The 144,179-nt window shown below is 37.3% G+C and overlaps 5 protein-coding genes and 1 pseudogene across 28 annotated transcripts; 3 read left to right on the top strand and 3 right to left on the bottom strand.

The window, feature by feature from the left end:
- The first annotated feature begins 36,761 nt into the window (after positions 1-36,761).
- Positions 36,762-46,403, top strand: LOC114257603 (alkylbase DNA glycosidase-like protein mag2). Its single transcript, XM_028197383.2, has 2 exons — positions 36,762-38,085; positions 45,870-46,403. The coding sequence occupies exons 1-2, from the start codon at positions 36,956-36,958 to the stop codon at positions 45,889-45,891; spliced, it is 1,152 nt and encodes a 383-aa protein (XP_028053184.2). The 5' UTR covers positions 36,762-36,955; the 3' UTR covers positions 45,892-46,403.
- A 13,239-nt stretch (positions 46,404-59,642) lies between these two features.
- HB24 (homeobox protein 24) lies at positions 59,643-62,090 on the top strand. The gene is made up of 3 exons (XM_082867201.1): positions 59,643-59,785; positions 59,919-60,135; positions 61,073-62,090. Exon 3 carries the CDS (start codon positions 61,177-61,179, stop codon positions 62,023-62,025), a length of 849 nt encoding a protein of 282 aa, XP_082723327.1. The 5' UTR covers positions 59,643-59,785; positions 59,919-60,135; positions 61,073-61,176; the 3' UTR covers positions 62,026-62,090.
- A 2,957-nt stretch (positions 62,091-65,047) lies between these two features.
- LOC114257604 (late embryogenesis abundant domain-containing protein / LEA domain-containing protein) lies at positions 65,048-72,307 on the bottom strand. The gene is made up of 3 exons (XM_028197384.2): positions 71,986-72,307; positions 66,146-66,255; positions 65,048-66,063 (listed from the first exon to the last, which is right to left on the bottom strand). Exons 1-3 carry the CDS (start codon positions 72,180-72,182, stop codon positions 65,234-65,236), a joined length of 1,137 nt encoding a protein of 378 aa, XP_028053185.2. The 5' UTR covers positions 72,183-72,307; the 3' UTR covers positions 65,048-65,233.
- A 2,848-nt stretch (positions 72,308-75,155) lies between these two features.
- LOC145824305 (uncharacterized) lies at positions 75,156-76,404 on the bottom strand (annotated as a pseudogene). Its single transcript, XR_014365954.1, has 2 exons — positions 76,392-76,404; positions 75,156-75,935 (listed from the first exon to the last, which is right to left on the bottom strand). The product of XR_014365954.1 is annotated as an uncharacterized LOC145824305 (transcript).
- Positions 75,156-123,078, bottom strand: LOC114257606 (uncharacterized). 23 transcript variants are annotated; one of them, XM_082867195.1, is made up of 8 exons: positions 122,739-123,078; positions 109,627-109,736; positions 109,051-109,360; positions 105,083-105,173; positions 91,884-91,980; positions 83,168-83,682; positions 82,729-82,877; positions 75,156-75,872 (listed from the first exon to the last, which is right to left on the bottom strand). In XM_082867195.1, exons 2-5 carry the CDS (start codon positions 109,630-109,632, stop codon positions 91,959-91,961), a joined length of 429 nt encoding a protein of 142 aa, XP_082723321.1. In that variant the 5' UTR covers positions 109,633-109,736; positions 122,739-123,078; the 3' UTR covers positions 75,156-75,872; positions 82,729-82,877; positions 83,168-83,682; positions 91,884-91,958. The 23 variants fall into 23 exon arrangements, with proteins under 23 accessions (XP_082723321.1, XP_082723319.1, XP_082723318.1 ...); XM_082867193.1 differs by lacking the exon at positions 122,739-123,078 and adding an exon at positions 120,514-120,826 and having other exon boundaries at positions 83,168-83,507; positions 91,826-91,980; XM_082867192.1 differs by lacking the exon at positions 122,739-123,078 and adding an exon at positions 120,514-120,826 and having other exon boundaries at positions 83,168-83,507.
- On the top strand, positions 118,173-119,468 carry LOC114257608 (uncharacterized). Its single transcript, XM_082923941.1, has 3 exons — positions 118,173-118,528; positions 118,647-118,704; positions 119,013-119,468. The coding sequence occupies exons 1-3, from the start codon at positions 118,173-118,175 to the stop codon at positions 119,466-119,468; spliced, it is 870 nt and encodes a 289-aa protein (XP_082780067.1).
- Positions 123,079-144,179: the final 21,101 nt, after the last annotated feature.

Here is a 144,179-nt window from a genome sequence, read left to right as displayed (position 1 = left end):
AGCTCCTTAACTAAGATCGTTCCTCTAGCCGAGGTTATTGGCTCATTAAATCCAAAACTCTAAGAGTTTTATTTGCGCATGAGCTATCACATACTGTTTTCCCAACCGTTTCTGCCACGCGTTCGTTTCGCATTGCTTCGTACCTGACACGTGCTATCAGGACGCATCGCTTCTGTACACGCCGTCTGACAGACACGTCATCCAAGGCATATCATTATGGTTTGCCGCCTTTTCATAATTTTGACAAAACTTCTCCCTCTCTCTCCGTCTTTTCACTTTTGAGTATTCATTTTGTCTTAAAAACTTTCTCTCTTTAACGCCCTTTTCCAAACCGCCATTGCTCAAGCTTTCAAGCTCTGCAACTGTTCCGATTACCTCCTCCGGCGACCTTTTCATTATCTGTTTGCTACCATTTATGTCGTCTGACTCCGGCGATACTCATCCCGGCGCTTGTTTCCTCGGTAAGCCACTGATTTCCTTCATTTCAGTCTTTCATTATTCTTTTGACTTGTTTTAAATTTGTTATATGTTTACATGCTATTTGTCACCATTGCAAATTAGTTTTTGTTCTTGAATCGTTGTTGTATTTTGAATCTCGTATTTGTCTGTGATTCATGATGTTCAATATGTCCTTATGTCTATTCACACTGTTCGTGATTCTTGATTCTCGCACACACGTACATAGTGCTCATAGGTTTGAAGCTTTAATAATTTTTGCCACTGTTCTTGGCCTTTGCACATCCACACACACCTACTCAGTGTTTCTTGAAAACATGTTGCTTTATTGATTTCTGAATCATGCTCTCTTTTTTTTCTGTTTTTCTTATTGTATTTCTAGATTTTTGCCTTTAATCCCTGTGTCTGTAGTTCCTAGGTTTGGGATTTACTTCAGAACTTTGTTCTTTAAAAAAATCAAAACAAAAACCCTCTTAGATTTCAAGAACCTTTGCACCAGTGCTTGATTAAGATTAAGCCGAGGTATTTAAACCCATACCAAACATTCTTTCCCGAAATTTCATACCAATCTTCACTAGCCGACATTATGGGTATATTCAGGTGAAGAGTGGATACCCCAGAAAAAATAAAGTATTTCCGTCGAGAGTTCTCCATCCCAGCCGATGTTCAACTCAAATTAGGGAGGAGGACTCCATCATGCCTGATGGGGACTCCATGCCCTTCCTAGTAGTTGTTTTCATAGAGTGTGGACTTCGGTTCCCTCTAAATACTTTTTCCGAGAAATCCTTCATTATTACAAGCTCAACTCAATGCAACTGGCCATAAATTCATATAGGGTTATCAATGGCATAATTGAACTAGCACACCGAGAAAAAGTTAGGATCACTCTAGCCGACATCCAATTATGCTATACTATGTGTGGCCTTAAGTCAGAAAAAAAGCTACATATACTACCTTAAGCCCAGATCCACCGCCTTCAAACTAATAGCTGACCTCCCAGACTCCAACAAGGGTGCTGGAGATGATTACTTCATCGTCTTGGGTAACTAAGAGTTTGCACCTGATGACAATCTTCATCTCTATCCTCTAAGCCAAACAGTTTTTAAAGAAGGTGATGGTAAGAATGAGTCATCCTATTGTAACTTCGTTTTGGTTAAAGCTTGCCAACTCACTCATCTCTACTAATGTTTGCTCTTTGTTTTTTACAGTTCTTCCTCAGCCAGCCAAGGGATTTCGGCAATCATTCATCTCCAGTTGAGATCTAAAGAAGGTCTTAGATCTCCCTGTGCAGAAACGCAAGGCCCCTCTTCTATTGAATTACATACCAATATACAAGTCGGCCCTGTCTGATGTTCCACGCTGAAGTAAGACCCCTCCCTCTGCTATAACTCCACCAACAATTTCATCTTCAATGCCAGATCAGGCCTCCACCTCTGACCCAGTTGAGCAACCATCTAATTTTGCCCCTCAACTAATTCCTCCATCCCAGCGCCAACGCCAACGTCGGGTTCTAATTTTTGCTCCTGCCAGCAAAACTCACAACTGCAAACACCGAGACTCTAAGGCATCGGCTTGCGATCCAGCCAATCCCCTTATCGCCCTTCCAGTAATACACTTTGGCACCAGAGTAACAGTTGCTTCCACCGCTAATGAAATGGGCCGTAAACCAGCCATTGTTGAGGATCTCCTTGCCAGCATCCCTGGGGTTGTGACAGTGTAATCCTCATCTTCTCCATCCTAATCAAAGCCAAAGCCGAAAAGAGTGAAGAAAGCCAAGGCTAAGGCCACAGTAACTCAAATTGACTCTGAGGACACTGTGTCAATCTCAAAACTAGCCAAGGTTGAGAAGAACACTACCACTGCTGAAAAAAGGCCATTAGAGGATGCAACACCCGAGGTCCCGCCATCGAAAAAGCCGAGGTCAGATTGCCCAGAGGGTAGCAGCAGTTTCCCTCGTAATATGACCTAGGCACCTGAAGTCATGGTAGGGGACAAACCTTTAACAGCCGGCGACAATGCGATTAACGATGCCGAGGTCGGTGCCACTCTGTCAACGGCCATGTTCCTGCTCGAAGATATGAATCACATGGCCAACCTCCACGTATATGAAAACTTCGGCCTGATGATGCAACACTCAGTTTTGGTAAGCCTCTTTATTTGTTCTTTTCTAGTCTTTCAACACTTAGTTAAATTTCACTAATGTGTTTTACTTTTTACAGGTAATCCAGCATGCGTATTCATACGCAGTTAAGACCGAGATGACAAGAAAGGAGTTGGCAAGGAAGACTAAGGAAGCTACCAAACTCCTCTTCTCACTCAATCATGCCAAAGCCAACAATCAAGCTCTGCTGGATCAAGCCAAGGCTTCTAAAGCTACTCAGGATTTGGCCGAAGAAAAAGCCAAAATGGCCGATACTGAAGCCACTGCCTTCAAAGCCGATCTTGAGGCTGCCAAAGCTAGAGCAGCTGAGCTAGAGGCCAAACTCCAAGAGGCCCTTGACTCAAAAGATGCCAAGGTCAAGGTGACCGATGAGAAGGATTTTGAGGAAGGGTAGGCCGCTGTCCGAGATCAATACAAAGAACAAGTCAACTTGGCTTGCAACCGAGGTTATTACCTTGGCTGGACGGTGGCGCTCAATAGGATGTCTGTCCCATTGAACTCCCCATTCTGTAATATTGACTAGCTCTAAGTGCCTTTCTTTCCGGCTCCACAAGATTCCGATGACGATGCCGAGGAGGAAGCTGCGAATGATGACGAGGTTGTTGTTGGGGCCAAGTCCCCTACTCTGAATGAGCAAGTCCTTAACTTGACTCAAGATGTCCTTAACTTGACTCAAGATGCGGAGGACGAGGTCTCCAAGAGTGCCTCGACTAAACTCTTCTTGAGATCGATGTCGAAATTGAGGCAGAGAGGATTGCCGAGAAGCTTTCTCAATTGTCTGCCGAGGTTGATACACAGCTAATCGCAGAAGTAGAGCGATACACTTAGAATCTCTTCGTTTTGTATTTCTTCTTTTGTAGTTGTTGCAACCTTTCTGTTTGAATAATGTTAAGTTTCAATTTGGTCAATGTGCCTTCTTTTTGTATTAGAACAAGTTCTATCCTTTGAATACAAATCTTATATTCTCTTCCAAGTGTTGAATGTCTGCCTTCTTTTCTTCTATGCATGTTTTTACTACTTTCATACTTAGAATATTGTTGCATTTCTTCAAAGTATACCTTAACTGTATAATAACTCTGGGATATAATACCTCGGATATAAACCTTGACTGTTTTCCTCAGCCAACCATTGGCATACCTCGGCTAAAATATCAAAATATTTGTACAAGTGTTATTCAATATGGCTCTTATCATCTCCATATGCTATATTCTATTAAGACTTCACCCTTTCCAAGTTCTGACAACCTGGTTAGTCATGTCAGCCAGTATGTATCTCGGATGCTTCTTTCAATATTACCTCGGCTAATTTCAACTTGTAAATTTTCCTAAAATTTCAACAAATGTTTAAGCCAATTCTAGTTTGTAATTTTAACAAGTCTTCCCAAGCTCTTAAATTTTTATCATTTTCCAGCTCTTTGCCCCTTAATGTGAACCTAAGTTTTACTTAAGTTCACATTAAGCACTTAAAGCCTTTCGCTGAAGTCAAATTCGAACAAAGACTAGCCAAGGTGTTCAACCTGGGTTTCTCTGTTAATCCGATTAAAGCACACTTAGACAAATTTTAGTTTAACTCTATCATATGCAAGTATAATTCGACTCTATCATAAGATAAGTTTATTTGTCATGTTTCATTCGGAAACATCGCCAACTTAGTTCAACTCTATTATATTCAAGTATAATTCAACCCTGTCATATAATAAGTCTAAGTTATTCGTCATGCTTCATTCAGAAACATTGCCAACTTAGTTCAACTCTATCATATGCAAGTATAATTCAACTCTGTCATATAATAAGTCTAAGTTATTCGTTATGATTAATTCAGAAACATTGCCAACTTAGTTCAACTCTATCATATGCAAGTATAATTCAACTCTGTCATATAATAAGTCTAAGTTATTCGTTATGATTCATTCAGAAACATTGCCAACTTAGTTCAACTCTATCATATGCAAGTATAATTCAACTCTGTCATATAATAAGTTTAAGTTATTCGTTATGATTCATTCATAAACATTGCCATAGGACTGGTCAATCCTATCACACAAATTTCAAATTCATAAAAATCGAACTAAAATTTTATTACTATTTCGGCTAATGACATAAACTTCAAAAAACAAAAATCTAATGATAGAAAAACTTTAGGTTGCAAGTGTTCTAGGGTCTTGGCAAGTCTTTGCCATCACTGTCTTCAAGTCGATATGCCCCATTGCCGGTGACCGAGATGATTCTATAAGGCCCTCCCTAGAATCCTTTTTATTGCCGACTACTTTCCTTAACACAAGGTCCCCAACTTTGAACTCTCTTGGGTTGACCTTTTTGTTGTAAGCCCTAGCAAGTTGTTGCTGGTATATCCCCAGCCAAATTGTTACTCTATTTCTTTTCTCCTCCAGTAGGTCTTGATCTTAGGCTAGAAATGCCTCATTAGTACTATTTTCCACTCCCTGGGTTTTAATCCCTGGAATGCCGACTTCCAATGGGATAACCGCTTCAGTTTCATAAGCCACGGAAAATGGAGACTCCCTAGTTGATCTTCTCAGCGTAGTCCGGTATACTCAGAGTACATTAGGTAACTCCTCCACCCATTTTCCCTTTGCTACTTCCAATCTCTTTTTGATTCCATCCAAGATAATCTTATTGGATGCTTATGCTTGACCATTACTCTGGGAGAAACTCAGAGTAGAGTAGTAGATCTTGATCTTATAGTTTGCACAAAAGTTTTTGATTAGCTTACTGTCAAACTGTGTACCATTGTCTTCTATTATTGCTTTTAAGATCTCAAACCTGGTGATGATGTTCTTCCATATGAAGTTCTTCACATCAACATCTAGAATCTTTGCAAGGGGTTCAACTTCTACCCACTTGGTGAAGTAATCAGTTGCTACCAGCAGAAACTTCCTTTGCCCAATTGCTTGGGGCAGTTATTCAACAAGATCCATGCCCTACTAGGCAAATGGCCAAGGGCAAGATACTGGGTTCAAATCTGCTGTTGGTTGATGTATCAAAGGTGCAAACCTTCGACGCTTCTTGTACTTTCTGACGTAGGCTTCAACATCCTTCTGCGTGTAGGGCTACCAGTACCCCTGAGTAATGGCCCTATGAGCAAGTGATCTACCCCCAGCATGGCTTTCACATACCCCTTCATATATTTTATACAATAAGTCTTCAACTTGGGAGGGATGCATACACCTTAAAAGGGGACCAGTAAAAAACGTTCTGTAGAGATGTCCTTCTACTGTTAGGCTAAACCTTGCCGACTTCAGTCTGGTCTTGTGTGCTTCTTTGCGATCATCCGGTAACTTGCCGTCCTTAAGAAACATTACTATTGCATCCATTCAACTTGGACCCATCTCCACACATATTGTTTCATACTCTGTGATTAGTGGTTCTACACTTGGGCCTGACAAATAATCAACCATTATTGTCCTTGCCTCCCCTGATTTCATTGCACTAGTTAGGTTAGCCAAGGCATCGGCATGGCTGTTGTCATCTCGGTTAACTTGCTGTAGTTAGCAATCCTGAAACAAGGCTAGTAGTCTAACAACTTCTTTGACATAGGCTATCATTCTTTCATCTCGGGTTGCATATTCGCTTGTTACCTGGTTTCACAATAAGTTGGGAGTCATAGAAGACTACTACCTCATCGGCCTCCATTATTGCTGCTAACTTTAACCCTATGATTAGTGCCTCATATTTTGCTTCATTGTTTGAGGCCTTGAACCCCAAACGAATAGACTGCTCTAACATTCGCCCATCTGGTGATACCAACACCATTCTTGCTCCCGCTCCTTGATGGTTTGAACTTCCATCAACAAACATGCAGAAAGAGTCGCCAATGTAAATATCGCAGGGCTTGGGTTTTTCTCCTTTTTTTTGCTCTGTTGTGGGGTTTTTCATTCCTAACTGGGTCTCTTCTTGTTCCATTGGACACCCTAAGCCATGGCTTACCGAAGCCCGATGTGGGATGGCACCAAGTGTGAACTCGGCCACAAAGTCAGCCAGAACCTGGCCTTTGATTGCCGTTCTAGGTCTAAACTCTAAATCATATTGGCCCAAACCATTGCCCATCTGGCTACCCTGCCTATCAGATCTCCTTGTTACAGCAGGGACTTCAAGGGGTGCTCAGTCAACACTACAATCTTATGAGCTTGGAAGTAATGATTTAGTTTTTTGGAAGCCATCACTAAGGCCAGTGTTAATTTTTTCAGGGGTAAGTACTTGGTCTCTGCACTTGCTAGGGTTTTATTCACATAGTATACCGCCCTTTGTTCTCCCTTCTCTTCTCTGATTACCACTGCACTCACTGCATGCTCCGAAATCGCCAAGTATAAGAACAGTTCCTCTCCAAGTACTGGATTGAGAGAACTGGAGCTGTGGTCAGGTATTTTTTCAAGTCGGCCAAGGCGACTTCGCACTCCTCTATCTACAAATAATCTGCGACCTTCTTTAATAAACTGAAAAATGGTTTACACTTATATGAAATTCTGCTTATAAACCTATTTAGGGCTGCGGCCCTTCCTGTCAGCATCTGTACTTGTTTTGCCGATGTCGGGCTCTTCAAGTTAAGGATGGCCTTGATTTGATCTGGGCTTGCCTCAATGCTCCTTCTAGTAATCAAGTACCCCAGGAACTTACCAGACCCAACTCCAAATGCATATTTCGAAGCATTGAGTCGAAGCCGATATGTTCCAAGAATATTGAACACTGCCTTCAAGTCGGCCAGGTGATTCTCAGGTTTTTTGATCTTCACGACCATGTCATCAATGTATACTTCCACTGTTTTGTCGATCAGATGTCTGAACATCTTGGTCACCAACCTCTGGTAGGTTGCTCCTGTATTTTTCAACCCGAAAGGCATCACTCTGTAGCAATATAGCCCTTTTGGGGTGATAAATGCAGTCTTCTGCTCGTCGGGGGAATCCATTGTTATCTGATGGTATCCCCTGTAAGCATCTAGGAAGTTCATTCTTCCATATCCCGAAGTGGCATCCACTAATTGATCGATCTTGGGGAGTAGGAAACTGTCTTTGGGATAAGCCTTATTCAGGCTGGTGAAGTCCACGCAGACCCTCTACTTTTCATTCTTCTTTTTTACAACAACTATATTAGACAACCAAGTTGGGTAGTTTACCTCTCAAATGGCTTTGGCCTCCAACAATTTGTCCACTTCCTCCTCTACTGCATCCATATGAACCAACGTCGGCCTCCTTGCTCGCTGAATAACAGGTTTAGCCGACTTGTCTACGTTTAGTCTGTGGAATGTGACCTCGGGGTCAATGCTAGGCATCTCGTAGGGCGTCTAGGAAAACACCTTTATGTTTGCTCGCAAGAATGCTTCTAACTCCCTTTCCTCCTTTTCGACCAAGCCTGAGCCGAGAAAGAAGAAACGCTTTTTATCCCATTGCTGGACCAGAATTTTCTTCAAGGCTTCCTTGCTTTTGTCGGCCGGCTCTTTACCGACGTCCTCAAGACCTCCATGTCCTCGTCCTCAATCTCTACTATTTTTTCTTCTCGCACGTTGCAGGTGGATTTCATTACTGCCATGGAGTAATTCTTTGCCTGCACCTGATCCCCTCAAACTTCCTCAATTCCATGCTCTATTGGGAACTGCAATAGCTGGTGCAGTATTGAGAGAACAACCTTCATTGAATGCAACCATGGCCTTCCCAAGATAACATTGTAAGGGGAGGGGGTGTCAACTACTGTGAACTCTGTGTTTACTTTCTTGGTACCCACCTGTATCACCAAATTTATTGTTCCCAGAGGCCATGTCGGCGTTCCATTGAACCCGACCATTGGGCTGTTGGACTGCTCCAAATCATCTCGGTAAAAGCCAAGCTCCTTGTAACATCTGACATACATGATGTCACAAAAGTTGCCTTGGTCAATCAGAATGCACCTTACCTGGTATTCTCTAATCTTAAGGGTTATTACCGGAGCATCATTGTGTGGATGTTATACCATGTCTAGGTCTGCTGCAATAAAGGACACCATTGGTCTCTGGCACTCGTTTGTCCTAGACCTCTTTTGCTGAACTTGATACACATGCTGTAAGTGTTTCACTCTTTGAGTCTCCCCACGTACCTCGTTCTCATTGACCCTCGAATGAATCACATTGATCACTCGAGGTCCGTTTGCTTACAGTTGTAGTGCCGGTGGATGTGGTGCTGTCGGTGCCTAGGGCAGCCTTGCCTGCTCTTCCCTCATTCTGGCCTCATCTACTAGGTCCCTTAAGTGACCTTGTCTAACCAGATGTTCCAAATGCGCCTTCAGTGCTCTGCACCCCTGAGTCAGGTGTCCATCCTCATTGTGGTAGGCACAGTGCTTCCTAAGGCTTCTTCCTATAAATTCGTTAGGAATCTTTTCTGGTGCTCTGTAATACAGTTCCTGATCCTTTACAGGACTTTATAAACTGGGATCCGGAACACAGTGGTGACTGCCTGTGCAGCCTTCAGTCCTGTTTCTTGTCTATTAAAATTTTTATTACCTCAACCTCGCTTCGGCGAGTGTAGCTCGACTTTTTCGCGCCCCATTTCAGAAATCAAAATAAGTCCTACAATATCAGACTCCTGCGATTCTGAATCTGATTCCACAAGTGCAATATGAAATAGATAAACACCAAGGAGTCCAAATTTGGCGAATCTTTTGAAAAATCAATTTTGAATCAAATTGTCAAAAATAAACTGCTTTGCCAGATACAGAGTCGCCACCTAAATGTTTTATTTTGGAGAAATTTAGGAAACTCATGACTCGTGCCAAAGGCCACGTGTCCGTCATCACCAAGATTGTCTTGGCTCAGGAACTTAGGTACGAGAGGGGAAGGTCATGAATTGAGCTCACCCACTCGCCCGATCAAAGATCGACCTCTACTAATCATGATATAAATCTTCCTTTGCATTATGTGTTCTTGTTCCGGTTATTAATCTAGCATTACCATGTGATGAGCACATACAAGTATAGACTAACTTGCAAAAATTGGAACACTTGAGTTATGTTTGTTTTTTGAAAATAGTTTGAATTTGTCACTTAAAAAGTGGGCTTAAATGTGCATGGCTCAAATTATTCCAATTCAAGGAATTAGCCTTCATCCATAGGCATACAAGTAGGTATATCAATTAAGCACTTAGCCTCATGGTAAGCATGCTAGACATTCCAACAATCACACTCATGCAATATGCTAAAGCAAGTAAAGGCTCACCTCGTACTCTAAGTCAAAAAGGCATAAGAGAGTTAGAAAAAATACATGATTCCTAACTATGCAATATGACTAATGCAATACATGCGATATGCAATCTAAAATAGGCTCAGCTACTTAACATGGCATATGAATTAATTGATAGTATGTGGTTTAAGCACATATTCAAATAAGTATTAAACTAACAATGCAGTTGGAATGATGAACCGAGCCTCGGTGCATACAATACAAGTGGATGCAAACATAAAGAATGCTAATTTAAACGTGATGTCCCTGTACTAACCATCATAAGTAGTTAAATAAAAGGGAAAAAGATGTGGGGTTGGAAGACATACACATTATTACAACATTATGCTCTCACGAAGGAGAGTCCAAATGAATAAACTAACTAGCTAACTATTTAAGCTAAGCTAATTAATTAACTATTACAAACCAAATGAAATAAATTGACTCACAACTAATTAACTACTTTAGCTAATTAAATAATTACAACAACACAAGTATAATTAAAAGAAGTAAGTAAGCTAAACAACTAATTACTCCACCTTGGGAAGCAAGGAATGTTCATGCGTATGATCGATTTCCACCTGAAAAGCCACTGTTTTGCTTCTACAGAGCCTCTGTTGCATAATAGAACACATACACTGTTGCCCACTTCCAGAATGGCTCTACTTTACCAAAGGAATACACTGCTAAGTTTTGCATTAGTGGCCGACAGGCCACTGGTGAGGGATGCCGACCATCAAAGGTGGTTTGCCGGCCACTGCTGGCCATGGAAACTGGTTTGCCAGACACTGCTGCCCAGTTCACCTTGTTGCAACAGAGGACAAACACAGCATGCACAGGGTATTCTCTAGGGTTGTCTGCACAACTCACCCCTCATTTTCATGAACGAATCAAAGGAGAAGTAAACTTAAGCCACAAACCACTAACTCAAGCAATTTCATTGCATGATGGCTTGTGAATCAAAGTGTGCAAGTTCAATAAATGCAACAAAATATGATTCTAACCTCTTTCCTTTCATGAATTGATCAAGGGAAGTGATGACCATGGAAACTTGAATCATTTCATCACTAATGAATATAAACTGCCTTAAGTTTCCATGTGTTCAATTAACGTCTGATTGAATACAATCAAATTATTATCTTGCACTATTTTAGCCTCAATTTTAGTTACTCAATTTTAAATAACCATCTGTTCTTTAATTCATTAAGTCCAATGGTGAGTTTAAATCCTCTAAATGGAAAGAAGCGTCAAACAAGGAGTTGTTCTTGGCATGAGAGAGATATAATGCCCTGGTAATGAACCTCCGAAGAGATTAAACTATTTAGCATGGAAGGTCGCTTTCTCATGCCAAAATAACATATATGAGACATCAATTCACAACTTTCAATTAGATTACAATAATATACAATATAACAATAAATTAAATCAAAAGAGCAAAATAAGTAAGAAATGCAAGAAAATAAAAGGTTTGTGAAATTCACCTTCCAAGGAAATAATGAACTCCTTAGTTCACAAACTCCCTCTTGATCACCCTCAAGTGTAGGAAATGTGTTCTCAAATCCTCAATTCAAAATTATGGAGTTTATGGTATGAAAAGTGGCTAACTCTCTAGTTTTTCTCACTTTCAATCACTAAACATTCTTCCTTATGATCAAGACAATTGATCTTTGGCTGTATCAGAATTTTTGGAGTGTTTTTGGTGTATGAAAATGAGGAATTTCAGTAGTTATGTAAGCTCGAAGTATTTTGGCTCAAGATTGAAATGTGTATTGTTTTCTCTCTTTTCTCTCTAACTCTTTCTAACTCTCTCTTGAAACAAATTTTTTTGCCCCCTCTGAGCCTCTCCATCTTTGTCCTTATATAAGCAAAATATAATATAATAATAATATAAATATATATATATATATATATATATGTGCCTGATGTTTGATGTCAGTAGCCGAGGGCTGACCGATAACAAACGATTTTTTATTATTTATTTTTTTATAATATATATAATATAATTGTAGCTCGGCTTTTCGCGCTCCATTTCGGAAGAATGAATAGCCTTTACAGTTCGGACTCCACTTGTGTGTTGGTTTTGATTCTGATTTCACAAGTGCAATGTGAAACAGTGAAAACACAAAAAGAGTCCAAATTCGGTAATTTCTTTCAGAAAATTGATGTTTGAATCAAATGCCAAAAAGTGTACTGCTTTGCCAGATATCAGAGTCGCCACCTAAATATTTATTTTGGGAAATTTAGGAAACCCATGACTCGTGCCAAAGGTCATTAGTCCGTCGTTACCAAAGTGTCTTGGTTCGGGAACTTAGGTATGAGAAAGGAAGGTCAATAATTGAACACCCCACTCACCCGATCAAAGATCGGCCTCTACTAATCATGATGTGATTTTTATGTACAGTATATGCTCTTGTTCTATATGTAACAGACAAGTATAGACTAATTTCATGAAAAGTTTGAACGTTTGATTTCATGTTTGTTTTGAAAGAAAATGTTTTGAATATATATCACTGAAAATGGTGATCTCATATATACATGAATCAATGTATCCCAATTCAAGTGATTAGCCTTCATCCACAAGCATTCAAACAGGTATATCAAGTAAGCATTTAGTCTCATGGTAGTATATTTGATATGACAACAATCACACTTATGCAATATGCTAAAGCATAAAAACTTACCTTATGTCCGAAGGCAAGTCAAAAGAAAGTAAATAGTTATAAAAAATGCATGATTCTAATTAATGCGATATGGCTAATGCAACACATACAACGTGCAAGTAATAAGCTCGGCTACTAGCATGGCATGCGAGTCAATTCAAGGCATGTGATAGAGCATGTATTCAATTAAAGAGTTTGAATTTAACATTTGAATAATATGATGAGCCGAACTTTTATACATGCGAAACGAATGGATGCAAGTCATGGAAATGCTAATTTGAAAATCTGATGTCCTTAACCTAACCATCATAAGGAGTGAAATAAAAAGGAGAAAGAATGGGGGTTGGAAGACATACAACTTATTACATATTTGTCCTTGCGAAGGAGGGTCCGAATGTCCAAATGTCCGAATAAATAATTATTACAAAACCGAATGAATAATAAATGAAAGGGGCTGTCTAATTTATTACAAGAATTGATGTAAGGCAAGCCCTTGACACAATAAACTCGGTATAACGTCTAACCGAATTCAATTAATCATATTAGTTCTTTATGTCGGTTGTAATCCAATTTTAACCAATTTTATTAGCCTTTTTTATTACCTATCTATTTCTTTATCTATTCTCCTGTTTGTGCAAAAATGATATTTACGTCCACTAAGTCTAAAATGCAATAAAGAGAAACAAGCATCAACTTAACTTGAGAAAATTTTCTTCGGGAGAAATTACAAAGGAAGAGTCAAACTTATTTACAAGCGATAAGGGATTCCAAGTCAAACTCAAGATGTGCAACAAGGACTAGTCAAACTCAAAAGAGTGATAATGACTTAGAAAAACCCAAACTTGAGTGATAATGACTTGAAATCCAAACTTGATAATAAGTGATAATGACACTTTCCTTGGTGATTTCCAAGGGTCAATTAGTCCCTTAAAAGTAAACACACTGATGAATAAAGAGAAATGAAAAATAAAAGATTGTGCTTTAGTATAAGAACATGTATACATTTGGGGTAGTGAACTTCCAAAGAATTTAAACCGTTAAGTATAGAACGTTTTATGCTTTTGGTAGTAAATCCTCTAAGAGATTAAATCAGTAAGCATAGAACGTTGTATACTTTTGGTAATGAACCTCTTAAGTATAAAACGTTTTAGGCCTTTGGTAGTGAATCTCCAAAGAGATTAAACCATTAAGCATAGAACATTTTATACCTTCAGTAATGAACCTCCTAAACATAAAACATTTTATGCCTTTGGTAGTGAATTTCCAAAGAGATTAAACCATTAAGCATAGAACGTTTTATACTTTTGGTAATGAACCTCCTAAGCATAAAACGTTTTATGCCTTTGGTAGTGAATCTCCAAAGAGATTAAACCATTAAGCATAGAGCGTTTTATACCTTTGGTAATGAACCTCCGAAGAGATTAAACCATTAAGCATGGAAGAGTTCATTTCTCATACTTGAACCACAATCTTAATTTTTCACAACTTTTTAATCGAAATAAGCAAAGAATGGAAGGAGGTTGTAAAGATGATTATGCGAAGTTAATTAATTGGTTAGTACAAACAAACTTGATATTTAAAACACAAATCATTGAAATAAATTAAACAGCCCCCTAAATAGCATATAATCGTGCTGAAATTAAGCTATAGAAAGTGAGCAAAATTAAATAGCCAAAGGTACTATTCACCGCCGGAAGTTACTATTCACCACCGGAGGTTACTATTCATCCAGTGGGGTAAATTATTTAAAGTAATAAATTACAACGGTTTATATACAATATTTAAATTACAGCAGATATGTGGGTGGTGCAGCTTTCCCCTTAAAGTGATAAAAAAAAACAATTATGAAAAGAAGTAAATGAAGTATTTAAACAAATTATATTACATTTTTAAATTAAATGAAAATTTGCGAAAACTCACCTTTTGGGGAAATGATGAATTTTCGGAGTCACAAACTTCCTTTTGATTACTCTCAAGTCTGTGGAATGTGTTTTCAATTCTCAGTCCAAAATTTGGAATTACAGCTTTAGTGGTTGTTTTTTGAATAGTGTATTGATGAAATGGAAATAAAAATATCAAAGAAAATATTTTATTTTCCCTCTCCCTCTCTGAAAAAAACTAATTTTCCTTCTCATTTAATGACGTGAGTGAATGTCAAAGCTCGAAAACGACCCTTTTGACAAGGCCGTAAGACTTGGGCAAACAAACAAGATGCAAATGCAAGTGGTTGATCCAGAAGGTTGCCTACGTATCCCGTTTGCAAGGAATCAAACCTGCGTAGTTCATGGGCAAGATGCAGAATGATATGTAAAACATAACTTATGATCATGTAATGAAATGCAAAACATAACTTATGATCATGCAATGAAATGCAATCAAGACAATGATGTGACACTGAATGAAAGAATAAATGTTGGATGTAGTGAATGTGAGATCCAAATGCTTCGTCCGCGAGAGGAGGAAAGTGAACTTGAGATCCAAACACGTCTTACGCGAGAAGAGTATGTGAACTTGAGATCCAAACGCGTCTTACGCGAGAGGAGTATATGAACTTGAGATCCAAACGCGTGTTACGCGACAGGAGTATGTGATCTTGAGATCCAAACGCGTCTTACGCGAGAGGAGCATGTGAACTTGAGATCCAAACGCGTCTTACGCGAGAGGAGTATGTGAACTTGAAATCCAAACGCGTCTTACGCGAGAGGAGTATGTGAATTGGAGATCCAAACGCGTCTTACGCGAGAGAAGTATGTGAATTGGAGATCCAAACACGTCTTACTCGAGAGGAGTATGTGAACTTGAGATCCAAACGCGTCTTATGCGAGAGGAGTATGCGAACTCGAGATCCAAACGCGTCTTACGTGAGAGGAATATGTGAACTCGAGATCCAAACGCGTCTTACGCGAGAAAAGTATGTGAACTTGAGATCCAAACGCGTCTTACGCGAGAGGAGTATGTGATCTTGAGATCCAAACGCGTCTTACGCGAGAGGAGCATGTGAACTTGAGATCCAAACGCATCTTACGCGAGAAGAGTATGTGATATTGAGATCTAAACGTGTCTTACGCGAGAGGAGTATGTGAACTTGAGATCCAAACGCGTCTTACGCGAGAGGAGTATGTGAACTTGAAATGATAAACATCAAATCTTAACACGTTTCACGTGAAAAGAGGGAAGGTAAAGTCAAAATCCAAACACGTTTCGCGCGAACGGATAGTAGAATGATTAGGGGTAACCTCTCTATGCAGAAGCCATGGATGCCCTTTTTTTTTTTCTTTTTTTTTTTCCTGATCATATTCACAACTTTCCCTATTCTATAACAGGGTGACAGACTAGGTTGGTTCAGTATCCATAATTGAGGTGCATACACGCTACCTCAACCTATGGAGCTGCCATACAGATTTCAAGCCGGGGATACACCCCTGGGTATTTAAACCAGACTTTAGTGTCGGAAATTTCAAACCTTTGTGTTCTAGGCATCGCCATTCGAACTCTAGTTTCTACCGTCGCAGTTGGTCTCTTAGGAACTCATTGCAAACACAGGCAGGTGGCTATACCAGACCGCTTGAAGTCATTCGGGCATGACAAACACCAAAGGAATTGCACCTCTAGAGGATTTAAGGTCTCCTAGACCTCGACAAGTGCGCAAGATAGCGCGATGGATTAAGATTGTGCGGTAGACGCTTGATTGTGCGATAGATGCACAATATGGTTATGATCGTGCGATAGATGCACGGTGCGGATGGGATCGTGCGATAGATGCACGGTGCGGATGTGATCGTGTGATAGATACACGCTACGGGTGTGATCGTGTATATAAACAAAATATACACAGATATGTATATACGGTATACATATATTCATACACAGACATATACACAGACAGAGGCAGATATATACACAGATATATACGGTATATATACACAGACAGATACGGATATATGCACAGATATATACGGTGTAGATACACAGATATATACGGTATATATATGCACAGATATATACAGGTATATACGACACAGACATATACAGACCTATATACAGACATATACACAGGTGGGGAAGATAAATAAAAACCCATTCTTTTTTTTTTTCTTATTTTAGATAAACTAAAATTCCAACTGAAAAACCCTTTTTTTATATTTTTTATATTTGCTTTGTAGTTTAAACACTAGCTTCAGATAGACTCTTTTCTTTTTGAAAGACTTCTCTTTTGTTTTTTATTTTGCAAAACAATGATTGGGGTTGGACCCGCTAGTTTTATCAAGTGTTATTGTGGATGATCTCTTCTTGCAAATATCTTGTACTGTGTTTGCATATGATGACTGGATAACACTTGCATGATAATCTTTGAAGAACACTTGCGCTTGAATTGGTTCATGAATCGGATAATAATATCAACCAGACAAAATGAAAAAACTACAACTTGATAATAAAAGAAACATAATGAAAACAACTTGAACATACTAAAACAAAAGACTTGGTAATAAAACAAAGCTCAAAATACAACCACAACACAAGAGGACAAAAGGACACAAGAGGACAAATCCACAACTACAACACAATGTTTGGCCCACCCACCACTAAAGGCTATTATCACTACTCCATCTAAATTCTATAAATGGTACTCCCATAATGTTGTTTCTGGCAGAAGAGCAAGGTTTTACATTTTTCTCTCAAAATGAATATGTTGCCCACCAATAGGCTCCAAGACTGGATAACCACTTTGGATGGCTCGGAAAAGATGAACTTTCGCGGTTTCGGCCTAAATGCTCTTTTTCCGTTGAGCCATACTTCACTTTGCTTTCCATTTCTCCATGCTGCTACTCGGTGCTGGAATCCAATCACACACATATTTCGTTTCGGTTCACAAGAGATGTGTCCGACACTCGAAGAATTTCAAGCATTGATGGAACCTCAACGTGATAAAGAAATCATGCTTCAACCCTGTTTTGGCCATGCTCAAGCTTTAGGACGAATGTGTAGGCTTACCTTATACGAAGCTCGATCCATGCCTCATAATTGGGAACTAGATATTCTAGATTTGATTCGTCGGTTTTCCATCACCGGTGACAAAAACAACGTCCTTTGGCAAGGTTATCGTCAGCATGCCCTTTGCTTATGCTTACTCGCACCCTTCTTTCTTGCCCCTAGTCGCGGTGGAGTTAGCATTAAACTGATTGAAATAGCCCAATGCCTTAAGAAGGGTAAGAGTTGTATGGGCTTAGTGTTGGCCGAGACTTGGACGGGCTTAGATTCTTTTCAATGGGGAGAGACTACTCGATTTGCGAGGAGTCCATTACTTCTCCAGGTATTGTTTCTCACCTTCCTTATTTATGATCCTTACATCACTCGGCATTCAATCTTTTTTTTTTTTCTCTTTTTTTTTCAAAACCCTTTTCTTACTTTTCTCTTAACGTACATCTCTCTATTCTTTTATCTCTCTTATTTTTCATCCCTTTCCCCAGATATGGTTGATGGATACGCTGAAAGTGGTGGATCCTTGCCCCGAGTACTCGGCCAGGACTTACTTTCTTCGTCCACAGCTAGTGGAGTTCTCCTCAGAGGGAATGTGGTGTGACTGGATGCACAGCAGATCTGCGGCTGGCATTGCTTGGCGTAGCCCCCAGCTTAACTTGGTTAAAATGAGTTACAGCATGTCCCGGCAACCGGGTATACAATTAATTAGCCTTACACACTGTGTATTCTATTTTCCATTCAGGTTCAGATGCCATTTTGGACATGATCAGATTTGTCCGGATGCAGGGATAAAGTACCTAGCTTCATTTCCCGTTCGTGGTTCGTACTTACTTCGGTACCTCAGTGCTTGGAATACGAGAGAATTCCTGGCCCTGCCCTTACTTTCAATTCCATCCTTCCTGATGAACACTTGGTTTGTCTCAAGGATGAGGAACAGATTAGGCCAACCTCGGTTACAGAAACTTCCACAGTTATGAAAAAGAGACGAAGAACTGACACTTGACTCATCTATGCCCCTAGTTTATTGCTTTGTCTTTTCTTTTCAAGTTTTTATGGAAAATCAACTTTGGTTTGGAGAATGTACTTGTGATAAGTCAATAAAATTAAAGTGAGTATTGAAAAGTTTCCTTTTGGGTTGTAAACGGTACAATTTTGAGAAGAAAAACAACAATTGAATTAAAACTTTTCAAAATAATGTTTTTGTTTTTCCTCGGAAATGGTCACCACCGAATACATACAGAATTAATCCTAAAGTTGTACAGTCCCAAATCAGAAGATCATAACCAAGTCGACAAACGGTGGAGAATGACGGATGGAGAATGATGGATTGACTAAACTAGATGAACAGGATAGTTGGATTGAAAAATAGTGATGGCCGAACTTTGGAATGAAGTTGCCTACGTATCCCAAAGATGAGAATCAGGCCTTACGTAGTTCGGAGAGGGTTCACTCGAGTATTTATTCTCTCTTTTTGCGCTCTAACTTTTGCCAAGGTTGCCCTTTTGGGTTTTCAGCCTTTCGAGCTCAATTTTTCTTTATTTATATATATATTTTTTTATGCTCTAACTTTTGCCTAGGTCGCCCTTTCGGGTTTTCGGCCTAGTGAGCCTCTCAGGGATAATATTTCTTTAACTTATCCATATTGATCGGTTGAGAAAACTCTAGGCCATCCAAATCCATAAGAATAATTGCTCCTCCAGACTAGATTGACTTGATGATATAAGGGTCAGTCCAATTGGGTCTGAACTTGCCCCTAGGCTCATGGATAGGGGCTCGGTTGTCTTTGAGCACCATGTCTCCTTCCTTGAGATTTCTGGACTTGACTTTCTTGTTAAATGCCCTCGCAATTCTACGTTGGTAACCTTGGATATGATACAATGCCTTCAACCTCCTCTCGTCAAACAACATCAATTCTTCAAATCTACTTTGTTGCCAGTCCGCCTCCACTATCTAACACTCAACCATAATTCTTAGCGACGGTACTTCAATCTCGATTGGCAGAACAGCTTCCATCCCATAAACAAGAGAATAAGGGATTGCTCCCGTAGATGTTCGGATTGACGTTCTGTAACCCCAGAGTGCGAATGGAAGTTTCTCCGGCCAGTCTCTGTAGATTTCAACCATTTTCTGTAAAATTCTCTTGATGTTTTTGTTTGCAGCCTCAACAGCTCCATTGGTCCTCGGCCTGTATGTTGATGACTTACGGAAAGCCACGTTATATTTCTCAAGTAGGTCTATCACCTCTTTCTTGAAATACGAGCCATTATCTGAGATGATCTCGTTGGGCACCCCATACCGACAAATGATGTTGTTCTTGATGAACTTAGCCACATGCAACGCCTTTAGAATGGTATAAGATTGGGCCTCCACCCACTTTGTGAAGTAGTCGACTGCTACCAAATTCGAATCTCCGATAACATCCAATCTTATTGCCCCTAGTTCTAGGGCAGCTTCCAAACTAGCAATACACGCTTCGTATTCTGCTTCATTGTTGGATACTTTAAATCGGAGTTTGAAGGCTAGAGGTATGCGTGAATCATCGGATGCTATGAGTAACACACTGATCCCATAGCCATACTGATTAGACGCTCCGTCAAAGTACATTGTCCATTGTTCTTCTTCTATCTGAAGGATGTCTTCATATTAGAATAGATACTCCACTGCTTCATCATCTCCTTCTACTGGGTGATCCGCCAGAAATTCTGCTACAGCTCTCCCTTTGACTGATTTACGTATAACATACTTGAGGTCAAACTCAGAGAGAAGAAGCAACCAATGAGCTAGCTTACCCGTAAGTCCTGGTTTCTCAAAGGGATATTCGATGAGATCTAAGCTCGAAACCAGAATTATAGAATGAGCTAACAGGTAGTGTCTCAACTTCCTCGTTGCCCAAACCAAAGCTAAGGAAGCTTTCTCGAGAGGAGTGTAGCAAGTTTCATATTCTAGCATCTTCTTGCTTAGATAATAGATGGCCTTCTCCACCTTCACTTATGATTCTTGCGCTAGCATGCACCCCATGGTTGAATTTGTTACTGATAAATACAAGATCAGTGGTTTCCCCGGTTCTGGTGGCAACAATACAAGGAGGATTCTGAAGGTACTGCTTAATCTGCTCGAAGGCGAACTGACACCGATCATCCCATTGGAATTTCTTTCCTTTCTTTAACAGACCAAACAGTGGTTCACAAGTCAAAGTTAATTTTGAGATAAACCGTCTTATGAATTATACCTTACCCAAAAAGTCGCGCATCTCCTTTTTCAGTCCTTGGTGGTGGCATTTCTACGATGGCCTTGATTTTGGAGGGATGTACTTCAATTCCCCTTTGTGTAATCAGAAATCCCAATATTTTTCCTGCAGTTACCCCGAAGGTGCTTTTCTGTGGGTTTAACCTCAGTCTATACTCCTTGATCCGCTCAAAGAATTTTTCCAATGCGGTGTAGTGACATTCTCGCTCTTTAGACTTGACAATCATATCGTCCACATACACCTTAACCTCCTTGTGGATTATGTCGTGCAAAATAGTGGTTGTGGCCCGCTGATATGTAGCCCCAACATTTTTCAGCCAAAAGGCATAACTCTATAACAGTAGGTACCCCACGGCGTGGTGAAAGTAGTTTTCTCTCTGTCCTCTGGTGCCATCAAAATCTGATTATACTAGGAAAACCCATCCATAAATGAAAACAAAGCATGGCCAGCTGTGAAGTTTACCAGTTCATCAATGTATGGCAATGGAAAATCATCTTTTGGACTTACTCTATTTAGATCTCGGAAGTCGACACAGACCCTAATTCTGCCATCCTTCTCTGGAACCGGAACGATAATAGCCAACAAAGTCGGGTATTCAGATACCATCAAGAAACCTGTATCAATCTGTTTGCTGACCTCCTCTTTGATCTTCAATGCCCAATCTGCGCGAACTTTGCGTAGTTTCTGTTTGACTGGTCGGGCCTCGGGATTAAGAGGGATCCGGTGCTGTATAATCTCAAGATCTATTCCAGGCATGTCTTTGTAGGACCACACGAAAACTTCTTTGAAATCTTTTAATAAAGTAATTAAACGCTCGCGTTCCTCCGAAGACAACGTGGATCCGATCTGGACCAAACGGGGATCCTCCTCAGTACCCACATTAATTGCAGTGATTTTATCTGTGCAGGGTTTAATGCGCCTCTCTGCCTCTTGGTCAACCAAATTTTTCAAAGCCCGAGGAATTTCTTCCTCTTCGTTTAAGTCAAAATTTTGAAAATCGAGATCAGTGCAACAAACTAAACGCACAGAGAAGTAAGCAAACTCTACGACATTCCCATTAGTAAAGTCTGGGTCCTCGGTTATAGTTGACTCAAAAGAAAAACTAAAAGAAGACTTTGACAGGACTTTGGCATCCGAGTTACCACTCCCGGACATACCAGACTCAAAAGAACTCAAATCTGACTCTGACTTTACAGGCTCGATGGAATCAGATTCGGACTTATTATCTGATTTAGAACTGCTGATGATGCCCTTTTCAAATTTCCAGATTAGGTGTGGAGCCTCAGATGCATCCACAATAAGTTTAGAGAAATTCGCTTTTGGTTTATCCCCGATCATTGAGATAATAAAACTATTCCCCAAATTGTTAGACTCCGTTCCGATAGTAGAATTTGATAGTAGGTCAGTTAGTGTTTTTCCCAACAGCTCTTCTTCTTCAACGTTCACAGTTACAGTCCTGCCTTGACCTGTATTAGTACTCAGGTCCATCTGCTCATCTTCCTCTTCTGGTAACTGGTGCCCGAAGAAGATCTCGAACCTGAGATAGATTGTCTTCGTCTCCTGGTCAAACCAAGGCTTTGGAAATCCACAAAAGGGGAAATCTTTCCCTTGGCGAACAAAGCGTCCGTTCAAGGTTCCCCGTATTGGTTTGTGAACTAACTCATATTGTTTTCCATCATTCTTTGCTTTAATTCTTTATCTCAACTCAGCCCACTTCCTTTGTCAATCCTCAGCAGTAGGTTTGTATCCCAGCCCAAAAGAATGGGGGATGTGAATCAGCTCCTTGGTAACAGTGCCTCCTTGCCTGCCACTCCTGCCTAGTCCTAATCTAGGCATATGCCCCTGTTTGTTCATCATGTAGATAAACTGAGCACTCACATAGATTCCGTTAGCTTCTGCCATGATAGATTGGACTACCCAGGCTTCTATTAGTGAGAAGCCTGAAAGGAATACATCTTCTTCCCCGTGTACGATTTCCAACACTGGTGTGGCAGCTCCCTGGGGAGGGTGAATCGACCAATTACCGTACACCGTAGCAATCCCACATTTGAAAGGCTATTTCACCAACTGATGGACTGTTGATGACACAGTTTTTATCTGATGCAGCCAAGGCCTTCCCAATAGTAGATTGAAGGTAGCTGGAACATCCATTACATGGAATTCTACCTCATGTTCGAACAGGCCAATCAGGATATGGCTCTTGAATGTTCTTATGACATCCCGGGTTGTATTGTCATAAGCTCAGACGGCTTGAGTTGTAGGTGTGAAGTCAACAGGCCTCAAACCTATGATATAAGCAGTCCGTGCCGGACACACATTGATCGCCGATCCAGTATCTACTAACACTATCAGAATCCACTTCTTTCGGCTCTCCAGAGTTACATACAAGGGCCGGTTGTGGTTGGCACCCTCAGGTGGCAGCTCTTTATCTATGAAAGATATCACTGGCGTAACATTGTTGGACGTGACTAAAGACACCAGTTGATCAGCGGTAGTGTCAATAGGCAGTTTGGTGCAATTCATTGCCTCTAGCAAAGCTTGTCTATGTTCCCGGGAAGCCATTATCGATCCCCAGATTGAGATATTTGCCTGAATCTTCTTGAGCTGTTTCAAAACCAAGTTGTCTTCACAGTCCTTCTCTCTGGTGTTATCAACCTCTTTGTTAAAGGATTCTAGTTGATCTACAGCCGCATGTTTGAAGTATTGACCACTCCGGGTCATGTGATTGATTTCGTCCATATACCACGTATCGTTGGGGCCATTGGATTTCCACCATTCATCCGTGTATGCATGACGCAGATCATTATCTTCCCATCACTCTCCGGCAGTCATGGCCAAGCTTTCATCAGACTTTACTTGGAGCATGTTCACATCACGCCCCTCTGCAACATACCTTTCCTTTCCCACTATGGTTTTGGTTTCTGGCAAGGCCTTCTTCCTTTGACTTTCTTCCATTCTCTCATGCTGAAATTGTTCCAGCACTTGTTCTGTACTAGTAATGGATGTGGTCTCGACTTTTTCCTCCCTGACCCCTTTTGTCTATTCCACCTCATCTAGCTCTTCGTCACCAAACCAACCGTTCTTTGTAGAGGTTGGCTAAGTCTTCTTCTATCTGAACTAGATCATCTTCCAGTTCAGCCAAGTCATTTCGGTCTTATTCAGGCCAATCGTTCTGATGTTGCCCTAACTGGCCTTCCCCGATAGCATTGACACTGAGTATATCCGGCAATAGGACCACTGGTTTTGGTTGATTAATGGTCACAATGTATAAACTGGGATCATACTCCTCTGCAAGTGAGACCCCTTTTTCTATGCCACAGGTATTAGACAACCCAGCCTTTGATGTATTCTTCTCTTTCTCTGTTCTTGCTGCCACATGCTTGGGTTGGATTTGTGGGGTTAAGTCTATCATGCACATGTTCGTGCTTTCTGGAATAACCACCTCCGGTTTTGGTAGGTGGGACGAGGTAATATATGTGTTGGGGTTGAAGGTAGGTGGTAGTGTTTGGATGTGGTTAATATTTCTGGGGTGGGGAACTTGGTTATGTGCAGGAAGTGGGTTGGTTGTCACATTTGGTTTAGGAAGGGTGATAACTTTGTTGTCAATGAGATTCTAAATCTCATGACGTAGACGATAGCATGAATCTGTATGATGGCCATGTTGTTGGTGAAAAGTACAATATTGGGTTGGGTCGTGTCTAGCTGGCAGTGGGTCTGGGAGAGGGCAAGAACCAAGAGGCTTGAGATGCCCCTTGTCCATCAACACCTTGAGGGCGCGGGTTGGACTCATGTGGAGGGGGGTAAAAGATCTTCGATTCGAAGGTTGACTATTTTGTGCAATTTGTGAGTTTGTGGCAGCAGTAAAGGGATCGACCATCTTGGCCAATGATGTAGCAATGGTACTGACATCTGCAGGCCGCGGAATAGTGCTAGTACTGGCATTGGTACTCCGAGTGAATGGCTTTTTCGCAGGTTCACTTGTTCTGTGGATGATGTCCTTTTTGAAGGCGCTCTCAATTTGAGCCCCTAACTCATGTAAGAAAGCAAATGAGGACAACGGTGCCACTATCATTCTCTGCAACATGTCTGGCTCAAGGTTTTGGACCACTAACCTGACTTGTTCTCTTTCAAAAGGTCTGCTCGTCATTCTGGCTGTCTTTGCCCTCCATCTTGCCACAAAGTCAATGAAGGGTTGTTTAGGGTTCTGAATGGTTGCTTCCAGCTCACTGATTGTTACTTCTATCTGAGTATTGTATGAGTATTTGTTAACAAACCCCTCAAACAGTTCTTCCCAATTCCGCTTCGTTGAGTCCTCCAGTTTGGCATACCAGATGACCGCTACATCTGACAGGGTCCTCCCAAATAATGAGAGTTTTTATGCCCTAGATAAATCCATGGGCCTCAACACATCTGAAAACAGGCGGACATGCACAATCCCCGCTCCCATCAAATCTATCGATGTGAGGCATTTTGCATTTTTCTGGTAACCTGACTGAAGCCTCAACGTACCCGTCCTCAATGTCGGGAATTGAATTGAAACCCTGGGATTTCTTCAAGGCTTTCTCAAGCCTAGCAATTTTGATCATGGCTGGATCAACTTCATATATATTGAAGGGAATGGTTCCCGTAGGAGGTTGTACCGGAGGTCTGTAAGCTGAAGCTGTTGGAAACATCTCCTGAGGATCTGGGACCTAAGGAGTTTCCAGTGGTGGAGGGAGATTAGGATTTGGCTGGGCAGTTGGGACCGGATGTACAGTAGATGCAGATGCCCCAGATGGATATCGCAGTTCAGCGATGACTTCATCCTGTGCGGCCATCCGTTGGTTGATCGTGTCCATTGTTCTTTGGACTGCTGCCATCATGGCAACAACTTCTTCTGTGTTTTGTGCTGGGTTCTGTGCCATTGTTGGGCTGGATGAATTAGGTGCTAGCGAGTGAACAGGAGTTTGCTGAGTGTTTGGTACTGACGCTGACTGTCTATTCCTTCTTCGTTGCGTAACCGGCGGGAGAGAAACTACCACTGGTTGACCGTCAACAAGATCATGCGTTTTACAAAGCCTACGAGAACGAGTCCAAACAACTCGGGGGATATCGAGTCTTTTTGAAGCTATGATGAAAAATTACCTAGCAAAAAGAAAGAAAGAAAACATTTTTTAAAAAAACGAACAGCACTTCGACCCCAATTCTCAATTAATCACAACACGTAGCTGAACTGTGATCCCCACTAAACTTTGTTCTCAGACTGATTGCTCATTTGTACCACTGCTATGAACCACCCCGTATATTTCACTGTAAAAGCACATACCACATAAAAAGAACCAAAACACCCCTATGAGGGGGTAGGGTTACCATGTCCTAGATTTTGACATGATCTAGGTTGCACTATTTCAAGCAAGTGGTTTTATAACATCTTGTATGGGTAGCATCCTGTCCTAATTTGAATGGTCACTAGAGCGTACTATATGGATTAGGTCAAATAGTCACAAAGGGTACCTCAGCAAGACTACCTAATATACTTCTCACACCTAACACCGAGAAGTGAAAGGAGCATCAAGCGGTACAGCGGTAATCCAGATCCAAGGGTTGTGTTCCCAACTTGACAGAGCCCATGACCGGTCAGCCTTTTGGCAAGCTTTGTAGGCAAGCCTCCGACAAACCGTCCAGGAATAACAGATGGCAAACATAGGGACTTAGGCGCACCAATGCAAATGCAATGCAAAGAACATATTTATGTAAATAAAATTTCACATCATGAAGTTTAGTCAAGTTCTCTAATTCTCTAACAGAGTCGCCAGAAACTGTAGCTCGGCTTTTCACGCTCCCTTTCGGAAAAATGAATAGCCTTTACAGTTCGGACTCCACTTGTGTGTTGGTTCTGATTCTGATTTCACAAGTGCAATGTGAAACAGTGAAAACACAAAAAGAGGCCAAATCTGGCAATTTCTTTTGGAAAATCGATATTTGAATCAAATGCCAAAAAATGGACTGCTTTGTTAGATATCAGAGTCGCCACCTAAATATTTATTTTGGGAAATTTAGGAAACCCATGACTCGTGCCAAAGGCCATTAGTCCGTCATTACCAAAGTGTCTTGATTCGGGAACTTAGGTATGAGAGGGGAAGGTCAATAATTGAACACCCCACTCACACAATCAAAGATCGGCCTCTACTAATCATGATGTGGTTTTTATGTACAGTAGATGCTCTTGTTCTATATGTAACATACAAGTATAGACTAATTTCACGAAAAGTTGGAACATTTGATTTCATGTTTGTTTTGAAAAAAATGTTTTAAATATGTATCACTGAAAATGGTGATCTCATATATACATGAATCAATGTGTCCCAATTCAAGTGATTAGCCTTCATCTACAAGCATTCAAACAGGTATATCAAGTAAGCATTTAGCCTCATGATAGTATGTTTGATATGACAGCAATCACACTTATGCAATATGCTAAAGCATAAAAACTTACCTTATGTCCGAAGGCAAGTCAAAAGAAAGTAAATAGTTAGAAAAAATGCATGATTCTAATTAATGCAATATGGCTAATGCAACACATACAACGTGCAAGTAATAAGCTCGGCTACTAGCATGGCATGCGAGTCAATTCAAGGCATGTGATAGAGCATGTATTCAAGTAAAAAGTTTGAATTTAACATTTGAATAATATGATGGGCCGAACTTTTATACATGCGAAACGAATGGATGCAAGTCATGGAAATGCTAATTTGAAAATCTGATGTCCCTAACCTAACCATCATAAGGAGTGAAATAAAAAGGAGAAAGAATGGGGGTTGGAAGACATACAACTTATTACATATTTGTCCTCACGAAGGAGGGTCCGAATGTCCAAATGTCCGAATAAATAATTATTACAAAACCGAATGAATAATAAATGAAAGGGGCTGTCTAATTTATTACAAGAATTGATGTAAGGCAAGCCCTTGACACAATAAACTCGGTATAACGTCTGACCGAATTCAATTAATCATATTGGTTCTTTATGTCGGTTGTAATCCAATTTTAACCAATTTTATTAGCCTTTTTTATTACCTGTCCATTTCTTTATCTTTTCTCCTATTTGTGCAAAAATGATATTTACACTAAGTCCAAAATGCAATAAAGAGAAACAAGCATCAACTTAACCCGAGAAAAATTTCTTCGGGGGAAATTACAAAGGAAGAGTCAAACTTATTTACAAGCGATAAGGAACTCCAAGTCAAACTCAAGATGTGCAGCAAGGACTAGTCAAACTCAAAAGAGTGATAATGACTTAGAAAAATCCAAACTTGAATGATAATGACTTGAAATCCAAACTTGATAATTAGTGATAATGACACTTTCCTTGGTGATTTCCAAGGGTCAATTAGTCCCTTAAAAGTAAACACAATGATGAATAAAGAGAAATGAAAAATAAAAGATTGTGCTTTAGTATAAGAACATGTATACATTTGGGGTAGTGAACCTCCAAAGAATTTAAGCCGTTAAGTATAGAACGTTTTATGCTTTTGGTGGTAAATCCCCTAAGAGATTAAATCAGTAAGTATAAAACGTTGTATACTTTTGGTAATGAACCTCTTAAGCATAAAACGTTTTAGGCCTTTGGTAGTGAATCTCCAAAGAGATTAAACCATTAAGCATAGAACATTTTATACCTTTGGTAATGAACCTCCTAAGCATAAAACGTTTTATGCCTTTAGTAGTGAATTTCCAAAGAAATTAAACCATTAAGCATAGAGCGTTTTATACCTTTGATAATGAACCTCCTAAACATAAAACGTTTTATGCTTTTGGTAGTGAATCTCCAAAGAGATTAAACCATTAAGCATAGAGCGTTTTATACCTTTGGTAATGAACCTCCGAAGAGATTAAACCATTAAGCATGGAAGAGTTCCTTTCTTATACTTGAACCACAATCTTAATTTTTCACAACTTCCTAATCGAAATAAGCAAAGAATGGAGGGAAATTGCAGAGATGATTATGAGAAGTTGATTAATTGGTTAGTAAAACAAACTTGATATTTAAAACATAAATCATTGAAATAAATTAAACAGCCCGCTAAATAGTATATAATAGTGCTGAAATTAAGCTATAGAAAGCGAGCAAAATTAAATAGCTGGAGGTACTATTCACCGCCGGAGGTACTATTCAGCATCAGGGTTACTATTTATCGCCGGAGATACTATTCACCACCGGAGATACTATTCACCGCCGGAGGTACTATTCATCACCGGAAATTACTATTCATCGCTTGAGGTTACTATTCATCTGGTGGGGTAAATTATTCAAAGTAATAAATTACAATAGTTTATATACAATATTTAAATTACAGCAGATATGTGGGTGGTGCAGCCTTCCCATTAAAGTGATAAAAAAAACAGTTATGAAAAAAAGTAAATGAAGTATTTAAACAAATTATATTACATTTTTAAATTAAATGAAAATTTGCGAAAACTCACCTTTTGGAAAAATGTTGAATTTTCTGAGTCACAAACTTCCTTTTGATTACTCTCAAGTCTGTGGAATGTGATTTCAATTCTCAGTCCAAAATTTGGAATTACAGCTTTAGTGGTTGTTTTTTGAATGGTGTATTGATGAAATAGAAATAAAAATATCAAAGAAAATATTTTATTTTCCCTCTCCCTCTCTAAAAAAACTAATTTTCCTTCTCAAACTCTTTCTTCCACTTCATTTTTCTCTCCGATTAGCCCTCTCCCTTTTTTTTTTCCCTGAGCCTTTCCCTCTTTTTTCTTTTTCTTTTCCTTAGCCTCTCCCTCTTTGACTTTTTCTTTTCTTCAAACTCCCCCCTCTGGACCCTTTGCTGAGCCTCCACTATATATAAGCAACAAAACAACAACATATATTATAATAATATAATAATTTAATATATAGTTATATGCATTACAATGTTTGATTTGGATGTCGGTCAGCCGACATCAAAAGATTTTTATAATATAATATATAAAATATATAATTTATACCAAAATACTAAACATCTAGGATAATAATATAACTATATATAAAATACTAAACATATAATATAATACTATAACTATACAAAAACTACTAAACATATCATATAATAATATAACTTTTTATTATTATATATATATATAATATATAATTTATACCAATTTATATAAAAAAACCAAAAATATGAATAAACACATAAAATTATGCAAAATTACAAAAATACTAAACTAATGAAATATTTAGTAGTTTAAAACAATTTAGCCATCATGGTGAAGGTTAGGATTAAAGTTCAAATTCCATCTCTGTTATTGAGGATTCTGTGAGAAACGCATTCTAATTGACATCATCGGGTAATCAAAAGAAAACGCTCAAGCCTTAGGGCCAATCAAAATTGGGGTGTCTACAGCGAGCCGTTCCTCTTCTCTTGTTTTGACGCTTTTGTTCCTGGTGTATCATCTTCTTATCTCACATATTTCTAAATCTTGGCCATGAGCTCCTCCATACTCTTCAGCAGAGTCTTTGCCAGTGACTTTCGAAGCATACAGTCATCCTCCAGGCCATTCTTAAAAGATACGACCGCCAACTCCTGGTTGCATCCTGGTATTCGATTGAACACCTCGTAATACCTTTTGGCATAAGCCCTGAGGCTTTCACCCTCGCTAATTTTCAGAGCCATTAGGGAGTCTACCCTCAACGGCTGCAATTTGTTTGTAACAAACCTAGCCACAAACATCTCGGCCAAGCCTTCCCAACTCTTCACAATTCCTTTCCGCAACTTGTGAAACCAATCTGATGCAATTTCTCTAAAGGATGAGGGGAACACCTTGCAAAGTAACGGTTTGTTCTTGGTATACAGTGCCATTGAATTCAAATATAAGCCGACGTAAAAGTTTAGATCGGACTTACTGTCATATATCTGGAATCTCGGCATGTGAAACCTTTTTAGGGCCTCGAATTTATCCAATTACATTGAGAATGGTGTCTTCGGCTTGACCGGGGATGTGACCTCAGCATTCTACCGCATTCTCTAGAGGTAGTCCCTCAAATCCTCCTTAGTTCGACCAGGAGCTCGGCGATCAACGAACTTCAGCGTTTTTGATGCGCTGCTCCTGACGTCGTTTATGAGTCCTCTTAGACTTCTCTTCATTCATCGTATCAAAACAAAGTTCCTTCCCTTGAACATGCTGATATTTTTTAATGTACGTTCCTTTGGTATGAGGCGTCCTTTGAGACTCCTCCCTTATTGACTGTGCTCGCCCGGCGTCCCGTGAAGGCCGATGTGAGTGTTCATTCACCCTGTCATGCTAAGGGACTGTTGGGACGACTTTCTGCCCCCCTTTTTGGGCATCGTTCTTAGCCGCTGGAATCGGCGTGTCCTTCAATGGAAATGGTAGCTGCATGACGTTGTTCTGCATCATGAAGTTGACAACCAATTGTAGGTCTGCCAACTTGTTTGCCATTCTCTTCATCTCGCCGTCCCTCCTCAAGCATCTATCTTTCCATACTTGGAGGTCGCTTTCGTTGTAATACCCGCCTTGACATGCTTTCTTCGGTGCGTCTCCCTCTTGGCCGACGTCCTTTTCGTCGGGATTCTGATCCCGAGGTCCTTCATTATAGTTCTCCTCCTTCATATTAGGATCGACGTGTTTGCTACTCCCACTAGGGATGTCGTCATCGATCTTTTCTTTCTACCCGTCGTTGGCCATTTATTCTCCTTACTTTCCTATAGATGGCGCCAAATTGTAGGTATTGATTTTTTACCACACAACTAAACAGGAAAACTCAACAGGAGAGCATCGGCAGAATAGATTAAGCCCGAACAACATGTTACAGAAAGATAAGAATTCAGCAGTGGTTCATCCACCCGGAAGCACTCCGACGATCAAGTCAGTAATTATCTCTCAAAGATAGCCAATAGTGCTTAACTCACTAGACAGAGCCTAAAAAGCATACCTTAGACCCACAAGGGTACCTTACTTTTATAGCCAATATTAACCTAATCCCTATAGAAGCCTAACTTCAATGGACTTTGGCTCAATGCTCATCTTGGACTCTCAGCTAGATAGAGATAAACTCCCTAAGAGCTTTATCTTTATCTAGACTGAGGTCCTCCCCCACTCTAGGGACTTTGTCCCTTATCCGCTCATCTCGGATTCTGATATCTCCAAAGATAACCTCGGCCTAGCCGAGATCATCTCGCACATAACCAAGCCACGTGGCACTTTGGCTGACATGTTGGCGTCACCTCGGCCACGTGCTGTCATTCACAAAATATGCCTCCACAATAATGTTTTATTGTTACTTGTTATGGGGAATTTTTTTTTTTTTTTTTATAATGTTGTGATTATGTGCCCCATTTGTGTTGGATTTCTAGTTTCGCCACTAAATATGATATAGAGGTGTGTATAATAGAATTATTCTTAATTAACATAATAATGATATATGTGACAATAAATAAAATATAATAAAAATATGGTTATTTTCGTATTACCATAAAGAAAAATTTTCTAACTTCAAAATGGAGAAAAGTTGTGAATTTTATAAATTTAAAGATAAAAAAAGATTAATTGGTGAAATGTTCATTGCTATGGGGTCATATGTTGTTGGGGAAATTACTTGTAAGTGGAGCAAAGAGAAATTATTTATAAATCAGTGAAAAAGTATAACATTTATTAAAATGTATTAACTTTAATACTAATTTGTAATTTTTTTCCTATACTAGCGTGTTGTTATTTATCCTATATTATCTAATTCAAGGTTTAATTATTATTTTTTATGATAAGGGCACGAGTTGAAAAAATTGCCGAAAAAGTAGCTAGCGCCGGAAAAGTCATCAAAAAGTTGGCGGCATCCAACTGTGGCAGTGAGTTGGATAAATATGTGATATTGAATAAATAAGTGACATGTGTATGCATTTGAATAGATAGTTGGACATTTAAACATATAGGTAATACGTGTACACATTTAAACACATAATTTGACAAATATGTGACACATGTATAAATAGATAAATTTTAAAAAATAGGTAATATTTAAACAAATAAATAAATGGTTAAGTTTTTAAACAGATTATTAAACCTTTAAAAAACAACATGTTTTTTTGGACAAATAATGTCCTTTTCAGAACAAAAAATTTAAATTTGAATATATTGACTCAACAATTTAAAAAATGAACCCTGGCTTGTGTTTATAACAAAATATATATAATTATTTTTATTAAATTAATAAAATAAAATATTTTCAAATTGTTTTTATGCCAAAACTCCACGTGTATGAATAAAATTATTTTATTTAATTTAAGGATAAATTACACTTTACTCTTTTTATATTTGGTTAGTTTTTCATTTTGACGTTTTAAATTTAATTTTTCTCACTTTGGTTTTCATGTTTCAAGTTTTTTATACTTTACTTTTAAGGCTAATTTTTATTCAAAATTAGACAAAAAATTTCACAATAATTATCACATAATAATAAAAAATATATTATTATATTATAGTTTAAATCTATGTTAGAAGTGTGAAATATGTACAATAAAATATTTTTATACCGCTTAATTAACAATGTATCATTTTCTGACTAATTTTTAACAAACATTAACTTTAAAAATAAAGTAGAAAAAACTTAAAATATAAATGACCAAAATAAATATAAAAAACATTAGAAGGCCAAAATAAAAAATAATGGTAAATTACAAATACACCACGTGAGTTTGCTTAAAATACAAATTGCCCATGTGATTTAGAAAATTACAAATACTTCATTGTCAGAATTTTTTATGTAATAAAATTAACTAAAAAAATGAAATTCATAATTGGTTTCCTATAAAATAATAAAAGGGATTTTTATTGATAAATCCCATTTAGAAGTGTTTTAATCCAAGAAATTCATGAAGGAATTTTTTAACCCATTTAGTCCTATGTATGTATAGTTTTATTCCATAAAGTCCTTTTTCTTGATTTACACTATTTTCTTGGACACTTATGCCCTTATATTTAATTTTGATACCCTTATAAATATTTTTTGAACGGTTATCAATTTTATGATGTGAACATTCATATTTTAAAATTCACATTGGTAGGAATATAAAATTGGCTCGTGGGCGACCCGAAACCCGCCCGTGAGCCGGGGGGGCCCGGCTCGTTGACAATGTGAATATTCACATTGACATGTTAACATTCACATTAATAGGAGTATAAAATTAGCCCGCGTCCTGTGACGGCGCGAAACTTGCCCGCGGTCCATGGGGGGCTCAGGGCGGGCCTGGTCCGGCCCGTTGACAATGTGAATATTCGCGTTGACATGTTAACATTCACATTGATAAGAGTATAAAATTGGCCCGCGGCCAATGGGCGGCCAAAAGCCGGCCCCCGCCGCTCAGGGCGGGCTCGGTCCGGCCCGTTGACAATGTGAATATATTCACATTGACATGTTAACATTAACATTAATAGGAATGTAAAATTGGCCCGCGTCTCGTGGCAGTGTGAAACCCGCCCGCGGCCCATAGGTTGCCCGGGGCGGGCCCATTGACAATGTGAATATTCACATTGATATATTAATATTCACATTGATAAGAGTATAAAATTGGCCCGCAGCCCATGGGCGGCCAAAAGCCCATCCGCTGCTCGGGACGGGCCCTTCCCGGCCAGTTGACAATGTGAATATTCACATTGACATGTTAACATTCACATTGATAGGAGTGTAAAATTAGCCCGCGCCTCGTGACTGTCCGAAACCCGCCCACGGCCCATGGGCGGCCCGGCCCGTTGACAATGTGAATATTCACATTGATATGTTAATATTCACATTAATATGAGTGTAAAATTGGCCCGCGTCTCGTGGCGGCGCGAAACCCGCCCGCGGCCCATGGGCAGCCCGGTCCGGCCCGTTGACAATGTGAATATTTAAATTGACATGTTAACATTCACATTGATAAGAGTATAAAATTGGCCCGTGCCCCGTGGTGGCGCGAAACCCGCCCGCGACCTATGGGCAGCCCGGGGCGGGCCCAGCCCGACCCGGCCTGTTGACAATGTAAATATTCACATTGACATGTTAACATTCACATTAATAAGACTGTAAAATTGGCCCGCAGCCCGTGGGCGGCCCAAAGCCCGACCGCAGCCCGAGGTGGGCTTGGCCCGACCCGTGACAATGTAAATATTCACATTGACATGTTAACATTAACATTGATAGGAGTGTAAAATTTGCCCGCTGCTCGAAGCTTGCTCGTGGCCCGGGGTAGGCCCGGTCCGGCCCGTTGACAATGTGAATATTCACATTGACATGTTAAAATGCACATTGATAGGAATGTAGAATTGGCCCGCAGCCCGTGGGCTGCTCGAAGCCCGCCCACGGCCCGGGGCAGGCTCGTTTCGGTCCAGGCCCGAGCATGTCCGAGACCCTAGGTTAGGGCCTAGGTCATCACTTTTAAGCTCGACCCGGCCCATCGACCCGCTTAAAGCCCATTCAAGGTTCGGTCCGAGGCCCAGCCCGCTCGAGGTGTAATATATTTTTTTGTGGAAAATAATAAAATTTTGGTAGAAAAAATTGAAAAGAATTAAAAAAAAATGGCTAGGCCCGCCCAATCCCGACCTAAGCTCGAGGCTAGGCCCAGGCCCATCGGCCCGACCCGAGGCTCGATCCATCGGCCCGTCCAAAGCCCGAATACCTTTGTGCCAAGGTTAGGGCATGGGCCTAATTTTTTGGCCCGTGGGCCGAAACGACCTGGCCCGGGAAAGGCTCGTTTGGGCCCAAGCTCGAGCCTAGTCTGAGACCCTAGGCTAGGGCCTGGGCCATCACTTTGAAGCCCGGCCCGGCCCATTGGCCCCGTTAAGGTCCATTCAAGGGTCGGTCCGAGGCCCGGTCCGCGTCGAGGCCTAGTTTTTTTTTTTGTGGAAAATAATAAAATTTTGGTAGAAAAAATTAAAAAGAATTAAAAAAAAATTGGCCAGGCCCGCCCCGGGCCGCCCACGGGCCGTGGGTGGGTTTCGGGCAGCCACGAGGCATAGGTTAATTTTACATTCCTATCAATGTGAATGTTAACATGTCAATGTGAATATTCACATTATCAACGGGCCAGGCCGGGCCCGCCCCGGGCCGCTGGCCAATTTTATACTCTTATCAATGTGAATGCTAACATGTCAATGTGAATATTCACATTGTCAACAGGCCGGGCCGAGCTCGCCCCGGGCCGCCCACGGGCCGTGGGTGGGTTTTGGGCAGCCACGAGGCGCGGGATAATTTTACACTTCTATCAATGTGAATGTTAACATGTCAATGTAAATATTCACATTGTCAACGGGCCGGGCCGGACCCGCCCCTGGCCTTGGGCGGACTTTTGGCCGCCCATGGGCCGCGGGCCAATTTTATACTCTTATCAATGTGAATGTTAACATGTCAATGTGAATATTCACATTGTCAACGGGCTGGACCGAGCCCGCCCCGGGCCGCCCATGGGCCGCGGGCGAGTTTTGCACCGCCACGGGACACGGACCAATTTTACACTCCTATTAATGTGAATGTTAACATGTTAATGTGAATATTCACATTATCAATGGTCCGGGCTCGTCCCGACTCGAATTTTTCAGGGCATCCACGAGGATCGACATGGGCCGGGCCCCTACACATTGATGATATGAACATTTACATTGACAATGTGAACATTCACATTAAGGGTATTTTAGTAATTATGTCACCCACAGGACTTATTGAAATATAAGAAAATAATGTGAACTAAATGGAACATAAGTAGATGAAAATGGTATTTTGGTCTTCTTATCTCAAATAGGACCTATGGAATAGTAAAAAAAAAATGAGTTAGATGGAATAAAACTCTTAGAAAGTGAATTTATCAAAAAAGCTCTTATAATAAAATTATCTAAATTATTAATTAAAACATATTTATAATATTATTAAAAATTATTAATTGATTTGATAATTTATTAATAAAATTATGATTTATTATAAAATTAATAACTTTAGAAGTAAAATATAATTTTTAGAATCATAATTTATCCAAAAAAAAAAAAAAAAAAAAAACTAAAGGGCAAAATATAATTTATCCTTAATTTAATTTTGTGTACTACAATCGTTGTTGTTAATTTGATTTCATCATAAGTCGTCTCCGGGTCACACTACTCACAAACCTGGGACGCGCACCTATTTATCGAAGAAGACAGCACTTCATTCACCCTTTACCTTCTCTGTCTCACTCTCACCACCCAACAAAACCCTAATAACATTCACACTCTCTGTCTCTCTCTCTCTCTATCTCCTCCATGGGTGAGCAAACTCAAATTCAAACCCAGACCCAACCTCAATCTCAGTCTCACCATGAATCCACTTCTCAATCGCAATCTCAATCTCAATCAACCCCTGAAACAAATCCCCCAAATGATCTTTCCCACAACAACCCCTCAATTTCCTCCAAAATTCCTGTTCGACCCCACAAACTCCGGAAACTCTCCTCCTCCTCCTCCGCCGACGACAAATCCCCCCCAATCGCTGCCACTGCCGCCAACTCATCTCAAGCTCTCACAGTTTTCAAAGACTCAACCACCGTCGCCACCACCACCACCAACAAGAACAAGAGGAGAAATTCATCGCAATCGGCTAGGGTTTTACCGATCATCATAAAACCCTTATCGGCCTCCGGCGAAATCGACCTCGCCCTCCGCCATCTCCGCGCTGCCGATCCACTCCTCGTCGACCTAATCAACTCTCTCCCGTCTCCCACATTCGATTCTCACCACCCTCCATTCCTTGCCCTAACCAAAAGCATTCTCTACCAACAACTCGCCTTCAAGGCCGGCACTTCAATCTACACTCGCTTCGTCGATCTCTGCGGCGGCGAAAACCTCGTCCGCCCTGACTCCGTCCTCGCCCTCTCCACCCAACAGCTCCGTCAAATCGGTGTCTCCGGTCGAAAAGCCATTTACCTTTTCGACCTAGCTAACAAGTACAAGACTGGGATTTTATCTGATAATTCGATCGTGGGTATGGATGATAAGTCTTTGTTTACTATGCTTTCAATGGTGAAAGGAATTGGGTCTTGGTCTGTGCACATGTTCATGATTTTTTCGCTGCACAGACCCGATGTCTTGCCCGTGAGTGATATCAGTGTGAGGAAAGGTGTGCAGATGCTGTATAGCCTTGATGAGTTGCCCAGGCCGTCGCAAATGGAACAGCTTTGCGAGAAATGGAAGCCTTATCGGTCCGTGGGTTCGTGGTATATGTGGAGATTAGTTGAAGGAAAGGGGACTCCACAAGCCGGTGCTGCGATCGCTTTGGAGGGTGTTTTGCCATTGCAGCAGCAAATGGGGCTCCAAGAAGAGACACAACAACAACAACAACAGCAACAGCATCAATTGCAACTTTTGGAACCTATCAATGGCGCTCCGAGCTTCGGGTAGTTGCTCATTTGCTTAAATTATTTACCATATTTTTATATATGTGTGCTATTATTTTAGTTTGGTGCTAAAGATTGTATTGCTGAACTGAAACTTGTCTACTCTGCTTTTAATTGTGGTTGTGGCGTCAAAACTATGTGGTGTGTTATTTTACTATTATTTTGTAAGGGATTGGAACCAATATTTTTTTTGCAAATATATGGTGAAAATGCATTCCATGCTTGAAACAATTATGCAATTCATGATTATGCTGAGTAGGTCCTTGTTTGATTTCGTGGGCTAGACGAAGGAGCCTACACTTCTTGTCTAGATTAATTACATGGATGTGTAAATTAGTTAAAGGAGACCTGGCTAATGTTATCTTCCTGCAATGGTTCTTTACAACACCAGCAAGGTCCTAGTTACTAAGTATCTATAGAATGAAATCAATGTATTTGTTTTATTTCAAAGAATTAAAAGCTAAAACCAGATGGTAATTTCTTGTTACTAAGTATCTCACCCATTTACTGTTCTTGGTTTGATCTTTTTACCCCATCTAATTTTAAATTCATTTGTGTAGATCAGTGGCCACATACATTGTGTGCATACATTAGCTTTTTTGTCAGCCCTCAGGATTGAACTCTAAACTCTCTCCACCACCCATCAAATGCCTTAACCATTGTACTAGGACAACGCATGGCTATCAAAATCCTGATTTTACGATCCATTTGACTAAAATTGATATGGATCATGTATAAAATCCCTCGTAGGCAGGATCTTATTATCTTTGATAATTGGATCTTATATGATCATAGAATCCCGATCTGGATCCTATCCTACCGATCCAACTTTTAAGCATTATTTTGTATTATATGGGCTATTTTCTTGTAAATTTTATGTTTGTTGCCTAAATATCAAATTTACGTGGTCCAAGTAAAAATTGTCATATTAAAGTAAAATAGACTAGGAAAAATAAACTAGTAAAATAGATATTCAAATAGTGTATTAATTTAGAAAAGCTAGCTAGTCAAAGAAACAAACTCATTTCTTCGCCAACTCTATTTTGTCATATAGCTTACGAACTATGTCCAAATTTATCTTTTTTATTTATTTATTTATAACTACTGTAGAATACAATTATATATTTAATTTTATGACACATGTAAAACTATTTTTTCCCTTCTATTTCTTTCTATTCTTTTGAGTTTTCAATATATTTTTAAATCCAATCTTGTTAACTTTTTTCATTTTCCTTTTATGTGCTTTTGTAGTGTAAAGTCTTACATTATAAAACTCGTTTTTTTTCCACCCTTTTTTATGAAATGCAGCATTTCCTATTATTTTTTCTATTGTGTAATATTATATTTACATTTTACATGGAATATTACATTTTTCACAATATTTTCACTATTTTTAGTAGTCATCACTGACTCCCTTTTCTCTCTCTAGAATTTTCTCTTCTCTCTAGATTCTTTCTATTCTCTTTAGAAATTTCTACATCTAGATTGTATATATATATATATCTTACTCTTGAAGCTTCCTTCACAAACAACAATGGAGCTTTCCAGTTTGCTAAAGTCGGTAATGAAACTATTAGGCCCCATTTGAGAACAGGCTAATTTAGTAACTTTTTGACTATTTGGCTAAAATATGAGCTAAAAAAAACTAGTATGTTTAGGATGGCTTTTTAGCTTTTTACGAAAAGATGTGCAAAAAGTAAAGAGAAAAGAGAATCTTTGACTTTTTGGTATGGGTTGTTGGCTTTTTGGTTAATTTAGTAACTTTTTGACTTTTTGGCTAAAAAGTTCGGTTGCCAAACGAGGCCTTAATTGTGTAGGCAAGAAGCTATAGAAGGAAGTATGTTGCACATGAGTGTGTGGGAAGTCATAAAGTGTTTTGTTGTGTAGGAGTGGAAAGTGTGCTATATTCTAGTGTATTGTATACACTATCATAGTGTACAAGTAATTCAACTTTAATAAAAAGGTACTTTGTTGTGATCATATTCAACATAATTTAGGCTTATTTTGTATATATTATGTAAGAAATGTTTATTCAAATTAAATTATATGTAATTTTTCTTGTTCAGTACGATCTTGCAATTTTTGATCCGATTCTGTAAACCTTTCAAACAATTCAATGTAGGATCCTGATTTTAACAACCTTGGGACAACATTCTCTATCCTAGCAAAGCCAAATTTGTGTTCTTAGAACCGTTTTTTAGGGTTGTGTTTCTTGTGTACTTTCACATTTTTGTCCCGGTTTGTCCCTTTTTCTTTTGTCAATATGTCTTATTATAAGAATATTATTAACAATGGCCCTCTTCTTCTTCCTTTTTTTTTGGAAAGTGAGTATTTATTTATTACCAAAAAAAAAAGGTAAGTACATGTTCAAGGAAGGGATTCCTTCCTTTACAAGAGGAGAGGATCTCAAGCAAGATAAATCTAAGAGCTAATGGTGCTCAAAAACATACAAGGGGGAATATTCCAATTCCTACACATTGAAAAATTAAAACCAGAGGGCTTGATTGCATGAAATTGGGACGGCTTAACCCCAACGGTGGCTTGATTGCATGAAATTGGGAGGATTTAACCCCGACAGTATGCTTAATTTGCTGCAAAACAAGAGCAGGGGTTCTGTGAAGGCCTATGAAAGTTCTCTAATTCCTTCTGTGCCAAGTGTAATATACCATTGCAGCCTAAGCAAGCTTCCTAACTATATTATGAATGTTTTTTCCACTGAATTTTCCAACCAACCAGTTAACTTCAGCTTGCCTAGAGTGATAAAGGCTTACTGCTATTGCATAAGCTTGAAACCTGCAACCAGATAGATCGTGAACAGGGGCATGAGAAGAAGAGATGCTGCAAATTTTCCTCCTCTTGACTGCAAAGTAAACAGATTGCATTGGCGATGACTCCCCTTTCTAAGTGCTTTAGTTCTGAGTTTTTCCTTAATTGCCATCTAGAGAATAAACTGTGTCTAGGAATGCATTTAGGAAACCTGATCAGCTTGTGCCAGTGCACAATTGGCCAATGAATTCGAATGGAATCCTAGGTTGCAAAAGCATTATATTTATGGATAGAGGAGATCATCCATTCAACCCTATCAACCCTTTTAAGGATTGGGAGAAAATGAGGGCATGCATGTAGGAGGAAAAGGCCAAGTCCAACCACCATTTAGAGGAATTTCTGAAGCCTGAATTGTTTGAGGACCAAAGAAAAAAGAGGACGTAAAGGGTGCCGAGTATCAAACCAAATGAAGGTGCCATTACCATCCCCACTAGAGTGATTGATAAAAGGTCTAGCACTGGCCCTGACCTGAAGCAACTTCATCCAGGTCCAAGAGCAATTTGAAGGAATGCCCATATTTCAGAGGAATTTATCTTTTATCAGGTACTTTTAACTGCATTGCACTCATAGAAAACTATGTTTAGAGCATGTAGCCCAAAGGTGCCTAAGTAGAGAAGCTGTATTTCTATCAATCGCCCTTCTAATGTCAATGCCCCTTTCTTTCTTTGGCTTGCATTGATTTTCCTCGGCTACCTTATTGACATGCCTATAATTCTCAATTCTTGACCAAAGGAAATTCTTCAAAAGCTGCTCAATTTGAAAGCATATGCTTTTAGGCGAAACAAGATGTAGGCTCTCGTAGATTTGAAAACTAGAAGGGATAGATTTTATGATTTGAAATCTGCCTGCATAAGATAGAGACATGGAAACCCAACTCTTAAATACTTATTGTAGTTTCATCAATAAGTCTAGAGCAGTCTAATGCAAAGAGCTTATTAGACATTAAAGGAACTCCAATATATTTAACAGGTAGTGCCTGCTCTTTTAAAATTAGTAACTGAACTATAATCTGAATTCAAATAGAATAGCGGTTTTAATCAAGGTCGTACCTTAGGGACTAGGTTGAGTTATGTTAATTTGGAAATCAAGTCTTAAATTAATTCGAGAATTTTCTGATTGTGGTAACTAGATTAAGAAAAGCAAGTAAAAGTTCAATTAAATTAAATGCAATTCGAAAGAATCTTGAATCGAGAGATTGAGAAAGCCTTGAGGCTTTGAATCTACCTTAACGTCGTAACTTTGATTTATGTATTGGTTTGAAAAACAGATTGATTGATATGATTGTGACTTCTTGTGTCTATGTCCAATGATGGTTAAGAGGATTACGTGATTGCTAATCAAGTATAATTAGCGTAGGTTGTCTCGATTATCAATCGTGCATACGTATAAAACTATTGTATAACCATGCATCCAAAATCATAGAAATTAAATACAATTTGTGAAGTTAAGAAAATCCAATTCCATTGAATAAACATGCCCAAAGTTATACAATTATTACATTAATCAATCAACCCTAGAAAGTACAACACATAAATGATGTTATTTGGTTAGGGTGTAGAGAAACAAGCCCTGTCTTCAATGAGAACATGATGATCGAACCTTGAAAATCCACCCCTCTTTCCTAGGAGACTCTAAACTTGAACTAACCCTAAAACCAAGTTAAGAACACCTATTTATACTTTGCTCTTCAAACCTAACCTTTTTGGGTCATTTCGTGTATTTCACTCAAATCCACGTGACTTTTTCCCCGTGCACATTATGACTTATGCCGAGCGCATCAAGACAATACACTTTTCTTTAAAAACTCTCATGTGTAGGACGTGCACCCGAGCACACCAAGGCTTGCACCTGAGCACAATTCAACATTTAGCACTTCAGCTCTAAGCCTTCTTGTCCCACCCTGCACTCTTTCAATATTCTTGTTTAAACTCACTTTGATTGCAAGGACCTGAATAACCTACACAACATGCAAATCTATTAGAATAATCAGATAATAGTGATTACATTCTTACAAGTCTACTTTAAGAGGCCTCAATGTATACATTTCGGCACCTAATCAGTGCTCCCAACTGAAAACCAATGATACTACATAGATCAACTTTTCTTGGTCCTCAATTCTTGCCACATATATTCTACACTAGTTATTAGGCTGCAGGTCTGATTACTTATGAAATTCCAATAAAGCTTGGTGAACAATGTTAAAAGACTGAGCCTTGGGATAGCACAATATAAACGATCATTAACAAAGCAAATATGGCTATTGTTGAGATCAGAATAAAGAGGTAAGGGGAAAGAGGGTCCCCCTGCCTCAACTCTTTAGCACCAGGAAAGTATCACTCCAAAATACCATTAATGGAAATAGAAAACTTGGGAGAAGTGATACAAGAGGCAATCCAATTCCTGAACTTCAAAGGGCGTTGAAAACTACCCAGAATACCAAGGATAAGCTGCCAAGAAAAAGAGTCAAAAGCATTCATGATATCTATTTTCATAGCACATCTAGGAGATGCATTACTTCTATGGTAATTTTTTACTAACTCTTGCATGAGAAGAATTTGGTCATAAATAGATCTCCCACAAATAAAAGCAGTTTGGCACGTATCTACCAAAAGATGGATGACGTGCTTCAACCTATTGGCGATAATCTTAGTAAGGACTTTATATGTAGTATTACCTCAAGATATAGGTCCGTAATTAGTCATGCCGTTGGGTTAAGTACCCTAGGAACAAGGGTTATAGCAGTGACATTCACTTCTTGTTTTTTGATGTGGGATAAATGAATAAATTCACTGTAAGGTGCCAAAATGGGTGTATAATAATCAGAGTACAATGTTTTGTTTGTGGCACCAGGTCTGTAGAATCAGTGATATAGATACAAAAGCAACATTATTTTTGCAAATGCCAAGTTCAGAAACAAAACATTAATGTTTTTAAATCAAGGATGATGTTGTTGGTATTAATAAATAAACTATGGGGATATATTTATGGAATATAGCAATAAGTGATGAGTTTTTTTTACTTAAGCAAGACAATCTTGAAAATCCTGAGCAGTGTCGGCTCCAAAACTTGTGGTTCATGGGCTCATGTAAAGTCTTAAATACTTTTTGTAAAATCATGAATAAAAATATCTTAATATGTTGATTTTGTTTTTGACCCCAAAAAAAATAAAATAAAATTACAAATATATACTTTTTACAATTGGCCTCGACATCGTCCTATATTTTGAAATTATTGCCCAATAAATGGGAGTGTTCATAGTAGGATTAGGATTGGGATCCCGATCCAAATCAGGTATCTCATTATTGATATGATCAATCAAATAAAAAAAATAAAATATGGATACTTCTAAATTTTTTTGTAACTATTCATTTCTATTGAAACAAGAAGCCAACAAAAATCTAATACACATGTTTTGCTATAACAAAAAATTAATTTTAGTATTGTTGTGCGCATTTTCAAATGTGTTAAAAATTCAACAAATTTGACTAAATCAGTGTAGTTCGCCTATACAAAATGAATCACAAACTCAAATTATCAATCATATTAAAAAAAAAATACAAGTGTAAAACTTATGATATAAAGCTACTTGAGTGAGGCAATTGTGATGGGAGACTCCACTGCCTTTCCTTTTATAACTCGTGGCCTCTTTCGTTTTTTCAATGAACCATTGGGGTCAATATTTTAAACAGTGGGTGCAAAATTTTGTTCAATTTATTTTTAACAAAGATTAATATTAATTTTTTAAAATGTTGATGGCGTCAACCGAGACAACAATCTTACTTGTGGCTCTGCCCCTGATCTTGTGGCCTAGGGCTCTTTCATTCTACATTTTTCATACATATATTGGAGGATTATAACCATGATATATTGTTGTCTGTAGTGCCATATTTGCAATTTGAAAGGGGAAATTTATGCCAATAGCATTATTATTGTGGAATTTTATAGCTTAATAATGTCTATGCCACTATGATCAAGAAATCGTAAAACAGTCCACTGAAAGTATGCTTGCCCCTTTTTGGGGAGCTGCACGGTTCCAAGTCCTGGTAGACATGTGGGGTTGTGGGTTAGAACTGAATGCTTTATAGTTCATTCTGGTTGATGTTACAACTGTTGTAAATCCTGAGCAAATCTAAGATATCATGTATGTATTTTGTGGATAAAAGTAGTTAAAATATCTGAACTTTCTTATTCAGATAAAAATATATTAAGATAGCATAGCGATCATTTAAAAGAAGAAATATATATTTATACAATAATGATAAACTCCGCATATCTCATTGGATTTACTCATGAAAGAATGCTTGTCTACTAACTGTGGGGTGAACTAAGTGTATGTCCATCGGAAGAATTTGTTTTGCTGGTGTGCAATATATGGAAGAACTTGCAAATGACATAACATTTCCTTTAGTCCAAAAGTGGAAATGAAAGCATGTGATATTGAATTGGTTTTAATCTGCAAGTCTGCATCACACTTTTTTTATTTTTTCTTATTTATTTTTCAATCCTTTTCTAGGAATTTAAACTCTTGTTCAATAATTAGTTCATTGAATTTGATTTTTCAGCTTTACTGAATGTATGTGGGTTTTCAACATACCTTTGTCATGTGACTCTGTAGATTTTTGAAAGTTACCTTAAAAATGGATGGGTTATGTAAATACTAGCATTAGGATCTGTTGATAATAATTACAGTGATTAAAAGTATTAGTCATTGAGCAATAATGTTATTGAAAAGTGCGACTAAAATGTTCCATTTTAGTCAACTTTATATTTGAAGCTTTGTCGGAAACTTGATGACTCACAGTACTTCAGACTCGGTCTTTTTTCTGTGTAATCTAGCTTTGCATTGGAAATAAGCTTTCCAACTGCCAAATACGTTTATTGCTGGTTATCCAGTAATGTAATATCTATTGGTGATTTTTTACCAAGAGATGCTTATCATGAATTCTATATGTTTTCAGGGCTTGCATTTGGGGACGATGACTTGGGAGTGAAGAATGATTTTATATAAAAGAATGTTTTTATATACTTCATCATTGGAGTTTCTTATCGTGCTTCCATACCTTTGATGATCTGAAGAGGCCAACAATCCAATACAAGGAAGGAGAAGTTCATAACTCTTGCTGCACAGAGAGCTTGTACATCTAAGAAGCCTGGCTTTTATAGTATAATTTGCTTTCAAATGTTCAATAATGAGAATTTGTGGACACGTTATCTTTAGGGTCACAAAAAGAAAGGACTCCTGTTTGAATAAGAGCCCGCCCTTCTCCACCCAACGCTTGCTGTTGATATGTTTGGTAAAGCTAAGCGGTATGAAGTGGCAATACAGAGGCTTATAATCTAGTTGTTTCACAGTTATTTTTGACTATTTGAGAATTGAAATCGAGTAATATTGCATGTTTTTGATATCAGCTGAATTTCAGTAATCTGTAAGAGAACTTACCTCGCCTGTCTTTGGCGCTTAATCTATTGGGTGATCCAACATATGTATGTTAGGTTTTCGTGTCAACATTAATATGGGATGACTTCATTGTTTGTGTAATATATCTTCAGCGGGCAGGGTGTAACCAAATGTACCACGGAGTGAAATCTCTACACTCTGTTCAAGTTAGCATTATGTTTTGCCGGTATTATGTTGCCGAGTTATGATATTCTTATCCATCCTAATACTATGTTAATGCCATTGAAAAGCTTCTACTGTCTTTGACCCCGCAGCTCTCGGCAAGGGAAGGAGATAAAACAGTTAAGCTCATTTTCTCTGCTTTTATGATAGGAACCAGTTTCTCTCTAGTTGGTGTGAGGCGTTTGGTTATATCCAGTCGGGCTTCTAGGCTTTTTATATGTAGATTATCTATGAAAAAATTAAGTTGATTTGATATATTGCCATAATTTTTGGCACTAATATAAGGTTTAGTAGTCAAGGACATTAAATTTAGAATTAAATATCAAGGACATTTTTAAATTTTTTTGCACCCATTAACCTCCATTGTTATCCCTAACAAAAATAATATTTAGAATAAAATATCAAGGCCATTTTTAAATTTATGAAAACAATAGTGATTTTTTTATTGAAAATGAAGTGACTAAAACGAATTATATTTTTGTCTGAAAATTTTGTGAAAAAATCTCAATATAAATGTAATATCCATCATTATTGATATGCAAATATAATTAATCTCACTATATATATGTAAAAATTACTAGAATGTTAGTTATATTTGTATGTGGAGTTCATTCTTTATATGCTGTTTTACTATTGGTTGGTGATATCATATATCAATAATGACGTGATATCACTATTATATGAAATTTTTACTCAAATTTTGTAAAAATTTGATTTATCTTATCATTATATAATTTATTTTACGACTTAAATATATGACTTTTTTACATTGTCCATGATATACTAGTTACACGTAATACTTTCTTTTTGATTTTATTCGAAATTAATTGTAAAATTTTATGTGAAATACTTTTGTAACAATTTATTTAATTTTTTGTACTTAATATTAATTCAAAAATTATTATTATCTTCTTATTGTTGGTTATGAAAAATAAAATTGTAATTAATCAGTACCCCTCTTAATTTAATTTCTTGGTTCCGCCACTGGTGATGCAACATGGCCATAATCTTAACTTAGCTTCTCGTGTCTTGACTCCTGACTTTGTTTTGGGAATCAACTATGCTCCGAATAATGAAAATTTATTTAAAATCTTATTTTAAAATATTTTGTATAAGACAGATTTAAAATTAAGAGATGCGAGTGACATTTAGAATAAATATTGTATTTTTTTGAATAATTTTTGTTAAAAAATTTATAACATTGTTGTTTAGGAGAGTTATGTAAGATTATTGGGAGCACAGCATTTTATTTTTGGAGGATAAGATAAGGATAGAGGTAATCTTTTGTGTCTCCTCGTTTGCATTATTCATATTATCACACATGGCTTCACTTGCTCTTCCTTCACTCTGGTGGACCACTCTGCAATTTAATTGAAGTTTGTAAAAACAAAAGCACCTCCCGTTTGGGAAGCGGGTTGGCTTTTTGACTTTTTAATTTTTTTTTTGACTATTTTAGCTTGGACTAAAAAGTTTAGTTTGGGAAGGGCTTTTTGGCTTTTTGACTTTTTTTGTGAGAGAAGAATGTAATGATTATGGGTTGGATGTGATATTTTGTTTTTTGTGGCTAAAATAGCCTATTTTGTCTTTTGTGACTAAAATAGCCAAAAAAACCCCGTTTAGCTCTTGCCAAACGGAGCCTTGGGCTCTGTATGGCAGGTGGTTAAAATAATTAAAAAAAATTATTTAAAAAGTTTAAAAATTAAAATATTATTAAAAAATTTAAGATTCATTTTCATTCTCTTTATTTTTTGTACATTTTTCTTTAAAGAGTTAAAAAATTATTTTCAAACACTTCCCTTTTTTTATTTTTTATTTATTTTTTTTATACCTCATATGTTAATCAAAAAGTCACTTATCAGACAAACTCTCAGGTTAGCTCTTTTCTCAAATTCATCAGTTTCAAATTCCACTGTAATAAAGTAAGGCTTTTTTAGAAAAGATAAATAAATTAGGTTTTAAATCACTTTTTAGGTATCTAATATCTTATTTTAAAAAACGTAGACTCTTTTACATGAAATTGTTTTATTTATTTATTAGTGATATTTTTATTTGTTTTTTGCCAAAGGTTATTTTTTGACATCTTTATATATATATATATATATATTTTTTATTTTTTTATAGAGTGGTCATTTTTTGACATTTTAGAATGGTTTTTCTGTGACAATTGAAATTAGTCATTTTATATTTTTTGCAATGAAATTCTTACTTTTAAGGGCGAAAAAATTTGATTTAAAAAACTTATAATCTTAACAATAGGGGATCATGATAAATACTTTTTTTACTTTTACTGTCTTGTAATTTTCTCATATAATATTGTGGGTGGTAATTTTGTACAAAACTTTCGACTGTTCCTAGGAGGAATAAGAAGGTGTCTTAGCCACGAGGCCGAGGTACACAATCATTAAAAATTACTTAACCTCCGTTTGGGAAGTGGGTTGATTTTTTAGTTTTTTGATTTTTTTAGTTATTTTAGTCTGGGCTTAAAAGCTTGGTTTGGGAAGGATTTTTTGGCTTTTTAGCTTTTTTGAGTTTTTTTGTGAGAGAAGAATGTAATGATTATGAGTTGGATGTGATGTTTTGTTTGTTATGACTAAAATAGTCTATTTTATTTTTTGTGACTAAAATAGCCATAAAAGCTCAAACCATGGCTTCCCAAACGAAGCCTATCTTCGCGAATAATTATTGACTTAAATAAAGGAGTGTTTCTAACTAAATACCAATTGACAAGAATTCAATCGCAATTTATCAGAAAGTACACTAACATTTTTTTTTGTTACATCAGAATAGAAAAAGTGCACTAACATTGGTTTCTTGCATGATACAAAATAAATGGGACTTGAAGTGTTCACATATTATTTCATATTTAAATAGGCTAGAAAAATGAAGAGAGAATGAATGAGATATTCCTATCGAAGCATTAACAAACTCAGAACAATAAAACAGTCACTTAAATTAGTAGTGCCCTTTGTTATATTTGGTGAAAATTCATTATTATTTTGTTTAAAAACAGGAAAAAATAATAATTAAAGAATACTCATAGGAGCACGGTTGTGCTGCTTAAACAACGTGGTTCTATCCGGACAACAATTTGTCAGATTAGATGCATCATTGACCTTTAAAACAATTTAATTTTAATATATATATACATATATATTCTCTCAATCAGAAAAGTAGTGCATATTATATATATACACGTCGTGGTGGTGTCAAGATTTATTATCAGGGCAACCAATTAATAGTCAATACATTATGATGGAAAATTGGTTTTTTATAAGTTTATTTTGGATTAATTTTGAGCTCAAATTTGAGTGGGTTTCACATGTTTTTTGAGGTGGGTTCGAAGAGGTGACATGTTCCTTACCGTATGGCAAGTCACACGGTGAAGACGGTTCGTCAAAACCATTTATGAGTGAATGAGAATTTAACGTCATTTTCGAGTTCATGGAATAGACAATTAAAGAATTAAATGTGAACTTCTTTATAAGGCTTATTCTACATTGAAACTTTAAGAGAGCTTGTGTATATATATAAACTCTAAGTGACAACACTTGGGTTGGGCCCCAAGAGGCACCCCAAGTTTGTAGAAGGGAGGAGTTATGGACAAAATGAATCTTGGTTCAGACCATCATGCGCGCACATCACCGCCGTCGTCCGGGTGCGGGTTGGGTCGGTTCTAACATTAATTTATTTGAATTTGAAATTCAAATTTTGTTTTCCAAAAAATGTGCCTCTTCTAGTCCGGATTAAACTGTTCTGGCACCGGATAGATTCAGTTATGTTCAGACAGATTCAAACTATTTGACAGCTTGAGTTTTGCATTTGTTCAAATTGTTTTGCACCTTTTCCATTCAAAAATCAAACCTGTTCGGGTCTATATATTCAAGGCATGTTCCAGCAGATTTTGGTTGTTCAAAAACATCTAAAAATATCCTGAAAAACTCCAGAAAAATCTGTCCCCTTCCCGGTTTTGCTCTCTCTTTGTATTATTCTTCATATTATTTTTAGGAAAAAAATTAAGAGTATAGAATACAGGTTTTGTTCGCTGTACAAATTGTTTGGAGTGCTACTATAATTTGTGAAGATCATTGTATCCTGAGAGATAGACACTTTTTTTTTTTTTTTTTCCCCCTAAGCACTGTAGCGGGGTGAATCTATCTTAAGAACAGAGTGTCACACACTCAACTTGATCTTTAAATATTCATTCGGTTCGATAAAATAAATCTTATAAGTTATTTATTTTATTTGTTTGATTTGGTTTCAATTTATTTATTATACACAGAAGATTGTTCCAACAATCTTAAGACAGATTCAAATAATTATGTTTTATACAGAATTTTTCGTTTGTTTCATTTTCTTTTCTTCTTCTTACAGAAATTTTTTTCTGTGATTTTACAAAATAATATTCTGGTTGGAAAAACAAATAGTAGTTATATACTGTTTAACAGATAGTAGTAATATATTATCTATTTTCTTTGACAACTAGTAGTAATATACTGGTGTCATTAACAATTCATAATATTTATTTGTGAAGTTTGTCAGAAATTAATTTTGATTTTCAGAAATAATTTCTAAGTGTTCATTAATTAAAATTCTGTTTTCAGTATTTTAATTATTGAAGTGTTACAGAAATTTAATTTTCTGTGTGGAATTAATTTACTTAAATAAAATTTTATTTTATTTTCAAATTAATTGGAAATAAAAGTTACAATTCTTGTTTCTTTTATTTTTACAAAATTCAATTCTATGGTTTTGGTTTAAATTTTTTGTGTAGTATAAAATTCTAATTATAATTTTGTTTTATAATTTAGAATTTATGGTTGCTGAAACTGGTCAAACTAATGTTCAAACCAGCACTGGTATGGTAGCTGCAATTACGTCAACCCCTCCTTATGTTGGGACTATGCTAGTGAATCATGATAAAAAAATCAGAAAAGTTCTTAGGAACTAATTTTTGCAAAGGCAAATGAAGATCAAACAAGAAGGTTGCTCAAGCCAATATGACCGAAGTGCATAAAATTTCTAATGGTGTAGATGTCATAAATCTTTTTGCAATTGTTTCCGAGGAAAACCATATCGGAGATCCTAAAGAATGGTGGGTGGATACTGGTGCTACTCGCTACATCTATGCTGACAAAAAGATGTTCACATCTTATTCTATAGTGGATAACGGTGAACAACTTTTTATGGGCAACTCCTCAACTTCTAAAGTTGAAGGATAATGAAAGATTATTCTGAAGATGACATCTAGAAATGAACTCACTCTCAACAATGTGCTGCATGTACCGGACATTCGCAAGGACCTTGTTTCCAAGTCTTTGTTCAGTAAAAATGAGTTTAGGCTAGTTTTTGAAAGTGACAAATTTGTATTTACCAAAAACGTGATGTATGTAGGAAAATTTTACATGTCTGATAGCCATTTCAAAATGAATGTAATGACTATTGTGCCCTTTGTTATTAATAAAAATACATCTTCTTCTTACTTGCTTGAGCTTTCAAATTTATGGCATGGTAGACTTGGGCATGTTAATTATAGATCTTTGCGTAGATTAATTAATATGGAATGTTTACCTAAATTTGACATTAATTTAAATCATAAATGTGAAATTTGTATTGAGGCAAAATTATCTAAAACTTTTTTTCATTCAATTGAGAGAAGTATGGAACCATTTAAATTAATTCATAGTGACATTTGTGATTTTAAATCAATTCAAACTAGAGGTGGGAAAAAGTATTTTATCACTTTTATAGATGACTATACTCGATATAGTTACGTTTATTTAATTCGAACCAAGAATGAAACTTTGGAAACTTTCATTCAATATAAGAATAAAATTGAAAATCTACTTTGTAAGAAAATTAAAAAACTAAGAAGTGATAGAGGTGATGAATATAAATCACATTTTGATGAGTTTTGTAAAGAATATGGAATAATTTATCAAACCACCACTCCTTACTCACCTTAGCAAAATAGAATTGCTGAAAGGAAAAATAGGACTTTAAAATAAATGATGAATGCCATGTTAATAAGTTCTGGATTACATCAGAACTTGTGGGGAGAAGCAATACTTTCTGCTAATTATATACTTAATAAAGTATCCCGAAAGAAAGTGAACCAAACAACTTATGAATTGTGGCATGGAAGAGTACCATCCTACAAATACTTAAAAGTGTGAGTGTGTTTGGCTAAAGTGGCTATTCCTAGTCTTAAAAAGACTAAGATAGGTCCTAAAATAGTTAATTGCATTTTCATTGGGTATGCCATGAATAATAGTGCATATCGATTTATGATTCTTAAGTCAGAACATTCCAAAATGCATGTAAATACTATTATTGAATCTCAGAATACGTCTTTCTTTGAACATATGTTTCCAAATAAAATTAGACAAGAGACTAGTACTAATAAAAGATCTTATGATGCTATTACTAGTCATGATCAAGAACAAGACCAAGGACAAAAGGAAGAGATAAAACAAAATGAGGAAGATGAACTTAGGCATAGTAAACGTACTAGAACCTCAAAATCTTTTGCTCTGGATTTTCTAACTTTTTTGTTAGAAAATGAGCCCTTAACTTTTAAAGAAGCTATGTCCAGTCCTAAGGCTCTTTTATGGAAAGAAGCTGTAAATAGTGAAGTTGAATCCATTCTGCAAAATCACACTTGGGAATTAGTAGATCTGTCACCAGGTTGTAAACCTCTTGGGTATAAGTGGATTTTTAAGAGAAAAATGAAAGTAGATGGATCAATTGACAAATACAATGCATGACTTGTGGTCAAAGGTTTTAGACAAAAAGAAGGTTTTGATTACTTTGACACATACTCATCGGTTATTAGAATAACGTTCATTAGAATGCTAATTGTTATTTCATCGTTGTACAATCTAGAAATTCATCAAATGGATATGAAAACCGCTTTCTTAAATGATGAGTTAGATGAAGAAATTTACATGGAACAGCCAAAAGGATTTTTTGTTCTAGGAAAAGAAAAGAAAGTGTGTAAATTGGTTGAATCATTATATGGTTTAAAACAAGCGCCAAAACAATGGCATGAGAAATTTGACAAAGTAATGATATCGAATGGATTCAAAATTAATGAATGTAATAAATGTGTTTATATTAAAAACACTAGCAACGGTTATGTTATAGTATGTCTTTATGTGGATGATATGCTCATCATAGATAGTAATAATGATATGAGTAAAACTACCAAAAAAATGTTGAATAAACATTTTGACATGAAGGATATGTGGATTGCTGATGTAATACTTGGTATGAAAATTATCAAAACATTAGAAGGATATACTTTGTCACAATCACATTACATTGAGAAAATACTTGACAAGTTTAGCAACGACGATGATCATCTTGCTAGAACACTTGTGGATGTTAATTTGTTTCTTTCTACGAATGTATAGGAAAATATTTCTTAATTAGAGCATGCCCAAATTATTTGAAACTTAATGTACTTGATGAACTGCACTTGCCCGGATATAGCTTATGTAGTAAGTAAATTAAGTAGATATACGAGTAACCTAGGAGTAGAACACTAGAAAGCGATTATAAGGGTTCTAAGATATCTCCGATTTACTCGTAACATTGGGCTTAATTATACTGGATATCCTGCAGTACTTGAAGAATACTGTGATACAAACTGGATATCGGATATTAAAGACTCAAAATCTACTAGTGGGTATGCCTTTACTCTTGGTAGGGCAGCTGTATCTTGGAAATCTTTCAAATAGACTTGCATTGCTAGGTCTACTATGGAATCAAAATTCATACCTTTAGATAAAGCTGGGGAAGAGGCAAAATGGCCTCGCCACTTCCTTGAAAATATTCAAATGTGGCCAAAATCGGTGCCTACTATATACATACATTGCGATAGTCAATCAGCAATAGGTAGAGTACAGAATCATATGTATAACGATAAGTCGGGACACATTCGTCGTCGACATAACACCATGGGACAACTACTCTCTAATGGAATTATTTCCATTGAATATGTGAATTTTAAAGACAACATAGCAGATCCACTAACCAAATGGTTAGCAAGAGAGTTAGTTGAAAATTCATCGAGGGAATGAGACTTAAGCTTATTAAATAAAAGTTACCACAACGGCAACCCAACTTAGTTGACTAGAGATCCCAAGGGACAACCGAGTTGTGTATGACTCAGAAGGATCACTGGGGAGTCAAACTCCAACCTATTTCTATGATAAAATAGTGATGTCTGCAGCGTTTTAGGTTAAGTAAAAGTTTAATGGTTCTTATATCTAGGTAAACCTAGTGGCTTATGGTAGGATACTCTTCATAAAAATCACTTATGTGAGTGTAAACTAGGCAAGTTTTATGAGATTTGTGAAGGGCTACAATTCTCTAGAGCACTCATAAAAGACCAGATTATTCAAGGCCAAAATGAACACAATAGTGAGAACTAAACTATGTCTGGTAATATACTGCGTAAGATCTATTGTCTTGGTTTACACAAATGGCTAAACAGTTCAAGACATCATGTTCACTAGTTAGCTAGTAAATCCGATAGTATCTCACAAGAGAAGGTTCAAAGCCAAAAGTTACTTATCATTTGCAGAATATTTCCAATTTCTGTACTCTTTATAATTAGATTATATTGTTGCATTTTGTCTCCGTTAAATTCTATTCATGTAGGGGATTGTTGGAAAATTGATTTTTATAGGCTTATTTTGGGCTAACTTTGAGCCCAAATTTGAGTGGTCCCACGCGTCTTTTAGGGTAAGTTCGAAAAAGTGACATGTTCCTTGTCGCATGGCAAGTAACACGGAGAAGACGGTTTGTCAAAACCTTTTATGCGTGAATAGGAACTTGACGTCGTTTTCAGATTTGTGGAATAAACAATTAAAGAATTAAATATGGGTTTTCTTGTAAGGTTTGTCCCACATTGAAACTTTAATAGAGCTTGTGTATGTATATAAGCTCTAGGTGACAACACTTGGGTTAGTCCCCAAGGGGCACCCCAAGTTTGTAAAAAGGAGGAGTTATGGACAAATTAAACATTGGCTCAAACCACCATACACACGCACTACAGTTCGTCCGGCTGTGCCGGGCTTGGGTTGTGGGTCGGATCGGTTCTAACATTAATTTTTTGGACAAAATTTATTTGAATTTCAAATTGAATTTAATTCAAATTTGAATTCAAATTTTGTTTTCCAAAAAATGTGCCTCTTCCAGTTCGAATTAAACTGTTCCAACACCGGACAGATTCAGTTATGGTCATACAGATTCAAATTGTTTGACAGTTTGAGTTTTGCATCTGTTCAAACTATTTTGCGAATTTTCCATTCAAAAACCAGATCTGTTCGGGTCTATATATTCAAGGCCCGTTCCAGCAGATTTTGGTTGATCAAAAACATCTAAAAACATCCTGAAAAACTCCAAAAAAATATGTCCCCTTCCCGGTTTTGCTCTCTCTTTGCATTATTCTTCATATTATTTTTAGGAAAAAAATTAAGAGAGTATAGAACACATGTTTTGTTCGCTGTACAAATTGTTTGAAGTACTACTATAATTTGTGAAGATCATTGTATCCTGAGAGATAAACGGATTTTTTTTTCTTTTTTTTTTTCCGTAAGCACCGTAGAGGGGCAAATCTGTCTTAAGGATAAAGTGTCACACACTCGATTTAATCTTTAAATATTCATTCGGTTCGGTAAAATAAGGTCAAGTTTGGCTAACCTAAAAAAATGCACTTATTTCATCTTTTTATCTTTTTTGGGTCACATCAATCAACATCTCCTCTCTACTTTTTCTACACATAATACAAAAAAAGTCAAAAAGTACACTTATTTAGCCTTTCCAAACTTAAATCCTGCAAGTTATTTATTTTATTTGTTTGATTTGGTTTCAATTTATTTATTATATGCAGAAGATTATTCCAACACATTACACTAGTATTAACTTACTCAAATTAAAAAAAAAAAAAAGAAGCTAAAAACTTTCCATTTTATTTTTGATTTTGAAGTAAATTTTTAATAAGAATCATATTTTAGGAGGGGGGGAAAAAAATTCAACATTTTTTTTGTTAAAACTTGACATTCTCTTCAATTATATAATTTAGTGGAGTCATTTTGATGAAATTTTAAAATATCATATAATTTTTTGAATTTATTCTATGAGGTTACAATTTATTTGTTAAAATATTGAATTAACCCTTATTAGCTATAATGTAGCTACGCCATTGAATATATTTGGTAAATTATGCGGACTTCTTCCAAAATTTGAAAAAATTATAATTAATTTTACAATTTTAATATAATTATATAAAACTCACATAATTATAAGTTTTATCCCATACTCTTGCTCACCACTTACAAGTTGTTTTGTTGGCTGAGTCAAAAAAAAGTCACAAAATTTGTTTGTCATTAGCTAAAAAAAAGAGTATAAAGCAACTTAATTATTTTACTCACAAAAAATATATTTTTAAAAAATTTCAAAATATAGTTTGTTTGGTTTAGTTTTTGAATTTTTTTTTTTTTAATTTTGTGCTTTTCTTGTTAGTGATTTTTGATATTTTAGTCAAAATTTCTTGTACTTTTTAAATGCACCTAAAAAGTAAGATATTAAAAAGCTTACTAAAGACAAAAAAAAAAAAAAAAAAAAAAAAACTTAAGAAAACGTGCATTTTTTTGTTTTATTTTTTCATCTCTAGTAAACTTTTTTTTTCTTCCCAATTTTTACAAATTTTTAGATGCATTTAGACTGTACATTTACAAAATAAAATAATTTGACTAAAATATGAAAAAAATTACTAAAGAAAAATAAGAACTCAAAACTTGTATTTGAGTTTGAAAACCAAACAAGGTGATCTTAGCTATTTTAATTTCAAAAAATGTTAAAAAGTCAAAAAATTATTTAAAAAATCAATTCTAAACACACTTTAAAACATGTTTAAATACATATTAGACTTGCATATTGACTATGTAAATGTTTTTTTTAATAAGAAATACGAATATATATAAATAATTTTTGTAGTTATAAGTTATTTAAACAAAAACAAAAAATATTTTTGAAATGGGTAATAACCTCTGCCTAATGTTCAATTGAGGCTTTATTTGGTAACTGTTAACAAAGTTGCATTTTTTTAAAATTATGTTTTTGTTTGTAGTGAAAATTTTAAAGTTTGTATCAAAAAATTTTGCTTTTCAGATCTACCAAATTTAAAATGATCTAAAAACCTTCTTCTTCTTTTTTTAAATCCAAAAATGTAATAAGAAAAAAGATCAATTGTTTTGTTTTTTTAATCTTTATAGATTTTTTTTTTAAACAAAAAAAATTAAATTTACTTTTACTTTTTAAGTCTGTCTAGTTTGATAAGATCTAAAATTGATTTTTTTTGAAAAAAAAAAAAATTACAAAAACAATTGTCAAACTGAGTGGAATTTGAATGTGAGCAATATCTTTGATCTCTCGAGCTGCTTGAATTGGCAGTAGTTTGCTATGACTGGATATTTAACAACCGACTAAAATAGTTATCAAATAAAAAATAAAAATCAATATAAAAAGTAAGGATGAACGGTGAATATTTCGATCTGTTAACTGACCGAATCGAATCAATCTGTAGCATTTTAAACGGATGCGTGATGATGAGCGGATTGTTGCGAACTGATTTTTTCTAATCCGCCTAGTTTTGGATAGATAGCAGATTTGAGGCTCTTTTGACTGCAACTAAACCGCTAAACCACAAGCATTCATAGTAATTTGTAAGACTTTGTATTTTCAATTTATTTAGATATTCTGTTTATATTTTCAATTGAAAAAGAGTTTAGATATTCTGTTGTGTTGTCAATTTATTTTCAATTTGGAAATCCCTTTATCAAATGGTAATGATTGATATTTGGTATTTTTGTGTGAAAAATATAAGACTTAATTTTATCATTTTTTTAAAAAAATCAAATTAAATAGTTTTGTAATAAAAAAAAGTAATGAAATAGTTTTGATAACGTATGGTTTTCTTATATGTATTTATTATTGGTATTTGACAATTTGCTTAATAATCTTTAATTATGTTGAGTTGGATTGTTATTAAAAAAAATGTTAACAAATTATTGTATTATGTTCAAAATTTATAAAAGTTAAAACCATTAAACCGATTTGCATTCATCCGCTAATCCGCTTGATTCATATTCGTCAATTCGGCGGACAAATGTAGATTAATTTTTTCTAATCCACACATCCAATGGACGGTTGACAAATTAAAAGTTTTCTGGTGGCAACCAAACATCGACCACCCCTAATAAAAAGTCTAACAACTTTTTTATTAAAAAAATTTAAAATCACTAAAAAAGTGAATTATCAAATTCCGTTCAAACAGTTCAATTGTCACTCCCAAAAAAACAGAAGAAAAATTAATTGGAAATTACTTCTCAGAGGTACCCTCAAAAATTAATTACAAATACATAATAAAGTTAATAATTTTATTTTTTAATATTTATAAAATTTATCACTAATTTAAAAATACTTTTTCAAATATACACTGATGTGAAATTACTTCAAAAATTAATTAGACAAATGCTTCTTCTTTTTTTGTTGAGATAATTATCAAGAAATTAACTATAACAAATGACATAAATAAATTTGAAAAAAAAAACATAAAGAGTCCTCAAACAATTAAGAGAGAGAGGGAGAGAGGGGCGTGAATTTTGCCAAGAATAGTAGCCAACAGCAATAATAGGTCCCAATTGAGGGGTGCCAAAGCCATCTCGTTGGGTAAAGAAAGAAAGTAGAAATGATATATTCTCTAATTTGAGAATCCTAATGCTGTGTTTGGTTAAGGGATTTTAGAAGGAATTTGGAAAGGAAAATGAAAAAGATAGGTGAAATGAGAATAAAATATGCCTAAATTTCACATAGTTTCACACACCTTTTCCTTTTCCTTTCCAAATTCCTCTCCAAATCTTCCAACCAAACACAGTATAAAAGAGTATAAATGATATGAAAAAAAAATAAAAAATTAAATTAAAATTAAAATATCACATCACATAAAATTTACACACTAATTAAAATTATTAAAATTTTTAAATTTAGAATTCCCAATTTTTTTTCGAAAGAAAGAGTGGAGTTGCAGGCAATTGCAGCAGGCGCACCACAAGCCTTGGCCTCAAGCGGAGAGAGAGAGAGAGAGATAGACTCTGACACTCAAACCAACAGGGACCAAGTGCTGTGGACCATCATTTTCACTTTAATTCTTCCACTACCACAGTCCCACTAAAGCACATCAAAAAAGTAAGTCTTCTCTCTCTCTCTCTCTCTCTCTCTCTTTCTCTGTCTTCTTCCCTAAACCTTGTTAGCACCTTTCTAACTGAGTTTTATGTTTGGTTTTACAATTCTTAATAGTTCTCTAACAATGGATTTTAAGGTTGCAGCAAGATTTCAGACAACATCACCATCACCATCACTATCACCAGCATCTCTCTCCTTCATTTGGAGTGTGTGTTTGTGAGGTTTCATTAGGGTTTGAGGAGCATACATACATAGATAGAGGTAGACATAAAATGAGACAGTCCTGAATCATTGTGCTGGCCGTGGTTGGTGGGAGGAGCGAAACTTGACCTTGTCGGTTGTTGTTCTGCAGTGTAAGTCAATATGCAGCAGTGCTACAAATATCGAATTTTTAAATTATTAAAATCGATAATATAAAAAATAATATTCACATCTATATTATAACATGTTCATATTTATAAATGTGAAAATTTTATTTTATATCCATAAGTTAGATAATTGAAAATTTTGGTATTCATATACTTCTCATCACAAAACCAAATCTCTGTGTTTCCTCTTTCTGATTGATGGATTTTATGGGTTTGGATGGCTGGTAGGAAACACAACCCAGAGTTGCTTCACCTCCCACTTTTCTTTTTCCTAATTCTTTTTTAATTTCCTGCTAATTTTCTTATATATATATATATATATATTTATTTATGTATGAGCCTACTGACTTTTTTAATTTTTTTTTTTGGAACAACATATACACATAGACAATTTCATTTGTAGCAAAGTTTTAATTAACTATTGAAGGGAGGAAGATATGTTATGTACTAAAAAAATAAAAACAAAAAATAAAATTTAAAATACTCAAAATTTAAATGTATTGTGTAGAATTAAATTTGATGTGATGTAAAATACATAAAATGAATCTACTTTATATATTTCAAAATTTTTATTTTTTAATTTTTTTGGAATATTTTACTAAATATTTTGTCTCATACAATAGAATTGAATAATTTACTAGATCTTTGTTTGAATTCCAAGATATATGGTTTTTTTTTTTTGTTTATTTAATGTTATATTTTTGACTCTTTAGGTTTGAACTCATTGGACAATTTTCTAAATTAATCTACTACTCAATTACTTGCTTACGTATTGGGAATAGGGTTGAAAATTAGCATTGAAATTGTTTGGTGGGTTTAGGTTAGCACTTACAACGTCCAAATCAAAAGAAAAGAGAGCACCAAAATCCTAGATTACTTGGTTGATTATATTTCATTGATTGTTTGTTCCTTCTTACATTAGATGAGTGATGACTTTGATTATGATCTTGATCATCATCAAAGAAGAGATCAATAGTGGAAAGCCAAGCTAAAGATCAAAAGTTATCATTCAAGAAATCAAATTAAATGGATAGAAGAAGAAATGAAGCCCTAGATCGCCATCATCATCTTCATCCACAGACACATATACCAGGAAAAGATTCAAACCCAGATCCATACCCATCTCCACTGCCAATTGCAACCATTTCTAGTCCATCAAACTCAAAAACACCGCCACTGCTGCCACCACCACCACCACCACCACCACCACCACCAGTTCGATACAGTGAGTGCCTCAAGAACCACGCGGTGAGCACCGGAGGTCACGTCATCGACGGTTGCGGAGAATTCATGCCTGCCGGAGAAGAGGGTAGCCCAGAAGCATTGAAATGTGCAGCTTGTGATTGCCATCGAAATTTTCACCGGAGAGAGTACGAAGGCGTGTCTCAAATTAAATCAGCTGCTAATTCTTTCTACCCTTATAATCCCAACAGAAACAGTACTATCCTTAGAACCACCACCACAACCCATCTCACTCAAGTTCCTCCTCCACTTCCTCCACCGCCGCCCCACCATAATAATCATAGATACTCTCAAGGTTTGTCCACTAGTGCCTTCATGATGGCCTTTGGTGGGGCCAGCGGAGCTCCGGCAGAGTCATCAAGCGAAGACCTTAACATGTTTCATTCCTATAATGTTGGAACACAACAACTGATGACACAACCGCCATTTTCGCGGAAGAAGAGGTTTCGGACGAAATTCACTCAAGAACAGAAAGATGGGATGGAAGAGATTGCGGAAAGATTGGGATGGAAGATCCAGAAGCAAGATGAGGAAGAAGTAGAGAAGTTCTGTGGTGAAGTGGGTGTGAAGAAACAAGCGTTCAAGGTGTGGATCCACAACAACAAACAATCCATGAAAAAGAAACAACTGTAAGAAAATCTGCAAAACTCCCTTATAGATTATTAGTCCCTAATCATATAAAGATGATAATTTATTTCTGATTTTTCCCAATCACCCATTTCATAGCATCAAAACATGTGTTCTTTCGATGATCATCAATAAAGTTTTATTTTTCACTGATCAAAAAAAAAAAAAAAACTAGACTCTTTCAAGCTTCAACTCTTTCCAATCTCCTTGTGAATTAACAATTCCAAGTTCGTTTCAAACTATTGTGATCTCATGTTAGCTCTCACTAAAGACTCAAAATTTCTAACAAAATACTTGAAATAAAAATTGAATGCACCTCTAGCATCCATTAACCCAATCTATACCTTCTTGTTCTTTAGAGTGCTATTTTTTCTTGTTCTGTTTTTATTTTTTATTAATACAGAAAACGATGGTAAATTGTTGCTGAAACATATTTTCAGAAAGTTTTCTGATAATAACCCTCTTTTTAAAAAATATCAAAAAATTATTTTCGAATTTTCTATATCTGTAAAAAAATGAGAATGATAGATGTTTTTATTTTTTGTTTTTAGAAACACAAAACTCAAAAATAAAAAATGAAACACAACCAAATAAATGTGGACAAATTTTCAGTTAGGTTCCTTCATTTTCTGCTTTTTGGCCTAGATTTCTATGTTTTATACCTCTGTATAGGCTGACTATATATATATATATATATACATTTAATTATATTAACGAAATTAGTGATTAATTTTTAAATTAGTATGTGAAGAGAGTTGAACTTTCAACCTCTCATTGGAAGCCCTTATGTCTCTTACCCCCAACTATAATAAAATTGTAATTTTTAATATCAATCAAGATATTAACTAATATGTATCAATTTTTTAATTTCTAATACCTATTTACCCTACTATAGCAGTGGAAATAAAAATTCCTTGCATGCTAACTAGTTCCAGTATGTATTAATTGATTCATGATTTGATTCACAATCGATATATCCAATTCAACTTTGCAACCGATAATTTTAAAAAACTAATGACCGCATCACTTGATCCCCAAATTATTTGATATTTCTCTGATACCATTATATGGCGGCCGATATCAATTCGCTAACACAGGTGAAATATTTAAGTGATATATAACAACTATCCCGCGATTTGATCCAATATTGAGATTATGCAGTGAGTAATTTTTCAATCATGATAGTCAATTTTCACGAACTGCAGTGTTAGATTTGTTCCTCATTCATAAGCCAACGAGGCTTAGTACATATACTTGAGATGCCTCTATACTCATTTTCAATTGGTTTTAAGTTGAAAGTTTTAATATGATATCAGTCTGAATGATCTCTAGTGGTCAAGTCTCTACCTAGTCTAGTCTCTCCCCTCTCATCTCATCTCTCTATCATTTCAACAAGCTATTTAGACTGTATGTGTATGTACGGGAAGTGTTAGACTGGTCCCGCATCGCCTTCATAAGTCATCAAGTTTGGTCAATATATTTGAGAGACCCCTCCAATCATTGTCATGTTAATTTTAAGTTGGATAATTTAATATACAGGATGGTAGCCGGTTCATCGTGATTAGTTTAAATGCTAATGGCTAAAACTTGTCTATATCCTCTAGCAATTAATCAATATATGATCTTACCCTAAGAGGGTCAATAGAAGATGACAGTCTTGGGCAGATAGTGGCTCTGAAAGTATAGCTGTCTCTACTGCTTTTTCTATTTTTCATGGCAGACAACAAAAGCAGTAAAGGATTAAAGAACGGCCACATCAACAAGAGAAAAAAAACCCTTTATTTCATGTGATAAAAGAGCAAGTAAAGGAGGTATTCCACCTGAATTATTGATGGAGAGAGAGAGAATATCAGTTCAGCTATATGCAGAAAACGTGTTACAATGTAATTATCAAGTTGTTGATCATTAAAAAATGTAAGGACTAGGCAGGCATTTGAAGGCAGGCAACAATCAAAATGATTCTTCAAAATACAACCTGAATCCTTGATCATGATTTTCAGCAAAACAAAATGAATATTACAGAAGAATCAACACGATAATGGTAAAAAAGAAAAAGAAAAGGGAGAATGTTAATAACCAGAAAAGAAGAAAGAACCACTCTAATTTGTCACATTCCCATAACATATGAGCTCTAACACCAAACAATATAGGAGTGAGTAAATTTCAGGGAAAAAAGAGAGAGCAAGGTATTCAAATGTGTCTCTTTCTCTCTTTTTGTTGGTTTCTCACCAACTGGCGCTTGGTGTTTTTCTAGCCCCAAGCTCCTCTTTATTGATATAATCTTTCATACTTTGTATGTTTCATCAATAAAGATTTTTTTTGCCGATCAAAAAAAAAAAAAAAGAAGGTATTCAAATGTGAGGAGTTATACTACTATGGAATAGTAAATTAGTAATAGCCAACAGGAGTAGCATAAGCCATAAATCTTTTATCTCCCAAGAAGTCACTATTTCTCCTCCATGGCCCATTACTCGAGCAGTCACCGTCAGCAGCTCATATAACAAGAACAAACCATAAATCTCCCAAGGCTTTTGATGTGGGTCTTGATGCGATTTCAATTGTCCAATAGCAGGTGTAACTAGGTTAGGGGATCTAATTTTACTTCAAATTTGTATGGGAACAAAAAATACTACAAGGGATGGACATTCTCTTATTGGAAGCTGATTTTTAAGGGTGAATTCTACCCAAGTGATTTGTACAAACTCTACCCTAACTTGGCTCAATAATAATATGCCATAAAACTATATTAAAAAGCTAAGCTACTCTTGTAATCATTGTTTGAAATTGACTCGAAAAATAAAAAAATTTGAACACATTTTTTAAACTAGTCAACTTTTAAAACCAAGCTTAAACCTCCTACTACTCAACTACACTCAATTCATTTACAACCCTATGCATGTTCAAAGTGTGTCGGCGATATTACAGTGATTTTGTGTCGTTATCTTCTGGATGGCATTGGCAGAGTCTAAAAGAACAAGAAAGTGAACCTCTCACCCTCCTCTCACAAAGAAGTGATAGAAAAAGTGCATAAAAATAGCCGACTTTATGGCCACACTTGCAATATAAAATTATGAAATACATAGTTCCAAGTTCCTAAAAAAGACTAAGAAAAACATATCAATAGAACATAAGGTGAAAGAAAATAACAACAATTACTTACACAAGGTTTAGTCAACAATGATTATTGTTGTTAAATAACTTAAACACTGACCGCTCATAGGTCTGTACGAGTCTTTCTCATCTCATCTCCTAAATCACCTGTGGCTTGAGAAACCCTCTCTTTGGCAGCCTCATACTTCTCCTTCGCCTGATCAGTCATGGATTCCTTAGCTGACATGTATGTATCACCAACAGTGGCTTTAGCATCCTCATAAGCTCCATAAACCTTGTCTCTCCCATGGGACATTGCGCCCACCATTGAATCTTCGGCATCATTGACCTTATTTGTAGCTATTTTTATGGGTTGACCAGCCTTATTAGAAGCATAGTTGTATGCGTCAGATGCTTTATCTCTCCCGCGTGACATTGCTCCATTCATCATCTCTTTGGCATCACCACTCATGTCTAAAGCCATATTCTTGGCTCGATCTGCCTTCCCAGACGCGAACATATAAGGATCAGAGGCTTTATCTTTTCCTCGTGATATTCCTTCAGCCATTGTCTCTTTGACATCACCAGCTATGTCCGAGGCCTTATCCATGACTTGATTCGCCTTCTCAGGCCCAAAGTTGTAGACATCAGAGGCTATATCTTTCTTGTGTGACATTCGTCCAACCATTGTCTCTTTGGCATCACTAACCTTATCCGAAGCCATATTCACGGCTTGATCTGCCTTTCTAGAAGCAAAGGTGTAGGCATCAAACGCTTTAGCTTTCCCGTGTGACATTGTTTTTTCCATTGTGTCTCTAGCATCACTGGCCATATCCGAAGCCATGTTCACAGCTTGACTTGCCTTTTTAGAAGCAAAATTCTTTGCCTGACCTATTTTCTCTGAAGCTAAGTTCGCTGCGTCACCAGCCTTCTGAGAAGAATATTTTGATGATTCTGCAAGAAAAATGTAATTGTTACAGAAGGAGATTATACTAATCAATATTATAACACTAGAGGAAAAAACAAAGATAATCACCTGACGCAGCAGAATTCATTGTCTCTGTGGTTTTGGATGCAACTCCCCCAACTTTATCCATCACCCTTTGAGCCGACTCTTTTGCATCATTTTGGTTGAATCCATGTCTCCTGAAAGCAACAACGATCTTAGATGATCGCTAACTAGAAAAAAAATAAAATATGAAAACTAATAAAAAGTTATGCTAGCTATCAAGAATTATCTTAATTAGTTAAGAGAAATTAAAGTCATCAGCAAAATAAAGTTTAACCGAATTGCAAATGCATCATGCTTTTTATTACAATTTTTTTTATAATGGTAAGTCACATAGAATTGGATAAAAAAATTACATGGATGAACAAGATTAACAAAAGAACAATACTATAAACAATTATTTATTTATTATTATTATTTTACAAATTTGTTCTACAAAATGACATGATAATGCAAGAGTAAGTCTCCATATTTGAAATAGAATCCATCAAAATTAAACGATAGGAACAATTCATTGCAATATCAATTTGGAAATTAAATTTTTAAGAAAAATTTATTCATATACCATTACTCTTTGCAAATTTTTTGTTGGTAGGTCCCACCTTTTAAAAAGTAAAAATTAAAATTAATGAGTGTATTTTATGTGTCCATTTATGTGTTCCAGGATTTATTTTGCATATATATTCCACTTGACACACCTTTAACTAAAAGGAAAAAAGGAAAAACACCATCCCCCCTTTCTCATCTTTTTCCAAATTGAAAGAAAATAGAACTTTCTTAAGGATGTAAGAAAGCAAATGCAAAAAATAAATAAATAAATAAATAAATTTAATTTTCTTTATAAGATCTGCATTTATCTATCAAACCTCACCATACTATTTTATCAAACGAAATATTTTTACCTTATTTTGAAAAGTATTTTTTCTATTCTTGAAAACTAAACTGTTGAAGAAAAAGTAATTATTTTATATTTTCCTTCTCTTTAATATATCAAGAACGGCCTACATGATATTCTTGACAATTGAATAAAGTGTAAAGTAAGCATCACACTTGGGTATATTGGTGAACTTCAAGCCAAGTTTATACCTTACGTGACATTAATTGACCTTGTGCTTGTCTTTAGAATATCAAATCCTATCAACAAAAAATGTGCTATCATGTTGATCTTGACAGACATGATGATAATCTATCTTGACTCAATTTCCTCAGGTTTTAAACATGGACCATGGATAATTGATACACATTATTAATCAAGTAGTGCTACCAAAAAAAAAAAAAAAAAAGGTTGCCCATATGGAGAAACTCATGGCTAGGATGTCTTTGAAGAAAATGTAGAACAAGTGACATAAGAGTTTTTGGAACCAAAATAAATGAATAAATAAATAAAAATCAAATAAAATAAAATCCTGAAGAGTCAACAAAAGGATTAATTTTGTGTCCATATTAAAGTACCTCCCCAAAAAGATGAAGATGCAGAGCATATCATTTTCAGACCAATAGCTAAAGGTAATTGGTTTGGAATTCAAAGAAGATTATTCAAAGGCCTTTCTTTTAGACAAACAAACTAATAAGAAAAAGGGGGATGCACCAATAAATCTCAAATTAATAACTTATGCACTGTTTAGTCTTAAAAGTTTTCTTATAGACTGAAAGGTCCCATTACAATGTTAATAACATCAGATACAATGTTAATAACATCAGAGTCATGTTACAAACATTGGATTTCAAACATCTAATGTTCATCAAATTTCAATAATGTTTGAAAATATAGGATGAAAAACATCTAATGTTCATCAGATTTCAATAAATTTTGAAATTATAGAATGAAACATCAGATCATTTACATCATTCACATCATGTTGATGTAAAAATGGAACTAAATGGAGCATAAGAAAACTTTTAGGACTAAATGGTTCAACGTTTCAAAAACTAGGACTTATGGGTAAATTTTCCTAAGAAAAATGCCCAATGTTATTAAATCTACAAAATCACTTGACTTTTACTCTTGAAAGAAAGCATCTTCAATACTAAGATGAGCCGATATTCCCTATATTTCCCTCTATTCCCTTAAAATTTACTTTCCAGTCTTAAATTTTAAAAATGTTTTCCAATTATTTCCCTCTAAAATTGTATATATATCTTTGAAACTTTTTTATTCTTCTCTTCCAACAAACTCAACACACACCATTGATTAGACCAGGGACATAAATTGGCTTTTTATTTGCTTCACAAATAAATTTAAGAAAATATTTCTTTTTATTGTGTACTTTATTGACAATTTTTTTTTTTCTTATTCCTTGAGTGTTTTAAAGATTTGTATATTAAGATGATTTTGATATCTATGATATTGAAAGTTTTGAAATATTGATAATTGATTCGTATTCCCCAAACAAAAATAAACTAAGCATTGACCTAATCCAATAATTTGTCTTAATATTTGTCCCTCTCAAGCAAAAGCCTGGCTCCCCCAACTTATCACAACCAAATTGAATTTGGGATGCATTTGTATACTCTCTTTTTTTTGTGTGTGATTTTTTTTGTGCACAAGGCATTATTATTTTGAAGAGTAATGCACATATAAACAAAAATTAATATGAAACCTAGTGACATTTGGGTGTGATTGCTTAAGACCACACCATACAGAATTTAGGATTTTTTATGCACTTTTTTTTATGATTATATTTTATGTGCATGAATGAAGTGTTATTATTTTGGAAATATATATCTATATAATAAAGCAGAATGATTTTTGAATTTGTCCTACTAAGACATTTGGACGGCTCAGATCTATTCAAATTATAAAATAACGACTGATATATATATATATATATATATATATATATATATATATCAAAAAATATCCTACATATACATTTTCTATTTTCTCGCTTTTCTCTCTCTCTTACTTTTTTCTTTTCTCACGCATCCTTCTATGATTCTATGATCCCACCTTCCTCTCTCTCTTCTTTTTTTTATTTTTTTTTATTTTTGTTTACTCTCATTTTTATTTTTCTCTCTATTTGTTTATTTTTTTTATTTTCTACTTTTTGTTCAATTATTTTTATTCATATTATATGGAAAAGTCTGCGATCCCAGAATTATGAGCCAGATCTTACTGTGCGTAGCGGAGATTATATTAATGAATTTTTTAGTCCACAAATTAAATAAATTTGAACAATTAATTATTATTTTAAAATATATTGAATACCTGATAGATTTCGTAAATTTAAACCTCATATAAATCTTCAACATCTATATAATAAGGATGGTTTTTGAATTTGTTTTATTAGGACATTTGGACGGCTCAGATCTATTTAAATTATAAAACGACATATATATTTTCTATTTTCCGCTTCTCTCTCTTACTTTTTCCTTTTCTCACACATCCTTCTATGATTCTATGATCCTACTTTCCCCTCTCTCTTTATTTATTTATTTTTTATTTTTTTATTTTCTCCCATTTTTATTTTTCTCTCTATTTTTTTATTTTTTTCATTTTCTCCTTTTTGTTAACTTATTTTTATTCGTATTATATGGAAAAGTCTGCAATTCCAAAATTAGGAGCCAGATTTCACTGTGTAGTGGAGATTATATTAATGAATTTTTTAGTCTACAAATTAACTTAATTTGAACAATTAATTATTATTTTAAAATATATTGAATACTTGATAGATTTCGTAAATTTAGACCTTATATGAATTTTCAACATATTTTAATAAAGCATGACGGTTTTTGAATTTGTCATACACTTGGACATTATGGGGCATACATACAATTTTCATATAATTATATAAGCAAAAGCAGTATTGTATGTATGCACGTGAAAATTGTATGTATTCTAGGTATATCTATCTATCTAGCTATATATTATATAAGCAAAAGTGAATTTTCGTGAGGAGTTTTGTGAGAACTTTTAAATTTTATAATAAATTTGTGATTTTGTCAAATTAAAAAACAAATTTAAAAAGTTTTGGGATTACAATTAATTCTAATCCTAATATTATTTAAACCGTGCCTTCAGGCACTAGCATACTGTAGTATTTATATAAATCAATATAAAAGACTTAGATGCATTTTGTGTGTGATGGGGTAACATGTAGGGTATCAATCGAGGTCTCCCTACCCCAATGCCACTCCCAGTTTTGCCACTTGCCCCCAACCTCGATTCGACTCATGAAACTCTCTCCCGCCTAGGAGTGTGCGCGGTGTAGTTTGGGCGATTTAAGAGTAAAATTATAAATTAAATGGCAGATTAGTGGATTGACAAACTAAGATTTGAGCAGTTTTGAATTGATTGGCGGATTGAAAAAATTCTAACTAATTATCAAGCATTTATATAATATGTAACACTAATTTGCATAATATTTTTCATATATATAACACAAACTAATTTTACATAATAGTTTTCATATATACAACCACTAATTTATAACAAATTTCACATATTAAATTTCTCTTATACTCATTTTTACTTTGATATTTCATCATAGGTTAAAAAATATATATATATATATATATTAACTATAACGGAACGGTTTCGAATGAAGATTATAAATTTTAAAGTTTAAACCGCAATTAACGGATAAAGCGGTGCGGATTGATGTAGATCGGTGCGATTTTAGTAGATTGGGTTGTATTTTGTACAACCCTACTCCCGCCCCTACCCCAAACTTACAAATCTAACTCCCATCCCGACCCTACCCCAAACTCGCAAATCTAACCCTCATTCCAACCCTACTCAATCCGCAACACAATAGAAAATTCAATAATATTGAAACTCAATGATTAAAACTAGAAAATAATAATTATAATTAAAAAAATATTTATATTGTACAAATATTAAAACTATATATAGATATATATAACATAATAGAAACTTAATAATACATTGTATAGATATTATATATATTCTATACAAACTCAACCATATATATATATATTATGCACATATTACATATAATATTATTATTTATTTATTATTATATGTGCAGGTAAGATAAGATACAGGTAAAAAATCTGTCTCCTGCCTCCAATATGAACCCAATCAGCTTGTTAAATATTTTTCCAAATCTGATCCCACTTTTTTCAATCACCCCAGAACCATCTCAATAGGGTTTGGAAGAGTCGGAACCCAACGGTTCAAGCTATTTTGGCATCCCTACACCTGACCCTACATCCAATCCAAGTTTAATTCTAATTGTACCACTATCGAAAATATTTGGTGCATTGAAGCACCAAAATGGGCAAAGTCCATTATAAGTCAATTTTGTTTGCTTGTTCCAAGTTTCCACACTAAAATGCATTTAACTTAAAATTAAAAAAAAAAAAACGCATTGTACTTTTCTTCCCCAAATTAAAATTAACCAATAAAAACTAGTCTGTTGAGATTTTTCAGTAATTTCTACTCTCACCACCCGTCCGTCTCCCAAAATAATGCTAGGTATCATGAAAAATATTTCATGAAAATAATCATGAAAGATTTTGACCCTTAAACTAGATATACAATAAGATACAAAATGTAATACAAAGATGGAGATTCATTCATGATCATTTTTATGAAGTATTTTTCAAGATACTTAGCATTTTGCGTATAGATATTCTAGACAGTATGTAGAAGTGAGTGCGAATGTGATGCAATTTTAATTAATTATATATATATATTGATGAGTGCGAATGTGATGCAATTTTAATTAATTATATATATATATATATTGATAATTTAAGGAATGAAAAAGATGGTTGAATTTAAAAACAGTATTAGTATATGGGCATTTAAAGATCAAAACCAAAGTGTTGTATATGATAGAAATAGAATTAAGATAAAACAAACAGTAACAGATATGGAAGGAGGAGGTAAACTTGCTTACTGGGAGGACTTTCCAACAGCCCAATCAGCCCAAGAATTGGCCTTATCCTCCTCAGCATCTTCTGTCAATATCACTGTCTCTGCAGTGTTCCTCTGCCTCGTTTCCTCTCCCCAACACCAGCACACCTCCACCACCACCGCCGCCGTTGTGACAACAACCACCCACATTATCAACACCGCCACCATTCTCTTCCCCATCTCTCAACAACCCCTCTAGAACAGAATGATTATGTAGTTTTGTTTTGGATGGCATGCATAGGAACGGTTTCTTGCAGTTGCAGTATCTATGATCTTCCCTTTTTAAACATACACATGGGATGGGATGGGTGGGATTGGGGTTGAGGAGGTGAGGTGGGGCAACGTGGCAGTCTCTGAGGAATTTCTTGGACGTGTGTCGGTTGCTGAATGCCACCTCTTTATGAAATTGACAACTACAATACTACTGTTATTATTTTATTAGATTAGATAGGGTAAATTACACCAACACCCCCTCTATCATCTGAAATATCATTATCTTCTCTTGCTTTAGATTTTAAGGTAACAATACAAGTGACTCCCTCCCTCCGTTAATCAACCATTTGTTGACTAAACTGATGTTGCGGGAAATTCGATTTTCAAATATCTTTTTATTTTTGTGCACATCATATCTCAGTTTATATATTTAGTGAATTTTAAAAAAATATGTTTTATTCAGTATACAATTTTTTATATCAGAAATACTCTCTTTTTCATCCTTCCACTACTAACTCTAATCTCTAATCCTAACTAATCACTACCGCCACCTCCACTATAGCTGCCACAGTAACCCGTCCCAAAAAAAATCAATGGGTTCCAATCTCTGTTTTGGACTTTGCAATTGATGATGATGATGATGATGATGATATCTGAATATGGATTAACTAGATTGTTGAAATTCGGAAGTGGGTTGGCTTGGTGAGTAAAACCAGGAAAGAGTGAGCGTGGAAGGTGAGGATGGGGACCAAATGATGGAATCTACCATGTTCAGCTCAGTTGCTTCCTAATCAATTCTTGGTCTTACTCACTATGCACTACCTACTCTGCTCTGAGATTATTTGTGTTATTACTTTGTGTTGTTGTATTGGTGAAGGGATTTAGTTATTATTATTAGTTTTTTTTTTTTGGTTTTTTCAATCTTTTTCATTTGGAATTGCCGGTTTGGAAAAGGAAAATGAGTGAGAGCACTAATTAGTGCTACCACTAATGATGTGGCAGTGGGCCCCACCATGAATATTTGATGTTTTGGCTTTGGTGTTGTATTTTTTTTCTTTTTTTATTGAGTGTCATGTCATTAGTGATCTTTTTAGAACTCCAAAGTTAGTGATCTCTATCATTGTTGGTCTGGAAATGGAGTTTTTCATTCCAATTATTATTTTTTTGATAAATAATATTAAACAAAATTTATAGAAGGAGATGGTGCAGTCGAGCAATTAGCGATGGAAATGAAAGAGGGATGGTGGATGAGAGGAGGTCAATGGAGGTGGTTATGGTGGAAGTCTCGCTCTCATTGCTATTCTTGTCACTACTAGAAATTTGGAACCTCAAGCAAGGGTATTATTCACTTTGTTTTGTTTGAGTTTTTTAAAAACACTTTCTAAAAAATTTTACTTTCTTATTTTTGCATATTTTTTGTTTTTACTAAATTTTTAAATATTTTAAGTAATTTTTCTTTTAATTTTTAAACACACCTAACATAAATATACTTAAAAAGTATAATTTTCGTGAAAAAAAATCTTTAAAAAATTCCCTAAATACCAAAAATTCAAAAAAAAATGAAAATTGAATATATTTTTTGTATTTTTGTGTATTTATTAATTTTTTGAAATATATTTTCACAATTATTTTATTTTTTAGATACATCTAAGTAAGGTGCATTTAAAAAAAATTAAAATTCTTAAAATTTTAAAAATATTTACTAAAAATAAAAAAAACATGAAAAATAAAAAATTTAATTTTCAAAAAATTGAATTCAAAAAACTCAAACCCAACACACTAATTGGTATTACACAGTTGCATTGATTAGATGGTGTTAACTGATAGGGGTGCCAGTGTGATTATAGATAATAAAATGGGTGTCAGTGTTATTTCAGAATTATAGAAGGGGTGCCAGTGTAATTTACCCTATTAGATAATCCGAGAGTTGGCCTACGTGGTACTGCAGATGAATTTAAAAGGGAGAAATACAACTCACTTGTATAATTTTGTAAAAAAAAAAAAAAAAAAACTTCAAATTAATGATAAAATAAACAAATATTAATAATTAAATTTATAATTTTTCTCATTAATTTATAAATATTTTACCAAATTGTCAATTATGTGTAATTTTCCCAATTTAAAAATAGAAACAATATTTGTGTGAAAAATATTTTTCACTTTTAAGAATGAAAAACTTTTCAATACTACCACTACTATAATCGCCACTATCAGTCACAACCACGGCCATGACACCATCAGTGTCGTCGCCACCATCATCTCCAAATAAAAACTTATCACATATGTTACTTTTTACTAACTTTGTAGTTTATAATTATTTTTTAAAAGTTTTTATAGAAAGATATAATTATTTTTTAAAAGTTTTTATTGTTAGAGTAGTGTTGTGATAATTACATTTCAAATATATTTGAATAATATTTGATGTGATGTTATCAAGTGATTTTAAAATAAGATGTAAATCCATTTAAATGATGCGCTTAGTATAACGTGAAACAACACATCAAATGTCTAAATATGGTACACAAATGAGATCACTCTAGCATTACTATAATTTTTATAGGAGTAATTTTATAATATGCTTTTTTTTTTTTTTAAAAAAAAGAGTCAAGGTACTTAGAAATTGTTTTTTTAGAAATTTACTGAGAAAAGCAATTTATAATCTAAATTCGGATAAACCACACACTGTTGTTCTAGATAAAATTCTAGATATATTTTTTTTTGGGTACCTAAACTTAATGAAAAAAAGAAGAGAGAGTTGAATTTTTTGAAACAAGAAAAAAATTTACATCAACAATGTAAATATATATATATATATATATTCGATGGCAATGGGGCACACGTGACGCAATATATTATGTCCCTATTATTTTCTATCCTTCAATATAAAATTGTGAATCTCATTTTTTTCCACCAATCATAAGTCGCGTGGAGCACCACAAGTAGAAAGAGAAATTTGTAATTATTAAGTAGTTATTACTTAGAAGCTCCCAAGCAAGAGCTTCATCAATTCTTAGTTTAGATTATCTGCTGCCTTATCAGCAATCCAGGCCCTCATGATAAAGCTTTCAACTCACAGTTCCAAGAGAGGCTTCCTTAATCATCATAAATACAAATTAAAAGAATTTTGTATATATGAAATTTAAATATAAATAACAAAAAATAAAGAAAATGTAGACAACAAAATTGAGAGCCAAGAGAGGCCAACTTATGTACACCCCGTTAAGCAGGCTGGCCATTTTCAGATGCCAATTTTATTTGCTGCCAATGCTCTGCAACCTTGTAATCAACAACCTCCTTGAATAGCTGTGAGTAGTCCGGTCGCCCATACACAGCTGCTTGAACACTTGCCATTAGTTTTGCTATCTCTCAGCCTGAGAAACCTTCTGTCTTCCGGGCAGCTTCTCTGATCGCATCTTCTGACAAATCTTTTATGGTTATTGTTTGTGAGCTTCTCTTAAACAAAGAGCCCCATTTAGAGTCACTGTCACTGTCACCTGATATATATATTTATTTAAATAGAGCTTCAACAGTTTGAAACGCTCCTCTGCCTGAGGAAGTGGGAACTTGATTACTTCATCAATGCGATCAGCGATAGCACTGTCAAGATTACCCGGTCAGTTTGTGGCAAGCACAAAGCTACATCTCTTGACTGGTCTCCTGTTCAAAAAAGCAATGAGTTTAGAGCACTTGGCTGAGCTTCACTCGTGTGTGCTGTTACGCCTGCGTTCAGTCAGTTCTACAATTGTCAACTTGGTTGCGAGAACGGTATAAAATAAATAAATAAATAAAAACCACTCTTTGGTAACTATATCTAAGAAGCTTGTATTTGCACACCACATTTTGTTTCAATTCACACCATTTGTATTATTCAGATATCAATTTTTGACAAAAATCAAATGTTCATATATCAACTACTGATCACAGTTTTTGTTCAGAAATTGTTATCCATGTTAGCATATTATATTAGCCGAAAGTGTTTGGCATATTATATTAGCCGAAAGTGAGTAGGGTCTGTAATCATTTTATACCCTCAGGGGATCATCTTGTAATTGTTTTCTTTGTAAACCCTAATCTTCATTTATAAATAAGGGGTGATCTTCTATCATACCCTAAGCTGGTTACCCAAGCTTCATGGTATCAGAGCTTCACCTCTAGGGTTAGGGTTCAAAAACGTACCTAGTTGGATCATCTACTGGGTCGATCTTCAGTCACTGTTGTCACGCTGCTTCGTCTTCATCAACCGGTTGGACCATCTACTTCGTCTTCGTTCTTCGTCTTCGTTCTTCTCCTCTGCTCGTCGATCTCCTCAGCTCCTCAGCTCGTCGTCGTCTTCCTCAGCTCCTCTGCTCGTCACTCGTCCAGCTCGTCGTCTTCCTCAGCTCCTCTGCTCGTCGTCGTCGTCTTCCTCAGCCCCTCTGTCACTCGTCTTCCTCACCCCTCATCGTCGTCGTCACTCATCCTCACTGTGGTATGATCTCAGACCTAGTGTATATATAAATAGATATATATATATTAATCTATATATATAAAACTAGCCTGATATATATATATATAGTTATATTTATATATAAATCCATGTATATATCCTGATATCAATTTATATATAAAAAAAAAAAAAAAACCGAAAAAAAAAAAACAAAAAAAAAAAAAAACAAAAAAAAACAAAAAAAAAAAAAAAAAAAATGGTTTCTTAAATTTTGTCATATCTTTATAGTGGTCATTGTGCCTGTTATATCATTACCACCTTCCAGGTTTGTGATTGCTACTAGTTTTGTTGCGGGTTCGGTAGTATTGTATCCATGACAGATTCCACCAGTGCGTCCCCTTCTTCTCAAACACCAAAGAGTGAAAGTTCCATTCTACCTACTACCATGACTGAGAACCCCAACCCTAGCCTGAAAATCACCACCTCTCTATTTAATGGTCAAAACTACCTAGCATGGTCTCAAAGCTTGACTATGTTTTTGAAGAGCAGAGGGAAGATGGGATATGTTGATGGCAGGATACAGGCACCTAGTACCACTGACTCAGGTTATGACCAATGGGAGATTACCAACTCTTTAATTATGAGTTGGCTTATCCATTCAATGGTTCCAGAACTTGGTGAGGGCTACTTATCTATGGAGACTGCCCAGGACGTTTGGGAGGCTGTGGCTGCTACCTATTCCCGCAAAGGGAATTTTTCACAGGCATTTGAGTTGCGCCGCTCTATTGAGAGCTCACTTCAGGGGGAGCAGACTGTTCTTCAGTACTTCACTTTCCTCACCAACGGCTGGAAACGCCTTGATCACCTGGAAGACTATAAGCCCGTTTGCCTTACTGATTCTGTCGGGTACAAGAAATTCATCTCACGGGAACGGGTCTTTAAATTTTTGGCCGGCCTAAATGTAGAGTATGATCCAGTTAGGGGTCGAGTTCTGAGTATGGATACTCTTCCTTCACTTCAGGAGGCATTTTCTTATGTACAAAATGAGGAGAGTCGCCGGTCTGCTATGATGTCCCCTGTCTCTACTGACCGTTCCGCATTACTGTCTACTCCTCGAGATGGCCTCAGCCTGCCTCATCCGTCTGCTGCTAAGGAGTCTGTATTCTGTGATTATTGCAAGAAGCCGCGGCATACTCGTGAGACGTGTTGGAAGCTTCATGGGACTCCATCTGGGGGTCGCGGTGATCGGTCTGGTTCTCGAGGAGGTCGGTCAGGTCAATCTAGGGGCCGTAGTTCCTATTCCCGGGCTCATCAGTCTAGTGCCGTTGATACCCTTGATTCTAATTCTACTTCTGTTACCCAAGCTTCTGATACTGAGCTGGAGGATGCTTTGCGCCAATTGTTGGACCGCCGATCTTCTACTGCTCTCAGTACCGCTTCCTCGTCCTTTGCCCGCTCAGGTAACTTAGCATCTTCTCCTTGTGCTTTCCTGTGTCATCCATCTTTGCCGTGGATTATTGATTCTGGTGCCTCAGATCATATGTCTGGCTCCTCTGATCTTTTCTCTGTCTATAAGCCCTCTTCAGGTCAGGACAAAGTTAGGATTGCCGATGGAACTGTTTCTTCCATTTCTGGAAAAGGTTTAGTCCAAGTCACTCCTACCATACATCTATCTTCTGTTCTCCATGTTCCCAAGTTTTCTGTCAATCTGTTATCCTTAAGTCGTCTTACCCAGGATTTGAATTGTCGTGTGACGTTTTTTCCTGATCATTGTCTTTTTCAGGACCTTGTCACGGGGAGGACGATTGGCAGTGGTAGTGCAGAAAATGGTCTCTACTTCCTAGATCAACCGGACAAACTTGCTTATTCTACCACTACGTCTTCTACTACCTCCGCTGATGTATGGCTATGGCATCGGCGTCTTGGGCATCCCTCATTTCATTTACTTAAGCATTTATTTCCTTCTAGTTTCGCAAATCATCATGTGTCTGACTTTCTTTGTGAGTCTTGTCAACTTGGAAAACAACATAGAGCTTCTTTTGCTCCCAGTTTGAATAAAAGCTTAGTTCCTTTTTCATTAATACATTCTGATGTTTGGGGTCCCTCTCGTGTTCTGTCTGTAAACGGTCATCGCTGGTTTGTTACATTTATTGATGATTTTTCTCGTGCTACTTGGGTGTATCTCATGAAAGATAAGAGTGAGGTTTTCTCTGTGTTTCGCACTTTTCATAAGATGATTTGTACTCAGTTTGGGGCCACTATCAAACTTTTTCGTTCTGATAATGGCGGGGAATACATAGCTTCTGGGTTAGGACAATATTTCTCTACTCATGGCATTATCCATCAGACCTCTTGCACCAATACCCCCCAACAAAATGGGGTAGCCGAACGCAAGAATCGGCATCTTCTTGACATGGCTCGGTGCATGTGTTTTTTTATGAATGTGCCTCGACTCTATTGGGGCGACGCTGTTCTCACCGCTGCCCATCTTATTAATCGTCTCCCTACCCAGGTCTTGGACAAACAGGCTCCGCTTCACGTCCTCCTCGGTTCTCAGTCCTTGTTTTCTATTCCTCCCAAAATATTTGGTTGTGTCTGTTTTGTCCATAATCACTCTCCCTCTCGTGGTAAGTTGGACCCTCGCTCCCTCAAGTGTGTTTTCCTTGGTTACTCTCCTACTCAAAAGGGGTATAAATGTTACCACCCTTCTTCTCGTAAGTGGTTTGTGTCCATGGATGTCACTTTCTTTGAATCTCAGTCCTATTTCTTGTCCTCTCCGGTGTCACCGTCCTCATTTCCGGGGGAGCCTTGGTGTGAAGTGAGCCCTGTGCCTCCTATGGAAGAACCAGTTGCTCTTGCACCACCCTCTACTACTGTGCTTCCTATGGTGGAACCAGTTGTTCTTGCACCTCCCTCTACTGAAACTATAGAACCCACTGTCACCAAGAATAAGGACGAGAATGTTTATGTCCGGGACATAGACAGAAAACAAGTTAACTGGATACACGGGACCGTTTCTGCTACTCCACTGCCATCTCCTGCTTCTGATGAGAGTCTAGGTAACTTTGAATCTCGTGAGACCATTGATCTTGATGTTCCTATTGCCAAGAGGAAGGGTGTGAGATCTTGTACTCAACATCCTATCTCACAATTTGTATCATACTCTCATTTGTCATCCTCATATAGAGCGTTTGTGTCCAATATTTCCTCTGTTAGCATTCCTAACCATTTTCAGGATGCTCTTGCTACCTCTGAGTGGAAACTAGCTATGATTGAGGAAATGAAAGCACTTAGGAAGAATGGCACTTGGGAATTAACTGAGTTACCTACGGGCAAACGACCTGTGGGATGTAAATGGGTATATACTGTGAAACACAAAGCAGATGGGTCTATTGAGCGTTACAAGGCAAGACTTGTGGCAAAAGGGTTTACTCAGACATATGGCATTGATTATCAGGAGACCTTCGCACCCGTGGCTAAAATGAATTCAGTCAGAGTACTTCTCTCTCTAGCAGCTAATCTAGATTGGCCGCTTTATCAGTTTGATGTCAAGAATGCTTTTCTCCATGGTGACCTCGAAGAAGAAGTATATATGGACATTCCTCCGGGTTTTGAGGATCATCAAACAGAAGGCAAAGTATGCAAACTTCGGAAGTCATTATATGGTCTCAAACAGTCTCCAAGGGCTTGGTTTGAGAGATTCACTCAGGCTATGTTGAAATTTGGCTTCAAACAAAGTCAGGCAGATCACACATTGTTTGTGAAACATTCCTCACGTGGTAAGACTACAGCACTTATTGTTTATGTAGATGACATAGTTCTTACAGGCAATGATAGTGGGGAAATACCTCTGTTGAAGAAATATTTAGCCAACGAGTTTGAAATCAAAGACTTGGGAAGCTTGAAGTATTTTCTGGGAATTGAAGTTGCTCGCTCTAAAGATGGGATATTTATCTCACAGAGAAAATATGTGCTTGACCTGTTGAAGGAAACTGGGATGCTTGGCTGCAAGGCATGTGCCACTCCACTGGAACCAAATCAGAAATTGGGGGATGATGAAGGAGGAGAAGTTGTGGATAGGGGGAGCTATCAACGATTAGTGGGTAAGCTCATCTACCTATCTCACTCTCGTCCTGATATTGCTGTTGCTGTCAGTATAGTTAGTCAGTTTATGCATGCTCCTCATCAGATTCACTATGAGGCTGTCATGAGAATCTTGAGGTATTTGAAGTCTGCTCCTGGTAAGGGTCTGTATTTTTCAAAGTATGATCATCTTCGTGTAGAGGCCTATACAGATGCTGACTGGGCTGGGTCAGTAACTGATAGGAGATCAACTTCAGGGTATTGCACATTTGTTGGCGGTAACCTAGTTACTTGGAGGAGTAAGAAACAGAATGTGGTTGCCAGGTCAAGTGCAGAAGCTGAGTTTAGAGCTATGGCACAAGGTGTGTGTGAACTTTTATGGATCAAATTATTGTTAAGTGATCTAGGTATTGATCAGACGGACTCCATGCGGTTATACTGTGATAATAAGGCCGCCATCAACATCGCTCACAATCCCGTTCAACATGACAGGACAAAACATGTTGAGATTGATCGCCACTTCATTAAGGAGAAACTCACTAGTGGTACCATTTGTACTCCTTTTGTCCAGTCTGGTGAACAACTTGCTGACATTCTCACCAAGGGAATTGGGAATAAACCATTTCATGACATATTAGGCAAGCTGGGCATGAGAGATATCTTCGCACCAACTTGAGGGGGAGTGTTAGCATATTATATTAGCCGAAAGTGTTTGGCATATTATATTAGCCGAAAGTGAGTAGGGTCTGTAATCATTTTATACCCTCAGGGGATCATCTTATAATTGTTTTCTTTGTAAACCCTAATCTTCATTTATAAATAAGGGGTGATCTTCTATCATACCCTAAGCTGGTTACCCAAGCTTCAATCCAAACAATTGATTTTTATTCAAAAGTAGATATCAGGACAGCAAAATGGTGTGAACTGAAAATTTTGTTTTGTGCCAATAGAAGCAACCCTGCATTTAATGCCAACTTCAATCATGAAAGGTTGGAGCAAAGTACAATTTAAACCTCACATAGGTAATCTCAGTAGAACTGTCACACATTGATGCTAAATCCTTCAGGCATATATAATATATGAACCATTACAAAACAATAGTAGTACAAGCCACCTGACACAAAGGCATTGGAGAACATCCCTAAATTTAAAACTGAGAGTGGCCACTTTTCCAAAAACTCTGCAGGAGGTTGAATTGCAAATTTGCGATGCTATGTTTGAACTTGAGTTTATTGAGGGAAAGGAAAAGGAAAGGAAAAGAAAAATGAAATAAGATAAGCTAAGAGCCTATTTAGGAAAAGCCAAAACCGGTTCTAGGGGCCACAACTTAACTGGCTTTGGGTAAATACTTCAAAAGCACACAGCCCACATTTGTTTGAGGAAGTGTCCAAACCTGGTTAAAAAGTGGGTTTCCAAAAAACCAGATAATGGAAGTGGACTAACCTGATCAATTTTTCAGATGATCCAAACAGTCCCGAAATTTATTGCTTTTGTTTGTTTGGGATGGGAAGGGGAAAAAAAAAAAAAAAAACACAATTAACATTTCTCAAAAAATCTATTTTTTTGTTTGGTTACCTATAAACAAATGAATAACAGTAAATCCATACCCTTTCCTTTTTCCTTCCCCACATCAAACTCTAGCTCCAAACATAGCATAAAGCAACTCGAGGAAAATTGTTGTAGGCACAGCTTTCCTTCCTAGTGTGGCCCTTCCAGGATCCCACGTTGGCGGGAACTAACACCCACTGATTCAAAAAAAAATTCTCACATAGGTCTAAAAGACTAAACTCTGATACCCAAAAAACAAAACTCTGATACTTTTGCATATTAATCCCAATTATATGGTGAGTACACAATAATCTCACCATTGATAATCTTAGTTGGAATCCCACAAATTTAATACCAATGTACTATTATAGGCAACTGGAAATTCATCAACAAACAGCTAGCTTAAAGTACAAATGATTGAAACTTGATACAGATGTGAGGACGATGGTAACTTACTGGCAGAAAAAAGCATCAGCATCATCAATAAAAAGCAGTAAACCTTTCTTTGATTTTTTGGCCCGATCAAATATCTCATGAATTTTGGTAACAGCCTGCGAACCCAGTGGTGCAGCATTACCTCCTGTAATCATGGCATAATCCAAACCCTACAAAAACAACGTCCAAACACAAAGCCAGTTAGGAGGAAGCAACTCAATTCTCTCCGATGACAGAGAACTGTTATGTGACTTATAAGTCTACCTCAGAAAAAAAATTAAATGAAATTAAACAGCAGCTCGGGGAGTGAAAATCCCAATCCCAAGGAAAGGGTTCCCCCCTCATCAAGTTAATTGAAGCAAAGCAACAAAATCCGATACATTGACCATCACAATTTCTTTCTAAAACATAGCTAACAAATTTTAGCTATACTTATAGATAGATAGTATTGAAAAGATACCTATTTTTGAGCTATCTCCCTTGCAACCATGGTTTTACCAGTGCCAGGAGGACCATAAAGGAGCACATCACGAAAGGGTGCCTCGTGAGACTTTGTGTTTTCTGTGGCTCAAGCAAGTTGCCCTGTTCTTCTCTGCAATGAAGAACGGAGAACAATATTTCCAAATTTTGTTTTACTCTCTGCAGGCACTGCCCCTGCTGTTGTACCAAAATTGAACACCTTGTTTGCTCCTTGAGAACCTATTCCTGACCATGGAAATTTTGTAATGGATGATTCTCAAACCAGCGATGGTTGTCCCAAAATCCGGTTGATATACCCCCATGTAACTCTGGAGCCTTCTCTATAAGCACATACAGGAATACCAGATCCAAATTAGTTGACATTACCCCTTAATACCTTAGAAGAATGATCATCAACATAACCAATGTGTAATCCAATCTACATACTGAAAAAGGCTTCATTCCTCTGCTCATGTCTATTTCTAAGCATGAGCTACAAATGAAACAATATCACAGCTGCAAACCAAATTTGTGATTAACTTAACTTGGGAAGGTAGATGGATGGATGCAAGAGCTTGATATTAGGTGAAACTTCACTACAACAAAAATACATTGCATGGCATTTTTAGAATAGGAAATTGTTAGAATAGGAAATAATGGAGTGTATTCTTATTCCTTTTTAGTTACCTGTGATTGCTCAATTATCAATATAAAAGGGAATGAGTGTAACTCATTCCCTAACTCTTTCTCTTCTCTAAATTTTCATGGTATCAGAGCCACAATAGAAGGAGCATACCACCTTGTTTCCACTGAAGGCCACCCACACCCAAACCCTCGCTGCCCAAGCCTCACATCCAAACCCTAGCCTGCGCAGGCCATCCACCACCTTGTTTGGGACAGTCGCGCCCCACCCAGTGCAACCGAAGGTCAAACGACTCTCCCATGGCAGTCGCAGCCTCTGTCGGCAGCCCTAGCCTGCTCCTCTAGGCCTGTCGACAGCACCTAGTTGGTTGCCTGGTGTTGTCATGATCACCTGGTTAGTCGACTTGTGCTTTCGGTGTACTTTGGTTGGTCGTCGTTTTTATTTTTTTTTCTCTTCTCTCTTTCTTCTCTCTTTCGTTTCTGTTTGTCCCTGTTTTCTTCGACTAAGGGGGGGGGGGGAAAAATTGACTTCTTAATTTTAAGATTTTTTAGTTATTTATGATTTTCTAATTACTATTGTGTTTGTTCCTTCACCATCTTTCGTGTTTGTGATTGGTCCTGAGTTTGAGGGGTACTTAGTAGAATATTCATGACAAATTTCACTAGTGAGTCAACAACTTCTCAACCGCTTAAGAGCGAGAGTTCCATTATACCTTCTACTATGACTGATAATCTCAACCCTGATCTTAAAATCACCACTTCTCTATTCAATGGTCAGAATTATCTAGCATGGTCTCAAAATCTGATTATTTTCTTGAAGAGCAGAGGGAAGATAGGGTATGTTGATGGCAGGATACAGGCACCCACCACCACGGACCTGAGTTATGATCAGTGGGAGATCACTAACTTCCTCATTATGGGTTGGTTGATACATTTTATGGTCTCAGAGATCAAAGAGGGCTATCTCTCTATGGACACTGCGCAAGATATTTGGGAGGCAATGACTACCACTTACTCCTAGAAGGGGAACTTCTCCCAAGCTTTTGAGTTACGTAGCTCCATTGAAAGGTCGGTACAAGGTGAGATGACTATCATTCAGTATTTCACCTTTCTTAACAATGGATTGAAGCGATTTGATCACCTTCAGGATTACAAACCTATTTGTCCTACTGATTCTGTTGATTACTAGAAGTTTGTGGCACAAGAGCGGGTTTTCAAGTTCTTGGAAGGCCTAAATGTGGAGTATGATCCGATTCGGAGCAGAGTACTTGGCACGGATGTGCTTCCTTCTCTTCAGGAAGTCTTTGCTTTTGTACAGAATGAGAAGAGTTGTCGCTCTGCGATGCTTCCTTCTGCTCCTACTGATCGCTCAGCCTTGGTTTCTACACACCCTCGCGATACTCATGGTTCTCGTTCTTCCTCAGAGATGGATAATCTTTTATGTGACTACTGCCGTAGATCTTGACACACACGAGAGACGTGTTGGAAGCTGCATAGGACTCCCTCTGGTGGCCGAGGAGACCGTCCTGGTTCTTGAGGGGGTAGGTCTGGTCAGTCTTGATGCCACGGGGCCAATGCTCGGGCACATCTATCAGACATTGTTGAGCCACCATCTGCATCTCCAGTTGTTTCCCCTATTGCTGATGTCTCAGGATTATCTGCCTCAGATTTTGAGATTGCTCTTTGCCACTTGCTAGACCGTCGAGCCTCCACTTCTGCAACAGGTGCTCCTTCTTCTTCCTTTACCAATTTAGGTAACTTGGCTGCCTCCCTATGTGCATTGCTATCGCATACATCTGTACCATGGATTATTGATTCTTGTGCTTCCGACCATATGTTTGACTCCTCTAATTTATTCTCCGAGTATAACCTCCCCTCAGGTCAAGAAACAATGCGCATTGCTGATGGTACTATTTCGTCTGTGTCAGGAAAAGGTTTAATTCATACTACCTCTTCCCTTCCTTTATCCTCTGTACTCTATGTTCCCAATTTTAGTGTTAATCTTTTATGTTTGAGTCGTATTACTCGTGATTTAAATTGTAGTATGACGTTTTTTTCTTGATCATTGTTGTTTTTAGGACCTTATCACGAGAAAGAGGATTGGCAGTGGTAGAGAGGAACATGGTCTCTACATTCTGGATCAGATAGACAAGCTGGCTCATTCATCTATCCAGTCACCATCCACCAAGAACGACATTTGGCTGTGGCACTGTCGCTTAGGACATCCCTCTTTTTTATTACTTAAGCATTTATTTCCTTCTATTTTTGAGAAAAATAATGTGTTTGATTTTCAATGTGAGTCATGTCAACTTGGAAAACAACACCGAGCTTCTTTTGCTTCGTCTATTAATAAAAATTCAGTTCCTTTTTCTTTGATCCATTCTGATATATGGGGTCCATCCCGTTTTGTGTCTTTAAAAGGTCAAAAATGGTTTGTTACTTTCATCGATGACTATTCCAGGACCACTTGGGTCTATCTGATGAAAGATAAGAGTGAGGTGTTTTCTATGTTTCAAAACTTCCATAAAATGGTTTGTACTCAGTTTGGGCCGGTTGTCCAGATTCTACGTTCTGATAATGGGGGGGAATATATCAACTCCAGTCTTGCTGATTACTTCGCCACTCATGGCATTATACACCAAACTTCATGCACTAATACCCCTCAACAAAATGGTGTTGCTAAACGGAAAAATCGCAATCTTCTCGATATGGCCCGTTATCTATCCTTTGAGATGCGGGTTCCTCGTTCCTATTAGGGGGAAGCGGTTTTTACTACCGCTTATTTGATTAATCGTCTTCCTACCCAAGTCCTTCACAAACAGACCCCTCTTCAAGTTTTGTTCGGATCCACCTCTTTCGGGTTCTCTATTTCTCCTAAGACCTTTAGCTGTGTTTGTTTTGTCCATAATCATTCCCCTACTCGTAGTAAATTAGATCCTAGGTCTCTTGAGTGTGTCTTCCTAGGTTATTCCGCCATTAAAAAAGGTTATAAGTGTTATCATCCTCCCACTCACAAATGGTTTCTCAATGGATATCACTTTCTTTGAGTCTCAGCCTTACTTTCCATCCTACTTGGTCTCACAGTCCTCCCTTCAGGGGGAGCTTTGGTGTGAAGAGATTCATGTTCCCCTTCCGCTAGTGGTTGCCCAGATAGAGGATGATAAGCCCACAGTTGTTGAGGAAAAGGACGCAAGCAAAGTTTATATCAGAAACAAGGACAAACAGCAAGTCACCTGGATGCAAGAGGCTACTTTTCCTTCTCTACTGCCAACTTCTTCTCCGGATGAGTGTCCAGAGTCACCCCACTCTCATGAGGGTCCAGGTAATTCTAATTCTTGTGCTCATATTCCTGATTGTTCAGATCTTGATATTCCCATTGCTAATAAGAACGGGATTAAGTCATGTACTCAGCATCCTATTAGTAATCATGTCTCTTATTCTAATTTGTCTTCCTCATATAAAGCCTTTTTGTCCAAAGTATCTTCTGTGAGTCTACCTACCAATTTTCAGGATGCTCTCTCTATTCCTGAATGGAAACATGCCATAATAGAGAAGATAAGAGCTCTCAGCAAGAATGACACTTGGGAGTTAGTGGAGTTACCTAGAGGAAAAAAATCTAATTGGGTGTAAGTGGGTGTATACTGTAAAACACAAAGCCAATGATTCTATAGAACTGTACAAAGCAAGACTAGTTGCTAAGGGCTTCACTCAGACTTATGGGGTAGATTACCAGGAGACATTTGCACCAGTGGCTAAGATGAACTCTGTGAGAATACTACTCTCTCTTGCAGCAAATTTGAATTGGCCACTTCATCAGTTTGATGTGAAGAATGCCTTCCTTCATGGAGACCTAGCAGAGGAGGTCTATATAGATATTCCCCCTTGGTTTTCCAGATTCTAAGTCCAAAGGTAAAGTATGCAGGCTCCGGAAGTCACTTTATGGGCTAAAGCTATCTCCTAGGGCTTGGTTTGAAAGGTTTGCTCAAGCTATGTTGAGATATGGGTTTAAGCAAAGTCAAGCTAATCACACCTTATTCGTGAAACACTCCTCAAGTGGTAAGACCATAGCTCTTATCGTTTATGTTGATGACATTGTTTTAACAGGAGATGACATTGAGGAGATCCCTCGGTTGAAGAAATACTTAGCCAAGGAGTTTGAAATCAAAGACTTGGGTACTTCGAAGTATTTCTTGAGCATTGAAGTAACTAGGTCCAAGAATGGTATCTTTATATGTCAAAAAAAGTATGCACTTGACTTGCTAAAAGTAATTGGGATGCTTAAAGGTACACCATGTGATACACCTCTAGAACCAAGCCAGAAACTAAGTGAGGATCAAGAGGGAAATCTACTACAACAAAAAAAAGAGATATCTTCATTGTATATGTCAAAACTAAGTGATGTTCTCACCAAGGGACTAAGGAGCAAATCCTTTCATGGCATTTTCAACAAGCTGGGCATGCGAGATATCTTCGCACCCGCTTGAAAGGGAGTGTTAGAATAAGAAATTGTTAGAATAGGAAATATTAGAATAGGAAATAATGGAGTGTATTCTTATTCCTTTTTAGGTGAAACTCTACTACAACAAAAATACATTGCATGGCATATGGAAGACCTCAAGTTGGGAAGGGAGGTGATACAGATCAGAATAATTAATTTTCCATTTCCTTTCCTTTGAATATTACCTGTCACACACATACAATGAAGCCTCCAATCCATAGTGAACATGGTCACCCCATCATGCCCCACTCAAACATATTGGCATGGGTCTAGGAGAATGTTTGATGAGGAATGCAAACACCTAATGGTTCAGGGTGAAGTTGGAAGTAAGGAAGACCCATCCCAATTATTCTTTCACTTTACTAAAAGTTCCATCTACCCTTATGCATGCACACTGATTTAAGGTTTTCCACTATCTCATCAATCTTCTCACTCTTTATGTCACCAAGTCACCATCTTTATCCATCCTCACTGAAGGTTTGGAAGAGAATAATTCTTCTCATATCTTTCAAACATAATTTGTACAGGGCTATAAATAAAGTACAAGAAATTGACTTCTAAGAATCTAAATAAGGAAACAACTGAATTCTAACCAACATAAATGAGTACAGCTATACAACCTTTAATAAGGAAAGAATAATAAGGAAATAATAACAGGATGTTATATAGACTTTATACACCCTAAGAAGATCCATATTCCAACACTCTCCCTCAAGCTAGGGTGTACATATCATGCATTCCCAGCTTGCTCGTGATTTGCTGAAAACTTAGGCTAGGTAGTCGTTTAGTGAGAATATCAGCTAGTTGATTGGTGGATGATACATGTGGAGTTCTCACTTGACCACTATCAATCTTCTCTTTTATGAAGTGTCTATCCACCTTTGCATGCTTGGTTCGGTCATGCTGAACTGGGTTGTGTGCGATGCTAATGGTTGCCTTGTTGTCACAGTAAAGCACCATAGGTTCCTGAAACACAATCTTAAGATCTTTAAAGATCATCTTTACCCAAAGAAGTTCACATATGCCTTGTGCCATGGCTTTAAACTCTGCTTCTACACTAAAACGGGCCACCACATGTTGTTTCTTGCTTCTCCAAGTAATAAGATTTCCACCTAAAAGGGTACAATAGCCAGAAATAGATCGTCTATCCACAATAGAACCTGCCCAGTCTGCATCTATGTAGCCCTCCAACCTTAAATCTTCACTTTTCTTGAACAATATACCTTTTTGGGGAGCTGCCTTCAAATATCTTAGAATTCGGTATATAGCATCTAAATGAGATTTAAGTGGAACATGCATAAATTGACTTACCACCCTCACGGCATATGCAATATCTGGTCATGTGTGTGATGGGTAAATAAGCTTTCCCACCAACCGTTGATAATTTCCTCTGTCAACTAGTTGATCTTCATTAGCCTCTCCCAATCTGTGATTCTGCTCAATAGGAGTCTCAGCTGATTTACATCCAAGCATGCCAGTTTCTTTTAGCAAATCTTGTATATACTTCCTTTGAGAAATCACCAGCCCTTGTTTTGATCTCGCTACCTCAATTCCCAAAAAATACCGAAGTTTACCCAAATCTTTAATCTCAAATTCCCTAGCCAAGTAGGCTTTCAGTCCCATAATCTCTTCTTGATCATCTCCAATGACCACAATACCATCAACATAAACAATCAATGTAGTAATCTTCTATTGATGTGAATGTTTAATGAACAAAGTATGATCACCTTGACTTTGACGATAGTCTCTTTTCACCATAGCTCTCATGAATCTTCCAAACCAAGCCCGAGGAGATTGTTTAAGTCCATATAAAGACTTTCTGAGCTTGCACACCTTGTTTGACCATGTCTGTTTTCCATACCCGGTTGGGACATCCATAAATACTTCTTCTTCTAGGTCTCCGTGGAGGAAAGTGTTCTTTACATCAAACTGCAGTAGTGGCCAATCAAAGTTTGTTGCCAATGAGAGAATGATCTGAATAGTGTTCATCTTGGCCACCGGTGCAAAAGTCTCCTGATAATCGATCCCATTTGTCTGGGTATACCCTTTTGCCACTAATCGGGCCTTGTACCTTTCCAAAGTTCCATCAGCTTTGTACTTGATGGTGAAAATCCATTTGCACCCCACAATTTTTTTTCCTTTTCGCAATTCTACTATCTCCCAGGTTTGATTTTTTCCAAGGCTCTCATCTCCTCATTCATGACCTCCCTCCATGGTTTCAATTTAATAGCTCCTTGGACACTATTGGGAACTTCATGGGAAGACATTTGGGTGACAAAAGCTTGATAATGAGGTGAGAGATGCTGAAAAGAAACAAATTGAGATATAGGGGTGATGAGTGCAAGTTCTAACACCTTTCCTAATGACAATAGGCAATTCCAAGTCTTCCTTTTGGAATATACCTTGGTGATAGGTGTCTTGAGTCTCTCGTCCTTGGTCTCTGGAGACTCTATAGTGCTTAATGGATTTTGTTCGGGACTCACATTCAGTTTAGGAGAAGACATATTTGAAGTAGGAGGAATATCTGGATTAGACGAAGAAGGCAAATCAGAACTAGTACTTGGTATGGGACTAGATACCACACTCGAAATAGGCAAGGAATGATCAACCTCTAACCAGCTATCTTCTCCTAAACTCTCCTCCTGAAGAAAGGTGTCCCCAAAGTAAGGTTGGTGTTCTACAAAGGTAACATCCAAAATGGTGTATTTCCTTTTTGTTGGAGGGTGATAACACTTATAGCCTTTTTGAGTAGAAGAGTACCCCAAGAATACACATTTGATAGCCGTAGGATCAAGTTTACCCCATAAATGACTATGAACATGCACATAGCAAGTACATCTGAATAGTTTTGGAGATAAGGACCCAACCCTTTGGAAATTTGGAAACAAGGATGAGAGTTTACTCATGGGAGATTGAAACTGATGATCTCTTGATGGCATTCGGTTTATCAAGTATGTAGCAATGAGTACTGCTTCCCCCCAATAGGTTTTAGGAACTTTCGTTTGGAAAAGAATAGACCTAGCAATTTCAAGAAGATGTCGGTTCTTTTTTTCTGCAACTCCATTTTGTTGGGGTGTGTCAACACAAGATGAGTGATGTAGGATGCCCTCATTTGCAAGATAAGTAATGAGATCTTGATTGAAGTATTCCTTGCCATTATCAGATCTAATCGTGTGGATTTTTGTCCCAAATGGAGTGCTAATGAATTTGTGGAATAGAGGAAAAAGAGTGGAAATTTCCGATTTGGACTTCATAAGATAGACCCAAGTAGTACAAGTGTAATCATCTATAAATGAGACAAACAACCGAGAACCAGAAATATTTGGAATACGGGAAGGACCCCAAACATCCGAATGTATTAAACTAAATGGAGATAACATTTGTGGAGTTTTCAAAGGAAAGGATAGCCGATGATGTTTGGTTAATTCACAAATTTCACAATGAAATTTCCCCACTTTATTATTCGTAAACAAGGAAGGAAACATTTTTTCCAACAAAGGAAAGGGAGGGTGTCCTAACCATCAATGCCAGAGCCAAACTTGGTCATCTTTTTGTTGAAATGTAGTAGAGACCAAACCTTGAGACTCTTGACTCTTTTACACCAAATCTGCTTCCAAGAAGTATAAGCCGTCCTTCAATTCAGCATGCCCAATCATCTTCCCCGTAGAAGGGTCCTGAAAAATGCAACCAGAGGAAGTAAATAAAACGGAACATTTTAAATTGTCAGTGAGTTTTCCTACAAACAACAAATTATAGGATAAATTTGGAACATAGAGGACCGATTTTATGCACAAAGTGGGCAATAGTTGGACATTTCCTTTTCCAGCAATGGGGGACAAGGAACCATCGGTGACTTTGATTTTTTGTTTTCTTAAACATGGGATATATGTTGAAAAATGATTGAAGGTGCTGGTCATGTGATCTGATGCACCAAAATCAACTATCCAGATACTAGAATTGACACTCTTGGAGGTGATTAAGACAAAACTATTACCTGATTGGGCCATGGAGCAAGAACCTGAAATTGGAGTCAAGTTTGTGGTTTGATTATCAACCTGATTTAGCAACTGTTTCAGCCTTTCAACCTCACTTTTGCTGAACCCCATAGCTTCATTATAGTCATCTACAGCCACAATTTAATGAGCTTGACCTAATTTTTCTGCCTGACTTCCTCCTTTGCTGCCAATTCCCTTCAAGCCTTGTGGTTTTCCATGAAGTTTCCAGCACATCTCCCTGGTGTGGCGCGGTTTGTGACAGAAATCACACCACATCTTCTCTCTATCCAGATTTTTCTTTCCTTCATTCCTCCCCCAAGCAACTTTTGATGCAGCCAAGGCTGAATTCTCACTGGTAGGCTTATCCAGCATCACCACCTGCCTACTTGCTTCTCCTCGAACAATTGAGAAAACCTCATTCAGGGATGATAAATTCTCCCTGTCCAAAATTCTGCCTCTAATCTGATCAAATTCACCATTTAACCCCGCAAGGAAATCAAATATTCTTTCTTCTTCAAGTTCTTTTTGCAACTTCGCAGCGTCCATGCTACACACCATCTCAATCCTTTGATGATGGTCTAGTTCCAACCAAAGGCTCTTGATGGTATTGTAGTATTCAGTGACACTGGAAGATCCTTGTTTTGTGTTGTGAATCTTCGTTTTCAGTTCATAGATATGAGCTTTCATACCTACATTAGAGTAAGTTTGTGCGACAGCTTTCCAAATGTCCTTAGCCATTTTAAGGAACATGTAAGTCTTCCCAATTTCTGGTTGAATAGAGTGGAGTAGCCATGACATAATCATGGAATTCTCCACATCCCAAGTCTTGAAATTGGGATTGGTTGGCTTTGGTGGAGGATCTGTGAGATATTCTAACTTCCCTCTGCCTTTGATTGTCAACATTGTTGATTGTGACCATTCAAGGTAATTGGTCCCATTCAGTTTTGTTGAAGCAATCTGGAGACTCAAATTTTCAGATATTGAAAGGGCTTTTGGGGCTGAAGAAGATGCATCTGTAACCTCAGACATGATTTAATGAAGGAATCAGTGGGCAGCAAGACAAAAACTGATCTGAAGAGGACACAGAAACAGGTTTCTGAGGTTATAGAAGGGACTAACTTCTGAATCCGAGATGGCAAAAGACAGCAACAATCAGAGGAATATAACAGAAATTCCGAATGGCAATGAAGGCCACAGTGAATCAGTTATGAAGGCTGAATAATCCTAGCAATGAAGGCTAGGTTAAGAGGTGGCTAGGGTTAGGGTTTCTAAACCTGCTCTGATACCATAAAGGTTTGGAAGAGAATAATTCTTCTCATATCTTTCAAACATAATCTGTAGAGGGCTATAAATAAAGTACAAGAAGTTGACTTCTAAGAATCTAAATAAGGAAACAACCTAATTCTAGCCAACATAAATGAGTATAGCTATACAACCTTTAATAAGGAAAGAATAACAGGCTGTTATACAGGCTTTATACACCCTAAGAAGATCCATATTCCAACACTCACTAACTGAAATGAAGAAAAGATATGGGGATGGGAATGCAAGGGGGAAAAAAAAAGAAAGCATGACCACTCTTTATCTGTTCAACACACATTGAAATGAAAAAAACCAAGATTTAAAATTACTCTTTGCTCCCCTAAAGTGTTAGCTTGTTCCCACTTTGATCATCGAATTATGTAATTCCTCCCAGTTTAAACTAATAACCAAAATCTATCCAAAATTGGACGAAAAATACCATATCAATTCCACAAGAGTGCCAAGTCCCTCCAATTTATGGTGTAAACAGGGGAAAATGCAATAATTTAAGGGTCTATCTATGTGATAAAAAATATAATACTTAAGAGGCTAATGTGGGAAAGTACTTTGAATTCTATTTCCATGGCTGCCTTTAGGTTTTGGTTGGTTAGGATGCCACATGCCCCTAACTAGCACCATGTGGTGCTGACGTGGCATTCTCCCTCCAATGACAAATGTTGGTTATTGGTGTTAAGTGTTAGGGGTAGTTTGGTCTTTATGTATTATTTTTATTAGTATAAATAGTTGTGTGTAAGGGGGAAACCCTATGCTTTTTTAATTACGAAATATATAGCAGCTCTCTCTCTCTCTTGTTCTTCTTCTTCTTCTTCTTTTTCTTCTTCTCATCATCTATACATTCAACATGGTATCAGAGCAATATCTTCCTCCTTGAAGATGATTCCTCTCATTCTTTAGGTACGTCCATAACAGTAGCAAAAAAAAATAAAAAATAAAAATAAAAATTAGCATGCTCGAAATTTAATGGGTATTCACCATGTAATCTCCTTTTGATGTTTTGGTCATTCTTGATTGCTTTTTTCAATTTTTTTTGATTTTTCGTCAATATTGGGTGAATTTTCGAAAGTTGTTGTTTGAACCCTTTTTGATTGGTTTTGTCCCTTCCTCTCACATCTATGGGAGCCGACTGGTACCCTTAAAGGGTTTACTGTCCCTGGTTTGAGGTATTTTGGCCCTACCTTGGCTTTTTTTTGTTTTTTGGTTGGTCTGCTTCAATTTTTTGGACTTGTAGGTGATCTGGTTACTGTGTTCTGGGATAATCTTGCCCTTTTTTAGCCTTAAAAGGTGAGTTGTTGTGCTGGTTCAGTGTTTTCTGGATTTGTTTGATATCCTGCTTGTGTTTCTGAACCATCTTTCTCTCATCTCATGGTTGCCAACGAGGGTAAGGGCAAGGAGAAGAGTGGTCTAAGTCGTGGTATGACTCTTGGTGATAGTCCATCTCTCCAGATTAGTCCGATCAAGCTTAATGGTACCAATTACTTGATTTAGTCCGGCTCCTGCAGTCTTGCCATTGCCGCCCAGCGGTTAACAAGCTATATTACTGGTAGTACCCAGCAACCTACTAAGGATAGTTCTTTATCTGCTCAATGGATTTCTGAGAATGCTTTAGTTATGACCTAGCTCATCAATTCTATGGAGCCTACCATTAGTCGAACTTTCTCTTGATGGATACTGCTCACAAGATCTGGATAGCTGCCTCTCAAATGTATTCTCAACAAGGGAATGATGTGCAAGCCTATGAATTGCGTAAGAAGATTAGGGGTTTGGATTAGAAGGATCGCTCTCTGGCAGTCTACTATGCTGAGTTGAGTGGTTTATGGCAGGAGCTAGATTTCTACTAGAGTTTCCAGCCAGTTTGCTCCATAGATGCCACTATGTTTTCAGCAGGCTGTGGAAAAAGAGCGGGTGTATGACTTTCTTGCTGGCCTGAATTTGGAGTATGATCAGATACAGATTTAGGTGTTAGGTCGCTCTCCGTTTCCTACATTGCGTGAGGCTTATGCACTGGTTCAGCAGGAGAAGAGTCGTCGTAGTGTTATGGTGCCTACTCCTATTCTGGATCGGTCAGTGATGGTTGTCGGCCCCAAGTCACGTGATACTCCGCCTTGTCAGCCTCAAGGTGGTGGTAAGGGTCCATTGGTTGATCGGAACCAGTTGAAGTGTGAGTATTGTGGAAAAGATAGACATGATAAAGAACACTGTTAGAAGTTGCATGGCCGACCTACTCGAGGCCGTGGTCGTGGTGACAGTGTTCATCCTCAAGCACATGTTTCTAAGACTTCTGCTAGTGCCTCGAATGATACTGGTTCTGTTTCCCAGAATGAGCTTCACACTCTCAGACGTTTGATGGCTCGACTTGATTCTTTATCTGCCTTAGCTCCTTCCTCTTTTGTCTCTTCCAACTTTACCCACACAGGAATTTCTATTAGTGCACTTAGTGCCTCCTCATCGTCACCTTAGATCATTGATTCTAGTACTACCGATCACATGACGGGTACTTCTAGTTTTTTCCATTCTTATTCACCTAGTTCTGGGCGAGATAAGGTTAGAGTGGCTGATAGCACCTTATCTTCTATCTCCGACAAGGGTTCTGTTCATTGCACCTCTTTACTTTCGCTTTCATCTGTTCTTCATGTTCTTAATTTTTTAACTAACTTACTTTCTGTTAGTAGCCTTACTACTGCTCTCAATTGCTCTGTAACCTTTTTTTCGACTCATTATGTCTTTTAGGAACTGACTACGGGGAAAATGATTGGCAGTGGTAGAGCACAAAGTGGACTGTACTTTCTGGATGCCATTCCTGCCGCACCTTTGTCCTCTCAGGCTCTTCAATGCACTTCTGGCTCCTTCCTTCGTCTCCTTCATCAGTGGCATCGCCGTTTGGGGCATCCTTCCTTTAGCATTTTAGAGAAACTTTTTCCTTTATTAGTTCGTGATTATCCTAGGAATAACTTTGTTTGTGATGCTTGTGAGCTTGCTAAGCATAAACGTACTTGTTATCCTTCAATTAATAAAAGTACTTTTCTTTTTATGCTTATTCATACTGATGTGTGGGGTCCTTCCCCTGTAGTTTCTACCTCTGGTTATTGGTGGTTTGTCACATTTATTGATTGTTATTCCCGTGTGACTTGAATTTATTTACTTCATACTAAAAATGAGGTTTTCTCGTGCTTCAAAAGTTTTCATAAAATGGTCTCCAATCTCTTCAATGCTACTATCAAAATTCTTAGGAGTGATAATGGGACTGCATATGTTGATGGCGCTTTCAGGGCATACCTCGAGGAGCATGGCATTCTTTATCAGACTAGTTGTGTTGGCACTCTTGAACAAAATGGAGTTGCTGAACGCAAGAATGGCCACCTCCTTAAGGTTGCTCGCTCTCTCTTGTTTACCATGAACGTTCCTAAGTCTTTTTGGGGGAATGCTGTTCTTACCGCGGCTTACCTTATTAACCATATGCCCTCTAATGTCCTCCACTCCACTTCCAAATTCCTCTTGAGTTTCTTCCTGTGACTTATCCCACTTCTTCCCTTCCGCCTCGGGTTTTTGGTAGTGTCTGTTTTGTTCATCTTCAACCTTGTACTCGTGGAAAGCTTGATCCTAAGGCTGTCTGGTGTGTCTTTCTTGGTTATTTTGCTACTCATAAGGGCTACAAATGCTATGACCCTCACACTCATAAGCTATATGTTAGTATAGATGCCACCTTCTGTGAATTTGAGTCCTTTTTTTCTAGTTCCCCGCTATCTCCTCAAAGGGAGAGTGGTATCGATGAGATTGCGGATAAGACAGCATCATATCAGCATGAGTTGTCTTTTTTCCTTCCTAATCAACAGATTGTTATTTGTGGTGAGAGAGAGCCTAGCAATTCTGTTGATAAGGAGTCGGATATCGGTGGTTGTTTGGACAGAGCTGATCTTAGGACTTATTCACGGCGTCAGAAAGAGCAAGCTTCTCTTGTGCCACCAAGTCAATCATCATCTCCTATGCCAGTTCCTCAGGTTAGTGAGGCTAGTTTGGAAGTTGCAATCTCTTATTATTGTGATGCATGCAATTTCTTCTTCACATCATTAAGTAATTCTGTGCTTGATTGTAATATTGGTGACAATTTTCCTCTGGGAAATAAGGCTTTGTGAAGCTTGTTTCTTACATTTGCATCTTTGTATTTTACATAAGTTCCAAGGAGCATACTATTCATCTTGTGATACTAAAAAAAAAAAAAAAAAAAAAGTGGGAAAATGTGATGATAGTGGTGAGTGGAGCATAATGGAGAATAGAAAAGGTGTATATAATAATAAGAAGAAAAGGGAAATGGGTTGGCCGAGGAGGTGCAAGTCAGGTCTCTAATAATAAAAAGGAATGGGGGTGCCGGGTGAGGATTGGTGTTGTAATAAATAAACCATGGTAGACAGGCTTCTATTTAACGCTCTTTCCATGGGAGCGACAACTGGTTTCCAGGTCTGCTGAGGTCACTGAAAATGGCTTGACAGATGATCTCAGTGAGTCAGGTCCCTCTGCATTGATTCTCTTGCATAATGAATCACAGTTGCTAATCACCTCAGTCAACCTTCCCTTCAGCTCCCCAAGATCAACCTGTCAAAGCATCTGCAACTTCTATCTTGTTTTCTACCTCTTCCTGTTTCTTACTAATCGTCTGGATTTTTGCCTCCTGCCAATCACGGTACATTGAGAAGAGCTCCAGCAGCACCATCGGATTTACTGAAGCAGAAGAGGATGAGGGTTTTCTCACTAGAATGTCTGTCAAGCTAGTCTCCTCTTCCAGTGGTGCTGTCAATATTGGAGTTGCGATTTTAAGGGATCTGAGCTTCTCTAGGAGGGGATCTACGACTTCTGATTGCGAAGAGACGGTGCTGATCTCATCGTCCGCCCTCTGTGAGCTTGAGAGTGTTGATTCTGATGAACCCATTGATGAGAAGAGACAAAGCGAAGCCAAGCAAGGGCTCCTGGAAATGGAAATTTTAAGGTATGTGTAGAAAATTTTAGCAGACTAGGTTGAGGTCCGGCGGGCAGCTAAGGTGAGGTTGCCGCCCGCCGGGGAAGCGAAAATATTAGGTTCTAAACCTGCTCTGATACCATGTAAAATAAATTGATGTATATTATTGATTGATATATTTTTTGATGTTTATTACAATGATTCATGATTCCTATATATAGAAGAGGGTGAGTGTGTAGTAGGTAAGGAGTAGGTGAAGTGGCGGTGGTAGTGGTGTAGTGGGTTAAGGTTAGTGGAGTAGGTGAGGTGGTAGTGGTGTAGTGGGTTAGGTTTAGTGGAGTAGGTTTAAGTGGGTGAAGTAGGTGGAAAGTAGGTGGATTTTAACAACAAGTAATGATCCTCAACCCATTTCTTCACCTGTTGTTGATGGTCCTGTTACTAATGATTTGAGTCTTCCTATTGCTCTCAGAAAAGGGGTTAGAGCTTGTACTCAACACCCTATTTCTAAATTTGTGTCAAATGATTCGTAGTCTTCTCCATATCGTGCTTTTGTTTCGTCTCTTTCTTCTGTGTGTATTCCGCAGGGTTGGAAAGAAGCCATCAATGATTCTAAGTGAAAGGTAGCTATGGTAGAAGAGATGCAAGCTTTGAGTAAAAATAACATATGAGAGTTGGTGTCTCTTCCTAATGGAAAAAAACCAGTCGGATGTAAGTGGGTGTTCACCATTAAGCACAATGCAGATGGGACGATTGAACGATACAAACCAAAACTAGTGGCCAAGGGATTTACCCAGACATATAGAATAAATTATTAAGAAACTTTTGCCCTAGTAACAAAGATGAATTTCATTCGAGCTATTCTGTCATGTGCTACTAATTTGGGATACTCTCTACAGCAACTAGATGTGAAGAATGTTTTTCTTCATGGGGATTTGGAGGAAGAGGTATATATGGATGTACCTCCAGGATCCTCATCTTAGTCTACAGTTGGAAAGGTTTGTAGATTGAAGAAGGCTTTGTACAGTTTGAAACGATCTCCTAGAACCAGGTTTGGTAGATCCCTAAAGGCAATGCTGGGATTTGGGTATCAGCAAAGCAACGCGGATCACACTTTATTTGTCAAATGCAATGTACATAAAGTAACAGTGCTTATTGTATATGTGGATGACATAGTTGTGACAAGTAATGATGAGGAGGAGGTGACCCATCTCAAGATGCAGTTAGCTAAGGAGTTTGAGATAAAAGATCTTAGTCCATTGAGATACTTTCTTGGGATTGAAGTTGCCAGATCTGATAAAGGCATCTTCATTTCTCAAAAGAAGTACATTCTGGATTTTCTCGAGGAAACGGGCATGGTGGGCTACAGACCAGCTGATTCATCGATTGAGACTAATCATCGTCTTTGTGGTGGAATTTAGCAAGCCTGTGAAGAAGGAAAGGTACCAAAGACTTGTGGGAAGACTGATATATCTCTCTCATACTCATCCAGATATTGCCTATGCAGTTGGGACAGTGAATCAGTTTAGGTATGATCCTCGTACAACTCATTTGGATGCAGTCTATCACATTTTGAGGTACCTTAAATCTATCCCTGGAAAAGAAATTTTGTTCTCTAATCATAGTCACTTGAGGTTGGAAGCGTTCGTTCACAAATGCAGATTGGACAGGCTCTATAGATGACCGACGCTCTACCTCCGGTTATTGTGCTTTTGTAGGGGAAATCTAGTCACACGGCGTAGTAAGAAGCAGGCGGTAGTTTCCAGATCTAGTGCTGAAGCTGAATATAGAGCTATGACACATGGAACATGTGAACTAATGTGACTTCAATCTTTGTTGAGTGATATAAGGCTTGATTGGAGTGATCCCATAACTTTGTATTGCGACAACAAGGCTGCTATTAGTATTGCACACAATCCTGTTCAACATGACCGGACTAAGCATATTGAGATTGATAGGCATTTCATTAAGGAGAAGTTGAATAAGGGCGTGATATGTATGCCTTTGTTAAGTCTGAAAATCAACTGGCGGATGTTTTTAATAAGGGTCTTAGTAGTAAAGTCTTTCACCCTATTTGTTGCAAGTTGGGCATGAGAGACATCTTTGCACCAACTTGAGAGGGAGTGTTAAGTGTTAGGAGTAGTTTGGTCTTTATGTATTATTCTTATTAGTATAAATAGTTGTGAGGGAGAAACCCTATGCTTTTTGAATTAAGAAATATACAGCAGCTCTCTCTCTCTCTCTCTCTCTCTCGTTGTTGTTGTTGTTCTTCTTCTCATCATCTATACATTCAACAGCCCAAATTAGGAAAAGTTACATATTTTGAGGACCAAAGTTGGAAAAATAAACTTCAAGTGCCAAAGTGAGAAACGCTAATACTTTAGAAGGGAAAATTGTAATTTACCATATTTTAAATATATTTTATGGGATAAAATAGTGTTTTATGTAACATAAAGAGTGTCAAAAAAAGCCACTTTGTAATTGTGCAACAAAAAGTACAAATAATGACAACGTTAAATACAATTTAAAAAAAGCGTTCAATTAGTACACATTAATGTGTGTTTGGGAGGGGAAAGATTGGGTACACACCTAACTTTTGGCATAGTGTATAAAGTGGTTACCCTGTGACTTGAACCTATAATCCAAGGTTATTAGGCCATTTAATTGATAGATATTTTTGCTATGCACATATCAAGATTCATAACGGAAGTATCGGACACATATCCCATACCTTTATCCACGTTCCAGTGTCCAACACAAGTACTTGAAGTTCAATTATCTTGAAGATCCCATGTAATATAGATTTGAGCCTAGGTCTCTCTTTATCTAACTGTGTCAACATTTTGTACATGAAGACTTGCGAAGGTAAGTTTCATCAGATCATTCTCAAAATTTCCACTAAAATCAGGGTAGAGATGGATTTATAGAATGCAAGGTTTGGGATAGGGAAGATACCCATCCTGGGTAGACGACAAGGAGGGCCACCAAAAACAGGGCAGAGATAGGTGTATAGTGTAAAATTTAATGTATAAAGAGAAATAGAGAGAGAATAAATTGTATGTATTATTGATTGATTTATATTGATATCTATTACAATGATTCATGATTCCTATATATAGAAGAGGGTGAGTGTGTAGTAGGTAAGGAGTAGGTGAAGTGGAGGTGGTAGTGGTGTAGTGGGTTAGGCTTAGTGGAGTAGGTTTAAGTGGGTGAAGTAGGTGGAGAGTGGGTGAAGTAGTGGGTTAGGTTTAGTGGAGTAGGTTTAAGTGGGTGAAGTAGGTGGAGAGTAGGTGGATTTTAACAGCCCCCCGCAAACTCAAGGGGGATAGGAACTAACCAACTTGAGTTTGGAGAGAGTAACAAAACAAGAAAATACATAAAAATAAAAGAGGAGAAGAGACACTGTATGGTCGTGTCAGACCATTGGTGAAGACACTGGATGGTGGTGTCATAACGTTGTAGAGGACACTGTATGGGGGTGTCATAACCATGTAGAGGACACTGTATGGTGGTGTCATAACGGTGTAGAAGACACTGGATGATTGTGTCAGACCAATGTAGAAGACAGTTTATGGGGTCATGTCGGACCGTTGTAGCAGACAATGTTGTGACAGTTGTTGTGACAGTTTACAGAGTCTTGCTGGACCCTTGTAGAAACTAATCGGAATCAAATGTCGGGACAGTTTACAGAGTCTTGTCGGACCCATAAAGGAGCTAACCGGAATCAATGTCGGGACAGTTTACAGAGTCTTGTCGGACCCATAAAGGAGCTAACCGGAATCAATGTCGAGACAGTTTACAGAGTCTTGTCGGACCCATGAAGGAGCTAACCGGAATCAATGTCGGGACAGTTTACAGAGTCTTGTCGGACCCCTAAAAAGTCGCACCCTCAAAAGGTGTGCCCAATCTTTCAAAAGGCGTGCCATCAAAAGGCGTGCCCAATCCATAAAAAGACGTGCCATCAAAAGTTGCGCCCTCAAAAGGCGCGCCCACTTCATCAAAAGTCGTGCCCGACAGAAAGCGTCGAGCCATCAAAAGGTGAGCCGGAGACGCGGCGAGGCACGTGAGCGACAGAGTGGCGTGTCGGCCGCGTCGTCAGTGTCAATATAAACCAATGCGGAGGCTGTGCTTGAGGCAGAAGCGAAGACAAAAAAACCTGGGAAAAAACTTCTGAAAAACTCTTCATTTTCTGAGAGAGATATTCGTTTTTCTGAGAGATTGCCTCTAAGAGCTGCAAATCTTGAAACACTCCCCTTCCGAACATTATCAGTCTGAAATTGCTATTTCGCTGAAACACTCAGCAACCCAAAAAACATGGCCTCTTCTTCCCGTTCAGCTACCCAGAATATGGCCTCTTCATCCCGTGGTCTACTCACTCTCTTTCCCGACCTCAACGAGTCAACAAGAGAGATAACTGGTGCGGAGGCCCGTGAACCTCAACCAAACACGGGTTTTGCTCCGTTGAACTTTCCGATGCGGTCGGTGGAGCAAAGAATGGCAGTGCAGTCGGATGTGGAGGCCAATCAGTATACATTGAAGTCATGTGTGGAAACCATGACTGCGGTTACAAATTTGTCGAACCGGCTGCAGAGTAGGACAAATGAGGTGCAGCAGTTAAACGCCCAACTGGCTCTGCTCCAACGCATGTATAAGGATGCGCGAGCAGAGTTAAGTGTGCTAAAGGCGGAAAATAAGGAGCTGAAGCGGAAGGCCACCGTGATGTTCCGATTTGGAGGTCCACCGTATGCTGTAGTGGAGGAGCAGGGAGGAGGCAACTTGCTTGGTGGTCTAGGAAGCACAGAGGCAACACCGGCAAGGACCACCCAGGACGGAGGCAAGAAGAAAAGACCGGCGGCTGAGTAGAGAAGAAAAATCCCACTGTGGGTGTGGTAGTTTTGTTTTTGTTTGTGTGGGTTTTTTTTTTTTTTTTTTTTTTTTTTTTATGTAAAAGTGTGATCGGGGTTGATCCCCTGATATGAATAAAATGACAAGGTTGTGGAATGTTGTTGGTGTTATTTTGTGGTGTTGTTTTGTTTAATAAGAAAAATAAAATAAAAGAAAATAATGGATAAAGAAAATAGAGAAAAATATTTGTGGATGGGTGATAAGAAAAACAGCAGATTTTTTTTTTTTTTTTTTTTTTGGTGGAATATAAAATAAATAATAATAAGAGAATGGAAAACGGGTGATGCTTACTAACAAGGGATAGGGAAAATATATTATAATAAAATATATATATATATATATATTAAAATAAAAGAAAATGGTGAAAGAACGTGGATGAAATAAATTAAGAGAAAGGAGAGATATGATTAAAGTGGGTTTGAAAGTGGGAAAAGATGAGAGAGAGGGATGTCCAAGAAGCTTGTGCTTTTGATAGTTACACATTACCCAAGCTGTATGTGAAGATGCATGTTACTGTCTTACACTTCTGCAGGCTTGGTATTCTTTGTGGGGCACTTGCAACACGTGACATTGAAAATTGTATTCGAAAATGATGACATCTCCAACATGAAACGTCTTGGAAGCAGCCCAGGCCTTGTAATCAATATTCCCAATGATGGTTCAACCAGCGGAGTCCCCAACCTTGTACACTGCTGCCATTGAAACCTTCAAGCCAGCAAACATGGCTACCAACAACAGAGCCACAGCTCTACACCCCACACCCAAATCCATGGCTAAGAGAGAGAGAGCAAATCGGGAAAAAAACAGCAGTGACGAGCAGAAAAGCAGCGCCAGAAACGCCAACGACGACGACGAGTAAGAGTACAACCACGGATATGTGAGAGGCGAGGTGAACGGCGATAGAGGCTAGACGATGATGCGGGTGCCGCCGCCGACATAGCGGAGGAGGGGTGTAAGAAAATGTTGAAGAAGTCAAGGTATGTGTAGAAAATAAGCGGAATAGGTTGAGGTCCGGCGGGCGGCCAAGGCGAGGTTGCCGCCCGCCGGTGAAGCGAGAAATACTAAGGTCTTAACCTTGCTCTGATACCATGTAAAATTTAATGTATAAAGAGAAATAGAGAGAGAATAAATTGTATGTATTATTGATTGATTTATATTGATATCTATTACAATGATTCATGATTCCTATATATAGAAGAGGGTGAGTGTGTAGTAGGTAAGGAGTAGGTGAAGTGGAGGTGGTAGTGGTGTAGTGGGTTAGGCTTAGTGGAGTAGGTTTAAGTGGGTGAAGTAGGTGGAGAGTGGGTGAAGTAGTGGGTTAGGTTTAGTGGAGTAGGTTTAAGTGGGTGAAGTAGGTGGAGAGTAGGTGGATTTTAACATATAGAATGTATGATTTAGGATGGGAAGATACCCTTCCTGGATAGAAGACGGACGGAAAGGAATTCCTCCTATGCTGCCTTGGATTAGGATAGGGGGATCCCATCACACACTCAACTTGTTTCATGCCTGGATTGGAATGAAGCAAATTCGTGATATATCAACCTGACCATAAAAATTATCCCAAGTAAATTAAATAAATAGAATGCAACAGGGAGGCAACATGCAGACCTAGTAGTATAAACTCCTGCAGCTAACGTCGTAGCTCCTCCGACAGTCATAATCAACTTACTCCTGTCAGTCAATAACACCCTGAAACCCCCTGCATATTGAAATTAAGAAACACTTGCATCAAAAAGATATGCTCTTGGGTTGACCCAAATGATAATGATTAGATAAAAATGTTTTATGTCCATGCATACATTGCAAACTGTAAATATATAACTATGTAAGAAAAATAGAAATACAGTGGACGGAGGTGTATCTTCAATCATGTGAATGTGCAACTTTAGCAAACAACTACTACTAGTGCTGCACATCAAAATACGTAAAGAAACATGTAACATTAAATTCACAATTGCAAAAGCCAACATGACCGAGCACTGGGAAATGCTTTTTTAGAAGCTAACATGATGTCAACAAAAACCAATATGAGTGAATCATAATTCATGGCTGAGCTAACCTAAGGTTTGATGTGATCAATTAAAATATAATAAGCTCCCTGTCCCTGTATCCACTTGTAAAAATTGATGTATATTATTGATTGATCTTTTGATATGTATATTACAAATGGTGAGTGGCTCATTATATAGGAGAGGGTGAGTGTAGTAGGTGAGGAGTAGGTGAGGAGTAGGTGGTGGTAGGTGATGGTAAATTGGTGGTAGGTGATGGTAAATTTTAACAGCCCCCCGCAAACTTAAGGAGGATAGAAACTAACCAACTTGAGTTTGGAGAGAGTAACAAAACAAGAAAATACATAAAAATAAAAGAGGATAGGAGATACTGTATGGTCGTGTCAGACCATTGGTGAAGACACTGGATGGTGGTGTCATAACGTTGTAGAGGACACTGTATGGGGGTGTCATAACGGTGTAGAGGACACTGGATGGCGGTGTCAGACCGATGTAGAAGACAGTTTATGGGGTCATGTCGGACCGTTGTAGCAGACAATGTTGTAACAGTGGTTGTGACAGTTTATAGAGTCTTGCTGGACCCTTGTAGAAACTAACCGGAATCAATGTCGGGACAGTTTACAGAGTCTTGTCGGACCCTTGTAGAAACTAACCGGAATCTATGTCGGGACAGTTTACAGAGTCTTGTCGGACCCTTGTAGAAACTAACCGGAATCTATGTCGGGACAGTTTACAGAGTCTTGTCGGACCCTTAAAAAGTCGCACCCTCAAAAGGTTTGCCCAATCTGTCAAAAGGCGTGCCATCAAAAGGCGTGCCCAATCCATAAAAAGGCGTGCCATCAAAAGTTGCGCCCTCAAAAGGCGCCCACTTCATCAAAAGTCGTGCCCGACAGAAAGCGTCGAGCCATCAAAAGGTGAGCCGGAGACGCGGCGAGGCACGTGAGCGACAGTGCGCGTGTCGGCCGCTTTGTCATGTTCTATATAAATCAATGCGGAGGCTGAGGCAGAAAACCTGCTAAAATCTTCTGAAAAACTCTTCCTTGCCTGAGAGAAAAACTCTGTAATACTCTGTAACCAACCCGTCTCTGAAACACTCAGCAACATGGCCTCTTCTTCCCGTCCAGCTACCCAAAACATGGCCTCCTCTTCCCGTGGTCTGCTCACGCTCTTTCCAGAACTGAACGAGCCCACAAGAGAAATAACTAGTGCGGTGGCCAGTGAACCTCTACCAAACACCTCTGGTTTTGCTCCGTTGAACTTTCCGATGCGGTCGGTGGAGCAAAAAATGGCGGTGCAAACTGATATTGAGGCCAATCAGTATACTCTGAAGTCATGCGTGGAAACCATGACTGCGGTCACAAATTTGTCGCATCGGCTGCAGAGCAGGACAAATGAGGTGCAACAGTTAAACTCCCAGCTGGCTCTGCTCCAACGCATGTATAAGGATGCGCGAGCAGAGATAAGTGTGCTAAAGGCAGAAAACAAGGAGCTGAAGCGGAAGGCCACCGTGATGTTCCGATTTGGAGGGCCGCCATATGCTGGAGTGGAGGAGCAGGGTGGAGTGATCGTGCCCAGTGGAGGGGGAAACACGGATGCAGCACTGTCAAGGGCCGCCCAGGACGGAGGCAAGAAGAAAAGACCGGCGGCAGAGTAGAGAAGGGAAAATCCCACTGTGGGTGTGGTGGTTTTGTTTGTTTGTTTCTTTTTTTTTGTTTTTTTTTTTTTTTTTTTTTTTTTTTGGTGTAAAATTGTGATCGGGGTTGATCCCCTGATATGAATAAAATGAGTTTGGTGTGCAGTTCGTCTTCTTCTTCTGCGTGTTTTTTTTTTTTTTTTTTTTTTTGTAAAAATAATAAAAATAATAAGAATAAGAATAATAAGATATTAAGGGAGAAAGCATAGGCGGTGGAGAGAAAAAAAGATATAGCTTTATAAAAGATATAAAGAGAAGTGTGATAAAGAAAAGGGACCAGAGAGAGAGGAAAATGCATTTTTTTTTTTTTTTTTTTTTTGAATTGGTGTCGCAAAACCCGAAAGAGTAGCTGGTATATATATTATATATCTAATATATATATATATATCTATTATATATCTAGTATATATATCTAATACTATATTATATATCTAGTATATATATATATATATTATATATCGAAATGTCTGCCCCGTATGGTTCATGGGAGTGGGTGATATAAAAAAGAAAAAAAAAGAAAGTGGAAGAGAGTGGGAATATTGATGATGAAAAGTGGAACCAACCCATGTGGGTTGCAGAGAGAAAAGAAGAAAAGAGGAGTAGACAGTTCCACCAAATCCATGATTTCTTTATTTTCTCCAGCTATTGGTCTGTCACTTTTGGAGAAGAGAATGTAGACGTTCCGCACAACCGTTTCAAGGCTAGAACTGAATCAGATAATCGGGTATAATTTCCCTAAAACCCGAGAGGCAAACTAGCGATTTGCAAGCAGCAAAAGCGGAGACATAATTTGGCTCCTGATGATCACCTTGAGCAGCAATCTCCGAAGGGCTAAATGACCCAGTACCAAGATGTGTGAGCTGTGGAGCTCGGATCATCAGCCTGTAAAGCTGCCCAATGTTAACGAACCGGTTCAACCTAAGTTTCTTCAAAGACGGAGATCTCGCCACCAGCTGTTCCAATGCCTCAAAATCTATTGGGCATTCCACACAGTCGAAAATGAAAGACTCGAGACAAGTTTCACCCTCTGGGAAACAAGAAATCCAATCGATTTCATCATCCGTAACCTCATCCTCAATCAGATCAAGCACTCGAAGTTGCCTGCACTTGTTGGCAATCACAGCGAGACCACTGGTACCGAAGCCATCGCAACAGACAAGCACGAGCTCTTTGAAATAGGGAAACGAATCAGCCAGAAACTCCAGATCTTTTGGGTGCTCGATTCGGTGTGTGATAAAGGACTTCAGGCGGTGGCTGCAACATGTAAGGATCTCCGTGAACTTCGGGTTTTCCCTATTGATGCCAGCGAGGATAGTGAGGGCCCCGTTTCTGATGTGGGTCTCCGTGCAATTTCTGAGGGGTGTAATAAGCTGCAATCGATTTTATATTTCTGATGATTAGAGAGGATTGAGTAGAGACGGATAGTCAGAGAAAGAGAGTTTCTGGTATGTGTTGAAAAACTCCCGCGGGCAGCGAAGGCAAGGTTGCCGGTCGGCTGCCCGCCGGAAAGAAAGGAGTATAGGTCTAAATCTTATAGCTCTGATACCATGTAAAAATTGATGTATATTATTGATTGATCTTTTGATATGTATATTACAAATGGTGAGTGGCTCATTATATAGGAGAGGGTGAGTGTAGTAGGTGAGGAGTAGGTGAGGAGTAGGTGGTGGTAGGTGATGGTAAATTGGTGGTAGGTGATGGTAAATTTTAACACCACTTCAAATGAATAAAGACTACTGAAAGCACCACAGATGCAACTCAACTAAAACTCAGCACAAATAGCATCTTCATATGAGAAACCACTTACTGTAGAGCCAACTTGTAAGACTTATAATAAAAGACAGAATATGAATGCATGGTTATTTGTTGTATACCTTCAATGTGAGTAAAAGTCGTATTGATGGCAACAAGCCACTTCTCTCTTTCGCCACTGATCCGTTCTATAAGCATTTTTCTGTTATGGTCCTCTGTCAGTTTTGCTTCGTGGGCCCGACCTTCAGCCTCAGCTATGGCCTTCACTCTTATGGTTTCGCGTTCCATTTTAGCTCTCTCTTTCTCAGTCTGGCATTGCTGAGCTTGGATCTGATCTTCAGTTGCTCTCCTTGCTTGTTCTTTCCGTATGGAGTACTCCTCTTGCATCCTACCCAATTCAGCATTGTGCCGCCTCTGAGATTCATGGTCGATCTGAAAACAATGACAATAATAAATTTAACCTGCTTAATGGTAATTATCTTCTGATTTTCTCAACATTTTAAAGGAGGAACGAAAACTCTACAAGTCAAAGGTGTTCAAATATCAACTGAAGTTACATTTGAATGGATGTGACAATACATGTTATATTCTTAAAGCCAAAAACTCCAACAAGGTTTCACAAAGGAGGAAAGAGTCTACTCTGGTCAAGTTCTCAAGTCCTACAAAGGAAAAAAATAAATAAAAACTACTCTTATTACCTGCATTCTTTTCTAGCCAATTCATCTTCCTATTGTAGCATTTGTGCCTTTGTTTGTTCTTCTTGTTGAATTAAATTCCTTTGTTCCGCGGCCATTTTCCGTTGTTTATCCTGCCAATGCAGATATAATGGTAACAAAAGAGATAGCAGAAGATAAGAAAATAAATAAACTGAAACTTAATAAAGATAACATATTTTGGCATTATGCAAGGAAACTGAGAATTTGTGAGAACTATTGAAGTGCGACTGATATCCTTTTTTTTTTTTTTTTTTGTTCGACCGGCAAAAGTCAATTGTTAGTCGTTAAATTAGCACCTATGGGAGTAAGCACCCCACCCTTGGCAAAGCACCAAGTGCTTGCCCCCTTAATTCAACTCTCCTAAGGAGAGTTGAACCGATGACCTCCCCTTAGGCACTAAGCCCTTAAGAAAGTCATAGTGGCTAACTAGGCTAGGCCTAATTAGTTACGACTGATATCCGTTGACATGTTCCATAGTTATGGAAGGCTTCCATCTATAGATTTTCAAATCCCTAGTTAAGGGATTTGGGAATGATTTAGAAAGGGAAAGAAAAAAGTGGGTAAAACTAAGTAAAATATAAGTATATTTTATTCATATTTCACCTACATTTTCTCTTTTCCTCTCCAAATCCCCAAAGCAAACACAGTTAATGGAAATTGTAACAACCTCCTATCCAGTGTTGTGAAAAGTGCGCCTAGGCGCAAGGCGAGGCGAGGCGAGGCGAGGCGCACTGCCTGCGATTGAACAGGTACCAGGCGAGGCGCTTTTAGATAGGCGCGCGCCTTAGCAGCGACTAGAACCAGGCGAGAGAGGCACAAGGATCTCGCTTAGGCGCGACTGATTGTTTAAGAGTTAGATCTGATCTAACGACTCAGATGAACCTTTCGAATGGCTCGTAATCACAGAGGATTACAACTCATGTGCCATATGAGCCAAATACGACTCAGATGAACCCTAATCGAAGTCGTCTCTTCCTCTTTCACCTCGCAATTGACTTCGACTTCGACTGGGCTGCTGGAGCTGGACTTCGACTGCGACAGCGACAGCGACACTGGACTTCGGCTTCGACTTCGCAGGTCTATTTGACTTCGACTCTCTCTCCCCTTCTCCTTCTTCTTCGTCTTCGACTTTCAGTTCTGCATCAACTTTCAGTTCTACTTTCTTTTCTTTTTTTTTTTTGGAGGGGGGGGGGTTCGACTTCTTCAGTGCTCTGTTTTGCCTTCAACTCTTCCTCTCTCTCCTTCTTCAGTGCTCTGTTTTGCCTTCGACTTTCAGTTCTTTTTTTTGAGTTGAGTCTTTGAAAAAAAATGTAAGAGAACAATTTACAAAAAAAAAATACAAAAATTAGGGGAAAAAAAAATTATTTGTAATATGTAAGAGAAGAATTTATCTGTTAGGGAAAAAAAATTACAAATAATTAATTATTTGTAATATGCTATTGATATTTTTTTTCCTTTATCTGTTAGGAAAAAAAAATTACAAATAATTAATTATTCACAAATAATTAATTAATACAATGTGGTATTGGTATTTTTTTTTCCTTTATCTGTTAGGGATTAAATTTGTTTTCTATTTATTCTTTTAATACAATTATTTTTTCATTTATTAAATTTGTCGTGTAGAAAATGACATCGGAAGGTAATAGAAAGATCCGATATACCCATTTGGTAGAGGAGAATAATTTAAATAAGTTCGAGTGTAATTTTTGTGGTAAAGTATCAAATGGAGGTGTTTATCAGGTGAAACAACACTTCGCTGGAGGTTATAGGAATGTCACTACTTGCCCGAAGTGTCCTTCTCATGTAAGAGAAGAGATTAGAGAGTTCGTGTCAAAAAAAAAGACACAAAAAGAAGAAATGAACATGTTGCCTGATTTCGATGACATGGACATGGAAGATGAAGATGAAGATGTCGTTGAGATCAATGTCAATCAACACCGTAAGTTGACAAGTAGTAGCCAAGGTTCATCCAAATCCAAATCAAAATCAAAAATGCCAAAGAGAAAAGGGCCCATGGATGTTTACTTCACACCCAATCCTGAATCAATGGTGAAAAATCGAAGAGACCAAGCAAAAGGGAAACAAACCAAAATTGATGCAAATGACCCTTACAAAAAAGAAATGAGAGCTCGGGCAATACAAAGATTTGCAAGGTGGATGTATGATGCTGGTATCTCTTTTAATGTAGTAAATTATGAGAGTTTTGGACCAATGATTGAAGCCATTGGCCAATATGGTCCTAGTATGAAGCCACCGACTTACCATGAAGTGCGGGTTACCCAACTCAAAAAAAAAATGAAACATACTGAAAATTTGATGAAGAATCATAAAGAGGATTGTGCAAAATACGAGTGTTCCATAATGGCTGATGGTTGGACTGATAAGAGAGGAAAGACATTGATTAACTTTTTAGTTAATTGTCCAAGAGGAACCATGTTTGTTGAGTCGGTTGATGCTTCTAGCTATTCAAATGATGGGCAAAAGCTATTTGAATTACTAGACAAGTTTGTGGAGAAAGTTGGAAAAGAGAATGTGGTGTAAGTTATCACTGATAGTGCTGCAACTAATGTGTTGGCGGGTAAGAATATTTCCTCATTCCTTACATCAAAATTGTTTACTCATAATTTGTTTTGTATTTAAAATTTAAAAACTTGAAAATAATAATTCTTTGTTATTGTTACATTATAGGGAGGTTTTTGGAAGCTAAATATGAACACTTGTATTGGACAACATGTGCTGCTCATTGTTTGAACTTGATGTTAGAAGACATTTTCAAGATACCTAGACTGAAAAAGACATTTGAAAGGGGTATTGCAGTACTAAGAAGCATGGGCACGGACACGTGACACGACACGAATACGGCACGGACACGCCGACGCGTTAATTTTAAAAAAATGCAGGACATGACACGTGGAAGACACGCATGAAATATATAATTTTATATATTTATTATATGTTATATATATGAATATATCATTCAAAGATAATAAAAAATGTAATATAGCACTATTTCCTATAAATTTATATAGTTTTTGTTTTATTATTGTATCTTAAGTTGTTTTGTTCAAACTTATAATTAGTTTTACTTAGAAAATATGAGGAAGAAGAACTCCGAAAATATGAGGAAGAAGGAATATATTTCTGTTATATTCAAAACTTCTTATTTTACAAGACCAAATGACACTCCTTATATAGGAGATATTACAAACATCATTATAACCCATTATATGCCACTTACATATTATATATTACCACTATCTACCACTATCATATTATATACATGCCACTATCTACCACCAACACCACTATCATATTCTATACATGCCACTATCTACCACCAACACCACTATCATATTCTATACATGCCACTATCTACCACCAACACCACTATCATATTATATGCATTAACACAAATTTCCAGCACTCCCCCTCAAGCTGGTTTGAAGATATCTTCCATAGCCAGCTTGCTAGTCAGCTTATCAAATTGCTTCTTGTGTAGTCCCTTCGTTAGCACATCAGCTAATTGTTCACCTGTTGGAAGGTAGGTCATACAGATTATGCCAGCATTGATTTTCTCCTTGATGAAATGTTTATCCACTTCTATATGTTTTGTGCGATCATGTAGAACTGGATTATGAGCTATAGATATAGCTGCTTTGTTGTCACAATAGACCTTCATAGGTGTCGGGTGAGAAAGCTTTAATTCTTCAAGAATTCTTTTAATCCACATTACTTCACAGATTCCATGGGCAACAGCTCTGAACTCTACTTCTGCACTACTTCTAGCTACCACATTCTGTTTTTTACTCCGCCATGTAACTAGGTTCCCACCTACAAAGGAGCAGTATCCGGATGTTGATCTCCTGTCTGTAACACTTCCTGCCCAGTCTGCATCTGTGTATACTTCAACTTGAAGATGTCCATGTTTCTTGAACAGTAAGCCTCTCCCTGGAGTTCCTTTCAAATATCTTAAGATCTTATAAACGGCCTCAAAGTGCTCTGTCCCTGGTGAGTGCATGAATTGACTTACCATGCTGACTGCAAAGGCAATATCAGGCCGCGTATGAGACAAGTAAATCAATTTCCCGACAAGTCGCTGATATTGTTCCCTCTCTTTGACTTCTTCAGCCTTAGCAGCTTGTAACTTCAAGTTAGGCTCGATCGGAGTCTCCACCATCTTACAACCAAGCATACCTGTTTCTCCAAGGAGATCAAGAACATATTTTCTCTGATTAACGAATATACCTTCCTTGGATCTTGCAAATTCCATTCCGAGGAAATACTTGAGAGCTCCCAGATCCTTAATGTGAAATTCTTTTGCGAGTTTCTCTTTGAGGGCTGCTAACTCTGCTTCATCATTACCAGTTAAAATGATGTCATCAACATAAACAATCAAAATTGCAATTTTACTGTTTTTTGAATGTTTATAAAATATTGTGTGATCTGCTTGACTCTGCGAGAAGCCACAACTGATAACTGCCTTCCCAAAGCGTTCAAACCACGCTCTTGGTGATTGTTTGAGTCCGTATAATGACTTGTTCAATCTGCATACTCTGTCGCTTCCAAGTCTCTGCTCAAATCCCGGCGGTAGGCTCATGAACACCTCCTCTTCAAGATCACCATTGAGAAATGCATTCTTAATGTCAAGTTGATGTAGAGGCCAATCTGAATTTACTGCAAGAGATAACAGTACTCTGATGGAATTTATTTTAGCAACAGGAGCAAACGTCTCCTGATAGTCGATCCCATAAGTTTGAGTGAAGCCTTTAGCCACCAGTCTCGCCTTGTATCTCTCAACGCTTCCATCTGCGTTACATTTTATCGTAAACACCCATTTACACCCAACTGTTTTCTTGTCTTTGGGTAGATCAACTATCTCCCAAGTACCACTTCTCCTTAAAGCATTCATCTCCTCCATGACTGCTAATTTCCAATTCGGATCATCCAATGCTTCCTGTATATTTCTTGGAACAAACAAGTGTGAAATCCTAGATGCGAAAGCTCTATGGTTTTTAGACAGTCTTTGATAGGAGAGGTAATTTGCAATAGAATGTTTAATGCAATTTCGGACACCTTTCCTAATTGCTATAGGAACATCAAGGTCGGAAATAGAAGGAATAGGATTACCTAAAATTTCGATGCCAGAACTCGGGTGGACATTCGGGTTATTAGGATGGACATTCAGGTCATTATTCTTCAGATGAAATCGCTTCCTAGTATAAACCTGAAGCTCAGGATTTAGATCATTTTGTAGTATTTCTCCCCCTAAACAAGAATCTTCTTGACTAGGCACCATAGAACTTGGTTCTCCTAAGTGATCATTATCAGACAGATGTGGTTTTTGTGTAGGATAAATGACATTGGGGAGCGGGATAGAAATATCCCAAAAACGGTCTTCTACTCCACTTGTCTCCCCCTGAAGAGAAGTGTTGGGGAAATAGGATTTTGTTTCCACAAATGACACATCCATACTCACATGAAATTTCTTGGTTTGAGGATCGAAACACTTATACCCCTTTTTGTTTGAGGAATAACCCAAAAAAACACATTTTATAGCACGGGGGTCAAGTTTTGAACGAAATTGACTAGGAACATGAACATAGGCAGTACATCCAAAAACTTTGGCGGGTAAATCAGAAAACAACCTCGTGTCAGGAAAAAAAGCTTTGAGACAATCGAAAGGTGTTTTGTATGTTAACACCTTTGTAGGCATCCTGTTTATCAAATAAGAGGCTGTTAAAATTGCTTCACCCCATAAATATTTAGGAACATGCATGTAAAACATTATAGCACGTGCAACTTCAAGTAGATGTTTATTTTTTCGTTCTGCAATGCCATTTTGTTGAGGGGTATCCCGACATGTAGATTGATGAAAAATCCCCTTTTTTTCCAAAAACTCACCCAACTGCTCATTGAAATATTCTGTTCCATTATCAGAATGTAAAATACCAATTTTGGTTTGAAATTGGTTTTCAATCATATTGTAAAAATTTGTGAATAAATTTTTCACGTCAGATTTTTTATTCATCAAATAAATCCAACATAAGCGGGTATGGTCATCAATAAATGTAACAAACCATCTTTTACCAGAAAGATGAGTGATTTTAGAAGGGCCCCAAACATCACTATGAATCAAATAAAAAGGTTTGGAAGTCTGGTAAGGTTTTGGCAAATAAGTAGAGCGATGAAATTTTGCAAAAATGTAACTTTCACAATGAAAAGAAGAACAATCAATCCCTTTAAATAATTCTGGAAATAAATGTTTCAGATAAAGAAAACTAGGATGTCCTAGCCTATAGTGCCATAGCATTATTTTTTCTCGAACAGAGATTGAACTAGTACTATTAAAGCTCTGAGCTTTTTTATTACTAGCAGGTACTTCATCAAAGTAGTAAAGACCTTCAAGCATCCTAGCACGCCCAATCATCATCCCCGAGTTCTGGTCCTGAAATTCACAATGGGATTCAAAAAATGTAACACGACAATTAGAATCCTTAGATAGTTTACTGACAGACAAAAGGTTACAGGCTAAGTTGGGAACGTGAAGAACAGCATTGAGATTAATTTTCTCAGTTAGTTTAATAAATCCTTTTCCTGCAATAGGTGAAAAACTACCATCGGCTATTCTGATTTTGTCATGACCAGAACAAGGGAAATAGGTACTAAATAAATGGGAAAAACTAGTCATGTGATCGGAGGCACCGGAATCTATGATCCACGGAGAGAAGTTTAGGCAAGAGAAGGCTTTAGGATTTCTACCTGTTTGTGCCAACAAAACACTAGGAGTACCGGATGAGGAGTTGGATTTTATCAGCTTTAAGAGTTGATCAATCTGCTCTTTGTTGAAGGGACCTGAATCGGCTTCATTAGCGGTAGGAAAGCCACGATTCTTCTCTCCTTGTTTGCTGCTTTTCCAGTTGACAGGTTTGCCATGGATCTTCCAACACGTTTCGCGTGTATGGCGAGGCTTGTTGCAAAAATCACACCAGACCCGTGGCTTATCATCAAACCTGCGCTGGTAATTTGCAGCCTTGTTGGCCGCAGCATCGCTAATTAAAGCAGAAATTTCAATTGATTCACCAGTACCTTTTTTCTTAAGCATGACGCTCCTTCGGCTCTCTTCCCTTCTGACTTCGGCAAATACTTCGCCAATGGATGGGAGAGGAGGTCTGCCAATAATTCTTCCTCGCACTTCATCGAACTCAATGTTGAGGCCGGCAAGAAACTTGTAAATACGGCTGTCTTCCACAGTTTTCTTGTGGTGGTTGCAGTCGTCAACCGATTTCCATTCGTATGTGTTGAAGATGTCAAGATCCTGTCACAACCTTTTCAACGAATTGAAATATTTGGTGACGGAATCATCTCCTTGACGAATCTCTCCCAACTTCAAAGTTAATTCGAAAACTTGAGATTGATTTCCTAGGTCAGAATACATCTGACTAACATTATCCCACAATTCTTGTGCAGTAGGATAGCACATGTAATTAGAGCTTATATCCTCCTCCATAGAATTGACCAACCATGTCATAACCATGGAGTTTTCAGCGTCCCAACTGTCGAACAGCGGATCATTAACAGCAGGAGCCTTCTTGTCACCAGTGATGTAACCGATCTTTCCTTGCCCACGGATATACATCCGGACAGATTGTGACCAGCGGAGAAAATTATCACCATTTAGGCGGATGGTGGTGATTTGGACAGAGTGAGAGTTGGACGTTTTCACCGGAATGGCAGCGGCAGGGGTTGAAGTGGTTTCGGACGTGACTTCCGACATGGCTATGACGGTTTTAGGGCTGCTGCGTTTTTTGTTGCTCTGATACCAACTTAGAAAATATGAGGAAGAAGAACTCCAAAAATATGAGGAAGAAGGAATATATTTTTGTTATATTCAAAACTTCTTATTTTACAAGACCAAATGACACTCCTTATATAGGAGATATTACAAACATCATTATAACCCATTATATGCCACTTACATATTATATATTACCACTATCTACCACTATCATATTATATACATGCCACTATCTACCACCAACACCACTATCATATTCTATACATGCCACTATCTACCACCAACACCACTATCATATTCTATACATGCCACTATCTACCACCAACACCACTATCATATTATATGCATTAACACAAATTTCCAGCAGTTTTACATATCTATAATCAATAGACACATGTGTTTAAACAATTGACACGTGTGTCCTCCAAGTGTCCAAAGAGTGTCCGGGTCTTTAAAAATATTTTAAAAATAGGACACGTTTTGAAGAGTATCGGACACGTGTCCTAAGAGAGTCCAAAGAGTGTCGGTGTCCGACACGGATACGTCACCTTCTTAGAAGTGTCCGTGCTTCTTAGTTGCAGTACATGGCTACATTTACAATCGGCCTACGTTGCTAAACATGATGAGGCGCTATACAAATTTGAAGAATTTGATCAAGCCTGCAAAAACTAAATTTATAACTGCCTTTTTTACTTTGTCTAGGATGCATCAACAAAAAAACAATTTGAGAAAGATGGTCACCTCCGAAGACTGGACCTCAAGCAAATGGGCAAAGGAGCCACAAGGTAAAAGAATGGCACAAACTTTGTTGATGCCTTCATTTTCGAATACTGTTGTGTTTGCCCTTAAGGTCTCAGGTCCTCTTGTCAAAATGCTTAGATTGGTTGATACCGAGAAGAAACCTCCCATGGGATACATTTATGAGGCAATGGATAGGGCAAAAGAATGCATTGCAAGTTCATTTGATCATAAAGAAGAGAAGTATAATGAAATCTTCGAAATCATTGACAAAAGATGGGATGTCCAATTGCATCGGCCTTTACATGCAGCTGCACATTTTCTTAACCCAGAATTCTTTTACCCAAAAGTGTTAGAGGTGCAAAAAGATCATTAAGTGATGAATGGGTTTTATGAATGCATGTAAAGGTTGGTCCCGGATGTCACTGTTCAAGATTTGATCACTAATGAGATGAGTATTTATATGAAGGCTGAGAGTCTTTTTGGCAAGTCTGTTGCGATTAGGCAAAGAAATACAAGAGCACCAGGTAATATATTATAGACTCATAGAGTTTATTTTTAGTAATACTTTTAGTAAAATTCAATACTTGGTAACAGTTATTTCTAACTAGTGGATTATCGCAGCTAATTGGTGGGCATCATATAGTTCTTATACTCCAAACTTGCAAACTTTTGCCATAAAAGTCCTTAGCCTAACATGTAGTTCATAGGGTTGTGAACGAAATTGGAGTGTATTCGAACATGTGAGTATTTAACACTCTAACTAATTTTTTGTTCAATTCAAATATTTTTTATTCTCATTATATAGAATTTAATATCTTTTTAATACTTGCAGCTTCATAGTAAGAAAAGAAATAGATTGGAACAACAACGTCTCAATGATTTAGTGTATGTCAAATACAATAGAACATTGAGATTTAGGTATGACTTGCGCAACAGTCTTGATCCCATATCTTTGCAAAATATTGATGAAAGCAATGAATGGTTGCTTGGGAGGATGGATGGAGAATCAGATGAAGATAATAAGCCTGTGTTTGATGATGATGATGGCTTGACGTGGGCCACTGTTGCTAGAGCTTCTGGAGTAGAAGTAAGTAGCCATGCAAGTAGAGCAACAAGTTCACGCTCAAAGGCACAACCGAGGATATCTAAATCATCAACATTTACTCCACTTCAATTAATAGATGACGAGGAAGCGGGCTCAGATGACACAGAGGAGGAAGATGTTGAGGGATATAAATCAACTGATGGAGAAGAAGATGTTGCCATTGATGTTGAGGATGATGATTGACTGACACCGACCTAACCTACCCTTTCTTTTGATATTAATGTTTTTAAGTATTAAGACATATATTAGTATTTGTTAGATATTTATGTTTTGGATGTTTAGTATTTATGTTTTTATTTTTATTTTATTGAATGTGGATTATTTGATTTTTGAAAATTGGAATGTTATGTAATATGCCCTTTTATGACTTTGAGAATTATTCTATATTTTGTCTTAAATCTTGATTTCTTTTTATTTTTTAAAAAATTGTTTTAGTACTATGAATGATTAGTCTATGTTAATTTTTTTATTTTTCACGAAGACTGTACGCCTTACTTCAATAAAGCCCGCGCCTAGGCCCCGAGAGACTTAGGCCCCTTAGTGCGCCTTGAGCCTTTAAAAACACTGCTCCTATCACGTTGTTTGATAAGCAGGTTCAGTTTCAGTAGTAAGTACGAATCACAAAAACCAACTCATTTTCTAAAAACAAAAAACTGTCTTGTTCTGTCTATCCAGTTTTAATCATTACCAATGAAAGGTTGGCTTTTCCCTTATTCAAAGCCAAAGGTTATGAGTGATTTTTTGGTATGATACCTTTTTTTTTTTTTTCCCCTTTCTTTTATGATACAAAAATCCTTATTATCACATGAGTTTTCCTAAAGTAGAGTACTTAACACGCCGGAGATATTCAACCCAATCCTTTTCACAAGCTAATGTGACAACAGCAACATTGAAATGGAACAGAGATTTTGGTTCTTTTTGTAGTGAAACCAAATAAATGTTGCAGTAATTCGGGGAATGAATTAGGTTGACATTTTTTGGGTGACAATGGCAAGTCCATTTTCTAAAACTTCAATTGATAAGTAGTCATTCATTCGAGCACAGTATCAAAATTTTCCATAATTCTAAAGGGATATAAAACAAACATCACCCACTATTTGAGATTGAGATTGAGATTGAATGGCTTCGTAGTGAGCTTTCTCTGCCTCCAGTTCAACAAATAACCTCTATAACGAACAAAATATGAATATTCATGTTGGGAAAAAAAATTCCGAGAATATTATAATACCCTGTGTTGATTTGCTGGAGGACTTTGGCGCCTCTCTCCAACGATTCAGGATCGAAACCGCCTCTCGGCTCATCGGGGGCCGGCTCGGACTTCGTAGCCGAATTGGAAGAGTCGGTCTGCGGAGAAGGAGAAGGAGAAGAGAAGGGAGAGAAGAGTCGGCCATTGATGACTTTCTCCAAGTTCGATTTCTCGATTTTCTGGCCTGAGAGCTTAAACCCTGTTCTCTCTCAAACTGTAACAACATTTTGTTTGGAGGAAGTAAGCCATGGGAGAAGATATGGCCGCAAATAAAGAGCCCGTTCCCGAACAGGTTTGAGCTGCGCTCGTTAAGCGCTCATTTGAATTTCATTGTTAAATTTTTTTTAAATTTGAGCTCGTTACATTTTTAATAAATAAAACTTAAATATTCGAAAGTTTCGTTCGTCATCTCGACTCGTTTAATATTTATTATTTATATATTAAATAATATAAAAATATATAAAAAAAATAAAATAGACATATTATTTATATATTTAAAAAATATAAATAATAATTAATTATAAATAGTACATTTATATAATAGTGATGGTTGGTATTATTATTTTGATAAAATATTATTTTTTTTTAGAGTATTTATATATATTTTATATATAATTATATAATCAAAATTTTAATTGTAACTTTAATCTTATATGCATATATAAATTTATAAATTTTTTAACTCGTTAAAATTCGTGAGCAGGCTTAACCTCGAGTCAAGCATAAACCAACTTGGCTCGAGCTCAGTCCGTTAAATTTTATTAAGCTCGAGTTTGATCTCGACCTCGAGCTCGTTAAAATCTTAATAAACAAACCTAAACATACTAAAACTTGACTCGACTTGGTTCTGCTGGGCACGGCTCGACTCTTTTACAACCTTAGGATAAGATATCTAGTAGTAGATATCTTGTTTGGTTTAAAAATTTTGTACCTGATTATTAATCTCAAATATATTAAGCCTTTGTTTGGGATGTGGGTTGGCTTTTTGATTTTTTAACTTTTTAGTTATTTTGAGATTAAAAAGTCTTGTTTGAGATAGACTTTTTTGGATAAAAATCTTAGAATAATTTATCTTATAGAATTAGATACTAGTAAAATTACATTTTTGATCTTCACTATTTAATATCTTTTTAAAAATAAAATTTATTATTAAGTTATTTAAAAAAATCTCAACTATAAATTAAAGTAAATTTATAAATAATTATTTATTTTAATAATCATATGGTATTAATTAAAGTAAATAAAATTTAAAAATCTCAACTATAAATTAAAATAAATTTGTGTACTCATTAATATTCTATTTATTTAAGTTTTTAAAAGTTTTAGTAAAAAAATTAAATAAAATTTATAACTGAGATTTTATATTCTTATTATCTAGTAAACAATTTAAAAGGATAAAATAATCTTTTGAGTATTTATCCTACTCCATAATATCCTAAATAAACATAGAATTCAATTGAATAATCTAATCCAGACATTTAATTTCATAACTAAATAAACATAGATACAAATTTAGTCTAACTAAATAATCCTGGACAACGTATCCACGACTAACAATACGATGGATTATCCAGTTTGCCCTAAGGGTTTAAACGTTCAATTGAATCAAAAGTTGGGGAATTTTTTAAATATAAAAAAATAGAAGAGAGGTGCGTACGCATAACCGTTGATTTGGGCTTGGGTCGGATTCATGGGCTGGGCTGGGCTGGGCTGGGCTGGACAGGGCCCATAAAGCTTAATCATGGATTTTTTATTTTTTTTATTTATATAGATTGAGTTCACATATAGACAGAAATTAGTCCAGTTTAGATCCACGAGTTCACGGATCCCATTTTAATTATCTGATCAGCTAATTTTTTAGCTTTCAGTATTTAGATTATTTATATAAAAAAAATTAAATTAGTGAAACCAAATAAATGTTGCAGTAATTCGGGGAATGAATTAGGTTGACATTTTTTGGGTGACAATGGTAAGTCCATTTTCTAAAACTTCAATTGATAAGTAGTCATTCATTCGAGCACAGTATCAAAATTTTCCATAATTCTAAAGGGATATAAAACAAACATCACCCACTATTTGAGATTGAGATTGAGATTGAATGGCTTCGTAGTGAGCTTTCTCTGCCTCCAATTCAACAAATAATCTCTATAACGAACAAAATATGAATATTCATGTTGGGAAAAAAATTTCCGAGAAAATTATAATACCCTGTGTTGATTTGCTGGAGGGCTTTGTCCCCTCTCTCCAACGATTCAGGATCGAAACCGCCACTCGTCTCATCGGGGGCCGGCTCGGACTTCGTAGCCGAATTGGAAGAGTCGGTCTGCGGAGAAGGAGAAGGAGAAGGAGAAGAGAAGGGAGAGAAGAGTCGGCCATTGATGACTTTCTCCAAGTTCGATTTCTCGATTTTCTGGCGTGAGAGCTTAAACCCTGTTCTCTCTCAAACTGTAACAACATTTTGTTTGGAGGAAGTGAGCCATGGGAGAAGATATGGCCGCAAATAAAGAGCCCGTTCCCGAACAGGTTTGAGCTGCGATCGTTAAGCGCTCATTTGAATTTCATTGTTAATTTTTTTTTAAATTTGAGCTCGTTACATTTTTAATAAATAAAACTTAAATATTCTAAAGTTTCATTTGTCATCTCGACTCGTTTAATATTTATTATTTATATATTAAATAATATAAAAATATATAAAAAAAAATAAAATAGACATATTATTTATATATTTAAAAAATATAAATAATAATTAATTATAAATAATACATTTATATAATAGTGATGGTTGGTATTATTATTTTGATCAAATATTAATGTTTTTTAGAATATTTATATATATTTTATATATAATTATATAATCAAAATTTTAATTGTAACTTTAATCTTATATGCAAGTATAAATTTATAAATTTTTTAACTCGTTAAAATTCGTGAGCAGGCTTAACCTCGAGTCAAGTCTAAACCAACTTGGCTCGAGCTCAGTTCGTTAAATTTTATTAAGCTCGAGTTTGATCTCGACCTCGAGCTCGTTAAAATCTTAATAAACAAACCTAAACATACTAAAACTTGACTCAACTCGGTTTTGCTGGGCACGACTCGACTTTTTTACAACCTTAGGATAAGATATCTAGTGGTAGATATCTTGTTTGGTTTAAAAATTTTGTATCTGATTATTAATCTCAAATATATTAAGCCTTTGTTTGGGATGTGGGTTGACTTTTTGATTTTTTAACTTTTTAATTATTTTGAGATTAAAAAGTCTTGTTTGAGATAGACTTTTTGGGATAAAAATCTTAGAATAATTTATCTTATAGAATTAGATAGTAATAAAATTACATTTTTGATCTTCACTATTTAATATATTTTTAAAAATAAAATTTATTATTAAGTTATTTAAAAAAATCTCAACTATAAATTAAAGTAAATTTATAAATAATTATTTATTTTAATAATCATACGGTATTGATTAAAGTAAAATAAAATTTAAAAATCTCAACTATAAATTAAAATAAATTTATGTACTCATTAATATTCTATTTATTTAAGTTTTTAAAAGTTTTAGTAAAAAAAATTAAATAAAATTTATAACTCAGATTTAATATTCTTATTATTTAATAAACAATTTAAAATGATAGAATAATCTTTTAAGTATTTATCATTCTCCATAATATCTTAAATAAACATAGAATTCAATTGAATAATTTAATCCAGACATCTAATTCCATAACTAAACAAATATAGATACAAATTCAGTCTAACTAAATAGTCCTGGACAACGTATCTCAGGACTAACAATACGATGGATTATCCAATTTGCCCGAAGGGTTTAAACGTTCAATTGAATCAAAAGTTGGGGAATTTTTGTAAATATAAAAAATAAAAGAGAGGTGCGTACGCATAACCATTGATTTGGGCTTGGGTCGGATTCATGGGCTGGGCTGGGCAGGGCAGGGCCTATAAAGCCTAATCATGGATTTTTTATTTTTTTATTTACATAGATTGAGTTCACATATAGACAGAAATTAGTCCAGTTTAGATCCATGAGTTCACGGATCCCATTTTAATTATCTGATTAGCTAATCTTTTAGCTTTCAGTATTTAGATTATTTATATAAAAAAAATTAGATTAAATTAAAAAAAACAGATTAGATTGGTCCAATATTGTAATTATGGGTGTATCTCCCTTTCTTTTCCTTCCTTAACTGTTCCATTACATCTGATCATTTCTTCTGGAGCCCAATCATGCAGGAGTTTTAGAGCATAAACTTAATTCTAACCATGGTTTTTATGGAATGGTGATTTAATATATATATATATATTTTTTTGTTTTTTTGGGTACAACGGAAAGAATGGTGATTTAATTGTGATCGCCACGAAGCTCTTAATTTGTTGGAATTTAGTACTGAATTTCATAACAGAACAATTTTGTTTCTTTTTAGATTTTCTTTAATATCTAATTTGTTGATGGTTAACCTATTGTCTTTCTAAAATGAATATGAATTTGTAAGAATTGGGTTGCCAAGTGTCAATTATTGATAGGTAAAACGATGGGTTGGCGAGGGACACTAGCCAATGGTGTGGGGTTGGGAGCTAAAAATGGTGTCAACCAGTAGGTATGTTAAAGAGCCTTCATTGCTAAGCACAGAGGGAGACATACCCATATGAAGGGAATGGGGATCCTTCCAACTCTACCCCAACTCACTCAAATATTCCAAAGAAGCCAAAAACTCTCATTATTACAAAGGTTTTGTTATAAGATAATGGCCCTATATCTCCATACTGTATTTGTCACTATCAAAGATTAATTATTATGTATTTGTATACATTTATATAATCCTTTGGCATCTTTTTGTTACTTGTAACATTTTTTTTCTGTCGATTGTGGTTATATCCAATTTTATTATTTGTAGCATGTCAATCATGGTCAAATCTAATATCATTGATTATAGCTAATCGATTTTGATCTATCAATTTAGATCATAAATCATCTTTAAAGACCTATTATGGCCACATTATTGATATTATTATTATTAAACTTGTTTGGTTCCTATTTTCAAGATTTACTTTTCAAAAAAATGAATATTTTTATTTTTTGTGTTCTTTTTGTTTTTTGTTTTCACTGAATTTTTTTAATATTCTAAGTAATTCTTTTAATTTTTAGATACACTTAAAAAATATAATATTCGTGAAAAATATCTTTAAAAATTCATTAAATACCAAAAATATAAAAAAATAATAAGAATTCAGTACATTATTTGTATTCTTGTGTATTTATTGATTTTTTAAGATATTTTTTTACAAATATTTTACTTTTAAAATACATCTAAAAAACTAAAAAAAATACTTAAAATTTAAAAAATATTCACTAAAAAAAACACAAAAAATAAAAAAATTAATTTTTAGAAAATTAAATAAAGGGGCATGCACCAATAAATCCCAAATTTGTATCTTGTAACCCATTTGGTCCTATGAATTTTCTTATGAACCGTTAGGTCCTATCCCAATGTTAGTGACCATTGAACATCATCGATATCAAACATTAACCATCAAACATCAAACATCAAATTTATGAGTAACATCATTGAAAAACATCAAACATCATCATCAAAACAACATCAAACATCAAACATCAAAACATCATACAACATCATCAAAACAACATCAAAAATAACGATTAAATAATTTTTAAAATAACGATTAAACATCAAAACAAAGATTAAACAATTTTTTAAATAACGATTAAACATCAAAATAACAATTAAAATAATATCAAACATAAAAAATAACGATTAAATAATTTTTCCTGATCAAACATCATCATCATAACAATTTTTTTTTTATCAAACATCATCCTAACAATTTTTTTGAACAAACATCATCATAACATTAAAAACATCTCAGATCGAAACCCAGATCTGATTCGGAACACACCTCAAAAACCCACATCTCCTCGGCCTCTTTCGCATCTTCATCTTCTTCTGATGACAACAACCAAACCCATATTCCACCATCATCCCCAACTCCTCCCCAAATCCCCATCTCTTGTCCCTCCGATGGAATCCTAACTCGTGATTGGGTCATGGACCTCATCATCTCCTTTGATTGGGCTTCTCGAAATCTTCATAGGCATAGAGCCGCAGCGGTGTGGAAGAGCCACAGGAGGCGCAACGCGGCACCTCGTTGGGGTCCCTGCGGATCGCCACACGGCCTGGCAGGCGCACCCTCAGACACTCCTGCAACGCCCTGAACGGCTTCGTACCACCACACCGCGATTGGATCTCCGCCAAGTGAGGGCACGGCTCCGGCACCACCACTCCTCTCCGCCGCTGATACGAATGATCCATCTCCGCCACATCTCAACACTAACCGCCAATATAGATATATATGTATATAATTTGATCGTCGACATTTAGGGCTTATATATATATATATATATATATATATATATATGATCGCGTGTATGTACGTGTTCAATCTGTTTGTGTTTTGAATTGTAATCGAGACTGCAGGAGGAATTGATCTGGAAATTGATGATGTTCACATTTTTTTTTTTATGATGTTTTGTTAATGTTTGATATTATTGATTAGTGCAGTTAATGTTGCTAATGTAGCTAATGTTTTAATGATGTTAATGATGTTGCTGATGTAGATAGTGGGACTAAATGGTGCATAAGAAAACTTGTAAGACTAAATGGTTTAACTTTCTACCACATAGGATTTACTGGTAATTTTTCCTTAAATAAAATACACTAATTATTATTATGTTTCGTGCAAGAGTCATGGAAAGCATCAAGTGGTTAAAGGAGGTCATGAACATGTGGCAGTTTCAACTTCCACCTCCTTTTGTGGCTATAAGCACGAGTGAAAGAAAACTACCTTGGGCAGTTTTATAAACCGTGGGACTGAGCCTATTTATAGGCTTAGGGAGATCAAACAAGGGCAGCGAAGAAGTGGCACAAATTAATGATAACGTTAAATTATTTTTTTCATAATAAATAATAATGAAATATTATTAAATTTAAATATTAAGAGTTTATTTGAATAAATATGAATTTTAAATTAAGGGATTTGAAATTAAATTTTATATAAATATTGGAGAGTAACTATTTTATAGGTGAATTGGAAAATTAAAAAAGAAGATAAGTTGAGATAGAAGATATATTTTAGTAGAGAAATTCTATAAAATATACCGCAAAAAAAGTGTCTATCATATGTCACAATTATGATCTTCATGGTTTTTAATTATAACACATTATAGTGTTAGATATAATTTAATTATAATTTCTTGTGGTTGTTATTTTGGTTATGACTATGTATCAAGTAATAATTAGTTATAACTCATTCTGATATTAGTTATGATCTATTATAATTTTTTTTATTATTTTTATTTTTTATAATTGAAGATGTATTGCTTGATTATAATTTATATAGTGGTCATTTTAGTTATGGATGGAAAGAAACACATGGAGAATAAACTCCACATGGAGGATAAATTTCACATGTCAAATGTAACTAACAATTCAATAAATTTCATATCTTTATTGAAATTAATTATGTTTGTATGTCAATAATAATAGACATCGCCATTATATTGAAATTTTCATAGATAATAATATGACTTATTATAGTCTCTTTATTTTCAATCAAAATAATTATTATTGTTCTCATAATTTAAAAAATATCATTGACATTTCACTTTAAATAATATTTTTATAATTTTTTTTATTTAAAATATTTTCTTTATGTTAAAAAAAATCCCACAACCCAAGGGGGGCACGCAACCCCCCTGGCCCCTACATAGCTACGCCCTTGAACAAGGGGATATCAACAACTCAACAACATTTACTTTTAAATTTAGGAGTAACTTTGTAATTTGGGAGTAATTTTCTCTGTAAAATTATACTTGGTAACTTAGTGAACTTTAGTAATTTCATTATGAAATTAGTCTTTGTTTACCTTGTTTATTTTGTAATTGTCAGTTGTTCCAGAGAAGTTCTCGTCCTTTTGAGGTATTCGAATTAATTCCACAATTGCTTGATTGTTCTTGTTTAAATTATTGCTTGGTTGCTGTCAATCAAAGCATGTCATAATTTTTACTACCAATTTTTAGCACGCCCAGTGAGACATCTTCTTAATTTGGAATGATGACAAGAATTTGAAGGCAAGATGAAATACAAGATGAAATGATTTAGTTTTATGAAGATGAAATGCGTTGGTTTGAGAATGAAATTTTATATTTATAAGAAAAAATTAATTATCTTGATTGGCAAAAATTTCAAACAATGGTGCTATTGTCATATTATTTGAGGTTAAAAATACGAAATCATTTTGATAAAGTGATTGGTCTGCTTAGTGATCAAATTGACCATTTTGAGATCGAAATTTGTCAATGGAAGAAAACATTGAAAATTCTTACAGAAGCCAAAATTTGTGGCTTTTCAGTTGTTCTTCCTACGCCTTTAAAGGTTGTGAATGATTAAAAAGTTGATTCATCAGTTGTTGTAGGTGAAAAAACATAAGGCCATTGGAATAAATATTTCATGCCAGGGGAGCAATTTCGCAAAGAAGAAATATTTTTTGGATTTTCAAATATTGTTTCTAACCCAGTAATGTGTGAAAAAAAGAATTGTGATCTTAAGCCAAATATGGCTGAAAATAATGAACAACCATATGTTCATGAATTTAAAATTTTTGACATTGTTCAAGATGTCAACATGTATGAGTTTTTAAGGCCATTTATGGTTTTTGTTATTCAAAATCGTTTTTGGATTTGTGGATCACATCAAAGCTTATTTTTTATGAAATGGCTAACAAGATAACAAAGTCTTGAAAGTTATAGAAATATATTGCAAATTGTGATTTTTTGATTGGCCATTTTCAAAGTGCTAGAGAATAAAACAAACTAAAATTTAAAATGTTTGCTTTAATGCTTAGAGTGTCTACCAGTGCCAATATTGGAAGATTATTTTTGCTCCACATAATAGGCCAACTCTTGGTTTCGCACTTGGTTCATACATTGCTCTGTCGATTATGCAAATACACTGTCGATTAAAGCAATTTATTACCAATTTAGAAACTCAGTCATACATGGTGTCATGACCTGCTGTCACGACCCAAACCCGGCCCTATGGGTTTAGCACCGTAACCGGCCAGTAATCCGAGATTACCGAAGGCCTGCTTAACAGAAATACAGTAAAACAGAGTACAGGGCCTGGCGGAAGCCAATACAGTAATTAAACAATGTCCAATGAGCTGTGACAGTCTGTATGCAAAAGATTTTCCATGCATTCATACGTAAACAGTACTGAACAGTATGTACAATACTTACATCCATTCAAACTAGGGACTCGACCCTACATAACAGTACAGAAAACACTCCGTCTGTACAAAACAGTACGGTCTATACAGAACAGTAAAACAGTACAGAAGGGGGATTTGTAAAAGACCCCTAAGCCTTAACAGGTGGGCTCGGAACCTCGCAGTGAGGCACAAAGGCTGGCTTGACAAAACTGGAGTAACCCTGACGCCTCTAGCTGCGGTCTGGTGCCTGTACACCTACATATATATATGAGCAGTGAGCTAAAGCCCAGTGAATAACATAAAGCGTAAAGGGGTTTAGAATGAATGTCCTTACAGTAATGAAAACAGTTCATTTCAATCAGTAATTCAGTTGCTCAGTACAGTAAACAGTCATATGTGGTACATCCATTAGCATAACAGTAACAGTAGGTCTTAAAAGACCGAACAGTGATGATGGCCATCAGTCAGTAAACAGTAGTGGTTCCACAAGGAAACCGACAGAGATCTCTGTGACAGTAACAGTAACAGTAAACCGTAGATACTAAGGATGCCACAGTACAGTTCAGAAATAAAGGACATACATTCATTCAGTAAATAATACCAGTTCAGTAAACAGTTCAGTTCAGTATTCAGAAGATAATCAGTTGAACATATCTTTACACAATTGTTACTCACAGAGTTCTGGGCTACAGTATGCTAGAGCGTGTCTCCCCAGTTGCCAACCCTACACAGTTCACAGGTTGAACACACTAAGCTACACAGTTGGGAAATCTCATAACTTAATCCCTAATTTGCCTTGGTGTGTTCTACAATGATATCCTCATCAAGGTGCCTTAAACTAGGCCTAAGAATGCCTAGGATGGGATGAGGATGCAAAAATACACTTAGAAAACATTTCGCAAAGTTTGCTGAAAATAGGAGCCTCGCTCGAGCGAGACTTTCTACGCTCGAGCGTAAGTCCAAAATCAAAGGCTTCGCTCGAGCGAGGAATCCTTCGCTCGAGCGGTCTGCAAAACAGTAAAAGTACTGGATGCTGAAATTTTACGCGCGATGGTCGCTCGATGGTCGCTCGAGCGGAGCCCTGGACAAAGGTGCTCGCTCGAGCGGGGAATCCTTCGCTCGAGCGAGGAAGCCAAATCTGGAATTTCCAGATTTGCCTCCCAAGCTCAAACCAAGCATTCAACCACTCCAAACTCGACCTCTTGGGCCCAAATTCTGGAAAACATCATTAAATTCAATGTATAACAAGTTTCAAAGCTCAATTTATGAATTCAAGCCCCAAAGGTGAGTCAATTAGAACCATATTCAAACCCATTTTCAAGAATATGAAGAACATGCAAACATGCAAGGATTTAAACCAAATCAAAGCTTCAAAGCTTGTTCAAATGAGCTCATTCTTTTCAAAACAAGATGAAAACATGGTCTACTCTTACAACATGGACATGCATGTAACCATTTACCATGAATTCAACTCAAAACTCATTAATTCAACCATGCATGCAAGAAATGAGCTTCAATTCACCATTAATGACCCAAATCATGACTTAGTTCTACAATGAAGCATGAACCATGCAAGAACTAGTTCAATAGCATCAATAAGAAGATAAGATCCTTACCTAGAGCTTGAATTAGAAGACTAGGAGCTCAAATATGCAATCTATACTTCAATTCCTTCAATTCTCCAAGCAAAACCCAAGGTAGAATTCAATTCCTCTCACTCTCTCTCCTCTCTTCCCTCTTGGTCGGCAATGAGAAGGAAAATGGCTGAGGAAATGTTGTTCTTGGCTCAAGTATGTGTGTGAGATAGTGGCCCACTCAATGGCAAAACGGTAATTAAGTCCAACTCTTCAATTGGCTTATTTTAATCTAATTTAATCATACCTAATCAATTTTCAGATACTTATACCATAAAATCACATTAAATATGAGGGTCACGTAACATCAATCGGTTTCTAGTTCGGCCGCCGATAAGGCCTTCAAATAGCAGTTTAAACATATAAACATGAACAGATAATCAGACAATCAAACAGATAGAATGCAATTAACTAACATATACTCAGTCAATTCAGTTTCAACTTCAGTCAGTCGGTTCAGTATTTCATTCAGTTCGATTATCAGTTAGTTATCAGTCATTATCAGCTTTGTTTAACAGTAATCGGTGATTAACGGTAATCAATCGGTCATAAATCAGTAAACAGTACGAGGGTTGTTACAGTCTCCCCTCCTTATAAAGAGTTTAGTCCTCTAAACTCGAGTTACCTTCATTCTGGAAGAAAACAGGATTCAGTGGAAACAGTTCAGGATATCGTTTAGCCATGTCATCTTCCCTTTCCCAAGTGGCATACACGCCACCATGGTTCTGCCAGTCAACTTTCACTAACGGGATCTCTTTGTTCCTCAGTTTCTTGATCCGTCGGTTTACAATCTGTATAGGCCGTTCCTCGTAAGTGTAGTCATCACTCAACACTACGTGGGTAGGCTCTATTACATGGAAGGGATCCCGGAGATAGTCTCTCAACATAGAAATGTGGAAGACGTTATGCATGTGTTCCATTTCAGGAGGGAGCGCAACTTGATACGCCACCGGATTAATTTTCTCAATAATCTCATAAGGTCCGACGTATCTCGGTGCTAACTTGCCTTTGACTCCAAAACGAGTCTGGCCTTTCATTGGTGTCACTTTCACAAAAACGTGATCACCCACTTCATACTCTCTGTCCCGTCTTCTGACATCTGCATAACTTTTCTGTCTACTCTGTGCAGTTTTCAATCTTTGCTGTATCAGTTTCACTTTTTCAGTTGTTTCATATACAATCTCGGGCCCAAGCAAAGGCCCATCTCCAACTTCTGCCCAGCAAATTGGAGATCTACATTTTCTGCCATACAATGCCTCAAAAGGCGCCATACCAATACTCGAATGGTAGCTGTTGTTGTAGGCGAATTCAGCTAAGGGCAAATGGCTTTCCCAGTCTCCCTGAAAATCAAGGACACACATTCTCAGTAGATCCTCCAGAGTTTGGATGGTCCTTTCAGATTGGCCATCTGTCTGAGGATGATAGGCACTATTCAGCCTCAATTCAGTACCCAATGCAGTCTGTAGGCTTTGCCAAAACCTCGATGTAAACTTCGAATCCCTGTCAGAAACAATAGACACAGGCACTCCATGCAGTCTAACGATTTCATCAATATAGATAACAGCCAATTTGTCCGCATTATAAATCGTCTTGACAGGTAAGAAGTGAGCAGATTTGGTTAGTCTATCAACAATAACCCAAATTGAATCCATACCTTTTCTGGAGTGAGGTAACCCAACGATAAAATCCATCGTGATGTGCTCCAATTTCCATTCCGGTATGGGTAAGGGTTGCAGTAATCCGACAGGTCGTTGATGTTCAGCTTTGACCTGTTGGCAATGAAGACATTTGGATACAAAATCAGCAATTTCTTTCTTCATTCTCGGCCACCAGAAATTCTGTTTCAGATCTTGGTACATTTTCGTATTCCCCGGATGGATAGACAATTTCGAATTGTGGCCTTCTTGCAGAACTTTTCTTTTCAGTTCAGTATCATTTGGTACACACAGTCTTTCTTGAAATTTCAGTACGTTGTTCTCAAATTTGAATCCCGGTCTCGGTTTGGATTCTCTTTCCTCGATGATCTTCTTCAAGAAATCATCCAGTTGCTGTTTTTCTTTAACCTTTTCAATCAGTGCCGGTTGAGCAGAAATAGCAGCTAAGATTCCACCTTGTTCTCTCAAAACAATTTCGATTTCAGATTTTTCAAGGTCACAAAGCAACTCTTTCTGTCCTGTAAGCAAATAGGCTAAGTTTCCAATCGATTTCCGGCTCAATGCATCGGCAACGGTATTGGCTTTTCCCGGATGGTACAATATCTGTAGGTCGTAATCCTTTATCAGTTCTAGCCATCTCCGCTGTCTCATATTCAGTTCTTTCTGTGTGAAGAAATACTTCAAGCTCTTGTGGTCGGTATATACTTCACATGTTACCCCGTACAGGTAGTGACGCCAAATTTTCAGTGCAAATACTACTGCAGCAAGTTCCAGATCATGGGTCGGGTAATTCTTTTCATGTGGTCTCAGTTGTCGGGAAGCATAAGCTATAACCTTCCCATTCTGCATTAAAACACATCCCAAACCCTTATGAGAAGCATCACTAAATACAGTATAACCATCCGTACCTGAGGGTAAAGTCAAAACTGGTGCAGTCACAAGTCGAGTTTTCAACTCCTGGAAAGCAGATTCTCTTTGGTCGGTCCAGTCAAATGATGTCCCCTTTTGAGTTAACTGAGTCAATGGTAGGGCAATTTTGGAGAAATCTTTGACAAATCTTCTGTAATATCCAGCCAATCCCAAAAAGCTTCGGACTTCAGTCACATTTGTTGGTCTAGGCCAGTTCACCACAGCTTCAATTTTCTGCGGATCAACAGAAATTCCATCTTTGCTAACAACATGCCCCAAAAACATAACATGGTCAAGCCAAAATTCACATTTAGACAGTTTAGCATACAGTTTCTGTTCCCTTAAGGTTTGTAGGGCAAGTCTCAGATGATGTTCATGCTGTTCTATACTTTTGGAGTAAATCAATATGTCATCGATAAATACAACAATAAAGTCATCAAGGTACGGTTTAAAAACTCTGTTCATGAGGTCCATAAAAGCAGCTGGTGCGTTCGTGACTCCAAAAGGCATAACTAGAAATTCATAATGTCCATACCTTGTTCTAAAAGCAGTTTTATCAATGTCTTCCGGTTTAACCTTCAGTTGATGATACCCCGATCTGAGATCAATCTTAGAAAACACTTGTGCACCCTGTAACTGATCAAATAAATCATCAATGCGTGGCAAAGGGTATTTGTTCTTTACAGTTACCTTATTCAGTTCACGGTAGTCAATGCACAGTCTCAGTGAGCCATCTTTCTTCTTGACAAACAAAACAGGAGCACCCCATGGCGAAGTGCTAGGTCTGATGAACTTTTTATCTAACAGTTCTTGCAATTGCACTTTCAGTTCCTTCAGTTCAGTTGGAGCCATTCTGTAAGGAGCTTTAGAAACTGGTTGTGTTCCGGGAATCACATCAACGGTAAATTCAATCTCCCTATCAGTCAAATCTCCTGGAAGATTATCTGGAAAAACATCTGGAAATTCCCTGACTATAGGAATACAATTCACATCAGTTTTAACACTATCATCAGTAGACACAGTCAGTACAGAACACAGATATCCTTTACACCCCTTTCTAATTAATTTAACAGCTTTCACTGACGAAATCAAATACGGAGGAGGTACTACTCCACTCCCATTAAACACAAATTCAGGCAAACCAGGTGGACGGAAAACAACTTGCTTGGTCACACAGTCAATAGTGGCATGATATTTTTGTAACCAATCCATCCCCAATATTACGTCAAAATGATCAATGTTCAATGGCAGTAAATCAATAAACAGATGCATATCCCCAACAATAATTTCACATGCGGGGTACATATAAGCACATGTCATGGATCCCCCTACGGGTGATGATACGGCTAGCAGATAGTTCATGGGTTCTAAGGGTCTATCCAATTTCCGTGAAAAAGCATATGATACATAAGAATGCGTAGACCCCGAATCAATCAGTACATATGCATTTTGTGCACAAATAGAGAGAATACCTGACACAACGGTCTCGGTATTCTGCACATCTCCCGGTACTAGTGCGAACACTCGGCCTTGCCTCACAGGCTCTTTCCCGGTAGCTCTGGGGTTAGGCTTTGGTGGAGCATTTGATGCTGCTGCGCTTGGTGCAGCTTTACTACTGACTTGTGGAGCAGAGGGGCAGTCTTTAACCATGTGGCCCATCTTGCCACACCTGTAACAAGCTCCAGATATTCTGTAACAGACCCCCTTGTGCTTCTTGCCACACTCAGGACAGGGTGGTATGAAACCACTCCCTTGGCTGGGGCTAGTTGTCGACCCCGTATTCTGTTTCTTGTTGGCCGGGTTATGCTTGCCTTTCTTGAATTTGAAACCCTGCCTTTTACCATGCCATTCAGCTGTTGGTGTTTCAGATTGCTTCACCGCTGCAATGTTCGACTCGGCCATCAATGCCCGGTCGAGAACACCCACAAAAGTTGGTAGTTTCAAAACATTTATCCGGTCAAGTATTGCCACATTAAGGCCACCTTCAAATTTTCTGGCCTTCTTATATTCAGTATCCACCATGTGCGGTGCATAACGGGCAAGTTCAGTAAATTTCGTCTCGTATTCTGCAACGGACATTGTGCCCTGCTTCAGTTGTTCAAACTCAGTTACTTTCCTATCCCTAACACACTGAGGGAAGTACTTTTCAAAGAAGGACTCCTTGAACTGAGCCCAAGTCATAACAATGTTTGTTTCACGGATTAACATCCACCACCTTCTAGCCTCTTCTTGTAGGGTGAAGGTAGCTAACAATACTTTGTTCGCTTCTGAGCACGGAAACACTTCAAATAATTTCTCTGTTTCCAGAACCCAAGCTTCAGCTTTTAGCGGTTCAAGGCCTCCCTGAAAGGATGGCGGTTTCATTTTGCTGAACTTCTGGGTAAGAGCAATAATATCCCCATCATCCGCATTCGCATTAGGTTCCGGCTGTACCGGAGGAGGAGGAGGTGGGGGCTGTTGGTTCTGTTGTTGTTCCAGTCTAGCAGTTATCAGTTCTATCATTCTTTCCATTCTTTTCATTCTTGCCTCAGTAGATGAGGACTCAGGTTCATTTGCATTGTCCATTTCACTATAAGCAGTTATAACAGTTTTAAACATAAGCAGTCATTTGTTTACCAGTTTAACACATTAACAGATATTCAGTCATAACATAACCACACACTTATCATGCTCATGAGATGCCCTAATCACTTTTCTAGGACACCCTATAGCTCATTTGGACACGTATGTGCGGTATAACTCGTGGTAAGTATCGCTCTGATACCACTCTGTCACGACCCAAACCCGGCCCTATGGGTTTAGCACCGTAACCGGCCAGTAATCCGAGATTACCGAAGGCCTGCTTAACAGAAATACAGTAAAACAGAGTACAGGGCCTGGCGGAAGCCAATACAGTAATTAAACAATGTCCAATGAGCTGTGACAGTCTGTATGCAAAAGATTTTCCATGCATTCATACGTAAACAGTACTGAACAGTATGTACAATACTTACATCCATTCAAACTAGGGACTCGACCCTACATAACAGTACAGAAAACACTCCGTCTGTACAAAACAGTACGGTCTATACAGAACAGTAAAACAGTACAGAAGGGGGATTTGTAAAAGACCCCTAAGCCTTAACAGGTGGGCTCGGAACCTCGCAGTGAGGCACAAAGGCTGGCTTGACAAAACTGGAGTAACCCTGACGCCTCTAGCTGCGGTCTGGTGCCTGTACACCTACATATATATATGAGCAGTGAGCTAAAGCCCAGTGAATAACATAAAGCGTAAAGGGGTTTAGAATGAATGTCCTTACAGTAATGAAAACAGTTCATTTCAATCAGTAATTCAGTTGCTCAGTACAGTAAACAGTCATATGTGGTACATCCATTAGCATAACAGTAACAGTAGGTCTTAAAAGACCGAACAGTGATGATGGCCATCAGTCAGTAAACAGTAGTGGTTCCACAAGGAAACCGACAGAGATCTCTGTGACAGTAACAGTAACAGTAAACCGTAGATACTAAGGATGCCACAGTACAGTTCAGAAATAAAGGACATACATTCATTCAGTAAATAATACCAGTTCAGTAAACAGTTCAGTTCAGTATTCAGAAGATAATCAGTTGAACATATCTTTACACAATTGTTACTCACAGAGTTCTGGGCTACAGTATGCTAGAGCGTGTCTCCCCAGTTGCCAACCCTACACAGTTCACAGGTTGAACACACTAAGCTACACAGTTGGGAAATCTCATAACTTAATCCCTAATTTGCCTTGGTGTGTTCTACAATGATATCCTCATCAAGGTGCCTTAAACTAGGCCTAAGAATGCCTAGGATGGGATGAGGATGCAAAAATACACTTAGAAAACATTTCGCAAAGTTTGCTGAAAATAGGAGCCTCGCTCGAGCGAGACTTTCTACGCTCGAGCGTAAGTCCAAAATCAAAGGCTTCGCTCGAGCGAGGAATCCTTCGCTCGAGCGGTCTGCAAAACAGTAAAAGTACTGGATGCTGAAATTTTACGCGCGATGGTCGCTCGATGGTCGCTCGAGCGGAGCCCTGGACAAAGGTGCTCGCTCGAGCGGGGAATCCTTCGCTCGAGCGAGGAAGCCAAATCTGGAATTTCCAGATTTGCCTCCCAAGCTCAAACCAAGCATTCAACCACTCCAAACTCGACCTCTTGGGCCCAAATTCTGGAAAACATCATTAAATTCAATGTATAACAAGTTTCAAAGCTCAATTTATGAATTCAAGCCCCAAAGGTGAGTCAATTAGAACCATATTCAAACCCATTTTCAAGAATATGAAGAACATGCAAACATGCAAGGATTTAAACCAAATCAAAGCTTCAAAGCTTGTTCAAATGAGCTCATTCTTTTCAAAACAAGATGAAAACATGGTCTACTCTTACAACATGGACATGCATGTAACCATTTACCATGAATTCAACTCAAAACTCATTAATTCAACCATGCATGCAAGAAATGAGCTTCAATTCACCATTAATGACCCAAATCATGACTTAGTTCTACAATGAAGCATGAACCATGCAAGAACTAGTTCAATAGCATCAATAAGAAGATAAGATCCTTACCTAGAGCTTGAATTAGAAGACTAGGAGCTCAAATATGCAATCTATACTTCAATTCCTTCAATTCTCCAAGCAAAACCCAAGGTAGAATTCAATTCCTCTCACTCTCTCTCCTCTCTTCCCTCTTGGTCGGCAATGAGAAGGAAAATGGCTGAGGAAATGTTGTTCTTGGCTCAAGTATGTGTGTGAGATAGTGGCCCACTCAATGGCAAAACGGTAATTAAGTCCAACTCTTCAATTGGCTTATTTTAATCTAATTTAATCATACCTAATCAATTTTCAGATACTTATACCATAAAATCACATTAAATATGAGGGTCACGTAACATCAATCGGTTTCTAGTTCGGCCGCCGATAAGGCCTTCAAATAGCAGTTTAAACATATAAACATGAACAGATAATCAGACAATCAAACAGATAGAATGCAATTAACTAACATATACTCAGTCAATTCAGTTTCAACTTCAGTCAGTCGGTTCAGTATTTCATTCAGTTCGATTATCAGTTAGTTATCAGTCATTATCAGCTTTGTTTAACAGTAATCGGTGATTAACGGTAATCAATCGGTCATAAATCAGTAAACAGTACGAGGGTTGTTACAGTCTCCCCTCCTTATAAAGAGTTTAGTCCTCTAAACTCGAGTTACCTTCATTCTGGAAGAAAACAGGATTCAGTGGAAACAGTTCAGGATATCGTTTAGCCATGTCATCTTCCCTTTCCCAAGTGGCATACACGCCACCATGGTTCTGCCAGTCAACTTTCACTAACGGGATCTCTTTGTTCCTCAGTTTCTTGATCCGTCGGTTTACAATCTGTATAGGCCGTTCCTCGTAAGTGTAGTCATCACTCAACACTACGTGGGTAGGCTCTATTACATGGAAGGGATCCCGGAGATAGTCTCTCAACATAGAAATGTGGAAGACGTTATGCATGTGTTCCATTTCAGGAGGGAGCGCAACTTGATACGCCACCGGATTAATTTTCTCAATAATCTCATAAGGTCCGACGTATCTCGGTGCTAACTTGCCTTTGACTCCAAAACGAGTCTGGCCTTTCATTGGTGTCACTTTCACAAAAACGTGATCACCCACTTCATACTCTCTGTCCCGTCTTCTGACATCTGCATAACTTTTCTGTCTACTCTGTGCAGTTTTCAATCTTTGCTGTATCAGTTTCACTTTTTCAGTTGTTTCATATACAATCTCGGGCCCAAGCAAAGGCCCATCTCCAACTTCTGCCCAGCAAATTGGAGATCTACATTTTCTGCCATACAATGCCTCAAAAGGCGCCATACCAATACTCGAATGGTAGCTGTTGTTGTAGGCGAATTCAGCTAAGGGCAAATGGCTTTCCCAGTCTCCCTGAAAATCAAGGACACACATTCTCAGTAGATCCTCCAGAGTTTGGATGGTCCTTTCAGATTGGCCATCTGTCTGAGGATGATAGGCACTATTCAGCCTCAATTCAGTACCCAATGCAGTCTGTAGGCTTTGCCAAAACCTCGATGTAAACTTCGAATCCCTGTCAGAAACAATAGACACAGGCACTCCATGCAGTCTAACGATTTCATCAATATAGATAACAGCCAATTTGTCCGCATTATAAATCGTCTTGACAGGTAAGAAGTGAGCAGATTTGGTTAGTCTATCAACAATAACCCAAATTGAATCCATACCTTTTCTGGAGTGAGGTAACCCAACGATAAAATCCATCGTGATGTGCTCCAATTTCCATTCCGGTATGGGTAAGGGTTGCAGTAATCCGACAGGTCGTTGATGTTCAGCTTTGACCTGTTGGCAATGAAGACATTTGGATACAAAATCAGCAATTTCTTTCTTCATTCTCGGCCACCAGAAATTCTGTTTCAGATCTTGGTACATTTTCGTATTCCCCGGATGGATAGACAATTTCGAATTGTGGCCTTCTTGCAGAACTTTTCTTTTCAGTTCAGTATCATTTGGTACACACAGTCTTTCTTGAAATTTCAGTACGTTGTTCTCAAATTTGAATCCCGGTCTCGGTTTGGATTCTCTTTCCTCGATGATCTTCTTCAAGAAATCATCCAGTTGCTGTTTTTCTTTAACCTTTTCAATCAGTGCCGGTTGAGCAGAAATAGCAGCTAAGATTCCACCTTGTTCTCTCAAAACAATTTCGATTTCAGATTTTTCAAGGTCACAAAGCAACTCTTTCTGTCCTGTAAGCAAATAGGCTAAGTTTCCAATCGATTTCCGGCTCAATGCATCGGCAACGGTATTGGCTTTTCCCGGATGGTACAATATCTGTAGGTCGTAATCCTTTATCAGTTCTAGCCATCTCCGCTGTCTCATATTCAGTTCTTTCTGTGTGAAGAAATACTTCAAGCTCTTGTGGTCGGTATATACTTCACATGTTACCCCGTACAGGTAGTGACGCCAAATTTTCAGTGCAAATACTACTGCAGCAAGTTCCAGATCATGGGTCGGGTAATTCTTTTCATGTGGTCTCAGTTGTCGGGAAGCATAAGCTATAACCTTCCCATTCTGCATTAAAACACATCCCAAACCCTTATGAGAAGCATCACTAAATACAGTATAACCATCCGTACCTGAGGGTAAAGTCAAAACTGGTGCAGTCACAAGTCGAGTTTTCAACTCCTGGAAAGCAGATTCTCTTTGGTCGGTCCAGTCAAATGATGTCCCCTTTTGAGTTAACTGAGTCAATGGTAGGGCAATTTTGGAGAAATCTTTGACAAATCTTCTGTAATATCCAGCCAATCCCAAAAAGCTTCGGACTTCAGTCACATTTGTTGGTCTAGGCCAGTTCACCACAGCTTCAATTTTCTGCGGATCAACAGAAATTCCATCTTTGCTAACAACATGCCCCAAAAACATAACATGGTCAAGCCAAAATTCACATTTAGACAGTTTAGCATACAGTTTCTGTTCCCTTAAGGTTTGTAGGGCAAGTCTCAGATGATGTTCATGCTGTTCTATACTTTTGGAGTAAATCAATATGTCATCGATAAATACAACAATAAAGTCATCAAGGTACGGTTTAAAAACTCTGTTCATGAGGTCCATAAAAGCAGCTGGTGCGTTCGTGACTCCAAAAGGCATAACTAGAAATTCATAATGTCCATACCTTGTTCTAAAAGCAGTTTTATCAATGTCTTCCGGTTTAACCTTCAGTTGATGATACCCCGATCTGAGATCAATCTTAGAAAACACTTGTGCACCCTGTAACTGATCAAATAAATCATCAATGCGTGGCAAAGGGTATTTGTTCTTTACAGTTACCTTATTCAGTTCACGGTAGTCAATGCACAGTCTCAGTGAGCCATCTTTCTTCTTGACAAACAAAACAGGAGCACCCCATGGCGAAGTGCTAGGTCTGATGAACTTTTTATCTAACAGTTCTTGCAATTGCACTTTCAGTTCCTTCAGTTCAGTTGGAGCCATTCTGTAAGGAGCTTTAGAAACTGGTTGTGTTCCGGGAATCACATCAACGGTAAATTCAATCTCCCTATCAGTCAAATCTCCTGGAAGATTATCTGGAAAAACATCTGGAAATTCCCTGACTATAGGAATACAATTCACATCAGTTTTAACACTATCATCAGTAGACACAGTCAGTACAGAACACAGATATCCTTTACACCCCTTTCTAATTAATTTAACAGCTTTCACTGACGAAATCAAATACGGAGGAGGTACTACTCCACTCCCATTAAACACAAATTCAGGCAAACCAGGTGGACGGAAAACAACTTGCTTGGTCACACAGTCAATAGTGGCATGATATTTTTGTAACCAATCCATCCCCAATATTACGTCAAAATGATCAATGTTCAATGGCAGTAAATCAATAAACAGATGCATATCCCCAACAATAATTTCACATGCGGGGTACATATAAGCACATGTCATGGATCCCCCTACGGGTGATGATACGGCTAGCAGATAGTTCATGGGTTCTAAGGGTCTATCCAATTTCCGTGAAAAAGCATATGATACATAAGAATGCGTAGACCCCGAATCAATCAGTACATATGCATTTTGTGCACAAATAGAGAGAATACCTGACACAACGGTCTCGGTATTCTGCACATCTCCCGGTACTAGTGCGAACACTCGGCCTTGCCTCACAGGCTCTTTCCCGGTAGCTCTGGGGTTAGGCTTTGGTGGAGCATTTGATGCTGCTGCGCTTGGTGCAGCTTTACTACTGACTTGTGGAGCAGAGGGGCAGTCTTTAACCATGTGGCCCATCTTGCCACACCTGTAACAAGCTCCAGATATTCTGTAACAGACCCCCTTGTGCTTCTTGCCACACTCAGGACAGGGTGGTATGAAACCACTCCCTTGGCTGGGGCTAGTTGTCGACCCCGTATTCTGTTTCTTGTTGGCCGGGTTATGCTTGCCTTTCTTGAATTTGAAACCCTGCCTTTTACCATGCCATTCAGCTGTTGGTGTTTCAGATTGCTTCACCGCTGCAATGTTCGACTCGGCCATCAATGCCCGGTCGAGAACACCCACAAAAGTTGGTAGTTTCAAAACATTTATCCGGTCAAGTATTGCCACATTAAGGCCACCTTCAAATTTTCTGGCCTTCTTATATTCAGTATCCACCATGTGCGGTGCATAACGGGCAAGTTCAGTAAATTTCGTCTCGTATTCTGCAACGGACATTGTGCCCTGCTTCAGTTGTTCAAACTCAGTTACTTTCCTATCCCTAACACACTGAGGGAAGTACTTTTCAAAGAAGGACTCCTTGAACTGAGCCCAAGTCATAACAATGTTTGTTTCACGGATTAACATCCACCACCTTCTAGCCTCTTCTTGTAGGGTGAAGGTAGCTAACAATACTTTGTTCGCTTCTGAGCACGGAAACACTTCAAATAATTTCTCTGTTTCCAGAACCCAAGCTTCAGCTTTTAGCGGTTCAAGGCCTCCCTGAAAGGATGGCGGTTTCATTTTGCTGAACTTCTGGGTAAGAGCAATAATATCCCCATCATCCGCATTCGCATTAGGTTCCGGCTGTACCGGAGGAGGAGGAGGTGGGGGCTGTTGGTTCTGTTGTTGTTCCAGTCTAGCAGTTATCAGTTCTATCATTCTTTCCATTCTTTTCATTCTTGCCTCAGTAGATGAGGACTCAGGTTCATTTGCATTGTCCATTTCACTATAAGCAGTTATAACAGTTTTAAACATAAGCAGTCATTTGTTTACCAGTTTAACACATTAACAGATATTCAGTCATAACATAACCACACACTTATCATGCTCATGAGATGCCCTAATCACTTTTCTAGGACACCCTATAGCTCATTTGGACACGTATGTGCGGTATAACTCGTGGTAAGTATCGCTCTGATACCACTCTGTCACGACCCAAACCCGGCCCTATGGGTTTAGCACCGTAACCGGCCAGTAATCCGAGATTACCGAAGGCCTGCTTAACAGAAATACAGTAAAACAGAGTACAGGGCCTGGCGGAAGCCAATACAGTAATTAAACAATGTCCAATGAGCTGTGACAGTCTGTATGCAAAAGATTTTCCATGCATTCATACGTAAACAGTACTGAACAGTATGTACAATACT

This window comes from Camellia sinensis, chromosome 4 (genome assembly GCF_055761805.1).
Source record: "Camellia sinensis isolate YWXY chromosome 4, ASM5576180v1, whole genome shotgun sequence".
NCBI lineage: Eukaryota > Viridiplantae > Streptophyta > Magnoliopsida > Ericales > Theaceae > Camellia > Camellia sinensis.
Note: the sequence above shows the minus strand (reverse complement) of the source record. Positions and strands in the feature narration are given on the sequence as shown.

Bases quoted from the DNA above. Each gene is read 5' to 3' on its own strand.
- HB24 (XM_082867201.1), top strand. From the start codon at position 61,177: ATGGATAGAAGAAGAAATGAAGCCCTAGATCGCCATCATCATCTTCAT.
- LOC114257606 (XM_082867182.1), bottom strand. From the start codon at position 93,330: ATGTCTGAGGTTACAGATGCATCTTCTTCAGCCCCAAAAGCCCTTTCA.
- LOC114257608 (XM_082923941.1), top strand. From the start codon at position 118,173: ATGGTCACCTCCGAAGACTGGACCTCAAGCAAATGGGCAAAGGAGCCA. The intron at 118,529-118,646 runs GTTAGAGGTGCA...ATTTATATGAAG, and splicing joins GAATTCTTTTACCCAAAAGT to GCTGAGAGTCTTTTTGGCAA. The intron at 118,705-119,012 runs GTAATATATTAT...TAATACTTGCAG, and splicing joins AAGAAATACAAGAGCACCAG to CTTCATAGTAAGAAAAGAAA.
- LOC114257604 (XM_028197384.2), bottom strand. From the start codon at position 72,182: ATGGGGAAGAGAATGGTGGCGGTGTTGATAATGTGGGTGGTTGTTGTC. The intron at 66,256-71,985 runs GTAAGCAAGTTT...TGTTGCTTTCAG, and splicing joins GCTGTTGGAAAGTCCTCCCA to GAGACATGGATTCAACCAAA. The intron at 66,064-66,145 runs GTGATTATCTTT...TTTTTCTTGCAG, and splicing joins AATGAATTCTGCTGCGTCAG to AATCATCAAAATATTCTTCT.
- LOC114257603 (XM_028197383.2), top strand. From the start codon at position 36,956: ATGGGTGAGCAAACTCAAATTCAAACCCAGACCCAACCTCAATCTCAG. The intron at 38,086-45,869 runs GTAGTTGCTCAT...ATATGTTTTCAG, and splicing joins AATGGCGCTCCGAGCTTCGG to GGCTTGCATTTGGGGACGAT.